Source organism: Ochotona princeps, chromosome 22 (genome assembly GCF_030435755.1).
Source record: "Ochotona princeps isolate mOchPri1 chromosome 22, mOchPri1.hap1, whole genome shotgun sequence".
Taxonomy (NCBI): domain Eukaryota; kingdom Metazoa; phylum Chordata; class Mammalia; order Lagomorpha; family Ochotonidae; genus Ochotona; species Ochotona princeps.
Window position 1 is genome coordinate 10,960,811 of NC_080853.1, and position 144,179 is coordinate 11,104,989.

The 144,179-nt window shown below is 49.9% G+C and overlaps 1 protein-coding gene across 4 annotated transcripts; it reads right to left on the minus strand.

Moving 5' to 3' along the window:
- Window positions 1-7,227: 7,227 nt before the first annotated feature.
- TOX2 (TOX high mobility group box family member 2) lies at window positions 7,228-109,943 on the minus strand. Of its 4 annotated transcripts, none has more exons than XM_004585819.2 (9): window positions 109,765-109,943; window positions 64,110-64,175; window positions 39,179-39,424; window positions 13,809-14,048; window positions 12,573-12,800; window positions 10,789-10,869; window positions 9,722-10,117; window positions 8,984-9,108; window positions 7,228-8,108 (listed from the first exon to the last, which is right to left on the minus strand). In XM_004585819.2, exons 1-9 carry the CDS (start codon window positions 109,861-109,863, stop codon window positions 8,072-8,074), a joined length of 1,518 nt encoding a protein of 505 aa, XP_004585876.2. In that variant the 5' UTR covers window positions 109,864-109,943; the 3' UTR covers window positions 7,228-8,071. The 4 variants fall into 4 exon arrangements, with proteins under 4 accessions (XP_004585876.2, XP_058535676.1, XP_036353021.2 ...); XM_058679693.1 differs by lacking the exon at window positions 109,765-109,943 and adding an exon at window positions 108,509-108,728; XM_036497128.2 differs by lacking the exon at window positions 109,765-109,943 and adding an exon at window positions 81,062-81,199.
- Window positions 109,944-144,179: the final 34,236 nt, after the last annotated feature.

Genomic DNA, 144,179 nt, shown 5'->3' on the forward strand with positions numbered 1-144,179 from the left:
AACTATTAACACCACTCGAGCACATATCTCAGAGCATGCCCCACATCTGGGACTCGGGGTGGGTGGGAAACCGGGTGGGGCTTCTCCCTCAATATCCCCCTTTACCTCAGATACATGATGGAAACAATATGGACATAATAGTATTACCCACTTCCCTATCCCCCTGAACCTTTTTTTTTCTTTTTCTTTCTTTAACTGTAATTAACTATGTAAAGATTATCAACAACAACACAATAAAATAGATTAAAAAAAAATTAAATGGGGCTTGGCCTAGTGGCTAAAGTTCTTGTAGATGCTGGGATCTCATATGGGCGCCGGTTCGTATCCCAGTTGCTCCACTTCCCATCCAACTCCCAGCCTGTGACCTGAGAAAGCAGTTGAGGGTGGCCCAAAGCCTTGGGACCCTGCACCCGCGTGGGAGACCTGGAAGAGGCTCCTGGCTCCTGTCTTTGTATCAGTTCAGCTCTGTTATGGCCACTTGGGGAGTGAATTAGTGAACACAAGATCTTTCTCTCTGTCCCTCCTTCTCTCTGTAAATCTGACTTTTCAATAAGAAAGTTTAAAATAGTTAAATAAAATTTAAGATCTTTCAATTATTGATTTTTTTTTAAAAAACTAGCTTCCTATTTTAATTTTTGAAGTTGTTATTTACTTCAAAGGCAGAGATTGTCCATGTGGTAGTTCACTCCCCAATGCCTGCATGTCCAGGGCTGGGTCAGTCTGACATTAGGATCCCAGCTGACGCTGATCTCCCACATGGGTGGCAAGGACCAGGTACTTGAGCCATCCTCCTCCCAGGGTGCACCTTTGCAGGAAGCTGGGATTGGGAGTGTGGCCAGGACTTGAATCCAGGCACTCTGAGAAGGAATGCAGACGCCCCAAAAGGCACTTTAACAATCTGTCCCCAACTCCCAGTCCTTAAGATGGTTTAGAAAGTAAAGATTAGGCGCCAGCAAGATATCTCAACTGACAAATCCTCCACTTGCAAGCACTGGCATCGCATATAGACGCTGGTTCTATCCCGGCAGCTCCACTTCCCATCCAGCTCCCTGCTTGTGACCTGGGAAGGCAGTAGAGGACGGCCCAATGCATTGGGACACTGCACCCATGTGGGAGACCCAGAAGAAGCTCCTGGATCCTGGCTTCAGATCGGCTCAGCTCTGGCTTGTTGCGGCCATTTGGAGAGTGAACCAGCAGAAGGAGGATCTTTCTGTCTCTGTAAATCAGCTTTTCAATAAAAATAAATCTAAAAAAAAAAAAAAAAAAAAAAGCAGAACCAAGATCAGGTGCCTGTGTTGTGTCATAGCAGGTGAAGCCATCTCCTGCGATGCTGGCATGTTACAGAAATGCCGGTTCATGTTCCACCTCTCACCCAGTTCTCCACTACTGGCCTGGGAAAAGAGCCAGGCATGGCTAGAGTGTTTGGATCTCTGCACGCAGGTGCAGAGATCGGGATGAAGCTGTGGGCTCCTGTCTTTGGCCTAGCCCAGCCCCGCCTTAGAGGCCACCAGGACAGTGCAGCAGCACTCTCTCCCTCTCTCTGTAACACCGGACCCATCAGGTGCTGCATCCGTTACAGCTGCCCTGGGCTTGGGGGTGGGGGGAAGGGTGCCCTTACTGGGGCAAATGATGTGGGGCAGAGTCAGGGGCCAGGCTGCCTGCTTCTCAGTCCCATGACCCGGGTAGATGGTGCCCCCCCTCTGTTCACATTGGATCTGGTTGTGTGGTTTATAACAGCGGCCCCTCTCCTGGGGTTTACTGAGCACAATGCTGCGAGTTCAGGACCTGGTCCAGAGGTGGTGGTGGTGGGTGGGAGGAGGGGTGTTGTTGGTGTTGGAGAGAGAGGGCGGCTCAGGGGCAGCCGGACAGAGGACAGCCTGGGCCTGGCATCATAGGAGGTCCTGCTGGGGTGTCTCCTCTCTAGGGGAGCTAAGAAAGGGTCTCCTGGGCTGGGAAACTCACCTGGGAGTATGGAGTTACTGTGATTTTGGGGAGAGTCATGTATAATTCCCAGGAGCTTTGTGTCCCCGAGGAATTCTGGGTGCACACGGGGAAGGAGCCCTTTCGGCCAGTGCGAGAGCTCCCGTACACCTCACCTGTCCCAGGGGCAGAGACGTCGGCTGTGTGGCCCCGGAGGCTGGGATGGCTCCGAGGCACCCCGAGGCTTGCTGCATATCGTGCTGGCATGCACTACCTTACCAACCCGTCAGAGCCACCCCATGGTGGGTAGAATATGGAAATCAGGTGTGCAGTGAAGTGACCCGTGTTCCTTGCAGGTGGCAGGACTAGATTCAAGCTCATGATCTGACACTTAACACCCAGCCCAGTTCCTGACCAGCCTTAGGGCTGTTACACTCTGTGGCAGTTCTGCTTGATAACCACTAGGAGGCACCACCACCCCACAGGAGAAGGCACTCATCCGTTGCTCTACAAGACTGCCTAACAGTAACCTCCATCACTACCTTCTCATTTTCCACAACAACAACAACAACAACAACAATAACAATAACAGCTGCTACTAACTGGGCGCTTACCGTGTCCTGCCCCAGCCTTGGCACATAGCTTGCTTTATTCCAGATGTGCCCCTTGCAGCGGCTGCAGGATGGGACACAGCACAGGATGGGACATTAGGCCTGTGTGTCTCAGAGGCCACACCCTTCACCATGGCCCCCCTGTAGGACACAGTGCACCTGGCTGGCAGACTTGGGTGTTTCATAAATGCTTTCAGCATGAGGTGTGTCTGTGCGTGGGGAGTGACCTACCATTGCATGGTGCTGCGTGCAGACAGCGTGTATCTGTTCATGGGCATTGTGTGTGTGTGACATGTGGTGAGTGTCCACATGGATGTGCCTCAGCTTGGTGTGTAGTGCCATCATGTGTAGGTCTGATATGTGTGTTTGCATCTATAGGGTGCAGTGTATGTGTGTGTGCCATCACACATGTCCACAAGCTACCCCTGCACACCTTGCCTGCATACAATACACACACCCTGAGCTCACCAAACACGCCTGTGGAGGTACACACTGTACGTGTGACACATGGTGATGCAGACACACCATGCAGGCATCATGCCCTCCCCACAGAACATGAGCACAAAATGCTCCCCCCCACACACACCACGGACTCCATGCAGGGGCCGAGCTGGCCTGGACAGCAGGACAAGCACTTAGAAGTCACTCTTCCCCCAGAATAGCACCCCCACCCCACCCCATTCCTGATGCAGAGAACGCCCAAAAGCTATGTGGGCTCTGTCTCAGCTTTGCCCAGAAAGAATTCTTAAAAATTCTCCACAACAATGCAGTCCCAGAGCCATGGCCTCTGGGGATCTGGGGTGGTGCTGTGGCATAGTGCTCAAAGCCACAACCTGACCAACATCCTATATGGGGGTCAGTTCAAGTTCCAGTTGTCCCCCCATCTTTAATAACTTTGTCCTCCTTTTTCCCTTTAGTTTTTAAAGATTTATTTATTTTCATTGGAAAGGCAGATTTTTATAGAGAGGAGAGATAGAGAAAAAAAGATCTTCCATTTGCTGATTCACTTCCCAACTGGCCCCAATGGCCAGAGCTGAGCCAATCTGAAGCCAGGAGCCAGGAGCTAGGTATGTCTTCCGGGTGCAGGGCCCTAAAGCCTTGGGCCATCCTCTGCTGCTTTCCCAGGCCACAAGCAGGGAGCTGGATGGGAAGTGGAGCAGCCAGTACATGAACCGGCAACCATGCAGGATCCTGGCGTGTGCAAGGTGAGGATTAGCCACCGGGCTATTGTGCCGGGCCCCAGATGTTCCGCTTGTGACACAGTTCCCTGGGAAAAGCTGCTGAGGATGGACCAAGTGCTTGAACCCAAGTTACCCACACGGGAGTCCTGGGAGACGCTCCTGGCTCCTGGCCATCGCGGCCATCTGGGGAGTGAACCAGTGGACAGAAGACTTCTTCTTCTCTCTGTAACTCTTGATTTTTCAAATAAATAAAATCTTGTTTTAAAAAAGGGAAGGGGAGAATGGTGCCAAGGGAAGTCCTACTCTCACCCCAAGCCCAAGTGTAACCCCTACTCTAACCCTAACCCCGTGACAACCCTAACCCTAACCCCAGTGCTGCTTACCAGCCCTGGCGCAACTCAGTCATCAGCTCCCCCAGGAAGCCTACCAGTCTCTGGCTGGACTGAATGTCCCTCTTCTGCATTCTGGCAGCCACATGGAGCCTTGAGGCATGGCAGGCTCAGTCCTCGCTGGCCCTACAGGAATGAGGCTGTCCTACCCTCAGAGCCCCCTCCCCAGGGCACAGCTGCAGTGAAGACAGGGACAGGGCAATGACCCCTGGGCCTGGACAGTGGCTGTGGAGCTGGGCTCTCGGGGGCTCCGTGGCTGTGGCCAGCACCGCTGCAGGATGGGCTGGAAGGGCTGTTTGTCCTGTCTCTGATCGTGAATGGCGGAAGGCAGGTGGAGGGTGCATCATGTGGCCAGCCCTGGGCCCCGCCCAGCTTCCTAAGCATCCCCTGGTGAGAAGGCACCCCAAAGCAAGGCCTCCTGTTGGGTCGTCTCCTAAGCCCCAGAGTTGGATCAAGTCATCACTGTTACAGTGTTACACTGTTAGCTGTTTGCTATTCTGCTGGAAAAACAGGTGCATGTGCTGGGGAGCCAGATCCTGCTAGCTGCAGCAGTGGGAGCTCAGGGCTTGACAGCCTTGCAGCCGGAGAGGGGCCGTGGCATCACGTGGAGCAGCCCGGTGAGGTTTCCGGCAGCCATGGGCTCTGCTGCTACCCCAGGCTCATGCAGAAGCTGAGCTGTGGTATCTGGCTTCTCATGACTTATTCACTAACTGCACTTGCAGAGGGGCAGGAAGTCATCAGAGGGGGAAGGAGTGGGCACAGATGTCCACCCTGAAGGAGAGGGGTGTGCTTAGCACCTCTCGGGATGTGACTGCGCGACTGGGGGCAAAGATTGGGCGAAAGGCAGCTGACAAGCAGGAGCGGCAGCAGTCAAGGCAACAATTGAGACCTGGCTGGGTGGCAGAAGTTTTCCGCTCCCTCATGCCAAAGGCTGATTGTCACACTCATGTGTTAAACACCTGGTGCCCACTGTGATGGGCCTGGAGCCTCGTGATGTAGGCTTGTGCCATATTTTATTATAAGAGACTCCGGAGGGGCGGGCGTTGTGGCACAGCATGTGAGGCCACCACCAGAGATACCAACACTTTCTACTGCAGTGCAGATTTGCGTCCCGTCTGCTTCATTTCCAGGCCAGCTCCATGGGAAGGCAGTGGAAGATGCTCCAAGTGTTGGGGTCCCTGCTGCACACATGGGAAGCAGGATGGAAGTTCCAGGCTCCTGGCTTCAGGCTAGCCCGGAGATGGATGTTGCAGTCACTTGGGGGTGTGAACCAGTAGTGGCCCATCTCTTTCTCCCCTGCCTACCAAATCAATCAATCAATCGATCGATCAATTGATCAGTCTTACAAAGCTTTGAGAACTCTCTTGTCACTTTGCTATGAGAGGCCGTGGCAAGAAGGCAGATGCGAAATGCACGTTGTTGGGCCCAGCGCCGTAGCCTAGCGGCTAAAGTCCTCACCTTGAACGTGCTAGAATCCCATGTGAGCGCCAGTTCTAATCCCAACAGCCCCGCTTCCCATCCAGCTCCCTGCTTGTGGCCTGGGAAAGCAGTCGAGGACGGCCCAAAGCTTTGGGACACTGCACCCAAAGCCTTGGGACCTGGAAGAGGCTCCTGGTTCCTGGCTCCAGATCAGCTCAGCTCCAGCCATTGCAGCTGCTTGGGGAGTGAATCATCAGACGGAAGATCTTCCTCTCTGTCTCTCCTCCTCTCTGTATACTTGACTTTGCAATAAAAACAAATAAATCTTTTTTTTTTAAAGAAATGCATGTGGTTTGTCAGCTGCCCAGGGTATTCTGTGAGCACAGGCCTGGGTGAGTTATGGCAGCTGGTGCCCATTCCTGATACTGCAACCAATTTTCTGTGTCTTCCATTGACCACTGGTTCTGTTCCCACTCGTTGGGGCCAAAGGATTGGTTGTGTGACAGCACACACATACACACATACATCCCGTGCCCTGGTGTCTTAGCCTCGACTTGTGAGCATAGGGAGTGGCAGAGATGCCAGCTGGGCATGTGGGCGCTTCCATGTGCCCCGTGAGCTTCTGGCACAACAGGGAGGGGGTCGCTCCTCCTGGGAAGAAGAGTGTGACGGCTTCGCGCTCTGGTCACCTGGGAGTGCAGGTAATCCCGTGACTGCAGGTCTCTCGGGGCAAAAAAGGGAAACAGAATGCCAAGATTTGGCCCCCCCCCCCCGTGCGACGGAAGGGCAAGCCGTAGCCGCAGGAGCCGCTCCGCTCCACAAGGCGGCGCTGCTCCCCACGCGCCCAGTGCGGCTTTTGTCCTTTCCCACAGTGGATTAGTAAACAAGCGTTCTCAGCGTGTCCAGGCTGTCCCCGGAGAAGGACAGGACTTCCTCTGGTTACAGCACCACAGATGGCGAAAGCTGGCACAAGCGGGCGGGTCAGGGACTCCTCTGTCCAGAGCGTGGGTCTGGAGCACCTGCCGTACGCACGGCAGCCTTCGCATCACTCCGCACACGGAGCCATCGTTCTGTGCCTGTAACTAGAGGGTTCCTGAATGGTGCCTTGCTCAAGTCCATCACCTTAGCTGGCTGGGAAGGCTGAGCAGCACCCCTTGTTTAGGCTGCCGTATGCACCAGGGCTCTCCTCGCTCACCTCCACCGCCAGGAACTGCGAGGGGGTTCCTCACTGCACCTGCAGATGAGTGAGCCCCTGTGACGGCACTCCACACTCCACACCTGTTGCTCCCCTTCATCGTCACGGGAATCCCTTGGGTCTGTGCCACGGTCACTTCACTTCTCCCTTCCTGTCCCCCACCCCACCCATCCCCCTCAAATAGTCAGCTCTGCTTTACCCTAAAGTGAACAATCAGCTTGGGCATCTATGTATTTGGGGGCTTCTCTGGGTAGGAGGCATCTCACTGAGCTACCCTGCTGGATCCCACCCTGCCAAGCCGCAAATATGCACGTATCACCTCCCACCTGCCACGCACCACGTCTGAGTTTTGTTCTCATTTCCCCAGATGGCCACACTGTGTTCTGGGAGACCCTGGTGCCCACGACAGATGCCTCTGGGCTGGCACGAGGCAGGCAGGACTCTTGGAGAACTCCATCCTGGCAATGCCAGTACTGAGCCCAGTCTGTGACGGGCAGGAAGCTGCAGGTCTGTTGTCAACGTTTCCGAAGTTTTATTACAAAGAGATCAGAGAGAAGCACTGGGCGCCCAGGCAGCCATCGGCCATGGTCAGCAAACAGCTGCCGCCAGCTTCAGGAACCCAAGCCCAAGGCCGCGCTGGGCCCACGCACACTCCAGGGAACACTGCCATCTCCTCCAGACTTCTGCAGGGATGTGTGCCAGTCGTGGCTCTACCGCTACGCGCTGATAGACTGGATACAAGGGCACCGTCCACACAGGTGGCCAACGACCTGGGATGCTTGCCGAATACACGGGGAAATGCTGGACAGATACAACTTGGGGGGAACAGAAGGTGCCGGGGGCCACGGAATAGGCTTCTGACCTCACAGGAAACATTTCCCCCCTGACACAACACTCTCACGGATGTCTCCAGCACGGACCTAACACACACTTAGTCAACTACACACATGGAGCCCACAGCGGGGGCCTTCTCAGCTCTTGTTCACTCCAGAAAGCTCTACTTACACCCCTGGGGCCGAGGCTGGGTGCTGGGGGAGAGGGGGTGCACTTCTGCCAGGGGGCAACCGGCATGAGCTGGGGTCAGATGGCCAGACCTGGGGTGCCGAGTGCGTGGAGCGCGAGGTGGGGTCCGTGGTTACCCTGGAGCAAGCGGGCGAGCGGCACAAGTTCCTGTGGGTGGGCGGCCTCTGCAGAGGCTGCTGGGAGTCGAGGGAGGGACTGCGCCTGGGGGCAACTGGCACGTCACAGCTCTCAGTCTTGTCACCCGCCTCCTGCCAAGGCCTCTTGGCTGTGCTCAGCCCTTGGGGCGCACTGAGCAGTGCCCTTCCAGGGGGCCTCAGGGAGTGGGAGGCGGGATTAGGTGAGGTAGAGCGATTTGTCCCTGGGCAGCAGGCTGTGGGAGAGAGAAGGGGCCATTAGAGGGGCTGTGGCTACCCACTGAGGGAGCTGTGGCTATTCCCCAACCCCAACGCTCCTCCTGGAGTCCCAGTGGGGGCCACTGCGCCCTCACGCAGAGGGGCGCTTGTTCCAATAGTCCCACCCGCCCAGGACACCTGGGAACTGGGAGTCTTCATCCCTGCGCTGCAAACACAACTGTGTTTGCATTTTCTGGGCCTCAGTTTGCCAGTCTGCACAATGGAACCATTGGGCTACAGGATGCCTTGGAATAGTCTATACAGAACAACTGTGGCAGCAGGCCCTTCCTCTGTGTTTGTTCAAACAGGGCCCTGTGGATCCAAGCCCCATGTGGCCACAGGAAGCTGCTCCTGGGTGCCGGCCACTAGAGGCCTCTCCTCCTGGGCTGGAGGTGGGCCACAGTACTTAGGGCTCTGTAATGCTAACACCCTGGGTGCTGTTCGCAGATTGGCTACCAACTCCAGCTGCCTGTTAAGAGGCACCCTGGGAAGGCAGCAGGTGGTGACTCCCATTATTGGGCCCCTGCCACCCACATGGGATGCCCAGATGGAACTCACAGCTCCCGGGCATTTGGGGCGTGAGAATCAGCTATGTGAATTCTTGCACACTCTCTCTCTTTGTCCAGAAGACACAGGGACCCTCTTCCTGGTAGGGACACCCTGGTGCCTGCACAGGTGCCTCTGGGCTGGTACAAGGCAGGCAGGGCTCTTAAAGCAGCCTGCTCATGTGCAGGGTGACCTCTTGGTGGTTGCGGGGGAGCCCTCTGCCATCACTGTGCCCCTGGCCCCCTGCATGGCAGGACAGAGGCAGAGCCCGGGAAGGAGGGAGGACCGCCAGCCCCAGAGAACTGACCTGCAGGTGCTGAGGCCGCACTCCCCACTCGGGTAACTGCTGTCCCAGTCTCCACCACCAGGCGGATTGGACGGGCCAGGGGAGCGGGTCCCGGAGCCGCTGGGGAACTCGATGTGAGCGAAGTCCTGGGGAGTGAGAGGAGGGACCAGTGAGCACCGAGTAGGAGAGTGGACGCGGTGGGAAACGGGGCATGGGAGAGTGGACGGGTGGAGTTCGGGCGGGACCTGTGACATGCCCATGGCCTCTGCTGCTCATCCTTCCCCACAGGAGATCATGTTCCTAACAGCTCAGCTCTGGCTTTAGCTGGGCTGGGTAGCAGTGGCTAACATTTTCTGGGCCTCAGTTTGCCAGTCTGCACAATGGAACCATTGGGCTGAAGGATGCCTTGGAATAGTCTGTACGGAACAATCGGTGGGGCCTCAGACCTCAGAGGAGAGAGTAGGAGGTTGGTGCTTAGCCCTGCAGTGACATCAGCCCTCAGGCTGCTGAGCCGAGGTGGACAGGGCAATGATGGAAGGAGGCCATGGGACATGCCAAGACTGACGGCAGCCTGTAGACTCTCCACGGCAGCCAGGGCACCTCAAATAGGCCAAGATGATTGCAGAGACGGGGAAGCAGAGGCATGAACAGGTAGGGTGCCCAGGCCATGGTGCACAGCTGGTGAGGTGCAATTCAGATCCTAAGCCACCTCCCCTTACCACCGGGGACCCCAGAAGTTCTTCTTCCTCTCCTGCTCACCTGCGGCCCTGGCGGCGAGGGGCTCATTGCCAGCTGCACCTGCAGTGCCATGGGGGTGGGCAGGACGGGAGGCTGGGGGGCCGGGGACATACTGACAGGGGGATTGAGGAGGGCACCCTGTGCGTGGGGGGGCAGTGGCAGCTGCTGGTGCAACGGGGGGCTCAGCGGGAAGGCGGGTGGCGGTGGTGGGGACGCACTAAGGCCCGTCAGCAGTGACTTGGAGCCCAGCGTCCGGGCGAGGCTGGCAGGAGAGGCCCCGCTGCGGAAGGCCTGCAGGTCCGAGGGTGTCAGGAAGGGCGCCAGGCCTGGCATAGTGTACACAGGCTGCTTGGGGGGCAGCATTTTGGCAGGTGGGTTGGCCTGCGTGCTCTTGTTTTCGCTCTGCTCCGGGGGGCTCTGGAAGAAGACAAGGGGCACCCATCAGTGTGGAAAAGGAGAGGGTAACAACAATGTGGGTGGTGAGGCCAGGAGCTCTCGCGATCCCGCCACGGCCCTGGGGCTGGCTCTCTTGGCCCCCCTCAGGAGAGTGGTTAGCACGCACTTGGCCCTGACCAGTCACTTCCTTGCCTGGTCCATGGTGAGTGCCCAGGTTCCTTAGACAGCAGAGATGTCTGTAGCAACCAGCCGAACCCTGCCCCAGCCCCCACGCCTTTGCCCAAGTCCGTTTTTACTCTGCTCTTTATCATCCACTCGATCCCATCGTCTCTGCTGACAGCTTCCAGAACAACGTCCCTGCCTCCACCACTCCCCGAGTCCCTCGCGCTGCTGCTGCTGACAGCGTGGGCCAAGGAAAGCCCGTAAAACCGGGTTTGCTTATGAGTGCAGGCACTGACCACCATGAGTGACATCAGGCATGCTGCCCACTGCCCTGAGAGCTGGGCTCGCACAGGAAGAATCTGTTTGCATTTCATTGCACCTGCTGCGCCCAGCGTGTGGCACGTGGCAGGTGTCCTGCAAACCCAACCATGTCAGTCTCAGCCCTTCTGCCCAAGGCCTAGCAGGCAGCCCATTCCCAGGCCCTGAGTCCTACTGCCCCCCTCGAGGGCCCCGCTTAGGGATACCATTACCTTGGAGACCAGGCTAGCCCGGTAGGCTGCCAGAGCCTTCAGATACTCCTTCTTTGCTGCTTCGGTCTTCCTCTTGTAGGCCTGAAAGATCCAAGGCATGAGCGACACTAGGGAGGACGGTAAACAGAGGGGGCCCGGGGCAAGGGACTGGGGCGATGAGATAGGCATTCGAGAGCCTTGTGTGGATGAGGGTGGTAGACCAAATGCTGGGGAAGCCATGCATGGAACCCTTTCTGAGATCACTACTCAGGGAGCATGGAGGCCAGGCTACATCACAGTTCTTCAGCCACATGGCTGTGTGCCCTTGGGTTAACATATTTCACCTCTCTGGGCATCCGGATTGCATTAGCACACCTGACAATGGAAAGGTAGAACAAACTAGAAAGAAGCCCCCTTAGGAGCTGGCATTGTGGTGGAATGGGTTAAGCCACTCCTGCAGAACTGGCATTCCCACATGGGTGTCTTTTCAAGTCCTGGCTGATCCACTTCCGACCCGGCTCCCTTGGTAATGCGCCTGGCAAGGCAGCAGAATGCGGCCCAAGTGTCTTAGTTCCTGCACGCATGTGGAAGACTTGGATGAAGCTCCTGGTTCCTGGCTCTGCTTTGGTCATTTGAGAAGTGAACCAGGAGATGGAAGTCTCTCTCTCTCTCTCTCTCTCTCTCCCCCTGTAACTCTGGTTTTCATATTAATAAATCTTTGGAGAAAGACACCTCCTAAAGTCCTGTGTTTTGATTCAGCACAGTGTAGAACACGACAAAGGAGACAGCTCACAGGGGACACATTCCTTGCCTCTGGCCCTCACCTGCTGCTTCCCCATGTTTCCCATCCCAGCCGGAATCTCCAGAAGGTGTCTCCCAGGATGTGCTCCGCACCTGTGCCAGCCACATCACCTCCCACCCAGACGTTTCAGGACTGCCAGACCTTCTCTGACCTGGGCAAGCTGCCCATGTGCCCATTCCCTGCTAGCCAGACAGGAAAGCAATGGACACCCCACAAGGTGTCACAGGGATTTAGGAGAGAGAGAGCCCAACTCAATGCTTGGCCCTGGCATGAGTTCAGAGAATGGTAGCCAGTGTGTGCTTCACAGAGAACTTACACAGTCAGTGACCACATTTGCCACTGAGCCTTTTCTTCTTTTGAAGACTTACTTTATATTTTATTTTATCGGAAGGGCTGATATACAGAAATAAGGAGAGACAGACAGAAAGATCCTCCATCCACTGGTTCAATCCCCAAGGGGCCCCAATGGCCAGAGCTGAGCTGATTGGAAGCCAGGAACCAGTAGTTTCTTCTGGGTCTCCCATGCAGGTGCAGGGTCCCAAAATCCTGGGCCATCCTCCACTGCTTTCCCTGGCCACAAACAAGCAGCAGGATGGGAAGTGGAGCAGCTGGAACATAAGCCAGTGCCCACATGGGATTCTGGTATGTGCAAGGTGAGGATTTATCCAATAGGCCCATGAGCTATTTCTATCCCCTTTTCCCCCAGGGGGACCCAGGTTCATGCTGACTGGGACAGGAAACTCTGGCCTGGACTCCAGTCCTTCAGAGCTGAGTGGAAAGATGGACAGGGATGCTCACTCAGAGGTCCAGGATAGTAGGGAAGTCACCGGGGCCCATAGACAGCACACAGAACTGCAAGGGACAAAGCTTGCCAGCTTCTAGACGGAGAACCAGGCCCAGAAAAGCCCCCTGCGGGAGCCTCTGGTCCAAGGCTGGGTCTGGTCCCAGAGCTGCAGGGTCTGCCCTGGGCTCAGGGAAACCCTAGGAAGGGGTAAAGGCTCACCTGCTTCTGCTCCTCTCCCAAGCTGTCCCACATGGAGGCCACGATTTTGGACACATCCCCGAAGGTGGCGCTGGGGTTCTGCCCCTTGATGGCAGCCTGCGTGTCCCTGAAGAAGAGTGCGTAGGCTGACACTGGCTTCTGTGGCTCATTGGGGTCCTTCTTCTTCTTCTTTTTGGGGTTCTTGGCTTTCTTTCCAGGGTCGGCTGAGGGTCTCTTCTCTCCTGAGATCTGTCACAAAACCACAGAGGGGTGGATGCAGGGCCTAGCAGTTAGGATCACCTTCATCCCGTGTCACAGTGTCTGGGTTTGAAGCTCTGCTCTGCTTCCTACTCTAGATTCCTGCTAACACGCACCTTGTGGGGCAGCAGGTGGCGAGTTAAGTGCCTGGGTCCTCGCTACCAGCATAGGAGACCTGGATGGAGTTCCTGGCTCCTGGATTCAGTCTGGCCATTTGGGGGAGTGAGCAGTCAGGAAGAGGCTCTATTAGCCTGTCTCTCTCAGATACTAATACTGCTACCACGACTACCACTACTACTACTAATAAAACAACGAAAAAAGAAGGGTTGGTGTTATGTTCAGGATCTGGCCTGAGAGAAGATTTTACAAGTGTTTATAAAAATATATATATGTGTTGTCTGGCATACAAGAAGAGCTGTGTCATCCTGGGGCTGTGGCTGGGCCAGAACTGGAGTCCGCTTTGTCGCCCCCAGCCCAGGGGGCCAGCGTCTCTTGCCTGAGCACATTGGTCATGCCTCGCAACCTCCAAGGCCCTTGCAAAGAAGAGAGGGCCCCTGCCATCGGAGGCAGGGGTCTCAGGGTGGAATTTTGAATCCACCACTGGCTCTGTGGGAGGGTCGGGGCCCGGAACTCCGCCCCTGATCTTTCCGTGGCTCAGTTTACCTTCCGGATAAAAGCAGGTGCTCTCTCATGGGGAGACTGACATGGGGTCAGTGCAAAAGGCGGGCCAGGGCCTGGACAGGTGGGAGCTCTCACCATGGACACGTACTCAAGGAGTCAGGCCTGCCTCTGGACTGCCTAGGGGTGCCCTCTCCTAGGCCACACCTGTTTATCAGAATTAGCACTGATGCATATGTCAGTTTGCATGATTTGATTGTTCCATGTTGTGTGTGTATCTAGCACAACATCAATGTGTACCCCACAATTCCATATAATTCCATGGGCCAGACTTTGCAGACACGAGATGCTCCTCGGGCACTCCGTCCCCACCCTGCCTACCTTGAAATGGGCTTCTGACTCCTCCTCCTGTGTGGAACTGGAGGGTGAGGGGGTTGCTGACTTGCTTCCTGGGGGTGAGGGGGAGCTGTGGGCAATGCCGCTCCGGAAACCCATCTGCGAGATGAGCTGGGACTGGCTGAGGGCGGTCATGTGGCTGGCCAGCATGGCAGGGCGGCCCAGCAGGGGCCCCGGCCGGCCCGAGTCATAGGCTGCCACCTCCGAGTGAACCATCTCCTGGATCTACAAGTGGAGCAGAGGGCATTGTGTTAGCAGGGGGGGAGGAGCCCTACCACAGCATCACACCTGGCAGGTGCCACGGGTCATGAGCTATGGCTATTCCTCAGCTACATCCCGGCCCGTGTGGCTGGAGCTCAAGGTGCATGATTCTGTGCACATGTAGGGGAACTCCAGTGACCACTTGTCACCCTGCTGTCCCTCCCCTGGACAGACAGTTGGCACCGTAGCCCTGGCCAAGGCTTTGGCCAACTGCCCACAGTTCATTCTGTAATGTGAAAGCTTGTCCTGGAATGGGGCATTGATTCACTGGGCAGTCTCCTAGCAAACATCACAGACCGTTTGAAATCCTGGTCCTGCCGCTTACGAAGCTGAGTGATTTCAGCCAAATCACTTCACCTCACTGTGCCTGTCATTTTATCCATAAAGTGTGGATACAATCAATCACTCCTCCCTTCTAACGCTGTTACCAATACAAGGTATCTGGTTTAGGAAGCCCTGTGTTGAAGAAGCTTTTCTTGAATACCATGAATACATAAATGGATAAAGTTCAGCCATAATTCCCTTCTTAACTCTATTCCCCATGGCAGTCTCTAGCTGGCCATGTGCGCCACACACGTATGCATTTCTCACAGCAGCCGCATGGTTCAGAATCGCGTGCAGGTGTGACCCAGGCGCACTGAGTATGCACCCGGGGCAGCAATTCACCTGCTCAGTCCCTCGGCACCTGGGCTCATCTCCGCTTTCCAACAGCTAACGTCAAGTATCCGTGTCTTCCTCTTCCTTCTTCATTAGGCAGGTTAATGGGTCTTCAATTTCTCAAATTTCATTTTTATTTAGTTTCTTTTATTTGAAAGGGAGAAAGCAGTTGTTTCTTTCCTTTTTGCTGCTCACGTCTACCAACAAAAATGACTAAAGAATGTGGAATGTACTTTAAACTTTTGAGAGTTGAAAGCTTTCTTTGGGACCCAACTAGGATTCCATTTTCTATCAATTCCACAGTGCTTGCTTACTGGCAAGAAGTGACAGGGTTGGCCCGCCCTTATGTCTGGGCTCCTGTAAAGACACCAGCTTGTCTGGTCTCCCACCACGTGTTCGCTTTTATCAAAATCTCCCTCTCATATTTAAAGGTTTTGTTTTGGGGAATTTGAAACGTTTTTATCACACACAGAAAAAGCCTGAGAACTATGTCTTCCTAATGGACTGACCCTTTTCTGATGATAAAGTGTGTTGGTTTCGTTGTTGTTATTTTTGCCTTGAATTCAGCAGTCTGATACAAATGCTGCTACCCTTGCCTGTAGCAGGTCTTTCTTTCGGACAATTTTTTTTTTTTAAAACTTGTCCCTGTTTTATCCTTTGGGGTTTTGCTTCTCCAGTGCTAATGTTTATATCATGGTCTGTTTTAACAAAAGAATGGAGGTGCTTCCTTCTTGCTGAGGAACAATATCAATAACACAGAGATTACATTCTGCTTAGACAAACGAAAAAGGGCAGATACACAACCACCTGAGGCCCAGCGCCTTCTGCCTTTGTAACATTTTCGATGTCCAGCAGGTTTATTTTTCTGTTTTCTCTCTTGAATGTTTTGGTAATTTAAATACAAATCATATGGTATTGATTTAAATATATAAACATACATTTCATATATGTATACACATATATGCAAATGGCCCATTTCATCCAGATTTTAACACGTAGCAGCTTATAACTGGGATAATATTGCATTTGTAATCCACCATATGGCTTTTGTAGTTAAATTCTCATTCAAAATTATCATATTGTGTATATGGGCTGCTTTTAAAATTGATCTTCTCAACAGTTTAGTTTTTAACTGTTTACCAAATGAACCATTTCTTATATTTTTATGAATTAATCTGACAGTTTTCAAAAAATTATCATTAACTGAATTATGCTTTCATATCTATGAATGCCATATTCAGGTGTCACACTTTTTCTTTTTTATCTAGCTTTCCCAAATTAAGCAACTTATTTTCATATTTCCTCTGTGACTCACAGGGGCCTCTAGGGCAGGAGTTCAAACCAACTGGCCAGGCAAGGGTCAGTTGGTGATGTCAGTTGGTGATGCATTTTGCTTCTCCTATGTGGGGTATTATGGGCATCCAGTGGGGGGTAGCTGGGGCCACAGTCCAACGTCCTGGGGTGAGTGCAGCAGCCCCCTCCTCATTCGCCATCCCCAGTGTCAATCTGCCCAGGCTGAGAAACCCTAGGATTTTTTTGCCCCTGAAAAGGATTTTCGCTGCATCCCATAGCTAGTTCACCACAGAAAGTCTGATTTCCCTTTGCTATCACCCTAATGTTCTTTGGAAGAGTGTTTTCAGTTCACATACCCTTCTGTCCTCATGGTTGGATAAGCTGACCCTTGGAATTTTTATCTTCCTAATCCATGCTGAGTTTCTCATTTATGGATTGAGGCAGGGAGCGTGGGGAGTGGCAATCAAGTTATGTAAGATTCCTAGGCACCTCTGAAATCACGTTGACTCTGGAGCACACAGCTCCTGGGGAAGGTCCCTTCCCTGTTGTCAGGATGGCTGCTGTCCTCCATCCTTGGTTCAGGACCTAGCTTACTGTGGATGTGCCTCTCTTTCTGGTTCTTTTGTTGTTCCAAAGGTCCCTCTGTGTGTTGGACCTTCATAAGGATGTCATTGTCCTGACATCACTGGGTTCACTCAGTGAGGGATCATCTGCCCATCTCAGGGTCCTTGTCTCAGTCTCATCTACAAAGTCCCTGCTACCGTAGAAGGTGACAAACACATTCCTAGGCTCCAGGACCAGATGTGGACATCCTGGGAGGAAATTCTTCAGCCCAGGGACACCCCAGAGCCAGTGACCTTAGCAGGCCTTATCACAGCACCATCACGCCAGCCTTTCCAGGGGGCATGCTGCCCTCTTAAACAGCCTCCGGCTTTAGGCGTCAAATATTTGAAGATGATCTCCTTTCAGGGAAAACAAATCCAGCACAAAGCCAATAACAGCCAATCTCCACGCCTGGCCCTTGCTGGGAGCTCGTCGGAAAACATTTCTAATAAACTTCCATGCTTGGCGGGCGATCCTTTGCACGCTGACAAATTCCTCCTGAAATTTAGATGTCTTCTTCAGAGTAATGGCTCTAGCGCACAGGTGCCCAGCTGCTATTGTACAATCAGTGAGCATTTAATTGAAACAAATGACTATAATAATAGTACATTATCCCTGCAGGTCGGGCGCCACCACAGTTTTAATTATTGAGTTAAGAGTCACACTAATTTATCCATAAAGCAACAGCCCCCTTTCTGGTTAAACAGATGATCCTGTTATGAATATAAAGTCACCAGCAGGGGAGGATGTGAATGGCAAGCAATTTGTCCCCTCCGGGGGCAGGGTTGGGGGTGGGGATAGTTTTAGCTTTGAAGAAAGGTTTGTAAACACGGTGGGGGTCTGGGATGACTCTGGCTGCAGGTGTTAGATTTCTGTTCTGGCCAGGAGGAAGAGGTTGTCCTGGGATGTGGGCCTTCACACCTTGGCTCCCAGCCTGTCCTGGCTCCCTGTTTCATTCTAAAGAAAAGCTTGAATTCTCAGTTGAGCCACATACCTGTGATAACCCCAAGGCTCGCACACTCACCTCCAGATTCTTCCTAAAGCGGCCCTGCTCTAGCTCTGTGTGTTTGGAGCCCACATTTCCCCGCCCATCCAGGGGGCATAGGATATTTAGAAACATTTTTACTTGTCACAAATGAGAAGGTGCTGCCGGCAAGCAGTGGGCAGAGGCCAGCAAGCTGCCACACACAGGACAAGGACACGTCTGTATGACATGCTCTTCCCCTCTCCTGGGGGTCTGCACCTAGCCCACGCTCATATCTCTTGCAAGACTGTTCAAGCCATTGCTTTCCTATGAGGCCTCCCCCGACTAGGCTCCCTAACGCTGACACATGCTGTCTCTCCATCGCTGTACAAGTCCCAGGCCCCCAAGCAGCGGCTCCTGTTCTTTCCCCAAAACACTAAGCACCAGTCGGCTAACAGGTAGTACAGTCTCATTATTTAGTGTTTACTATCATGTGCCCCCTGCTAGGATGTAAATTTGCCTGGGCAAGACTCTAGATTCAGCACCTAGGACAACACTTGACTCTTAGCAGGGTGAAATGACTTGTCTCCTTCTCTCCTCTCCCGGTCCAGTGGCCTACAAGCTGGGCATCTGTCACCTCCTTGTGACCTCCCCAACCAATACAAGTCAGCATATCCCACTGAGGCACTGGCCCATTCATTCAAAGTGCAGTGTTCCTGGGCTACAAAGGCAGGGAATTCCATTCAGGCAGGTATGACGCCACCAGCACAGTCACACTCTGCTAACAAGGACCAACTGCAGGCCACATAGGGTGCAGATGTGGGGACTGGACAAGCAACGAGGAAAGGGCGCTATTGCTACACCTGCTGGCCATGTCCTCCTGGCATTCCACTGGGCCACACATGTCCCCATGGGAACACACCAATGTCAGGCCAAAACCCAGTGGTGGAAGGGGTGAGCACACCTTTTCCCATCAAGCAGCCTTCCAGGTTCTCACTGAGGGTCTTTGCTAAAATATATACTAGATGTTTTTCAATTGGGTCATTAAGATTGCTAAATTTTCCCTTGGTGCTCTGGTCACAAAGGTTCATAGACCTATAGCAGTTTGCAAGAGGAGCCAGGAGGAGCAGGTGCAGGCAGGCTGCTGGGACTCAAGTGCCAAGTGAAGCCATTGCGCTTAACTCTGCAGGTTGCTGGGAATCCAGAAGGATGTCGGAAGAGCAGTGACTTGAATGTCACCGAGTCCAGCATGGCTGCTAAGGGTAAGAGTGACATAGCCACTCTTGGAATGGCAAAGATAGAAAGCAAGAGATGTCTCTTGATCCGTGTTCTGCTATGGCAGCAGAGCATCACCAATCGGGTAATTGACCATGGACAGAAATATCTTTGGCTCAAGAGGCCGGGAAGCTTAGGGTCTGGGCAGGAGCCACTGTGTCACCCTGTGCTAAAGGGTCAGAGATAGCACAAGAGGTTGAGCTCGCTTTTCCAACAACCTGTTCTCTCAGTGCCAAAGCTACTCCTGCAGTAATGACAGTGACCCCAATTAATCCTGATCAATCTTGTTAGGCCCCCACCTGTCAACACTGGGGAACTTTGGGGCATCCACTCAGACTGTAGTAAGATGGGCATGAGAGACACCAAAGGACAGATGCAGGCGTGGAACTGGTCCCAGCGGCAGGTCAAGAAGGCGACCACGAGCTGGCCGTTTGTAAGACGTGACGTGTCTGGCCAGGTGGGGAGGCATGCACAGCCTGTTGTAAAATCCTAGCAGGCGTCCTCAGGTGGACACAAGTCGGTCACATGGTCTGTTGCTTAGGGTAGGGGACTGAACAGTGGAAACATGCTTTCGAATGGTACCCAGCCACAAAGGTGGGGAATGAGAGAGAGAGAGAGAGAGAGAGAGAGAGAGAGAGAGAGAAAGAGAGAGGCTTTAGAGGAGTGGCTTGAGCAGAGCAGGACACCAGGCAGGTGTCACATGGAGGGAGCAGAAGGAAAGAGTTTACAGAAGGGCGTGGCTCACTGAGCCCATACAGCCAAAGTCAAATAGAATGGAGCCAGCAATGTGGAGGCCACCAGAGTCCCTAACCAGAGAAGCTTCACGGTCATGGGGCAAAGTGGGAGAGAGGCAGCTGTGACCTGCTGGCCCGGCTCCTTCCACCTGGGACCCAGTTTCCTTTCTTCAATTACTTCTCAAGATTCAGCTTAAATGCCTGTGCCTCCAGGTGTCCCTCCTGACTTTCTCACCTAAGTCGGGGTCCACGGCAATGCCCTTTCATAGCATCTTCCCCATGGCACTTCTCCCAGCTGCAAGTGAACTTGAGTGCACTTCATTCTGGCTGCGTCCTCCCTCTGTGAAGGCAGGGCCTAGGGCTGATTTGCTCTGGACCACTTCTTGGCGTCTGGTCTCAGGCCTGGCATACAGCAGACACTCAGTAAATGCTGAGGAGTGAGCCAGGCCGACTTGTGGCTCTGGGCCCGAGTGGCAGCCTCCTCAAGCCCCCACATGGGACCTGTATCCTATATCCTTTCTCTCTCTCAAAGCACTCAAGGCCATGGCCAGGCGCTACCTTTTCCAGGCTCCTCCTCATCCTAGCCCCGCTGGCAGCCCTTACACTGAAGGGTCCTTCCTCTTTACCGCTGCTTGGGCAGCTCCTCCTCTGTGCCTGGAGCCTGGCCCAACTCGACCGGACATGGAGTGTCCAGGGAATCTGTTTGCTCCTGGTCAGCCACTCTGTCCCCACCAAGCCACCATGCTGGACCCATTAAATACATAAATCTTTAAAAGAAAATTTGGACATTACCACACATAGATGGTATTCAGAACTGCAAAACTGGACAAGCTCTTTATGCACCTGGGCATAGCTAAGAGGCGAGCTCAAAGACTGAGTGTTGGGCCCTTCAGGGCACCTAGAAAGCTCCTGCTCAATCAAGGGGCAGGAATGGAGTCAGATCTGTACTCAGAGACTCCCACTAGCTGCTTGAAGGGGATGAAGAGGGTGCGGGAGAGACGGGAGCCAAGAGACCTAGGCAGGTGCAAATCAGGGTGGAAGATGTCCCAGCCACATCGGGGCAGTGAGGGGGTAGGATTTAGGAAAGCCTAATGGTGGGTGCAGGGTGGGTACAGAAATGACTGCCAGGTGGTAGACCCCACCACAGGTCCCCACCATTAGAGGGAAACCTCAGAAAGGGCAGGGGCAATCCCCCTACACCAATTATACTGCACATTCGACATTCTGAATGAGCACGTGCGCTAATTAAAACCATCCTCCCCAAGAATTTATGCCAGGCTATTCCGGGCTAATTAGAAATCCTCTGTCGCTGATCCTGAACAGTCTGCTAATGCAAGTGCTGAAATCTCTTTGGCCAGCCTCGCATAAATTATTCATCAGGCCCAGCAACAGTTGTGAACTGTAATTTAAACAGGCTGCTCATGAATATTCAATTAGCACAACAAACACTGGCGTGTTTTCACTGCCCCACCGCACGGCATTTTGCATCCTCGCTCGTGTTTACATGTTTTTATGAACTCTCCAGGAAAGCGCTGCCTGTTGCAGCCCATGGTTAAGCTGAGATTGAAATGCCAGAGGCGGGGAGGAGGCAGCAGACACAGCCTCCGCCATCCTTCCTCGAAAGAGCTGTGGGTGCTCAGGCCCGAGGGGTGCAGGGCCTGGCCTCACCCTGCTGCAAGACTCAGAGAGGGTAAGGACTGGCCTGGAGGTCACACAGCAGATCCAACGCCTAGACGGGGCTTTGAGTTTGGGGAAGTTCCTTCCGCTGACTCTGCTGTAAATTGATTGGTAAAGGAGGGACGGGGGACCGTGGCCCCCAAGTCCATGTCTGGAAGGCAGAGGCTGTCAGGCAGGGTCTGCTGCTCAACCTACGGGGGCAACGGCCAGAGGCTGCCAGTTCTCGCACAGGTGATCCTGGCCTCGGCTGGCTCCACCTGCGCGAGTCAGATTCCCACACTCCTCCCTAGGCCCCTGACAGGAAGGGGGCCCTCTCTCCTCCTGAACCCTCCACGAATGGTTTCACACCCACTCTGATATCCTCTGGTGGACATGTTCTGTGCTGACCCCATTTTTTGCAGATGACAAACTGAAGTTCAAGGACCAGGGAGCTTGTCCCAAGGAACCGGGCCTTGAGCTGGGTCTGCAAGGCCCACCCGGGGCCTGCCTCTCCTCCCTGCACCAAGCTGTCCTCTGCTGAGTGAATAGAGCTGGGTGGGGCAGAGGCTGAAACACGGCCCTCCCAAGGGTCCAGGTGGTCAGGGGGGAAAGAATACTTTCTAATTATCAGTTTTAGAATTTTCAAACTGATAAAATCTAGTGCCCGATGGCAGAGGGTCCCCGACGTCTTTGGCACTCTGTGTGGGGGGGGCAGGGGTGGGTGTGTTGGGGTGGGTGGCAATTGGTGCATCTGCTTGCTGGGCAGCGTGCAGCAGGCCAGGGTAGTGACAACCGAGCAAGCAGACCCGGCACAAACACTATCCCAGAGCTACCTGCACAGCCCTGTATCCCCCAGCTGCCTTATTCACATCACAGGTAACCAGGCCTGGCTCTTACAGGTGTCTGAGAACAAAGCAGCACCAAGCCAGCACCTGTGCAGCACGTGCCTTAAGCACGGTGTCTGGCAAAGGATGAGCACGCCCTCAATGTGCCATCGCCATGGCTATCACCATGGATCACCCTCAGCAACTGAGCCACCACTCTTCGAAACCAAATGGTTCAGAGTCGGACACTAACCCAGAGCTCCCTTGCAGAGAGAGGAGTTGGGCATGACCCCTGGCTTTATGACTGGAGTACCGAGAGCCTGGAGCTGCCACGGGTTGAGATAGAGAGAGGGGACAACGGGGGAGCATAGGAAAGTGCCAGGGATCAGGACCTTGGCTTTGCAGAGGTTAAATCAGACATCAGCAAAGATTATCAACGCTGGAGATAAAAATTGAGACTTCATGGTACACATTGTAGCACATCAGGTTAACCCACTGCTTGTGGTGCTGACACCCCATTTAGGAGTGGCTGGTTTACTCAGCTTCTAACTCAACCTCCTGCTATTGTTCCTGACCCCAGCACTGGCATCCCTGTCACTCATGTGGAAGACGCAGCCAGAGTTCTGGGCTACTGGCTTCAGCCTGACCCAGCTCTGGCTGTTGCAGGCATATAGAGAGTGAACCAGTGCTACTTGGTATCTCTCTTTTCAAATATATAAATCTTGTTATTTTTAAGAATTATTTATTTATATCGGAAAGGCAGAATTACAGAGTGAAGGAGATACAGAGAGAAAGACCTTTCATCTGCTGGTTCATTCCCCAAACTACCACAACAGCTAGAACTGAGCTGATCCAAAAACAGAAGCCAGGGGATTCTTCCGGGTGGCCCACGTGGGTGCAGACTCCCAAGGCTTTGGGCTGTCCTCTACTGCTTTCCCAGCCCCCAAGCAGGGAGCTGGATGGGAAGTGGAGCAGCCAGGATACCAACTGGCACTCATACGGGATCCCGGCAGTCGCATGGCAGGGATTTAGCTACCAAGCCACCATGCTGGACCCATTAAATACATAAATCTTTAAAAGAAAATTTGGACATTACCGCACATAGATGGTATTCAGAACTGCAAAACTGGACAAGCTCTTTATGCACCTGGGCATAGCTAAGAGGCGAGCTCAAAGACTGAGTGTTGGGCCCTTCAGGGCACCTAGAAAGCTCAGTCAGAAGAGGACGAACACCAGGAATATGTGGCCTGGAAGCCAAGAGAGTAAACTGATGTTGAGACAGGAACTAACTGCACCAAAGGTCGATGGCTGGATAAGCAAAAAGAGATGGGGACGGAGAACTAAACAGGAAACCAGCAGCATGCAGGTCCCTGGAAACCACCAGGAAGACAGTGTAGCTGGGAGGCTGGAAAGGCAGCCGAGAGAGGGAGGGAATGGGGGGCACCAGCGGTGATCTCAGAGAGTCCTGCCATCTCACAGAAGACAACCATGTAAAGACAGTGATGGGAAAGCCAAACCAGCAGAAACGCTGCTGTTGCGCTTCTGTTGCGCTCAGTTCCTCAGCCTTAGTGCTAATGGTATTTATGGCTGCCTCAAGCAGTGCAGGATGCTGAGCGCCATCCCTGGCCTCTTCCCACTCCAGCTCCGACAATCCAGGCACCTCCTGGGGCAAACTCAGCAGTAAGCAGCACGGATGCAGGAGAATCTCACAGTGCCTTGCCTGGGAACCCTGCACTGAGCCCTAGCGCAGCTCCCACTGCCTCCTGGCGGTGTGGCTGGTGACTGTTCACAGCTGCCCCCCACTCCTCCACCCCTAGCCAGGAGGCTCCTGAAGCCCCCATTCTCTGGTCCCATTCTGTAGGCAGGGCTGCAGAAGGTTGGTTCTTGGCTATCAGGGGGACCTACAACATGGTGTGATTCTTGTTCCAAGGGCCCCGTGGGTCAAGGAGAGGCTCAACTCCTGCTGAAGGTGTCCTCTTCATCCCCTGACATGCGCCTCTCACTCTCCTTCCTGAGATCCCGCTCTCAAAAAGTCACTTTTCCAATCCCCAAGGGACACAACAAGCAACACAACAGGAGAATCAGAAAGGGCCTACCCATCTGTCGGAAGGCTGCTAAGGGGTGAATGTGTCTCCTGATGGTTTGCTGTGTTGGAAGCTGATTCCTACTGTGGGCATGTGGCACCTTTAAGGGGGTGAAGTCTATTGAGAAGCTTTGGAAAGCACTGTGAGCCCCCTCCCAGGTGCTTGACGGCTGGTCGCCAATGTGGTCTCTTCCACTGCACCTGTTCCTTCTGTGATGCGGGAGGTCTGTGAATTGAGGGTCACCGAATCTTGGACTTTCAGTCTCTCCAGCTATGTGCTAGATTGGATGCTTTATTTTATAAACTAGCATGCTTTAAGTCATTCATTACAGTAATGAAAGCCAGACTAAGACAGAGTTAAGTTCAGTGTGGGACAGTCACACAATGGAGCACTACACAGCCCCTAAAAAGATGGGCATACAAAAAATGATGCACATAGAAACATACCTATTGCTTATCATTGCAGAAAGTTGGCAAATCACAGAATAGCTCCAATAGAGCAGACCAGGGTATGTGAAAAAATGCCACACTGCAGTCCCACTTACATGAAGTATATGTGCATAGCACCCGAGGAAATGACTGAAGAGATATTTCGAAAATGGTTAGTTTAATAATGGCTCCCTGTGAATGGTGCAAATTTAATGCTTTTTATTTCTATTTGCTTATGCTTAATTTTACAAAATCCACAAAGCTTTGGGAAGATGGAAGGAAAGGATGTAAGAACACTTTATTTCAAAATTTATGGGACACAATCAAAGCCATAATAAGAAAAAGATGTGCGGCTATTTTTTATTGTTAAACAATAAACAAAAAAAACAATGCACTGAAGAATCGAAAATGAAAAAAATTTAAACATTAACACAAAGAAGGGAGGGGGATAACGGGCAAAATAGTAAAGTAAGAAAAAGAAAATAGAACTGAAACATAAGTTTAATGATTAATTATGAATAAAGCAAAGTAGATAAACCAATAACAAATAAACTTCCAGTAGAGGATGAACATGAAAAGAGAGAGAAACTGTAACCACAAACTTTAGGAATATGAACTGGGTAAAATTACAGGTACACAGGCTATAAAAATGATAAGCTAATGCCATCTATAATTCAATGGTAATAACTGTATAGGTCTTAGCATAATAAACTATTCATTTTATGAGATGATGTACTCTCAATACAGAAGTATGAGAAAGCTGTCTTATAAAAAGAAAGCTACAGTCCCATTTCACTATAAAATATGTAAAAGAAAAACTATGCAAAACACTAAATTAAACCCAGCTTCATTAAAAATATATATGAGTATGTATTTGTATGTGTACATGTTTAAATATGTATGTGTAGGCACACACTATCACCAAGGGCTTGGCTACACACACACACACACACACACACACACACACATACACAAGGCTTCTAAGTTTGCAGGAAAGTGTGCATTATGTTTAAACAATATTTATAATGTTTTAAATCTGGAAGGCAGAGAGCAAAGAAAGCTTCTATGCACTAGTTCACTCCGCAGATGCCACAGGACAGGCTGAAGCTGGGATCTAGGAATTCAATCCAGCGCTGCTGTGTGGGGGCCTGGAACCCAGTTACCTGAGCCATCACCTGAGCCCTTCAGGGTCTGCACTGGTGGACAGTAGAGTCAGGAGCTGGAGCCAAGACTCAAACCCAGGCACTCGGCTGCGGGTCCTGAGCCAGCATCTTTACCATTAGGCTAAACGCCCATCCTGTGCATTCCGCTTAATTGCATTTGCCATGAGTGAAGTTCCTTCCTATTTATGCATAAATATTATTGCAGATAGAGTAGCACTATTAATATTGGGAAATCTATTTATAAAACGCACCACCTCAATGTGGCAAGGAAGAAAACTGACATGAACACCTTGATACACACTTAATAGACATTTGACAGGGTACACAAAAACTCTAAGGAAACTGGAAAATCAGGAATTGATTAAAAATATGCTAAAGAGACAGTGGTGATGTGGCATATGGGTAAAGCTGCCACCTGCAGTACTGTCATGCCCTGTGGGGTCTCAGATGTTCCACTTCTGGTCCAGCTTCCTGTAATGCCCAGGAAACACAATAGCAGATACCCCAGGTGTTTGGGTTCCCTACCACTCCCATCCCTGCACCTACTGAATGAGAGCTTGTCTGTCACACCAGCCAGGTCTTCACACCAGGCAGCACCCTGCAGCCATCCATCAAGCAGCAGTCCAGGATCAATGATGGGTGAGTTGGCCATGCCCAAATATAGAAATCCACCAACAAGGATACAAATTCACGGGCAGTGGCTGGAGGCCAGCCTGTCAGGTCATGGCCAGGGCCCTGAAGGGAATAAACCGAGGGCTTGAGGAGACTCAGATGGATGCAGGAGATGCAGGAATAGGCATCAGGTGTGCATTTTGAATTATGAATTTTGCTGATCAGAAAGTACACAACACAGAAAAGGCATGGAGAGTTCAAGGAGATGGCACGACCCAGGCTGTGAGCATCACGTGCCCTCATCTTTGGCTCCCAAAACTGGCACTGGCTATAAGAATGGGGTAGCCAAGGTGGTACAAGGGGAGGCAACACATGTAGCCAGGACCTGAACTTCTAAGTGGGAAGTCCAGCTGCCACCGCCTCTGAATGCCCACCCTATTATGCTGGAGGCCAATTCTAAGGTCCTCAACAAGGACATATTCTCTAAGGGGACCAACCAGCCATGTGGTGGCAAGCCGAGTACACACAAGGACCTGCTTAGGGACAGACATTCCACAGAGGAGGTCGCCTTTCCCCTCTGCAGGGCCTCAGCTCTCTGGAGATTGACATATGGACGGCCTCGTCCATGTGCCTGGAATCTCCCACAGTACAGCATCCAACCAAAGGAACCATGTCTCAATCACAGAGGCGGCGAACAGGTCTGTCGCTGGGATGGGTCACACCACAGATTACTTCATGCAGAAGCTGCCAGCCTCCTAGCCGCTAGAGTGACTGCTTGAAGAGCAGGGGCCTGACCTGACCTGGGGCCATTTGAAGCCATAGACTCACATGGGATGCTGTCCTTCGGGATGTGGTCCTTGCAGTAAACCAGAGACCCTGACACAGTGCTCTGAGTAACAAGTGGGTCCAGGAGGAAGAAGCAAGAGGAGCACTCATCACGTCACCCCCAAGGATTCGCAGGAGAGCTCGTCCTTCTGGACATGCGGCTCTGAGCTCCCAGATGACACAGGGTCCCGTTGTGCTAAGGATTATGGCTGCTGCCAGGGCTCCTTGGTCTTCAGATGTTAGCATGGCCCGGCAGGTGGGGGACGTGTCCGCACGGCAGTAGCTGGGGCGGCTGTTACTCCACAAGGGACCCGTGGACACCTCTGTTCTCTGCCACTGTGGATGGACCCAAGGCTGAGGCAGGAGCCCCAGACATGCAACATGTCATGGGTCAAGGACAGGAGAAGAGACGACCATGACTGTGGCCATCAGGGATTTGAGAGCACAGAGACCTGCTGCCCACCTGTGGTGGGTACCCCAGAAAGCACCCCAGGGAGTCAACTCTTATTGCCAGTACTCAGACAGGTGGGCTTGTTGGGGGCAGCCAGAAAGATGTAGGTGAGCAGGGAAAACGCAGAGACGGCTAACACATGAAGTGCTTAGAGACAGATAATAGCATTGCCGCAGTTAACATGCTCAGCACTGTGTTAGCATCATGGTATTTACTTTTCAAGGCAACCCCAGAAGGTACGGGTTATTAACATATTCACTTTTGTGGTGGAGTGACTTGTTCAACATAGCAAAAAGCTTTTAAACACAGGCCAGCCTCTTCCTGTAACCCCAGCAACCTGTATGGGTTCTGGTTCAAGTCCCAGCTGCTCCACTTGTCATCAGCTCTGTTAGTCCATCTTGGAAGGTAGCGGAAGATGTCTTGGGTGCTTGGGTCAAGCCACCCACAGATGGAGTTCCAGGCTTCTGATTCAGCCTGGTCCAGCCCACGTGGTTATGGCCATTTGAGTAAACCAGCGGATAGAAGATTCCCTCTCCTTTTCTCCATCTCTCTCTCTCTGTAACTCTGTCTTTCAAATAAATAAATAGTCAAAAATAAGTACATAAATCCAGGGCTACCCAAACCCAAGGCCAGTGACACTAATTCCCAGCCGGTCATTGTGCACACTCCAGAAGGCAGCTGACTGGCTCTCACCCTGGAGGACTGTGCCAGTGGGAGGTCTCCTCCTCCTTGGTTTCGCTTCTGCCCTCTGGTCTCCAAGACTCAATCACAAAGGCACCACCTCCAGGAAGCCCCCTGCCTGCTGCCATCCTCCTCTGAGTCTTCAGAACTTCTTCTGTGTCTTGTCTAGAGCTCTTAGCATCTCACTTCACACTATGGTCACTTTGGATTGAGACTGGCCTAAACTCAGGACTGGACACACAGAAGGTCTCTTGACTCGCCCACCCTCTTGCTCATGCAATCCCCCTCTCTCTCTCTCTTTTTTTTTTTTTTTTTTTTTTTTTTTTTTTTTTTTTACAGAAAGGATGTTGAAGGCTCAAGCTGGGGAGTTGAGCCTGCCTGGGTCCAGATCTTGGCATCACCATTTTGACAGTGGTATAGCTGAGTTATTTTCCTCTCTGAACTTCCTTTTGGGGCTGGCTTGATGGCTCAACTAGCTAATTCTTCACCTGCTAGTGTTGGCATCCCATGTGGGTGCTGGTTCATGTCCTGGCTACTCCACTTCCCTTCCAGATCTCTGCTTATGGCCTTGGAAAGCAGAGAATGGCCTAAAGCCCAGGGACCTTGTATCCTTGTGGGAGACATGGAAGAAGCTCCTGGCTTTGGACTGGCTCAACTCTGACCATTGTGGCCATTTGGGAAGTGAACCAGTGGATGGAAGATCTTTCTTTGCATTTCCTTCTTTCTGTAAATCTGTCTTTCCAAAACAAAATAAAACAAAACCACAACAGTATCTCCTGCCCCACATCAGGATTAAATAGAAAAATAGAAAGGGATAAGACGCACGGTAAATGTTAAACAAACATTAGCAGGTGACAGCTCTAGGTCCCTCATTCATTGGCTTAGGAAAATAAGACTGGACACACGGTCCTTGCCCTCCAGAGGCCAAGAGAAGGCACCTGCCCACATGAGCCCGCTTGGCTGTGTCCTCTGGGGACACCCTGTGTCAGGAGTGGCCTGCCCAGCTCTTGCCTGGCATGGGGGGTTGTGAGGGCTGAAGTGAGACTGCCACAGGAAATTGCACCGCTGGCTCCTGTCCTGCTACCTGAAGACAGTGGTGAGCAGACAGCCTTGGGTTTGCACGCAGAGCCTGGGGTTCAAGTTCCGAGTGTACTCTTGTGATCTCAGCCAAGGGAATTTCTTCACGTGTCTCACTAATTCAGCCGCTTGTGAGACGCCTACACCAGAGCAAAATAGGCAGTGGGGGGCCTAACCTTCGGAGTGTCCCAGCTGGCAGACGACAGCCTGTGAAGTGACCAGCGCGTGCTCCCAGGCACCTCCACGGCTCCCAGCAGTATTTGCATTTTTATAGGATCACCCTGTGTGGTCCTAGGTGTGAATCTGGACTTTCTGAACTCCTGTTTGTTTTGGTGATTCACTTTTTAGGCATTCCCTAAAATTCTGTGCTGGTGTGAGGCACCTCACCTGCCTCTCCCTTGTCCTAGGGCAGGCCCCCTCAACACCCCAGAACCTCGGAGGGAGGAAGGAAGAGAGCTTCTGAACGGATTCCGGCACAGGCACGGGGTCTCCACAGAGAAATAAGGGGAAAGTGACTTCCAAGCAGAGGAAACAGCGCATGGTGGTTCTCAACCAGGGGCAAGTTGTGTGTCAGGGTGGGGCATGGGTGGGGGCCTGGCAACAGAGCTGCTTCTGACTAGGGGAGTGCTACTGCCCTTCAGGGTGGCAGGTGGAGGCCAGGGATGCCGCGCTTTTCTCCAGGGACTTGTCCCACCTGCTACGTCACAGGCATCAAACTTTCAAAATTCTGTGCTAGACAAGTAAGGTGGAGACACCGCGGCATACCAGGCTGCCTGGTGCTGACCTCGTGCGTGCCCCAAGCCTCAGTTTGCACATCTAAGAAATGGGACTGCAGAGTTGCTGGCAGGAGGTAATAGTAGTACCAACATGAGCACAGCAGGTTTCAAGGAATCGTGCCCTGCCCTCCTCCACTCTTTAGACGCTCCGGCAACTTTAGAGCAGACAGTTCTCAAGTGAGACAAGTGAGCCCAGCAACCAAGGGAAACCAGGATGGAGCAAAAAGCGTGTTTTGTTCCTCCCCGACTTTTCTTACAGGGAAAACCATGAATCTTATCTCTCAACAAACGCGATCTTGTTTGGAAAGAATCAGCTTATGTGAAGGCTTACCGCTGGCCTGAGTTCTCACAAAGAGTGGATTTTTATGACCGAGTTGTAAACCTTTGCAAAAATCGTTTTTACGCTAAAAACGCTGACAGATCTTTAACTACTGGAGTTGCTAAATTAAGCATGAGGGATGGGGTAGGGGACATGTAAAAGAAAAAAAAAAACCAAAGAGCTTGGCAAGAGTTCGTGGAGGTAAAATAATGTTCATTAAAAATAGAAAAACAAACATGCAGAAAAAAAGCTTTTGTGTTCAACTTCACACTCGTACATCATAATGTTCCAGTAAAAGGCCATTTCCCCCTGAGATAATAAAAGAATTGAATTTTTCCTTATCGGTCATCTATTTTTCTAGCCAAAGCTATTACTCCCGCTCTGGGGTTGCTAAGCAACAAGAAATATTAATAGCAGCTTTTATTAGCTTAGCTTTCGCAGCCGAGCACCAGAATGAGAAAATGGGAAGCACAAATGTGTTACATAAATCTTTCAACCTTTCAGAGCTGGTGTTAGTCTCTGTTTTCATAATGATTTATTGAAGTGATGGTTCATTTATGAGAAAAAGAAGTGTGGGGTGAGAAAACGGAGCAGTCCCCTGCAGGAGTGTTTGAAAATAAATAATTATAGCAGGGGAGCAAAAGCTGTTTAAAGACATTTTTCTGAGTTTTAGAAAATGCAAAAAGACATATTCCTTGTGCTTGGTGCCTTTGAAGTCAGGGGGAGGGTAGGTTTTTGGAGACGGAGGTGCATACAAGGAAACCTCAAACCAGTTAGCCAGCTTTAGGGAGATTGGTGCTCCCCCCTCCACCCCCGCTGCCACTGCCAAAGGGAAGTAAGATGAAAACATGCTGCCCTCTGCTTTCCTGAAGATGGATTATTCCCTGTCACACATCGAAGACAGGTATGTCTCCAGCCCTTGTTTCCTGGTCACTTTGTGTTTGTGGTTAAGCTCTGAGCCCAAGTCCCGTGCAAACAGCACGCTCTCTCCAGCCCGCGCTGACTGGGCCCTCCCCTGACCCAGCCACCTGGCCTGGGACTCTACTTTTCCGACCTTTCCTTTCCCTCCCTCGTGGACCCTGTCTCCCGCGAGCTGGCCAGGCCAATCCTGTAAAGCCTGCACCCACAGGTCAAACTCCACCGATAAAAGGAATACATAAATAACCAGAGTAGATCTTGCTGGCAGAATGCCGACGGTGTGGCACTCTGAAGCATCCCAAATCCACAGGGGACGAATCACGGGACCTCCATCACACAGGTGAGGACCCTAAGGCCAGAAAGGAGCACTCGTTGCTCTGGGTCACAGGGTGGGCTGGGCGGCACCCAATGGAGGGGCTAGGTCTGACAACCGAACCTGTGCCCTAATCACTGCTTGATACTGTTTGTCAAGACAACAATACACACGCACACACACCACCAACAACAACACAATACATGGTGAGTACAGCCATACCCTCCCTGTACTCCCCTTCTGCGCTCCTGGCTTCTGGGCATGGCACTGGGAAGACGTAAACATGACCTGGCAAAAGTTTAAAAAACACTTGTGACTTCCAGGAATGTGAGCAGGCTCAGGCCAAGGCTTGGTGACAGAGCCACGGCCAAGGCATTCCTGTCGGTCCCAGAGGATGCTGCTGAGCCAACTGCTGAGGCCTGAAGGAGGCCCTTGCAGGGCACACTGCCCCAGGCCAGTGGCCAGTTAAGCTGGCCCAGGTGGAAGTGAACATCTCAGCATCACAAGCAATGCCTGCGTGCACTGCGTGAAGTCACCAGGGGACTGTCACTTTTGGATCATGACAGCCACAGCTACCTGGCACAACTATGAAAGAACAACAACAAAAATACTTGGCCTTAAATAACCACAAAATGAACAGGTTGACTTTGGGGCTGGAAGAAGCCTTCTGGGAGGGGAACGGGGAAGGGGAGGAAGAGAGCAGACAGGGAAGTGGCCAGCAGGAGGCAGAGTGTGTATACCCAGTCCCTGTCTCCTCAAGCTCAGGGCCTGCCCAGGCTCCAGTGTGCACCCCAGGTTTTCAGTTCAGCCTCAAGGTTCCAGGCCCTACCCCAGGAGCTCATGCTCTATGGTGAATGGGTGCCTAAGCAAGGCGTTCAAGTGGTAACCAAGGCACTGCCCAGCCGCCTCTCCATGACACTGGCCTGGAAAGGTCCTTTGCTGGGGTGGTGTGGGGGGACACTACCTGCCCTCCTGGCGGTGCCTACCTTTGTGTGTGTGTACAGAGAAGGATCAGTCCCCAGGATGCTCCGGGAAAGTGACTTTGACCATAACACCCAGGACCTTGGTCCACGGGGATTGGATTTGAGGCCCTGGCCCGTGGCACACATGATGGTCTCTGGATCCTCAGACTCATGTCCTCAGCCAGGATTTTGTACCTGACCATGCATTTGTGCCCACTGTCCTATGTGCAAGTTCACCACAACTAGAACCCTGCTCCATGTCTCACAGATGGGTAGACTGAGGCTAGGAGAGAAGTGACATCTCTAAGTTGAGGTCCCAGAGAAAGCAAAGAGAACTCAAAGTTACACACACTTTGAATAACTCTCCCGCCCTGTGCTGAATGTGTCCCAAGCTGGACTCCACCGCTCCAATGACTCACATCACTTAGCTTAGGAAGACCCATATTTTCCAGCCCGCCCTTCCACCCCCACCCCAGTACTCCCAGCTGGGGTGAGGTGATTTTCACCAGCACTCACTGCCTTGAGAGCCCAGTCTTCACTGCTTTAAGGCTCTCACAGATTTGCTTATCTCACAAAAAGTGCTGCCCACCACAACTGGCCTGGAAATGTCAGGCTGGGTCCCACTCAGGATCACTCTGCCCATGGGGAAGCGGGGCTGTGAGCTTCCCTCGCCTCCCAAGGACGACTCCAAAATAAATGATTGCAGACTTAGCAGAAGCTGCTTAATCAATTCCACTCTCAGAGTTTCTTTGGGTATTTTAGAAACTGATTTATACATACAATATCTCTCTCAAAATGAGACAATCAACACAGGATAAAATTATTGAGTTATGAAAATAGGGGTCAGATGGAGGTGCAGTGCTTTAAATTAAACTGGCAAAATATATCTTTCATACTAAATTGACTCTTTTTGTCTTGGAAATGAATGTTTAATCAGTTAAGACGCAGAAGTTGAGAAAGAGAGAAGCCTTGAGCATATTTAATTTTGCACAAAAAATGGGGGAGGGGCCACTGTCAGTCTGGACACGATTCCTACTGGTGGGATTCCTTAAGCAGAGGGGATAACTCTCACCCCATCCTCTGATGGGGCCGGGCCAGGGGACAACAAGGCCTCAATCACCAGTAACATCAGAGCCCAGGGAGGCTGGGCTTTCAACAAGATGTAGCCTGTAGCCGACAGCAAACACGCATACTCCCTCCAACTATACTTCTGCAGATGGGACCAAACTGCTGTGCAAATGGGGAACTTCAGTGTAAGAAGTCCTGGGGAGCAGCAAGGGCCCCAGGGGGCTCTTGTACTGTAACATTCTCCAAAAGCACAGACAGGAGCAAGGGAGGGTGGGCTGGATGGCAGGGGACTGGGCTGGGTTTGAAGCCTGGAGCTGCTGCGTGGGCACTCATTCTTGCCACAGGTCACATACCATGCCCCTTTCCCAAGTCAGGGGCCTCTCCCCGGTGCACACACCCTGCAGGGCCTTTGTAAATGAGCTTTCCCTGCACCCTCACAGGGAGATCTTCAAGGGCATCTCATAGGGCTTGAGCCCAGAGCAGTGCCTGGAACCCAGAAGGCACTCGCCAATAGCTGTTGCACAGCTGGAGATCCCTGCCATGGGTGAGACCCCTTCAAAGGCGCGGGGTCCTTGAGATCCGACAAATTTACACTGGGCAAAAGGGTCTGTGCGGGTGTGAAAATTTTGATTAAGGGTCTTGGGATGGGGGAGGTAAACCTGGATTATCCCTAAATGTTTCAAGTGCTTGTAAGAGCGGCACAGCGAGCATCCAGTGGTAGAGGAGAAGGCCATGTGAAGGTGGAGGCAGAGATGGGCTGGAGGCAGCCACAAGCCCCAGAAGGCAGCGCCCTCCAGAGGCTGGGAGAGGCAAGTGTACCATCCTGGTTCCCAGACTGGCCCCCAGGGCATATAGGCCAAGGACTTCTGGAGGTGGGGGGAAAGATGGGTCTGTGGTTTCAGCTGTGGAGTTTGGGGTAATTTGGTGGAGTGACCCCAGGAAGCTAATGCAGCCTTCTGCCTCCCTGGGCCACCAGGACTCGATGAAGCAGTACTTGCCACCCAGGTAAGAGTGCACCTGCCAAGCTTGCTGTGCGTACTCAAACCCAGCACGTGTGGCAGCAGTTCCAGCCTGGCTCCCTTCGCCCTGCGGGACAGAGGATCTGAGACCTGGCCTGCAAGACCCCTTGTCCTCTTTGCCAGAGTCCGTGAGTGTGTGTGTGTGTGTCTGTGTGTGTGTCTGTGTGTGTATGTGTGTGGGGGGGTCTTTTTTTTTTTTAGATTTATTTTATGTTTATTACAAAGTCAGATATACTGAGAGGAGGAGAGATAGAGAGGAAGTGGAACTGCCGGGATTAGAACCAGCGGCCATATGGGATCAAGGCGAGGACCTTAGCCACTAGGCCACGCTGCCGAGCCCAGTGTATGGGGTCTTATTTCACCTTCCCAATTGGCCTGGGGCCTCCTTTGGCCAACAGGGTTTGGCTTATCTTTTTTTTTTACTTTATTATTTTTATTTTATATATATATATATATATATATATATATTAATTACATTGCACTATGTGACACAGTTTTATAGGTACTGGGATTCCCCCAACCCCTCCCCAAACTTGGCTTATCTTTCATTGCATGACAAGAGCACGAAAACTCAGTGAACATCTGCACAGTCAGACTACTGGAAGAACGAAGGCCACCTGAGCTTGTGCAGCATGTTCAATATGGACTAGTGATAGAGGAATTTGGGAAACCCTTCCTCTGCCTCTTTGGACAGTGCTCAAGAGCAGCACATCCAGGGAGGGTGGCCAGGGGTCCTTTCTGAGAAGCAGATAACATACACGTTCATTGTCAGAGCTATGTTAAGCAGATGGACTACCAATGCACCTGAGACAAATGGCGGTTTGGTCCTTGGGGGTAAATGAGACTGAAGGGAAAGCCATTAGCCTTGGATTATGGTGGGAATTCCTTTTATCACCACTAATAATACAGTAAATCTGCAACAACTGCCTACTCTGTGCCAGTTGTTAGCTAAGGCTACATGCACAGCTCCAGACACACTTTACCATGACCCATAGATGGGCACTATTATGGTTCCAAGGCAAGGAGTCCCAAGCTCTACAGTTGAGTCAGGTTCTGATTGGATTCCAAGATCTGCTTCCTGTTGGACACAGTGTAGGTCCAGCAATGCCCAGTCCTGTTTCTGCCCTCCCCCAAGCCTGTCATGCCCTGACCCAAACAGCTACCTGCCACAGATATCAGGGAAATGTTTGCTGCCAGCAGCCATCACCCCTGCTGTATGTGACTAAATATGGGATGGGATTCTAAGGATACTGCTGGAATGCCTAGATCAAACCACATCTGAAACTTTTTGTGCATCTCCAAATATTTCAGTCTTTTCTGCTTAGTTAATAAGAGTTTAGTTTTTGTCCTATAAAAATGAAAAGAAGAGTCAGATTAGTTTATACTATTTACTGTGAAGGAAAAAACTGAATGCCTTTAAGCAGCTTCTGCTATCGGACACAAAACCTGCCAGCTGACTTTCTATAATGGCTCAAAACAGGCAGCTGGGGGTGAGTGTTGGGGTAAGTGACTTAAGCCACCGCTTGGGATGCCTGCACCCCACATCAGGGTACTTGGTTAGAGTCCCTGCCACTCCCCAATCCAGCCCCCCACTAACGCACATTCTGGGAGGCAGGAGCAGGGGTTGTGGAACAGTGAATTAAGCCACCACTTGGGATGCCTGTATGTCATAATGGAACCAGTTCAAGCCCTGGCTGCTCTGCTTCTGGTCTGGCATCTGGGTACCCAAATACTTGGTTCCCTGCCCGCTATGTGGGAGACCCACACTGAGTCCCGGCTTCTGGCTGCAGCCTGATTCAGCCCCTACTGTTATGGGCATTTCAGGAGGAAACCATTTGGACGTGCTCATTCCTTCCCTCCCTCAACACCCTCTGCCCTTCAAATAAAGTGAAAAACAAAACAACAACCATGCAGTCATGCTACAAGAAAGAAATCCCTCCTTTGCCTGTTATTCGGGACCCCACCAATCCAGGTTCTGCTGAGCTGTCACCTCCCACCTCTTCCCAAGTTGCTTTCCATCTGGAAGAAGGGTGCACCTGCCATTGCCAAGCATGGCCCGAGCAGCCTTGCTTCCTCCTCTAGTGCCATTGTTCCCCCAGCCTGGAAGGTCTTTTTTCTGCCTCTGACTACCTGCTGAGTCTCCCCTGAGCCCACAAACTTCAACTCAGTAATTACCCTCTCTTAGGAAATATAGACATTTAAATATATACACGTATACAAATATATATTTAAAAATAAATAAAAATTGGGAGGACAGTTGGCCAGGCAGCTGAAGAGTTGAGTTGAGACACTGGAGTCTCCTGGGGAAGTGCCTAGCTTCCGTTCCCACCTGTGACTCCTGACTCCAGCTTTCTGCCTGTGCAGAGCCTGGGAGGCAGCAGTGGACGGAAAAGTCGCTGAGGTCCCGTCACACATATGGGGATCAGGACCAAACTCCTGGCACTTGGCTTTGGCACTCTGGCCTTTGCAGACATGGGGGGAGTAAACTCATGGATGGTTCTCTCTGCCACTGTGCCTCTCAAACTCACACAAAAATTGCTGTTGAAAAATGTATATGAGGGCCTGACAGAATGGCTCAATTGGCTAATCCTCTATCTTCAAGCATAGGGTTCCATTCTGGCGCTGGTTTGTGTCCTGGCTGCTCAACTTCCCATCCAGCTTTCTGCTTGTGGCCTGGGAAAATAGTGGAAGTTGGCCTAAAGCCTTGGCCCTGCACCCACATAAGAGACCCAGAGGAAGCTCCTGGCTCCTGGCTTTGGATCGGCTCAGCTCCAGTCACTGCAACCATTTGGGGAGTGAACCAGTAGATAAAAGATCTTCCTCTCTGTCTCTCATTTTCCTTGTAAATATGCCTTTCCAATAAGAATAAATAATTCTAAAAATATATATGAGTCCATTTCTACAAAATGTGCAGAATAAACTCATATGTGGGGGCAGGGAGTGTGGAGTGTGTCAGTAGTTGCCTAGGGCTGGTGTTGCTGGGCTGGGTTGAGGGGTGGCTGCAGCTACAGATCTCATGTGAATGGTGAATATTTTAACATCCACGGCATTGTTGACTACACCACTCTGCAGATCTCCAAAGACCATGGAGTTGTCTTCTTCAAATAGGCAAATTGTACGGTATATAAACTAGATCTCAGCATAGCCATTACAGGTGAAAAGTAAAATGAACTTACATTGTTACAGATCAAACACAGGTAGGTTGAACATCCCTAAAATGAGAATTCAAAATCTGAAATGCCTCCCAAATCCAAAAGTTTTGGGATGCCACCATGGCACAGGGCTGCATTTTGGATTTTCAAGTGACAATGTCCAGCCAGTGATAGTCTATTCAAATACCCCAGACCCAAAATACCCAAAAACTTGAAGCACTTCTGGTCTCAAGTGTATTTCAGATAATGGATATTTGGTCTGCACCAAGATGGCTTTAAATTTTGCTTTATACATAAGGAGGTGGAGAAAGGGGTTTTGTGTCCCCTGGTTCATTCCTCCAAATGTTTGCAATAGCCAGGGTTAGGACGGGTCAAAGCCAGGAGCCCAGAACTCAATTTGGATCTCCCACAAGAGTAGTAGGGACCAAAATACACAAACGTTATTATTAGTTTAACTTAAGATAAAATATTCCCAGGGTATGCATTTGCATGAAGCTGGACCAAAAGCGGAGCATCCTGGGCCCGGCATGGTAGACTAGTGGCTAAATCCTCACCTTGCACATGCCAGAATCCCATATGGACACTGATTCAAGTCCTGGCGACCCCGCTTCCCATCCAGCTCCATGACTGTGGCCTGGGAAAGAGTCAAGGATGGTCTAAAGCCTTGGGAACCTGCACCCGTGTGTGAGACCAGGAAGAGCTCCTGGCTCCTGGCTTCAGCTCTGGCCATTGTGGTCACTTGGGGAATGAACCAGCAGACAAAAGATTTTCCTCTCTGTCTCTCCTTCTCTCTGTATATCTGACTTTACAATGCAAATAAATAAATAAATAATTAAAAAAAAAACAACAGCAGTCAGGACTTGAACCTGGCACTCTGATATGGAATGCAACTGCTCCAAGCAGTGACGTAACCACATGCCTGTCCCTACCAATGCTGGAGTGAGCAGTGTGATGACATTAAATCTGCACCCTCCCCCTCATCTGCTAGACTCCTATGAAAGCAACCAACTGAACCCTGACCTACACAGGTAGAGGGACCCCAATCAGGCACCTGCACGCCTACTTCCCTCAAAGCCCCCCTTTCCTTTTTGTTTAATTTTTTAAAATTACATTGTTGACAATCTTTACATAGTTAATTACGGTAAAAAGGTTCAGGGGTATAGGGAAGTTTGTAAGACTATTATGTCAAAGCCCCCCTTTCATACCATAACTGGCAGACACCAGAGCAGGTAACACTCACCGTAGGCAGCTGGCCTGAGAGCAGGTGGCTGTCCTGGGCCAGCATGTTGGACACCATGATGGCTGGGAGGTCCATGGCCTGGTACGAGTAGGCAGGGAGCAGACCGTTGGGAGCGAGGCCGTGGCACAGTGAGTGGTAGCTGGCTTCGTGGTCCCCCAAGTGCAGGAGGGGTGGCTCGGGGAGGTTTGGAGGTGTTATCGGGGGGATCTCATAGTCTTCGTTGCTCTCGCTTTGGCTGGTATAGGTCTAGAACATCAAAGGACACGTGGGGGTCAGTGTCTTGCAGCTGCAAAACACACTCAGCAGCACCTGCAGTAATACCAATAACATCCCCTTAGCCAAGAAGAGAAGGCGCACGACCTGGCTGCAAGGCAGAGGGTCAAGGTGGCCCTCTGACTCAGTTAGACTCCAGTTCCTACCCCCAAACAGATGCTCCTTCCTCCCGCGGAATCAGGGTCGCCTTCTGTCACTGGTTCCTCCCTGTCTTCCCATCAGACCTGGCCTCCACCATGATCCATCTTTTCACATCCATCCACTTGACAGATGGGGACTCAGATCCTAGGAGGAAAGTGGCCCATCCAAGGACAGGAGAAGAATTGGAAATAGAGCAGAAGCGTGGTACTCCTCACAGGGCAGTTGGGTGCTTTTCTCTCGTGTTTCTCACACTCAGGCTTCTCGGGACCTGTTTCTTACAGTGAATGTGGTGGGATCACTGCAGGAACCCAGCTTCCTGGTGCCTCCTTTTCCAATCCATATTCAGTCACTTGTTCCTGCCCCACGGAACATACCAGGAACCTCCAGGATGGTACTGGGGGCATGCCCTGCCCCTTGCCTCCTTTCAAATGGCTCCACTTCCCACCAGAAAGTCTGACACTCGCTGTGGGTACCTTCGAGTGCTCTTTAGACGGGAATTCCTAGCTTGACAAAGTGAATAGTCATTTAAAAATTGTGCATGGATGTTAAGGTTGATCAAATTATTTTTTGCCTGCACCTTTTGGGAGACTCAAATAGCTTTTCTCGTTTTTAATATTTTATTTACTTATTTTCATACCTATTTGAAAGATACATCTCTCTATGCATACACACACACTGCTATATCTGCCCTTCCCAACACACTGTAGGTCACTCAGGCTCTTGCTGTTTGTGCCTGACCACTCCACCTCCCCTTCTCCCCTCAGCACCCAGAATGGCTGCTGTCACATGACAGGTGCTCAGGAAAGGCCAAACAACTGTCCAAGTCCCCTCCTTGCAGCCACAAAAACAAAGCTTCAACCCACTGGAACCAGCCCAACAGAGCAGACGCCTTTTCAAAACTAAGCATATGCTGTAGGAAAATATTGGGATAACACAATTATGATAATTCATGCCAAGAGGCAATTAACACACTTAAAAATAGCTAAGCCCTCAAACACACATGTGTCTCTTCAGATGCAATCAAATCTGACATGCCTGACACCTGGACACAGACCAACCAATCTCTGAGCCTGGTGATCCACACGCACTCCCCATTCCACCTGCGGATGCTCTGCAAAGCAGCAGCTGTCACCTCCCTTTGGAGGACGAGGTTGGTGGAGCTTAGGGAGCAGAAACTCAAAGCTGTCTAGCCTCGGCCGCAGGACCTGGGATTGGAGCCCCAGCAAGTTCTCGGGCTAGCTCAGGTGCCTCTTGAAGATTCCTATCTCAGATGTCCCCCAAGTGGGAGACTGGCTACTCAGAGGTACCTCATGGGCTCTCATGAAAATAAAGAGGCACCATGTTGGGAAAGCTGTTGGGAAAACACCAGTAGAACACCAGTAAAACCATCCAAGACATCTGCAGAGAGAGGTCTTTCAACCCTTCCTCTCTCAAACTTGCCCTCCCACGGCATTCTCCTTCCACCAACACTGCGTGAAAAGCTCACATTGACCTACCCTCTACATAGACCCGGCGGCCAATGCTCAGTCTTCGCGTGACCGTCTGACTCGTGTTTCTCAGGAATTTGATGTCACTGGACTGCCCCCTCCTTGGGAACAAACTTCACTTGGCTCCTGGACCTCTGACACCAGAACTTGGACTTCACTCCCTTGGTGCTCCTGTTTGGACTTGGGGCTTTAAATACCATCCCAATGGGAGCTCCAGTTCCTAGCTCAGCCCCAGCATGCCCTGAAGTACAGATCTGTATGGTCCACCGTGATTACCGCCTCTGCCTGGATTTTAGCTGGCATCTCACACCATGTCACATCCAGGAGACGGCTGTCCATCCCACAGTCTTCCCCACTGAGCTAATGGCAACCCCACCTTCCAGCTGCTCAGGCCAAAATCCAAGGGCTCTGACTCCTCCCACCAAATCTTTCAGGAAACTTCCTGGGCCCCACCTTCAGAATGAACCCAGGAAGGGCTCACCATGGTCCAGATCATCATCTAGCCTTGATGATGGCAGTGGTCTCCTGCTTGCCCGCTCCGCCTCCACCCTCACTAAGGCTACTCTTCACGCAGGGGCCTGAGTTATCAGATCCGCCCCCCAAAGATCTCCCCACTCAGGGCAAGAACAGGTTCTTCCAAGGGCCTCACACACCACACTGCCTAATCTAGTCTCACTCCCACCTCTGCCCCTCAGTCTTCTGACAGCGTCTCCTACCACCCTCCTTAAAAATCACTGCCACCAGACCAGTCATTCAACTGCCTTGGTGCCTTTTCGCTGACTGGTCCATCTCTCTAGAACATTCTTCTTTTGAATACCCACACAATTCTCTTCTTTGCCTTCTTGAGTTTCTACTCCAAACTCCCTTCTCAAGGAGGTCATGCTCTCAAAAACAAATGCTCACCACCTCTGACGTAGCACCCATTCTGTTTCCTGATGGTGTGTGTTCTGTATTAACGCTGCGTCCATGCCCTTATTTGTGCCTATTGCATATGACCTCCCAGACCCCACTAGGACGCCAGTTCCATGAGGCCAGAAGATTTTCGTCTGTTCGGTTCCCTGCTGCAGTCCCAGGGCTAGGAACAGTGCCCAGTACGTGTTGAGTGCAGCAAAGTATTTGCTAAATGAATCAGCAAACGAACAACTCACTGAATGCCAAAGAAACAGGGACAAGGAAAGAAATGGACTGGGGTGGTTGAGGAGTAGGGCGATCCACCCCCTCCCAGGAATTCTGGGAGACAGCTTCCTCTTGGCTCCACCCATGGGTAAGATGCAGGTTGTCAGAACCCATTTGGCCATGCTCCTTTCTTAAACTGTTCCCTGCCAACCTGAAACTGTCCTTTGAGGGGAAAAGCAGGGCTGGCAGGTGGAAATCTTCACCCAGGAAGGAGGGCGAGCTCCCCTACCGTGCAGAAATGTGCTGTGAAGCTGCTGGCACTGCCAGAATCAAGGAATGTCTGTGCTGGAAGGGGCAGCAGCCAGACACGGGCCGACTGCCAGGTCTTCCCTGCATCAGGTCCAGGGAGAGAAGCACGTGGGGCCGACGCCAAGGAACTGGGGTTTACCCATGGGTCAGGGGAAGGGTCTGCTCTTTTCTGGGATTCCTGGAAGGGGGGTTTAAGCACCGAAGCGTTAACTTCTGGAGGCAAAGAGCCCCCTGTTCCGTGAGGAAGGGCTGGGGAGAAAGGACAGGAAAGAATCATCCCACCCAGCTGAGTGCCCAGAACAAAATAAAAGGAGAAATCCATAAAAATTCCAACCACAGAAAATAGCCACAAAAATATCCTTTAAACAATCCTGTCTGGAAAAATACTCAGTTATAACTTAGAGAAAGAGAGTGAACCCAAGGAGGGTTTCTAGGAAGAGGTGAGCTGGAAACCGCTGCAATTCACATTAATGGCAAGCAGCTGCTGGAGTGACTACGGAATGGACTGTGTCTGTCGAAGAAGGGCTCCTAAAAATAGAAGACAGATCAGATCATAAAATGAACACTAATCCCACACCGACAGTCTAAAGGCTCTCAGCTATGAGCTACACTTGCCTTCCCAGAGATCACAGATAACCGACTCATGATATAAATTGCTTAAATATATTTGCTACAGTCTTTACATTTTTTTTGTGTGATGAATGCCTGTACCACAGCATTCACCACTTTAAAATGAAGGACCTTAGGGAACATCGCGATGTTGGGCCACCCCTGCCTCCACCTAACTCCGAAGCCATCTCCCACTCCCCAGAGGAAAGCCCTTGCCCACCAGGGTGCGTCTTCATATTCCGATCATCCCCTCAGTCCCTAGCAACCGGCAATCTTTTCTCTGCCTCTGTGAATGTACCTATTCTGGGGATTTTCACATAAATGGAGTCACGTGACCTTCTGCATCTGCCTTCTTTCACTTAGCATAATGTTTTCAAGGCTCTTCCCCAGGGTACTTTGGCATAATGGACACAGCGTTCACTTAGCAGAACATGCACAGGGTGCACAGTGCACATAAAAACAGCGTGAACATCCTTTACAGGAAGCGGGTAGGACCAGAGGGGCCTGGGATTTTAAAAAACTGGGGAAGGAGGAGGAGATGGATTTTAGAAGATTTACATACACATAGTGAGATAATCTGGGGATGGAACTCAACTAAAGACACAAAATTCACTTATGTTTTATACAGGCAAGGACTTCAGGAACTTTAAGGGAAATTGCAATTAAATATGATTTTATTTTGATGCAAAAACAATCAAAGTCCATGCATTATTTTTTATAATACATTTTTCTGCAAGCTTTTGGACGATCCCTCATGCACCTTATACACACAGGGTGATTCTATGCAATTGTTTTGTAATTTTAGGCGTGGAACAAAGTTTGTGTACCCTCAATCGCAAGAAAGCCAAGGCGTCATTATCTCAGCCACCAGTGGAGGACTCTGCTCTCTGTGAGCCCCGCAATTCCTGGCTTTGAGTTCATCCATCACAGAAAAGCAACTGTCATCTTCCACCTGCTCACACTCATAAGTACTCAACATTAAACATAGGAAGTATCATTTGACATCATTTTGAAGCTCAGGAAGTTTTGGACTTTCGGGCATTAGAAATGGTCAAACCTACACTTCCTTTTGATGATTAAACCATCTTCCTCCATGGGTATATGCCACCCACTGATGGACACTTGGGCTACTGCCATCCTTTGGCCATTGTGAATGGTTCTGTTAAGAATAAATGTGCGCATCTATTTGCCAGACTGTCTGATTTCCATTCTTTGGGTTATATAACTAGCAGTAGAGTGCTGGGTCATGTGGTCATTCTGTGTTTGATTAATTTCAGTAATTACAAAACTGCTTTTTGCAGTAGCTGCACATTTTACATCTCCACCAGCAATGCACCAGATCTCCACTTTCTCCACATCCTCATTGCCAACACTTATTTCCCTCTTTTTAAAAAAAGACTTATTTATTTGAAAGTCAGGACAGAAAAGGAGGGAGAGACAGATATTCCATACATTGGCTCACTCCCCCAGAAGACTACACTGACTGGGTCTAGCCCAGGCAGAAGCTAGGAGCCAGGAGCTTCATTTGGGTCTTCCAAGTGGGTGCAGGGGCTCAGGTACTGAGGCCATACCCCGGTGCTTTCCCAGGCACCTTAACAGTGAGCTGGAGCAGAAGCGAAGCAGCCAGGACTTAAACTAGTGCCTATATGGGATGCTGGTATTGCAGATGGTGGCTTTACCAGCTATGCCACAAAGCCAGCCCCTATTTTTCCTTTCTTTCTCTCTCTCTCTTTTTTTTTTTAACCACAGCCATTCCAGCAGTTGTGAGGTAGAATCCTAATGAAGTTTTAGTCTGAGTTTTTTTTTCTTTTAAAAATTTTCTTTATTTGAATGGCAGAGAAAGAGACAGATAAGACAGAGTTTTTCTGTTGGTTCGCTCCCCAATGCCCCCAACAGACAGGACTGAGACCGGAGCCAGAAACACAGTCCAAGTCTCTCCCATGGGTGGCAGGGAGTTGGATACTTGAATCATCACCTGTCACTCCCCAGGGTGGACAGCAGCAGGCAGCTAGACCTAGGAGTTGTGCTTGAGCTCCAGCATCTGACAAGGGATGTCTCAAGCGATGTCGCCGCCACCGGGCCAAGTGCCCATCCCCTCACCTGTATTTTTCTAACTACAAATGATGTTGAACTTCTTTTCGTATCCTTCTTGGCCATTTGCATATCTTCTTTCAAGGACTATCCATTCAAGCTGTTTGCTCATTTTAAAAACTGGGTTATTTGTCTTTTTCTTGTTGCATTGTGAGAGTTCTTATATATTCTAGTGTTCGGCCCGCATGAGATATGATTTGTGAATATTTTCTCCCATTCTGTCTGTTCTTTGACTTAATAATGTCCTTTGATGCACAAAAGCTCTTAATTTCGAGGAAATGCAATTCATGCTTTTGATGTCATATCTAATAATTCATTGCTAAATCCTAGGTCATGAAGAGCTACTCTTAAGTTTTCTTCTAATAATTTTAGCCTTGATATGTAGATCATGAATCCATTTGGAGTGAACTTTGTATCTGGCATGTGGTAGGGTTCAATTCTGCTGTCTGTTCATGGATGAAGAGCTGTCCCAGCCCCATTTGGCAAAGTGACTATTCGTTCCCCATTGAGTGTTTTTGGAACCCTTGTGAAAAATCAATGGGCTATAGATGCATGAGTTTATTTCTAGGCTCCTAATTCTAGCCCATGGATCCACCAGTCTGTGCTGATGCCAGCACCACATTGCTTTCACTACTGCAGCCTTGTAGAAACTGGGAAATACAAGTCCTTTGACTGGTTTCTCTTTTTCACGATTACTGGTGCTTAATCAAGGCCTCCTGGAATTCCATATTAATTTGAGGATCAGATTTTCCATCTCTGTAAAAAAAAAAAGGCCAGGGAAAATTTGATAGGAATTACATGAAATCTTTAGATTTCTTGGGTAGTACTGTCATCTGAACATTAATAAATCATCCATTCCATAAACACAGGATGTCTTCCCACTTATTATTTAGGTTTGTAAATTTTTTTCCCAGCAATGTTTTGTAGCTTTCATTTTAGAACTCTTTCATTTCCTTGGTTAAATTTATTCCTATGTATTTTATTCTTCTGGAGGTTATTGTCTATTGTATACAGAGTTGCTTCCTAGTGGTTTTTTTGAATTGTCTATTGTTATACAGAAACACAACTGATTTTTTTGCACATTGATCTTATACCCTGAAACTTTAGTAAATTTGCTTATTAACTATTTGCAAAATTTTAAAGGGAAGCAAAATTCCATATTAGAGGAATAAAACCAAGCTAGAACTTGGTCGATCTAATAAAAGTATGAAAAGAAAATACAAATGAACTGCAGAATATACTAATAAAAACCCTTATAAAAGGACACTATTGAGACTAAATATTAGTAATCCAAATATGAATATTTTCATTTGTCTTATAAAAGATAAAAATCTAATATTTTGATGAAAGTAAAGGAAGCAGCATATGACATTTATAATAGACATATCCAAAATAAAATAGTATAAGAGGTTAAAAATAAATAGATGTGGGCCCGGCGGCGTGGCCTAGCGGCTAAAGTCCTCGCCTTGAACATGCCGGGATCCCATATGGGCACCGGTTCTAATCCCAGCAGCTCCACTTCCCATCCAGCTCCCTGCTTGTGGCTTGGGAAAGCAGTCGAGGACGGCCCAAAACTTTGGGACCCTGCACCCACGTGGGACACCCGGAAGAGGTTCCTGGTTCCTGGCATCGGATCGGCGCGCACTGGCCCGTTGCGGCTCACTTGGGAAGTGAATCATTGGACGAAAGATCTTCCTCTCTGTCTCTCCTCCTCTCTCTGTATATCTGGCTTTCCAATAAAAATAAATCTTTAGAAAAAAAAAATAGATGTATCAGGCAACAAAAACATCAAGGTGGCAGAATTAATGACAAATTAAGTACAATTCACAGCGAAAAAGCATTAAAGAGAGCTAGAGGAATACTTAGCTTGATAAATGATACAATCCACTCAGAAGAAATGAGACATAAACTTTTACGTAGATTGATAAACCACAGGAATATAAAATGCAAAAGGCCGTTGGAAGTATGAAGCTGTAAACAAAGAGAGACACTTTAACACGTCTCTTCAAAAAATGACAGATCAATCAAACAAAAATGAGTAGGGAGGGGAGATTTGAACAGTACCATACAACCTCTTGATTTGTTCTGATATTTAAATATACATTCATTTCCAACATTCACACAACATTCAGAAACATGACCACGCACTAGCTACACAGATCACAATGAGCTTCTCGAAGGTGGGAAAGGCTACAGACCCCATCCCAAGATCTAGAAGCACTGATCTAGTTATAATTTTAAAAAATAGAGCAGGGGGCAGAGGGAGAGAACAAACAAAATGGGAGGAGGGGCATTTTAGCAGCAATTTTCTAAATAACGTGTAATGAGGAACTCATGAGAATGCTACCTGACAAAGCCCGTGAGAAGTAAGCAGTGCATGGGGCTGTGAGAAGCCCAGAAAGGCAAAATGGCTGCACAGTCAATTCAGGCAGGAAGAAAGAGTTTTGCAAAATAAACTAGTGGTCAGTAGAAGGAAGAGCCTAAGACAGAAAATAACTCTTAGATCAGAAATAGAAGGAAGATCTGACTCTTGGAAGGTCCAACAAAATAGGTTATCACCAAGAGACTACTCCAAAAGAACAAAAAGTTACTGATTTTTTAATACAGTCATGGAAAGTTCCTTTATAATATAGAATAAGGCAGATTCTAACAAATGTTGATCATCTCTGGAGTGTTCACTGTGTTGCCTGAATGTCTGAAATAACTATTACTTTTCTTCCACTTGAGCCATGGTTTCCAAGGGAGGTATGTTAAAAATGTCCACTGTGATTGCGGTGGTATAGCTTTCTTGTAGCTCTGGCTTTGCTCCATAGATCTCAAAGCTATGTTGTGAAGTGTATCCACATTAGTAATGGCTGTATGTCCTTGGTGAAGTGAGCCTTGCACCACATGATGGCTGCCCCAAGGAATGCTAACTATCAGGGTTTCAGACAGACATCCTGACAGTCATCGCCACTGCTCCTCCCTCCATCAACAATGCACAGCAAAGAGTCACTGAGGCTGGAGAGGATGAGCAGCCCCATCTCCTGTCAGCTGTTGAGGCTCAGAGCACGGTCCTGGAGTGGAGGTGGCACCTTGCTCCAAGAGGAAGCCTGGTATGCGAGGGTTCTCAGGACAGCCCAATTCTGCTGCCTCAGAGCAGAGGAGTTAAAGGGTGACATCAGCTGGGATTCATATGTGACACAAGATTCTACAAAATGGGAACACAGCTGGAACTTCAAGCAATGATAGAGTGAGGAGAGATGGGGTGACAGCATGGTTGGGAAGGCAAGACCATGTGGATTCCCGGGTGACACATGGATACTAAAGAAGGGGACCCGCTGAAGGCACCAGAAGGGATTCCATCCATGGCAGCAGCCTTTGAGACAAGGAGACAGCAGCAGGAGGTGAATCCAGACGTACCAGCTGCGGGTGGGTCACAGCCAGCCTGTGCAGGCTTGCCACGGCAGTGGGCACCAACAGCACTAGGCAGATTGACCCCACCCCTCACCCTACGCTGATGCCAAAGCCTCCAGCAGCAGCAGTGACAGAGACTACCCCCTTGGCACCGCAGATTCCCAAGACCAGGAGTGAGGGGGCAGAAAGATCATGGGTGTGGCTAGGAGACTGCAAGTTTCAGTCTCATTGAGAAAATGCTTCAACAGCTGCCGGCTCCAAGTGGTGATGTCTTTACAAACAAAGATCGGGCAAAGCCAGGAGTCACAGGAACAGGTGCTTGGGAGAAGCCAGGCTGCTGAGCGAGCTGGAGTTAAAGCCCTGTGACCTGGGTCGAATCAGGATTCCAAGGGTTTCCAAGGGTTTCCAAGGGCTTCCAAGGGCTTCCGTATATTTCAAGCACAGTTAGCCCTGCGAGACTGCAGAGTCAACCAACTGCAGATCAAAAGAGTATTCTGGAAAAAATGAAACACTGTGCAGACTGTAGAAACGTGCAGACTTTTTGCTTGTTGTTATTTCATGGGCACTGCAGCACAACTACTGACATGGCATCTGCATTGTGTTAGTGCACGTAACCTAGCGACCGTTTAAAGCACATGGAAGGAAGTGCACAGGTTGTATGCAAATACAATGACATGTTATATAAAGGACTGGATTTGGGACTCCAGGGAGAGAGGGCAGGTGCTTCTGCAGCTAACAAGGAACAAGCAACTACCCCCCCCCCATTCAAGCTGGAAGAACCTGGGAAGGCATCATCTGTGAGCACGGGAGTTTTAGGTGCATTAAGAACTCCAGTGTCAGAACTACAGTGTCCTGGAGAAACCAGTACTGCCCCTTGCTTGCGGATGGAGGACTGACAGAGTATTTAACACGCACTCTCCCTGAGTTCCTTGGATAGGAAGCCCCACCCAAGAGCTGGGAGAATCACAGAAGGAAGGAGGTGTATTTACCCAAAGTTGGCATGAATCGCCTCCAAATACACACACACACACACACACACACAGACGCGCGCGCGTGCAAGAACGACCTCAGGTGCCGAGCAGAGCATGGTTTAATTAACATGCCCATTTTAGATGCGTAAACTGAGGCTCTGAAGGCCAAATGATTGTTCCAAAGCTACAGTGGGTAGCATTTACAGATATAAAGATGAGAAGCCCTGGAGAGCGGAAGCAAAGCTTGCTGCACGGCCCTATGTGTCTCTGCCGATGGCCTAGCCCAGAACAGTCCTGCCGTAGACCTCTGTCCCAGGTTGGGTAATGGGCTACATAGCTCCCTTTCGCTCTGAAGCAGGTCCAGTTTGGCTGATAAGTACTAACGGCCACCCCACCACAGTGACTATTTTAACAAGCAAAGCTCGTGTTGGCTAGGAACAGCTCAGCTACAGGCCTGGAACATGACCCAGTGTTTCTCAGCCTGTTTTCAAAACAAGGAGAATAGTCCCTAATGCAAACCCCAGCTGCCTGCACTGTAACTTCTTGTCATGTGCACATGGGTTTTATGAATTCTGCAGGGAATGGAATGCAATTTTGCCAGGCTTGTCTGTGTCCATAATGACCGAGTCAAATTAATCATCTTGGATAATACCCCTGTGTCACCCGTCCCAGAGATGGTTAATAGAATCTTTCTGATTCATGTCTTGCAATGCATCAGATCTGGAGTACTGCGGCACTTCTGAAAATCAGTACAATTATGCCTTCTGCTTGGCCTGTCATTTTCCCGGACTAAGATGCTGCTCAAATAAATAAATAAAAGCCTGTGCCATATATAAACCAAATGGGAGCGAAAAAGCCATCCTGTTAAAATTCAATGTCGCTCCTAGAGGAGGTGGGGGAGGGAGAACATCACATCTTCTTAAGCCTAGACACAGTGAAGTCGCGGTTGAGGAGTGTGACAACTCCACGGGTGATCTGTCATGCTGCTGGCCATGGTTGCTTTGCCATGTTCCTGACCCTGAAAAGCTTGGATTCGAGAGGACTGTGGCATCATCACATGGGACAATGGCAGGCAGTTGAATAGATGTGAGTTTTGTTTACAAAAACCTTATCAGAACAAACAAGATAATCGGCATATATTCTTGTTCAGCAAACAATCTGACTCACTCTAAGACCCGGCAACCTTCTGGGTGATTCACCTTTTGTTTAGGGGATGGGGAAGAGGGGTAAGAAGGTTCTGGAAAGATGAAACCTGGGGTTAAGTTTTGGAGTTTCTGTCTGCTTTAGGAAAGAAGCAGTCCCAGTAAAATTTAGGGCTGAGACTGCGAATAACTAAGGGTGGGAGGGGGGAGGAAGAGCGGGTAGAAGGGGTGGCAGCATTTGAATGCGAAGAGGAAGCCTGAGCCAGATACTCCCGCATTTCATAGGTAAGAAAGCTCATTTTGCCAATAGTAGCATAGACTGACTCTTAAATATATGTATTTACTTATTTGAAAGGCAGAGTACTGCTCACACACACACACATGCACAGTTTTCCCATCTGCTGGTTCACTTCTCAAAAGACTGCAATAGCCAGGGCTGGGCCAATCCAAAGCCAGGAGCCAGGAGCTCTATCTGCACCTCCCATGTGGGTCACAAGGGTCCAAGTATTTGAGTATCACTGATGCTTTCCCAGGCACATTAGCAGGAAGCTGAACTGGAAGCAGAGCATATGGGACTCAAATCTGCATCTAAGTGGGAAGCTTAACCCACAGTGCCATAACTCTGACACCCACAGATGGTCTTTTAACAACATGTTTTATAACTATATACCCACCTGCCTCTCTGACACTTTCAGGGACAGGCTCAGTCAGCTTCTTCTACAGAAGTCAACATGAGAAATGTGTGGGGCTTGCGGGTCATTCCACCTGTCACAACCACTCAACTCTGCTGAAGCAGCCACAGAGCAGATTTAAGCCAATGAACACATGAACACATGTATGTTTCAATAACGTTTGTTTATATATATTTTTTAAAAAGGCAGGTGCAGGGCACGACGTGGCCCACGGTTCATGGCTTGCTTACCCCAATCCTGAGCTAGGAAAGTCAACACACTCCAGCTGAGTCCAGAGCCCTCCTAGACCCTCCAGGCTTAGGGCCACTGGATGCTTCTCCAGCTGGCAGCTCAAGCAGGAAATCTGGGGCGATGCTCAGTTCATTCCTCTCCAACCAGTCCTGCTGCCATGACCTGCTCATGTGTATGGCCAACACCACCATGAGCCATCTGCGGGGTGACCACCCTGCTCTGCAGCTTGCCATCTCCCTACAACAGTCACCTCTTCAGGGGTCTCCTGGTTCCTACTGTCCCTCCCTTCCATTGCTATGGGGACAGCGTTTTTATCCACAGATCTGATCACGTGTTGATGTCCCCTTTGTGCTCTGGATTCAGAAGGAAATTCTCCATAACCTGTAAGGCTCCACGGGATCTGGCCCCTGTTGGTGCCTAACATACCGAGTGCCTTCCAATCTGACCCCGCTGTGTAAGCCCGTGTCTCTGTGCAGCCGGCCCCTGCTTGTCTTCTCTGTCTTAGCACCAGTGCCAACCCCTGCAGAGACTGCCTGTAAGCAACGAGTGCCCCTCCATCCTTAATCACTGCACCTTTCTTCTTTCCATTGTGACACTTGCACACTTATGTGATTGCTTTCCCCATATTGCTACTTGTCCCCCACATGTACCAGCATGTAGGTTCCAGGGGAGACCAAGTCCATGTCCATCATGTTCCATGCTAAGGCCCCAAGGGCCTAGAGCAGTACTCACCCAGTTCTTGCCAGGGACTTGAGAGTATTCATGGTGTGAGCCAGTGAATGAACACCAAACACACACACCTCTTTGCTCACTGTGGCCAAGGAAAGTGACTCTTTTCTTGACCAAACTCGGGTTGGGCACCTGTGAGCCTTCTCCATTCATCTTGGCTCCTTGGTTAGCCATCTTTGGCCTGGAGCCCATTTAGCAGAAATCTTCCCATCTCTGACATCTAGTCAAGTTGCTCCTTGGATGTCTCCACTGACTCCCCAGCCACCCACCAGCAATCCATCCCCCCCAGCCGTCCCTGCTGTACTTGGAATTGACCCTCTCTCATCTATTGTATGCCACAGCCTTGACACCACCCTGCCCCCGCCCTGCCCCTGCCCACCTCAACCACTGCAGACTGCCCTGTTCATTTAACTGTGCCAAGTGAGGTGCTTCTTAGACACCTGTCACTCTGGTCCTCCCATTTCCTCTAAGGTTTCCAGGACATTCCCAACTCAGAATCCTGCTGGGGCATACACCCTGCACAGAAATGCCCTCCATCATGGTGGATTTCCTGGACACTTCTCATCCTTCATGCCCAGGGCCACTGGTTTTCAGGTACATGGCAGACACAGGCTGAGCTGCTTTTAAAAATACTTTAAAATGATGAGTAGGCTCTTCAGTTGTTTCTGTGCTAAAATAGCTTCTGGAAAAAAATATGCCTATCTGTCGGGTTTTTTTCCTTTTCCATTTCTACCTTTTAAAATTGACTAAAAATGTGCCAAGCCAGCTGCCTATGAGTGAAGAAACTGAAGTTCTCAGAGAATGGCTCTCTGACATTGTGTCCCTAGGCTGAGCAGGAATGTTCCCAGGCCAGGGCATGCAGCTCCAGAGACACTGCCCTGCCTCTCCCAGGCTCGCTGCCTTCTGGCAGACTCCTAGCCTCTGTCTGGTACCCAAGCCCTCCTGGGTCAGATCCCAAAACCTCACCCCAGTGAGCCCACAGCAGCCTCCAGGCGCTGTCATGCCCGCAGGTGGGCAGGTCCCTTTGTTCAGGCCACTGCCCTCTCTGGTGACACTCAACACACCTGCCTTCCTTCCCAGATGGTGGCTCCAAGGACAGGACCCAGCCCCTAAGCTGCTCTGTGAGGGATGGAGCAAAACCTGCTCTTCCCATGACCTGGACCTCATGTTTCTGCTAATGTGCCCCAAACATCCCAGCAGGGGGCTGCAGCTCCCAGCCTCCAGGAGACCTGGGACACCTACCCTGAGCCAGGTTTGTGCAGGGCCCATGTGAGACTGCTCTCACAGCAGTCTTGGTGATCAACAACTTGGCTAAAACTGTAACGACAGCCAGCATTTACATCGCTCTGACCTCCTGCACACGTTTTCTTGCTTCTTTGATGTATGAACTTCTTCGTTTTCACAGCAACCCAGGAAGCCAGGACTATCATTTTATCTGTGTCACAGAGAAAGAAACCAGCCTCAAGATGGGAAAGCTGCCCCAGGTGATGCACCAGAAAGGCAGAGAGCCAGGACAGCAGCTCGAAGCCTGGCCCAGGGCAACTGGATGCCAACCGCCACCACCAGATGGGGCCCGGAGGCAAGCCCTCCCTTGGGTGAGCCATTGGATAAGACCACAGCCACGGCTGCCACTTGGAGTGTGAATTTGACCTTGACCGAGTCATCTGAGAGGTTCTGACATGCAGGAACCACCAGATGAGCCATGTGTGCTGTTTTAGAAGCTGAAAGTGCAACTGGAGTCCGCGCTCTTGCTGCTCTGAGGCTGCCTCCTCACAGACACGAGTGGCTGGGCTTCCTCTGTGCCAGGCTCAGCTTCCCTGCTGATTCTGTCTTCCCCGGCAGCTCCCACCGCTTCCTCTCCCAATCTTGGATTGCTCCACGGGTGGGCATGTCACCATGGGTAAGAGCCCCCCTGAGCAAGGCAGGCAGCGCTCCTCCATCTGTGCTGGGCACCCATGTCACCAGAGAGCTGTCAAACTTCTGGTTCCACCTTGGGTTCTGCCTTAGGTCATCTGCTCTCAGAGAGACTGCTGGCCATTGGACCTTACCTGTTAAAGGTATGGGCTTTGCCTCTGACAGACTGGGTCCAAATTCCCCATTCTGTTGCATCCTATTAGGGAGTCCTTGACCTCTGGGAGGAGGAGAGACTTACCCAAGTTCAGGTAAGAAAGTAGAATCATCTGGGGCCACACAGAGAGCTCCGTGTGGTCAATTTCTAGTCCAGGGGCCCAAATCTGCAATATAACCCACCCCCCTGAGTGTCAATATGTTTGTGCGTCTGCATGTGTAGCCATGTCCATGTCTACACACACGAGTGAATGCGTCTGCCAACCCGTCTCATGCATGAACAAATGTGCTTGTGAACATACTTCACCAGCAGCAGGTGTACCGGCAGATACACAAGAAGTAGCCTTCCCTCCTCCCTCCCTTGCCAGCTGTCAGCTTCCATCACATGCTGGGTCCCTAAGACCCACAGTCCCAGACAGAAAGAGGCACTCATTAAATGCAAATCAAAATCTCCTTTGTGTGTGACTGTGGGCATAAGCTTAAGTACTGTTTACAACAGCCCCAAGTGCCAGGAGCTATTTTTTCCACCCCATTGAGCAAATGAGGGACAGAGAGATTATGTAACTTGTCCAGAGTCCCACAGCATTGCTTCATGCGTGAAGGAGCTCAGATAAGAATGTGCATGCGTGGTCACAATGTGCCGGTGTACTTGGATTTGTCCATGGTGTGCCTGCATGCAGGTGCGTTGCACATCTTTAAATATCCCATTAACAAGGGTTTCCAGCATCACAAAATACACATGCATCTGCTTTAGGGATGTCTGTGTTCCAAGTGCTTGCTAAGACTCTGTCCAGAGAGAAGAGGGACTCAAGGCCGTGGCCTGCGGAGCCAAGCAGATCCAGGGAAGCCTGTGCCACCTGCTCCCCTGGGGCAAGCTACTGCCCAGATTCCCATCTCCAATTCCCACCTCCTCATTCAGTATGTGGCAGGAATTTCCCACTTCCCTGGAAGTTAAATAAACTGTTCAGGTCTAGTGGCAACACACTCCACTGGTGTCCCCAATGGCACAAGATACAAGTGACCAAACCTAACCACGTTCCCCTCCTCATCCTGCCTTAGCTCTAAGAATGGAGAAACCTGTACTAATGCAACACCCTGATCATTTCCTATGTTCTCAGTGAAACTATAAGACAGCCACCACAGAGGGCAGGGGTCCTGGGGAATGTCCCGATGAATCTGCACAACGTAGACTTGTGTAAACTGCACTTGGAAGTAGACAGAAAGCCTTGCCACTTCTCCAAAGTGATGTTGAGTCACCGCCCACCTGCTACCAGTGCAACCACAGTTCATGATTCAATCGCGTTGATCAGTTTTGCCTGTTTGCATGCTTTGCAAACGCGATATAGTGCCAAAAATATGCTTGTTGTCCGGCTCACTCAGCACAATGTGAGTGGGTCTTCCAGGCTACTGTGTCGTGTCTGTTATTTGGTATGCCATGATAGAATAATATTCTGCTATTGCTTACCCAACCTCCTGCTGATAAACACCGGCACATTTTCAGGTTAGAGCTTTTCTGAAAAGCAGGGTTATGTCCGCTCGTGTGCATGTCTTTTGGTGAACTTGCACAGGCCTGCATGGAGAGGGATTGTTGGGTCACAGAGACCTGCACCCAGCCCTGGTTCTGGAGAGGCTGCATCGAGTTCTACAGGTACAGAGGACCCTCTCCAGCCTGGGGGTTCCTGCCATTTTTATCTTCTGCACTTGGCAGGGGAAGCAGCTCAGGAATGTTAAAGTGCTTCCCTCTCCATAAGGGATTATGTGGGCCAGCAGCTAAGAGAGCCAAGACAACCACTCAATGTGTGTGCATCAAACACAAGTTAATGCCACACACACACTTGCTCCCATGACCGGAAGTCACAGGGTGACTTGCAAACCTTGGGTGATCACAGAAGACTACACATATGTGTTTCCAGTAGGAAATCTTCAAGAGACAGAGCCCACCCAACACAGGAGGAAAGCCTGCCTCGCCCGTCTTCCTCCCCACATGTCCCATCAGTCATTCGCATGGCCCTTCCGACCCTGGCACAACCTTGTAGCCTGGATCTCCTGTCTCCCATGAGCTGCCCTCTGGACCCCAAGCTTGGCAGCCCCGGAGATCTGTCTGGCACTGGCTCAGCCTCTGAGGACCCGCGAGGCACTAGCCTAACCCATGTGCGGGTTTCTGGACCGGCTCACCGGGCAGGATTTCTATCTGCTGAAACATGAGCTGCATCTCAGTTCTTCTCACAGTGGCGAAAAACATTCACAGAAACCAGGAGCCAACATGCTCCTAGCAGCATCGCTGCTCTGCTGCCCCTGCCTCAGTTGCAGATGCCAACAAGTCAACCGGGCCCAGTCCCTGTCATTGTCAACACAGGTGCGGCTTGTCACCTTGACCCCTAATGAACTGCAAACATCTCTAATGCCAACATGGGAATTGGACTCTAAGGAAGCCCTGGATTTGGAGGCATTCCAGATGCCCGACTGTGAACAGATTCCCACATCTGAAAAACTGAAACCATTCTGGTCCCAAGCACTTTGGATAGAAGCATCTAAAGACAGATTAGAGGACAGGAAGTTTGCTATCCAGTCTACACTCTCCCATCCTTGCAGGGTCAAGACCTGAACTACAGTGCAGGTGTACCCGTCTTCTCACTTCCTCACCCTGTGAGCCCACTCAACAGCATCTCCTCCACACTGTCCCCTGGATGCCAACACTGGCTTGGAACCACTGGGCTTGCCTTGCAGCACCTTCAACATTAATGCCACTTGGCCAGGTGGCCAGTCTCTGGCCTTTCGTCTCCAGATCCATAGGCAAGCAGTGGAGACGGCTAATCCTTGGCCACAAGTCACAGCTGCAGGGTTCCTAGAGGCATTTTTTTCAGTCCCCATATACCAAAGCCAGGATCCAAGAGGGCAGATGACCTGCCCAAGGTCACACAGTGAGAGAGGTTCAAGAGGGGCTAAGGGCCATCCTAGAAGGCTCCCCCAAATCTGGCCTGCCTCGCTTCTACTTCTTGGCCTCAAGCTTGAGTTTGCACATAGTTATGAACACATGAGTGAAACTGGGCTTTCTTGAATCTTGCTCAGCAAAGTCTCGGGCCATGCATGGGATGCGAAGTTCCAGGGGACTCTGGGTGGGTGCGGTGGGAAGAGGAATAACCTTTTTAAAGAAAAATCCTTGCAATTCTATGCTTCCACCCCATAACTGCCTCTCCCCCCAACCTCCAGCCCATACACTTCCCGCACCATCTCCATTGTGTACAGCCCATTTAGAGAGAGTGAATGTTTCCTGGGATTCAATTTCTCTCATAATAGTTGGAAGGAAACACAACTATAGGCTGTAAACATTCGCCGTATTGTATGAAAAACACTTTTAATATGCGGGAATGCAGACCAAGCTTCTCCCCAAACCCTGGGCCTGGGCTTTCTGATAGTCCCCTATCTCACAAGGAGGAGGCCAGAGCTTAAGAATATTTTTAGCCACTGGGATGTAGCATGGGGCTGGGTGGGATGTAAGTGGGCACTTCTTCTCGGGGGCTCTTTCTTAACAAAGCGGGTGTGGAGCACTGATGCAGGAGGGCTGGTCCGTTCAGTCTGACACACACTCAGTACTCTCTGTGTATACAGGATGGGCTTTGTCCCCTCCCCCGCTCTTGCACTGCATCCTCCAGCTGCGAAATGATATTAAATTTCATCAGATTTCGACAAAATCTATGGGTCTTGAAACCGCTTCCTCGAGCACCCCTCATATTTATTCAGAATCCATGAATCATGCTCCGATAACACAAGCATAATTATTTTTAAAGTGTGATGTTTGTGGCTTTAATAGGAAATGCTCACAAAAGGCCTTTTCTCTTTGATTGTTTGTAATCGGCGCGGTAATCGCTGCTGTTACCTGCCCCGCACAGCGGCAGGCGGGCAGAACACAATGTCATTTTCATATGAATCGCGAGCACTGTGCCTGGGTTTTAATTAAAGCAATAAAAGCGCTGTCATCTTTGCCTTTTACAATGTACACAGACGCAGAGGCCGGGGTCGCTCATCCCAGAGTCTTGGATTTCACTCAGCAGTATGAGGGGCTCCTGCGTCTTAATATCGTTCCTGGGGGAGTGGTTGTGTCTGTCTCAAAAAGCCTCAACCACCTCTGGTTCCCTGAGCTGCAGTTTGCTCATCTGGAAAGTACGACTGCCAATAGTGTCCACTTGATGGGCTAAGGGGAGAGGGTGCATGAAGCCAGCCATGGAAGACACCCACGGCAATGCACTGTATGTGCTACTTTGCATTATGGTTGTTATTTTGGATTGGAGAAAAACAGTAGAGAGTTTACTGTCACTATTCTCAGGAGGAGCAGGTGCCAAAGGAAATAAGGTAGAATCTTGAACTCAGCTCCCAGCCTCCTCCCGACCTGCGCATCGTACACTGCCCCCTGCTGGAAGGAGGCCACGACTTCAAGGCCGAAAGGACCCCAGCATCCAGGAAGGGCAGGTGGGAAGTCTCCTCCACCAGCCAACCAGGTCTTTGACTTCTACTGATGCCATCTATCCCACCTGAACTCTGCGTTTGATATAAATGTGCAGACAGAGCAGGCATCCCTGGGAGCTGGGATGGACAGCTACTGCACAACACATTAGCAGCACTTGGAACCAGGAGCCAGGTTCAACTCCGAGTTCTCTGCGCCTGACGTATGCCAGGTGCAACATGAAGCCTTTACAACATGGTGACTGTGCTTCAGGATGCATCCTTCCATCCCTGGACATGGGAACACCGGAGAAAGATGGCGATGGGAGTGGCAGGGCAGAGGGCCATGCTCTGGAAACTCCGACTCAGTTTACCTCACCCTCTCCCGCACGCCTCCCAGCCATAGCTCCACACTAAAGACTCTGGTCTGCTTAGAGGACACTGTCTGTGGGGCTCCCATCTCACTGGGCTACAGTCTTCCCCAGAAAGGCGATTTATGCGTATTGTTTACTGTCCTACATTCCTCTAGATCCATACGATGCCCGCTATCTGACAACACTGCTTCATAGCACAAATGTAACAAGCAGCTTTGTCTTTTCCCATCAATACTGTACTTTTAAAAACTTCAATATCACCTCTTTACTTGTATTTTTTTTTAGAGTCCCAGGCTATTCCATCTGATAGAGTCACATGATTTGTTTAATTAACCCTGTATTGCTGGGTGTTGGCTCACTTCCAAACTTTTGCCATTACAAAATAAATATCAAAAGTGGATAATCTTGAATTTGTCACTTTCCATGTGTGCAAATATATTAGTAGGATATATTTCTACAAGGAGACTGAATTAAAAAGCAATGCAAAAAAAAAAAAAAAAAGCAATGCATTTGAAGTCTTGCTAGATGTTGCCAATTGTCCCTTTTTAGCTGTTAAGTCAACGGACTCCCCATCTCCTACAACAGTCCGTAAAAGGGCCAGGTTCCTGCAAGAATTCCAACAATGTGATCAAACCTCCGTATCTTTGTCAATCCCAAAGGTGACAGATGGTAAACATTATTTAGTATTTATTTCTTGGGAGGGAGGGAAGGAGGGCAAGAGAGAGAATGACTCTCCCATCCACTGCTTCACCCTCTAATCCAAATGCCTGCAGCAACTGGAGCTGGGTGGAGGCCCAAGCTGGGAACCTGGAACTCAACCCAGGACCCTCAATCTCAGGGGGTGGGCAGGTTTTGAGCCGGCACCTGCTGTGTGCTAGTCTGTGCTGGCAGGAAGCTGTGTTCTAAGTAGAACCTAGGTGTTCAGATGTGGGCGTCCTAACCAGCACCTTAACTGCTAGTACTGCACCATGTTTCTCTCTGGCCCTGTTCTAGAACTTCTGCATGTATCGGGCAGAAGTGAGCACTCTTGTTTCCTTTCTCTCACTTTTCTCCATCAGCCTTTTGAATCGACTTCTAGAGATTCTCCCTTTGTTAAGGAGATAGGTCTCTCCATTACTCCATGGCTGATACTTTTCTCACCCCAATCTTTCATATTTCCTTTTCATATTTCTTACAATGTTTTAGTCAGTTTGGTCTATGGCCAAACGTTTTGGTCTTTCCGTCTAAGGCTTTGAGACATCAAAACGCCTTCCTCACACCCAAGTTATAAAGTATAATTTAAAGTCTGCTTTGCTGGTGTCTTATATGGCTTCCTTGAATACATTTAAGTCATTGATTACTTCAAATGTGATCCTTTGAGAAGGAGCAAGCCGTGGAGTCAACACTGTTGTTTCCTCCTTGGAACAGTCTTCCCTTGATTGCTACAATTCCACGTTCTTCTTCTTGGTCTGCATCAGAGTCTTCCTCTCCTCTTCAGATGCTGCAGCTCAGCGCTGGACTCCCTGGTGTCTCACTGGTCTCTTTCCTCTCTCTCCAGAAATCTCATTCACTCCCAAGGATTCAATACCACCAGCTGAGGACTTGCAAACACACTGCTCCTGTGAGCTCTGGGCTTGTCTGAGCATCTCATAGGCAGCATGTGCAAGTCTGACTGTCTCAGATCACCCAGGTGTGACTCATGAAATCCGCACCCGTCCAGGTCTTTCCGGAGCAGACCGTGGCACTGTGTTGGGTGCAGCAATGAGTTATAAATGTCCTCCGGCATGGCAGGATGACAACGGTTAACAGCAATGATACAGTTCGTTATGCAGGGTACTTTCAGAGGTTTGCAGAACATGATATTAAAAGTGAAGTTTATTTGATATCAAAATATTGAAATTCCATTTCCCACGAGCCTTCTGAAATACGCTCAAATATTTCAAAAAATAGTTGGTAGAGAAGATTTTTGATATTTCCAACACAAATCATATTAGCGATAAATATTTGAGGTGATGGGTACTCTTGTTCTTATGTGTTCATTACTCATTGCATACAAGCATTGGAATGTCGAATTGTCCCCCACCAATGAGTTCAATTACTGCGTTTCAATTGGAAGTAAAAACATACTTTAAAAAAAGATGTACAACGCCCACACTGGGGAAAGGGCATTCACCAAGAGTGCCCACCCATCACTCCATTTCTCGCTCTCCAGCCTCAGGGTCAAAACCTACAGCTTTATTTTCAAAACACATTTCAGATCCTTCTCCCTCCCATGTGGCCTGCTCCCGCGAGAGCCTAGGACCCCGCAAGCCTGCACCTGGGCAATGACTGCCCCTCCCCCGGTCTCCCAGCATCCATTCATTCTTGCCACTAACTTTTAAAAAGCAAACTCCATCACGCTATTCCATCTCCATCAACCTCCGTCTCTGTTACACACACACTCACCTTCCATAATTCTTGGGGAAAACCCTGACCACTTTCGCAGGCAGCATTAAAAGTCATACAAGGGCCACACTGCCCACAACCACCAGGAAGGCTGCAACGAGGGAACCTGGGCAATGCCACTGAAGGGACAAACAGGCATTTGTCAGGAAGCAGGCCAGGGGATTCCCATCAGAGGAAGCAGCACACAACGGCAGGGCTGCAACACAGCAAGAGGGGCCAGAAGAGGCTCCCTTCCGTGACTCAAGCATTTACTTCTGGTGACACAAACAAGGAACTGGGACAGCCCACTTGCTGTAGTTTAGCAGACACTGTGAGAAGCAGTCGTGTGTGTGTGTGTGTGTGTGTGTGTGTGTGTGTGTGTGACAGAGAGAGAGCGAGAGCGTGCTCAAGCAGGAAAGGCTTGGAGAAACTGCAGAGCAGCCTTCACCTCGCCGCCTTAGGGACTAGAGGCCAGCAGAGTCCCACCAAACTGAGCGAGCTGTAGAACTGGAAGGACTTAAGTGCTTTTTCATCAGAATCAGCAGGAACTCTGTCAATGACCCTGTTTTCCACCAATGGTACTCTGCAAAAAGACCACAATGCTTTTGCAGGTCTCCTGTCGCGAGGTATGGTGTCCCCATTTGCTACCCCAATCCGGGACTGATTCCATCAACAGACTGAGCTAGAAGCAACTTGGTGGCAGGCTTTGGTGCGGGCGGGCCCCCCACAGGCAGGGCAAGTGAGTCTGTGCAGCTTTTCTGAACACCACCTGTGCCCTGCTCCCTGTGCAAGCCACCTTGGGCTGGCACTCAGCAGCTTTGAGCCTCAGTTGCCACACCCCAAAGGCTGCTGTCCTGAGTTCCCCATCCCAGGAACTGTGCCCTGCTCCCTGCCCAAGTCAGGACACAGCACCTCTGAGCCCACAGGGCCTAAGCTGCTGGTTTGCTCTGCAGGATGCCTCAGGCTCCCTGTGTTAACGTGATGCACCTACAGGTAGCAGAATGGCCCAGGTGAGATGTTTGGGTGTAAGCTCTGTTTGATATAAGCACATTTCCAGGCTATCTACAGGCCATTAACACCTCAGAGTATGCTAACAAAATGACCACGCGGGGCGGGGGTGAGGGGAGACAGTGCTGTGGCTTAATCAGTTAAATTGCTGTTTGAGACACTGGTATCCCATAGAGGCACCTGTTAGAAACCCAGCTGCTTCACTTCTGACCCAGCTCTTGGCTGATGGCCTAGGAAAGCAGCAGAGGAAGTCCCAGATCCTTGGGCCCCTGTGTCCTCATGGGAGACCCAGAAAAAGCTCCTGGCTCCAGGCTTCAGCCTGGCTCAGCTCTAGCCGTTACAGACATTTAGGGAGAGAATCCGCAGTTGGAAAAACTCTGTCTTTCCCTCTCTCTTTGTAACTCTATCTTTCCAATAAATAATAAATAAATCCATGACCAGCAGCCTTGCTGGCTAAGAGCTCCACTACCTCACACAGGCATCTCTGATAAGGCAGCACAGCATCCACACAGGAACAGGCTAGAGGGGTGTGCTGGCAGCCCCTGTCAGGCCACACCTCACCCTATCAGAGGCACCCTCGTCCAGCCAGAGATGGGGGGCAGCGGTGCTTTTGGACCCTCCCAGGACTGTAGAGGCTTCCTCTCTGGCCACACTCTCCAGGGCCCACAGGCCACATGGTGCTTATCCGCGGTCCCGCAGGACCTGTCACAGAGCAAAGCACACAAATGCTGGTGAGCTAATAGCTTCCTGCTTCCCCAGCCGGAAGCACAGACCTGGCCTGTGAGGGTGCTCACTGACATCACATTCCAACTGACGACCCGCCTCCTCTGGGCCCCAGGGGCATCACGGTCTGCGGTGTAGCAGCTCCCAGCTGAAATAAATGAACTCTGCAGAGAGCAGGGTCAACAGAAAACCGCATCCCTACTGGCATTTGTGACCCTAGTACACACACAAGCCAGGCCAGGGGATAAAGCCCTCCAGAGATGCCCAGCACCCACCCCCTTGGTGCCATATCTGTTAACCTTGCACAACTCTGGGTGAATGGGAGAATCATGCTTGGCTAAGGTGTGGAGTGTGGCCCGGATAGGGGACGTGGGATGGCAGGAGGTGAGTGGCCTCACGGAGCTTGGGACACCCCTGTTCACCTGCTGCTGGAAATTTCCATCTGCACATGGGAAACACACAGAACACGCTTTCCCAGCTCTGTGAGGATCCTGGACGTCCACTCCAGACCAACAGTGGCCAGAGAGGGGCTTCCCAGGGAACTGTGCAGTCCCACTTGGATGGTTCCTTTTCAAGGGCACTCAATTCAGAGTCCTGCCCATTCTGAATAGAGTCAGCCATGGGCTGTGCCCTACCCACTTGGCACCCCTCCCCTTGTCACTCCAACAGCAGCCTGGCTTCAACCAGCCCCACACTTAATCTCCCACTCGGGGAGGCCGGGGCACCCACCTGGCTGGTTGACAGGAGCTCTGGGTTTCCGTCACTCATCCCCACGCAGGCACTGTCACCATCAAACTAGAACAAAGAGAGAGAGAGAGAGAAGCAGCTCTGATTAAACCGTTCTTGAAGCAGCACCAAAGAGAAGCCACCGGAAGAGGTTAGGGCACCAAAGGCCCTGGAAGGCAGGGGCCAAGGTCAGGGCAGTCACAGATGCCTCCCAGCTCCTAAAAGCAGTAGCTGACACAGAGTAGAGGGCAATACATGTTTGTTGAATCAATGAATGAAGAACCAAACAGCTGTTAGAATATTCACATTGTCTCTTACCAGCCTGTTTTCCTGCTTCACTCCCCAAATGTCTGAGATGGACTAGGACTGGGACTGGGACTGGCTGAGTTGAAACCGGCAGCCAGAACTCAGTCCCAGTTTCCCACATGGGTAGCAGGAACCCAACCTGAGCCACCACCTGCTGCCTGCTAGGGTGTGCACACTCCTGAAGTCAGGAGTGGAGCTGGGAATCGAACCCAGGCACTGGGTATCTTCACAGCTAGGCATATGTATCAGAGGAGCAGGGAAAAGCTGTGCACAAGGCCTTTGTCAGAACCATGCATCCTTCAGCATGTGTTCCTGGGTCAGGACCAGTGTGTGTGTGTGTGTGTGTGTGTGTGTGTGTGTGTGTGTGTGTGAGTCACCAAGGCATACAGCAGGCCATCAACACACATTTCGTCAATGAGTGAATATACTTCTAGACTGAACAAAATGCTTGATATAAAATACCTCGAGTGAGTCTCACAACAAACCAATAAAGAAACTGTTTCTTTCCTGTTTAAAACCCAAGGAATTGGTCCAGAACAGGCATTCAGTCCAGCAATGCAAGCCAAGGGGGAAAATCACAGAGCTGCCTCTGCCCTCAGACACAACAAGGCCTACTCCTCCTACTGTGCACACCTGCACGGGCACCCACTGCACAGCGCATGCTGAACACAAAGGAGCATGACTGCACAGGTGCGGGGACACACAGGCTCCACAGAACCACGTCACACACGGCGCAGCATCCAAGATGGCATTTAACCACATACACCCCACACCCAGGAGTGATACAAGCCACCCTAACAGGGCAAGCCAGTGTGCGCACATCTCAGAGATCCTGTAGGTGAGTGGGTGCCTGATGCCATAGCAGGCATGCCCGGGAAAGCAGAGTAAGCTCAGCCTAGCACCTCCCTGCATCTGCAGCTGTGGGGGATGCAGCTCCCATGGACAGGAGCCTAAACAGCCACTGTACACACTTAGACGTGTAAGGCAAAGACATACTGCAACTTTGGGCAAATTTCAAAATTTATAAGTTGCTTGGTCCAAAGACTTTTTTCACACCACACCACCTCTGTATTGCTTTAAAACATGAGGGGAAAAAGAGGAGGGAAACAACAGCCTAAGAATTTCCATGAAATGCCAGGAGAGCATCCTCCTACACTGACGGGACTAGATTAATTTCCCCCATTTCATATTCTAATTATAATTCCTTTTCCCATTGCCATCTTCAGTCCTCATTACAGCTGGAAGATTGTTCCTCAGAAGCCAGGCCTTCATCTTCTCTTCCCAGCAGTTTTGTCATGGAAATGAGTTTTTGGAATCAGAAAGAACCCACATTTTTGCGACTATCGAGTGTGCAGGGCTAACCCTTTCCTGACAGCCACCAGGGACACGGTTCATGCCGGTCTGGAAAGGGTTTGTTTCTCCTGCATTGTGACGGCCCCAGAGACACTCCAACAACCCTCCCACCCAACCCAAGCGCATGTTCCCCCAAAGTCTTTTCTCAGTTTTTAAGGAAACAGAGCAAACAGTAGAGCCAAGGTAAAGAGTTCCAGCCTTAGAAAATCAGACACTAGCTCCATCCGAGCCACCTTGGGTAGATTCTCTGTTACCAAGCCTGGGCCCTCATTCTACAACCCACAGTCACTGATTCATGATGGGTACAAATGAAATACTTGTGGATGGACAGATGTAATTGGGTGGATGGATGAATGGAAGGGAAGAAGGGAGGAAGGGAGGAGAAGAAATGGATGAGATGAGCTGGATAATGGATGAATGATGGATGAGATGGATGCATGAGCAGATGATGGATGGGTGAATGCTGAATGTTACTGTCCAAGAAAACACAGTTCAAGTCGTAAATATGAACCACCTATTCAAACTGTCTGGTTCTACAGTTTAAAAACTAATTATATAAACAGATGAAATTGAGTTTATGACATCTTATTTAAACCAATATATTCACAGTGCTGTGATTTCAACATGTTCTCGATATGCAATTGTAAATTATCAATAAAATGGCATGGGGGAAGGGGGGATGAGGAGAGAGGAGGTTGAGATGTGGAGATGGATGGATGGATGACACAGGATGGCTGGATGAGGGTGAAGTGGCAGCGGAAGATGGGAGGGATAGTGGGGAGATAAACCTAGTTGCTTGGGATTGCTGTTCAGGACATGTCCTCCTGCATGGCAAGAGATGCCTTCTCTCCTATCTCCCATGACCCTGTCACCTACACCAGCTTTCAGCTCAGTCTCCCCACCTCATCTGCAACCTTGAACCATCCCCAGGGAGCTCCAGGCAAGTACTTTCCTCCTCAGATCAAATCCCTGCAGGGACTCCACATTGCTGGGCCTCATATCCAGAAACTTACGTGGTAGCTCTACATGGGTGTCAGTTCCCATTGTGTCCTCAACACTGTGAGAGCCTCGGTGCCTCCTCTCTGCTGGCTGTCCCATCAGCAGCCTGCCTCGCCCTCCTCCTCCCTTTCTCCACCCACTGAAATTCATTCTCAGCTCTATCTTTCACTCTGGCTTTGCTTGTACATCTCCAAGTTCTTGGACTCACCTTGGAAGGCTGTGTTGAAAACTCAGCTCTTTGATTCCTGAACCTGAACCAGCGTTGGTTTAAGTTCTTGGTTTAGCATCCCCACCTATCCTACAGTCATGATGGCGACTCCCATCCCAGCAGGTCTTGATGTCTGTTATCAGATGTCGGACACTAACTACTACCTGTAACACAGTGCTTACTGATGAATGCTCCATGAAGGCAGTCTTCTATTATTACACTCTCGGCTTGTATCCCCTTACCAGTCTCATGTCAGCTCTGAACATTCTCTCCACCTTTCCCACATGATCTGCATCACTCCCATGCTGACTTTCTCTCCTTTAGCCTGAAGCTCTCCCTCCTCCTCCAAGTCACCCTCTCCACCTTGACCCTGCCCGCTCTCACAGCTTCTCCCACCTACTCTCGTCCTGTCTGGATCTCAGATGGGATTCACGAATGTGCAAACAAGGTAAGAGCAGGCAGTGCCTCTTCCGTACCATGCGCTGACAACCCAAAGTGCTAAAGAACAGGTGTCCAGGGACAATGGAACTATAGCTGCCCTCTGGAAACTCACAAACGGAACCAGTAATCAAGAGACTCAGAATTAGAGGTGGAGCAGCAACAGCCATTGTTCATGGAGCTGACATCTACTGTGCACCAGACACTAGGACGGAAGCCAGGCTTACGGTAATGACCATGGCACAGCATCCCTCCTCCAGGAGTCCTGAACCCCTCAGAGAAGCTGACAGCCTTTGGTGGGAGAATCAAATCTTACTCTCCAAATCGGAGGAAGGAAAACACAGGTTGGATTTTGCAGCCATCGTCCCAAGCTGCAAGCAAATACTCACAACACCAGCATGACTGCCCAGGGGCTGCTCTGCAATCACCCAGGTGAGCACATCACAGCCAAGTGATCTGTAACCATCTGCATACTCTGGGGACAGCCAGTCCTGGGACCTTCTCCTGCTTCTCAAAGACGCTTGTCTCCAGGCCTCCACACTCCCCCAGCCCCTGCAAAGATCAGCTCCTGCTTCTGATCTGAAGGACCGGCGTTGTAAAAGCTTCTTGTTAGATGACAAGATGTTAGATCACAGCCTCTCATTGGACACGCGTGGCGAGGGCCAGGAGGAGGTTATCACAGCTAAGCAGAAGCACAGAAGGGAGATTTTTCAAGAAAAGCGCCCTGCAAATGGTGACTTCGAAACGACATGGCACAGGATACAGGTGAAGTGGCCGGGCAATGACATCCAGGGCTTCCACATGCACCGGCCAGTGAGTGCCTACTGTTTACCTTGTCCCAGAGCTGTCCCTTGTCATCTCCTTGGGTACCTCTGGAAACCCCCAGGCTACCAGGACCAGACCCATGGAAGGGATGAGAAAGATGAGGCTCTGGGTGCTTGGGAGCTTGCCCAAAGCCATCAGACCTTCCTGAGCTTGGCCTTGACCGCAGGTACCCAAGCAACAGCTGTTCTGTACAGGGTGCTGCTGCTCCGCTCCACTCAGAGATACACATCAAAGACCCCACAGGCACAGCTCACAGCCCAGCCAGTCACAGACATGAGTGAGGCGAGAGATCTGAAGAGGAAACAAAGTGGCATCCACTGCTGAGGCCTGCTCCCAACCCAGGCCTGAGAACGCTGGTGCTGCACAGATAAAACGCGGCTCACAATACACAAGCCGCGAGTGTGGCAGCTGCCACCCGGGCCCTGCTGAGAGTGCGGTTTTATGTGGCAGTCTCGTGGGAGATACACATCAGGCCCAAGCAGAGGCTGGGGGAAGGGCTAGTGCACGGGAGCCTGTGCAGATGTTAGAGGAGCAGTACCTAGCCCAGCCCTCTACGGAAGTCTAATTCCAAGCCCTGCAGAGGCAAGGGGGTACAGAGTTTCTCTGCACAGGTACCAGTGGCAGACCGACTCAATCAAAATCTGAGCTTGTCGCTTTCTTTTTTTTTTTTTTAAAGATTTATTTTATTTTTATTACAAAGTCAGATATACTGAGAGGAGGAGAGATAGAGAGGAAGTGGAGCTGCTGGGATTAGAACCAGCAGCCATATGGGATCAAGGCGAGGACCTTAGCCACCAGGCCACACTGCCAAGCCCACTTGTCGCTTTCAGTGTGTGATTTCTTTTGTAAAGATTTCATTTCAAAGTCAGAATTGGGGCAGGGGGTGGGGTCTGGAGGGAGGGAGAAAGAGAGTAGAGAGAACTCTTCTATCTGCTGGTTCGCTCCTCAAATGGCTGCAAGCCAGGGCTGGGCCAAGCCGAAGCCAGGAATCAGCAGCTTCATTCAGATCTCCCATGTGGGAGGCAAGGGCGGGGGTCCAAGCACTTGGGCCGCGTTCCACTGCTTCTGCCGAGCCGTTAGCTGGGAACTGGATGGACAGTGGAGCAGCCAGCACACAAGCTGGTGCCCGCATGGGCTGCCTGAGTCACAGGCGGTGGCTTTACCTGCTTTGCTACAACACCAGCCTCCCATTTTTTTCGGAGCCACATTTTGTATTTCATTTTCCTCCTCTGGAAAACCGATATGACTGTCATTTGGATTTACACAGAAAGTGCCGAGAACATTGCACAGTACAGAAAGCACTCCAAAGCCATCGGCTGCTTCTCATTTAATGACTGAATCCTCACACCAACTGCGTCCAGTCGCTGTATCATCTCTTCTGCGGGTGAACAAGCTGGACGTCGCATCAGGCAAACTGCCCAGCTCCAGTACAGGAAAGGCCCTGGGGACATGCCTCTGTCATTGGAAATAAAATTTACAAATTTCAGGTCTCTCTGAGAAAAGTTCAGCTCAGGGCTGATTTCCCCCCACATTTGTATTTTATTCCCTAAACTATGAAATGTCAATTTTCCTAAAAAAAAAAACAAAAAACAAAACAAAAAAAAAACATGATTTTCCATCTGACGGGTGCTCTTAACCCTGGCAGAGTTAGCTCTTGCTCTTATTCTGCCCAGGGCTATGACTGAGGCCCAAAGAGGTTGGCAGATCTGCCCAAGGCCACAGGACACACCTGAGACCAGGCTGGGCATGAGCGTGGCTGGGGCTCCTCACACGGCCGAATCCTCCTGGCAACCAGGGAAGCTGGGCTTGCCACACTCATCCCTGCCTCCCCCAGCCCCACCTCTAGTCTCCTGGATCGCACATGGGAATTCTAGCTCCAGCCTCAGCAGACCCACCTCCAACACTGTGGGACGCCAGCCGCGTGAGCAGCCAAAAGGATGGGCTGGACAGGCCTCCCACAGGCACAGCGTGACAGCCTGGCGGGCCCTCGTGACTTCTCTGCTGCCCCTGGTGGCTCATACATGGTCTACATGACCATGGGTTCACCGCCAAAGTTATCCAAGTGCTAGGCTCCATGGAAAGTGGCTTGGAGTGTGCTCCCAATCCTGATTATCAATCTAATTGCACATTCCAAACTGACAAGCTCTCATTAAGCTTTAATTATGCACATGTTGTTTTCAACAAACATTTTCATTTGGCCGCTTCCAGGGGGAAATGATTCCAAAGGGAGGGGGACGGGCTTCAGACCTGCCTGTGGCTGCAGGGAGTTGGGCAGGAAAGTGGGTCAGGACATAGTCACAGGGGTCCATCCCAGGGACGGGTGTCTGTCCCTGTCAGACTGGGCTTTGGACCCTGTGGCCTCCCACTGGACGCCACTGCAGGAAGATCTGATGTGTATGACCTGAGCTGGTCCCCCTGCTCACCCAGCGCCCCTTTAGTCCTGCCTGTGCTGGTGCCAGGGGACCTCTCTGGGGATGCAGAGGGTATCAGGGACCCACAGATCTTCATGTGTACAAGCAGGTTTCCTCCAAGTCCCAAGGCTTGTCCCTGCTTGCCTGGGACAAGAGTCATCTTACCCCAGCACCGCCTTCCCTCCCCTTGTCACTCAGCTCATTTATCCACAATTATTTACTGGGCATCAACCGGTCAGGCAGTCAGGGGCCAGTGGGGATCAGGGTGGTTTGGCTCGGGCCACTCTCCAACAAGATCCATCTTCCCAGCTGGGAAGCAGTCCAGATCTTCCACATGGCATCCAAAGCACTTGAGAAATCAGCACTGTAGGAACTGGGTGCGGAGGTGAGCAGGTTAAGCTACAGCTTGCGATGACTGTCGTCCTTATCATAGTGTCTAGGCTGGAGACCAAGGTCAGCCTCCATTCAAGCTGCTTCTTCCATCAGGAGGCAGGAAGCTCTGAGATCACTCCTCCGAGAGCTCCTGGAGCTACAAGCACACAAAATCAGGATCTGTGCACATCTGGCTGGGGACCTGTCGTTTTTGAACTGCTTCCCTAGCAACAGACCAGAGGTGAAACCTCCCATAGGCTCTGACCAGGAAGCCAGGAAGGTAGGATGGGCAGAGGGCAGCAGCCACCACCAGAGGACTCCTGCCTGCCCCATGGGCACCCTGGATGTAAAGGCTGACCCTGTACAGGTGCCCAGGCTGAGGCTGTGAGACAAGGATTCTGTTCTCAAGGAACCAACCATGAATCCAGGCTGCCAGGGAGGGAGGAGGAGGTTATCAAAGCACTCTCTCCCAAAGTAGCACCCAGACAGACTGAGCTGAGGGACACCCACATCCTGGCAGGAGGAGCGCTGCACACCTGAGGCAGAACACAGTGATCCCTGATAGCGTCTACCATAGCTGCGACCACTCGAGTACAGTGACATACAATGGTTCCATAGCAGTCAATCCTTTCAGTGACCTGAGCGACACTTGCAAAGCGCTAACCGCCAAGTGCAGTGCTCTTATAACTCGTCTACCGGTATTATCTCACGCAATCCTCAATGCATCCCTGGAAGGCCACTTCTTGCCTTCCTATCAAGATTCCCATTTCACAGATGAGGAAACTGAAAACAAGCAAGTGTAAGTAGCCTGTCCAGTGGCATACAGTGACGGATTGGACACAGCTCCCATGCTGCCCTCTGAGGACCTGGCTCACCCACCTCTGTGGCCCTGCCCGTTTCTTCCTTGAAGCATGCTGCTGAGGGCTGGCTGCAGTCCGTGGCCCGGAGCCTCACGCTGCCTGGCATGGCCGACAATCATCTCTCATCTGGAGCGGCTGGGAACATGGCCCAAAACCGATTCTTGTCAAAGACAATTAACTAACAGCCGCAGGAGGGCCTGCCGGGCGGGACTGTGGCGTGGTGGTGGTGGTGGCGGGGTAGTGTGGCTGAGACAGCGGGCGGATGGTGTGGGAGATATTTTCTCCCCCCCCCCCCCGACTCCACCCGCCGCTCTGCCTCATGCTATACAACAAGCCCTCAATCATGCCACAAAAACGCTTCATTGCTGGGGAGGGAAATATGTCAATGACAGCGCTCCATCGTGAGGTGGTTAAAAAAGGAGCAGGCAAGAAGAGAAGCTTTTGAAATTGTAATTTGACCTAGAAAGGTTTTTCTGGGTCACCTGAACTTGGCACTTGCACATCTAACCCCAAAACCCAACGGAGTGCCAGCTCACTTCCTCCTGCCAGCACCACATGACATGGGAAATTTGTAAACACAGTTGATGGACCTCTAAGTGCTATGTTTTAAGCAGCCTCTGGCCTGGGCGCTGACAGCACGCCGCACTTGGCCGATGTGCAGCCACAGGCAACAATCTGGCCTCTCTTATCCTGATTCATCCCCTGGGCAGTGGGCACCATGCACATTCCCCAACTTCACACCAGCCCCTTCCCAGGCTGAGGCTACACCCCTGTGTTTGACCACTGACCCCTGTGCCCCGGATCTGGGCTGTGTCCCACACATCCCAAGGGGCAGCAGGGGACTCAATCCAGGCCACCTGGGCTTGAGAGAGCTTTTTTTTTTTTAAATTTATTTATTTTTGTTGCAAAATCACATATACAGAGAGGATGAGAGACAGAGAGGAAGATCTTCCGTCCGATGATTCGCTCCCCAAGTGACCGCAATGGCTGGTGCTGCGCCGATCCGAAACCAGGAGCCAGGAACCTCCTCCAGGTCTCCCACACGGGTACAGAGTCCCAAGGCTTTGGGCCGTCCTCTACTGCTTTTCCAGGTCACAAGCAGGGAGCTGGATGGGAAGCGGGGCTGCCAGGATTAGAACCAGCACCCATATGGGATCCTGGCGCTTTCAAGGTGAGGACGTTAGCTGCTAGGCTGCTGTACCAGGCCCAAGAGAGCTTCTGTTAGTACTCCCCAGGGACCCTTAAGCCAGCACTAGCAGGTGGACCACTTGTATTGGGAACACCCTGTTTAGAGTGACAACTCCCGATCTGTTGAGGACCCTGAGCCTGTGCCCCAGGGTTTCACACAGTGCCCATCAAAGTCCAGGGGTGTGTCTCCAAACCCTAACCTGAGCACCTGCAATGGCCAAGTGCCAGGCTGTAAGCAGTACCTGGGACACAGACCCAATCTCCAGGGAAGCTCGGCGTACAGGCACCAGCTCCGTGGCAGCAATGGGAGGATGTCCTTAGATGGAGACAGGCCAGGTGCGAGCAAGTACTGATGGGCCTTCACTGAAGGAGAACGTGGAGAAGAGTCGATTGCAGCTCTGAGAGCAGGACAGGAAGGACATCTGGTCAGGCCACACGCTGAAAACAACACCTGTAGCAGGCGCTGTGGCACCGTGGGTTGAGCCGACACCTGTGACACTGGCATCTGCTCCAGTGGCACAGCCTGGCTGGTAACAACGCCAAGGGTCATACTGGGAACAGCTGGAAACAAGGAGCTAAAGACTAATAATTAAACAGAGTGGGGACAAGAAGGAAACAGCGCTCTTGTGGAGCAACGTTGAACTCTACTCCAGTGGATGAAAGAGTTAAGCACAGAGATGATAAGAAAACAGCAGAGCGTGCAGCGGACGCGGGGAAGCAGAACTTGCTCAGGCCTCAGAGCGATCACAGAGCACGGCAGATTGACAGATTCAAATCTCGGTGCATTAATATCTGCAGCATAAGGACACAGAATGGCACCAACATCAAAAGGACATCAGGCTGAGAAAATAGCAGCCCCGACTTGGAGACAGTTAATATACACACTGCACACACAGCCCCGTCAAATGGGACGGAAACCAAGATGCCCACAAACAAAAAGACAGGGATTCAGAGAAGTCATCTGAGAGGCAACACCCCCCACCCCAAAATAAATCCATGGCAAAAAAGGGATGCTTGGTCCAGCGGCGTGTGGAAAAAGGTACATGAAATCAATTGATTATAATGCACCTGGGACATTTCACACCACTGCTGACACAGAAAATAGCCAAGAGTTAGCCACAAGTCGGGGAGACACAGACCAGAGTCCTTTCAGAGTCCTCTGGCTCTAGCTGCCGGGGTGGTGCCCAGCAGGGCTTGTCCTCCAGTACACTGAGAGGGATACGAGCAGGCCAGAGACCCTGGGAGAGGGACAAGGTCATGAGCTGTGCAACACGGCTTCACACAACAGGCGGCTTTGACACAGGTCCACTTGCAGGCCGCATGGCAGCAGACAGGCCAGGGGAAAGAGCATCCACAGATGGACAGGCGCTGTCAGTGAGAACAATAGGCCTGGTCCCAGAGTGGCGGGGGTGGGCGTTCACCAAGCAGCAAGGCAGCAAGGGTCACCATGGGAAGGGGCTTTCGCAGTCCTGGCGTAGCATGGAAGCCCAGGACGCAAGGTGCATTTTAGGAACTGCCCTCGGCCTTCCTGTGGGCAACTAGCTGGAGAAGATCAGGGCAGGCAGGGGCTGCAGGGATTGGGGGAGGGTGGGGAAGCGGCATATGATATGGGATACAGGGAAGAAACTCCGAAGAAAGTGCTAGCAACCAAAACTGCACGACAGCAATTCCAACACACAATTTCTCACTGGTGGCTAGAATGGGAAGTAGCACTGGGGCTTGAAGAAAACCACGACAACTCTGGTGAGTGTTGTGGAACCCTGCACGCGGAACCTCTGAGATGAATGAACGCTGCCAAAAGTGAGGCATCGCCCAGGAGTCAGAAACGGGGTGACTCACACAGCTTACAGCCCTAATTTCCTCTCCTCGGCACACACTTCCTTCTGATTCCTTTTTTTTTTTTTTTTTGATGATTCATAAGAATTGAAAAAAAAAAGTCCCCTTTCAAATGCACAGCAGAAATGTTTGAGTACCTGGGCTCACTCTGCCTCCCACATTCCCCTCTGCCCCTAGGCCAGGAAAACCCACCCCAGCTGCCTACCAGGAAACTCTCTCTCTCTCTCTCTCTCTCACACACACACACACACACACAGGGTCTCAGAGTCCACACAGTGCCAGAGCTCAGAGTCTCAGCATTTGTCTCCTCCCAGCCACGCACCAGCAGCGGAACATGGCTACGGGGAGACCACCAGGCACCTTGGCCACGCTGGCTCAGCTGTGGGAGCAGCTTTGTGGATTCTGGACATGGGAGTTTCAAGCCGAATCAAACACCAAGCCTAGATGTGCTAGGTCCTCCCTGAGAGATGATCCCTCTGTGTGCCCATTTTACAGATGAGAGAACCGAGGCTGTGAAAGTACAAGGAAACCGCTCAAGGTCTCACAGCGCTTGGGCTGATCCCCCCACACACCTAGTGTGTCCTTATACCCTGGTGGCTCTCCGAGGGGACTGAGCCATGGAACACGGCAGGGCACGAGGGTGCACTGGACATGCCAAGTGTAACCACAATGGAGAAGGCACCTGCTCCTCCTCTGGTGCTCCCTGTCGGGCATCTGGCTGCGGAGGCAGGCCCCATGCACCCAGCCATCCCCAGGGGCCCAGAGCGCTCTGTGGCCCTCACTCCTAGGACCCACCTTCGTTCCTCGGCAGAGGGTCCTGGGTGCCCACTTCATGCCAGGCCCTGTCTGGTGGGGGGAGGGAAGGGGCAGGCTTCCAGAAAAGCAGGAGCCGCTAGGTGATGAGCATGGCTCATGGCTGTATTCCAGGCATAAGCAGCAGAAAATGTAAAGGCCCTGGGGTCAACAAGCAGGAAGTTCGTCCCATGGAGGAGAGCAAAGCGGCTGGAGTAGGCAGAGGAGGGCAGGGAGAGCATGGAATGCAGGGTCTGGGGGCCGCGTGAGGCACCCTGCATTTCCACAGAGGAACAACTTTCTCCTCCGATGAGTACTTTACGAACTGACTCAGGCAGGGCCTGGCGGCGTGGCCTAGCGGCTAAAGTCCTCGCCTTGAACGCCCCGGGATCCCATATGGGTGCCGGTTCTAATCCCGGCAGCTCCACTTCCCATCCAGCTCCCTGCTTGTGGCCTGGGAAAGCAGTTGAGGACGGCCCAATGCATTGGGACCCTGCACCCACGTGGGAGACCTGGAAGAGGTTCCTGGTTCCTGGCATCGGATTGGCGCGTATCGGCCCGTTGCGGCTCACTTTGGGAGTGAATCATCGGATGGAAGATCTTCCTCTCTGTCTTTCCTCCTCTGTGTATATCTGGCTGTAATAAAATGAATAAATCTTTGAAAGAAAAAAAAAAGAACTGACTCAGGCAGCCATGTGCAAGATGGAAATTCTGCTCTGTGGGTCTGTTTATTCACCTGCAAAATGGGTTCATGGAAAATCTTGCAAGAAGCTAAGGGCTATCTGGCCTGGGGCTGACTCTTGGAAAGAAGGAGAGTCAAGCCTGGCTTTTCCCACTTAATTGAAAACCAAAAGAAGCCCACTCACACACACACGGGGAAACCGACATGCAGCCAGTAGCCCTGTGGAATTCACCTTGGTCAGCTTTCCGTGGAATCCTCAGGGCCTACACTTCAGCAGGGCAGGATGGGTTAACAACCCGCAACAGGTGAAAAGGAGTGCGGACAGTCCCACTGCAGGGAAGCCAGAGGGCTGGGTTCAGACCCAGCAAAGTGCAGCTTCAGAGCCCAACTCCCAGCGCTGCTGCGCGTTCCTACACAGGACAGCACAGACTGCCAGAGCCTGTTCTAGCCCAGGAGCTGTCCCCTTGAGGGTCTGCCAAGGCTTCCAGCCATCCCAGGTGAACAGCAATGCCAAAATCCCCATGACCATGACACCTCGGCCCTGAGTTCCACATACCACCGAACGCAGCCTGAGCTTTCTCCGATGGTCAGCGTGACTTCTATCCACTGGCACACATGTCCATGGACCTGGCATAGCGTGTGAAGGGGAACTGCGCAAGAAGGCAGAGGAAGGGCAGGTGAAGGACTGGCAGGGCCAGGCTGGAGGAGGTGCAGGTCTAATGAGGGTGCGCCTCACTGAGGCTGTGGCAGACAGGTGAAGCCTGGAAGGAGGTGAGGGAATGAACCAAGCATTCCAGGCCACCTGAAAGCAGAGGGTTGCCAGCCTGACCCTCAGTGGTGAGGGAACCAGCAAGATGGGCAGGGCAAGCACATGGGAGGAGGAGCAGCGGCCAGCGAGGCACCTGGGGATGCGGCAAGGCCCACAGATGGCACCGAGATTGCCCTCCCCGAGCAGAGGAAGCCAGCACTTTTTCCACCGCATATCTGATGCTGCGGTTGCAGGAGCCAGTGAGGGCAGGCGTGAGCTGCGCCATGCGGGGCCTCGGAGCAGCTGACATCCGCTAGGCCTGCGGCTCCTTCCTGTGGTTTCTACGCCTCACGTTGCCCTGTTTGAGGTTGGGGGAAGGGAAGGGGAGAAGAGAAGGGGAAGGGGGAAGGGTTCCTCAGGCACCAGGGGCCACTGGGCCTGGCCCCTTCTCGGGTTTGCTCAGAGCAGACACAGGGGCTCACTGAATCACTTCAAGCTTTGGGAGCGCACACTGTCTGGCAAGCTGGAATTCTCCTGACCTCCAAGCCCAGGCAGCTCAGGCTACTTATTAGAGGTCACACTGCTAAACCAAACCACAGGCCAAGAACCCTAAGACAGCCTGTCCAGAACAAAGGGGAGCTTTTATGGAAGCTTCTTTGCATTTGCTGCCCTGGTAATGTTTCCCAGGCAGACATTGTGTCCTGTGGCCTTCCAGCAGACATGAGGACAACAAAGGTGCAAGCTACCTGGTCACAACACTGATAGGGAGACCATGAGGAAGGGGTGTTGGGCCAGAGGACCGTCAGAAAGGCTTCTGGAAAGATGTCAGACCACACCTGTGATGACATTACCATGTCCATGATGTTAGACCATGCCTGTGCTGTCAGACTACACCTGCAATGTCACACCACACCTGTGATGTCAGCCCATTCCTGTGATGTCAGACCACACCTGTGATGACATTACCATGTCCGTGATGTCAGATCATGCCTGTGATGTCAGACCACACCTGTGATGTCAGGACCACACGTCTGATGCCAGGATCATGTCAGCACCACACACCAGGATTCCGACGGATAAAGGTGGCAGCTTCTGAACCAAGGTCTGGGGTTTGGTCAGTGATGAGGAGCGTTGGGAGGTAGCAGGGCAGCAATGCAAGAGGAAGCAGAAGCTCTGTGAGAGCAGAGGTGCCTCCACCCTCCATGTGGGCATCCTGAGGGCACTGAACAGCCCCTGCAGGTCAGAGGAACAGCCCACAGAATGTGATCAGCTTCACAGAGATCCCATAAGCTGCAGTGGGCAAGGCGGAGCCAGGGAGGTCTGGAGGAGGCTCTAACGTCAGCCAGGTAACAGGTGCCAGTGGAGGGGGCATAGCTGCACCAACAGCAGAGGCAATAGCTAGGCAGGCAGAGGCGTGCAGGAGCCAGCAGAGAGAGGGGCCGGGCGTGGGGGTGGGGACCATACCTGAAGCCAAAGCCGGGCGTGAACAGTCAAGGGTACTCAGGTGAGTGCATCGGGGGATGGCAGTACAAGAGCGAGGATGGGAGTCAAGAGCGGGCCACTCCGAGTCCCTGTCTCCTTCCAGACGCATTCCTTGTGGGTGAGAACGCACAAGGCCAAGCTTCCTTCCTGTGGCCAAGTGCCCGCATCATCCAGGGGCTGCTGCCAGGGCCCTGCTGTTCTTTCCAGCAAACTTGCCCCAGAGCAGGTAGGTGAGCTCTCTGAAGCCTCACAGCGAGATGCCCAGACAGGGAGGACTGAGCACCAGACCACTGGACCCCAGTGCTCACCTTCCAGGAGGCTCTACGGGGTCTTAGACGAACAAGAGCAGCCACAGCATATCTCCGACATGTGTGTGTAAGCACGGGCACCCAGGGGCCAGATGGAGGAGGTGAGTCTGAGTGTGGCCACCTCCTCTGCTCCCGGTTCATGGACCCTCGTACAGGGAGGATGGTGCCAATCGATCACGGTAAGAGGATCTACTCTGAGCACAGAGCCCACCCTCCTCAGGGGCTCACACACCCCATTTTCCCCACAGATTTCTAAGGCAATCAGAGACTAAAACAGAGCAAAGAACCAGCCTCAGAACAGCTAACGAGGTCACGGCAGCAGGACAAAACTCCCGGCAGCCTCGCTCTTCCTGAGTTCAGGGCCCTCAGTACACCGGCTCCTAGGAGCTACAGAGATCCTGGCCTTCCGAGAGAAGCCCCCAGCTTCCTCCCCCTGGGAAAGGGAGAACACCGCACAGCAAAGCCATCCACCCCATCTCACAGCAATCCTCTTAGCATCCACCATGCAGGTGAAAAAGGCCTGGCTCAGAGAGGTGGGGTGACCTGCCCGGAGTCACATAGCACACAGGAACATGGTCAGAGCTCACAGCCTCTGTTCTGCAGGCAGGTGGTTAGCAGGGAGGCGTGGAGGCAGGGGAGTGGCTGTTCTCCAGTCCAGAACCCTCAGGGAGCAGGTCACCATGCTGCAGGCTCAACGCTCCTTTACAGCTTGGCTCTTTTCCTGAGACCTTGATCCAATGTGACATCCAGGATTCAGCAAGCTGTTTAGGAAGGGCTAAGCCTACAAAGGTTAGTACTGCTGGTAACGAACTCCTGTCCCAGCTGGGGACCCTTGGATGTGACCAGAGACACAGAGAAGAGTCTCGGCTGGGTGTGAGCCGAGAAAGAGAACACGGGCTTCTGACTGTAAGTGCAAAGGGGTGAGCTCCCTGGCCATGTCCCACATGGGCACTCAAACACACTGGTCTCTCTCCCGAGCCTTGCTAGCATTCTGGGTCATTCACTCTTCCATTCATTCAATACTTACAGTGGCCCTCCCACACACTAGCCAAAGGGTGGGAGCACGTGTGTATGTGTGTCTGTGCACACGCATGCAAATATCATCATCACAGCACATGGGAAGGAATCCCAATGTACCCATTTTAATGGATGAAGAGACTGAGACTCAGCTGGCTCAAGCAGTTTGCCCTGTGTCACAGGCTATGTTTGTGGCAGAGCTGAGATTTCAAAGCTGTCCATAGCACCTACCCTACAATACAGCAGGTACTCAACAGCTGCTTTTCCACAATGGCCAGCTGACTCCAGAGCCTTCCAGGCACATCTGGGTTCCTTTCAGGCGCAGAGCAGAGGCAGTCCTCTCTAAGGCTCACTGAGCAGGTGACTTCTACGTCAGGAACACACGTGCACCACACAGGCCTGTCAGCGTGGCTGATAATGAATTGGAGCCACGAATGGAGTGGGTCTCCTGGTCTACTGGGGGCCATGTTTGCCAACGGGCTTCCCCCCACCCACACACACACCTGCCTTAGCTCAGCCAACTCCCACCTGAACTTAAGACTTGGTCCTTCCCCACTAGGTACTGCCTTTGCTTCTACAAAGGGGCGGTGCAAGACAGCCCCGTTGGTGCTTGCCCAAAGCCCCTACACCAGTTCAAAGGTGAAGGTAAAGCTGCCCAATGGGCAGCAGTTGTTACTAAGCATCCCAACGTCAGGTCCCCTGGAACAGGCAGCCCAGACTCCACTCCTGGTCACATCTCTGCCTGTTCTGCGCTCCTCCTGCCTGCTCCATAGGCCCTGCCCACTCAGGCCAACATCTCCTGACTTCCGGACGTCAGGGGCCAGCGCCATCGCTGCTCTCATTGCTTCTGGTCTGAATCAGCCAACCCCACACCCCACACCTGTACAGCCTCTGCAAGGAGTGAATAAAAGCTTGCACCCTGGACACCAAAATCACACTTTGACCTTGCTCTCCAGAAGCCAATCCCTAACACATTCAGATTTCCCTTCCAAGAAGGCGCTGCTTACCACGGGGCTAGACCCCCAGAACATGACAGGCACCAATCTGCCCCCACCTCCATCGCCCTCTGCACCCGGCACAGAGGGCCTGACCAACTCCACCCCACCAGGCGGTGGGCACCTGCTGCTTACCTTCTGCAGAAAGGCACCTGCAATGCACCGGCGTCTCGAGAGAAGCAGCCCGTGTCTCATTGCACAGAAGCCCAGGCAGCGAGAGAAGGCACCCGCGACAGCCTCTCTGCGATTCTGCTGCATAATCAGCAGAGAAAGAGAAAAATGCCAGAAATAGCAAGCTTTATAAGCCCTCCTGACAACTCTTGGTCCTCTATTGGCTGCAGGCCCAGCGCCCCCGCCCCCCATCCCGTTCCTATAAGGTGAAATGAAAAAAACAGCTCTTCAACCTCTTTTTTTCAAAATCTGTCTCCCATCCCAATCTGGGCCTGTATATTCCGAGTGGCTGGTGACAGCCGCCACGCCGGGTCCCAGGGAGTGGGAAGGGGGAAGCGTATACAGCCTGGAACCTAACGCAGGTCCTCAGCATATGTGGTTTAAGAGCCTTGCCGGCTCACACACAGTGCCTGGGGAGCAGAGGCTGCACGGGAAGGGCCTTTGGAAGCCAATCTGGCAGCACCTGACAACACAGGGAACCTGCATGCCTCTCCCCTCGGCAGGGAGATTTCCAAGCACAAGAACCAAGTCTCGGTGTGGACAGACATGCTGCCGAGCCTGGCACTTGTCACAGAGCAGCAGAGGCAAGCTCAGGTCCAGAGCCAGGCTCTGGCTGAAGGCATGCTGAGGCAGCCACGCATCTGAGCTGTGATGGGAAGAAGAGGGCCCACAGGTACAGATTTGGAACTGACTGGGGGAAAAAAAAGCACCATGGTCCTACCTCCAGAAAAGTGTGTGTGTGTGTGTGTGTGTGTGTGTGTTGGGTTAGGCACTGTAAGATGCCAAGCTGTTAATAGTAACTACGCAAGGGAGTAGGAGGAGGAAGTATTTTTCAGTTGCTTTTTTTCTTTCTTTTTTTTGTTTTTCTTCTTTTGCACAAGCGTGTATTACATCTGGAATTTCAAATAAAAACTCAGGAGCCTCCCCTGCTGGTTCATTCTTTTTCCTTAGAAGCCAGCAGGTCAGGGCCATGATCGCTCACCACAAGGCCAGAGGGGGCTGGGGACAGCGCTGGTCTGAGGTTCTAGGGTCCCCCCAGGAGCCTTGTTAGCTCTCTTGTTAGCACATGTTGAATTGGGGCTCTGATGGATTCAGATTCTTGGATTAAGAGTTCTTTGCTTTTGCAGCAGTTAATGCCCTGGGCCTTGGTTTCTCCAGCTGTAAAATGGGGCCATGGCACTAAGTACCTCTGAGTGTCACGTACTGTGCTAAGTGCTATTAAGCCAGTTCCAATTTCTGGACATTTCAGAGGGCACGAGGGTAGAGAAGGACCACAGGGCTAAGAGAAGGTACAGAGCCTGGGGAACTTTTGCCTAATTGAGCAAACCAGGGAATGGAGCAAGAGCCCAAAACTGTACCTGTCATTTGGTACTGGGGCCAGAGACTAATGTGTCTGAAAAGATGGAGCCAAAGTGGAGTGGGGGGCTAGACGAGGCTCCAGAAAGAAGGTGCTTTACCACTGCGCCTTGGCACCTTATCAAGGCTGTGCCTTGGCCTGGATGCCCTTCCCCCAGGCCTTCCTACCACCGCCTTCTCCTCTTTCCAGCTCTGCTCCAATACCTCCTTCTTCCCAGGAGAGGGCTCCTCTGACTTCACCAGCCCCAGTTTTCTGTCCATTTGTCTTGATGGTTTTGCTTCTGTTTTTTGCTCTTTTTCCTCCCAAGTCTGTGACTGGCTCCTTGACGGCCAAGACCACCCCTGCTCCTCAACTCTGGACCCCAGCTCCAAGCACAAGGGCTGCCATGCAGTGGGCACTCGACAAAGAGGACACACACACACACACACATGGTCCACGGACCTGTGGCCAAGAGCCAAGCACCTGGAAGTCATCTACAGAGGAAAAGAGGCTGAGTTATTGCACTGTGATACCAGGAAAGATGAACATCTCAGACACGGTGAAGATGCAGAAACAGGTGAGGCTGAAGCTGTCCAGGAATGTTTGTACATGCTTAGGACGCACAGGAACATTATTGCACATTATTCACAAGAAAACAGGAATGACACCACTGCACTGGTGAAATCAATCAAGGCTCTCCACACAGAGGAAGACAACGCAGCCACGAAAAATGGCCCACATTTGATGTGGAAAGACACCACACCATGTCAAATGTTAGATTTGCTCTCATCAGAGCCTGGCAAGCTATAGGTGTGATTGTCACAGAAGAGGGATGTCCTCTGGTGACCGTCCACTCACTCATCTACTCCAGAGCATTCTCAGTTCCACTCCCTGGAGCAACGTGTGAACCTGACCTAGGAGGAGGCTGCCCACCTCACACACAGGGGCGAGTAACTGCTTACAGCTAAGGGTCTGAAGTCAGAGGCAGGGCTTCAGGGGAAAGGCATCCAGTGACCTGGGGTTGAAAGGAGAAGCAGAATTTGGGCAGACACTTTCTGACTTCTGAGGGGAACGCATGCTCCAGTCACTGTTGGCATCTGGGGGAGCGGGGGAGAGCTCTCTGCGCGTCCACCTGTACCTCTGTTTCCATCTCTGACTCCATCTCTCTCTCCTAAGTTAAAATGCATTCAGTGCATTTAGCCTGTCAGGTAAAGACCCCTGAGGCAAAGAGGCCTGCATCCCACCCAGAGAACCTTGGCTCGACTCCAGGCTCCTGCTACCAGCTTCCTGTTCGTTTACACCGAGAAGCAATGGTGGTGGCTCACATATGGGAGAGCAGCGAACCAACAAGTGGGAGCTGGCTCGCACTCTCTGCTTCTCATACAAATACATAAAATTTCAAGTGCATTTGATACAACTAACCTGTCAAACATCAGACTTTAGCCTAGCTTACCTTAAACATGCTTAGAATATTGACATTAACCTAAAATGAAGCAAAGCCATCACAAAGTTGCTGACTATCCTATGTAACATGTGGAATACATGACTAAAAGCAAGAATCAGGATGGTGGTGGGAGTACTTCAAGGATGGTTTCTGCAGAATGCGCCTCACTGAAGTCACAAACCCTAACCTGAACCCACACGGGGATGGCCTGAATGGAGCAGGGAAGCAGCGTTTTGAGAGGCAGAGTAAGGATGACAGGCAACAAGCACAGGAACTCCTGGTGCTCTGCAGCCATCATTTACAAACTCTCTCATCTCCCTGCAGTAGGGGTCGTCCATTGGAGCCGAGCCCAGGGACAGGTTGTGGTTGTGACTGTGCAGCCTGCGCAGGGAAGCAGCATTCTGGGGTGGCAGTGATGGTAGCTACTGGGGAACAGGTCACAAACCAGCTTCCCAGTGATGACTCATTCACCCCGGGAGTCAGCACCAAGGGCAGGCAGGGCCAGAGCAGGTGCAAGAACTGAGCCTCTACAAGGCAAACTCCAGCGTGTAGAACTGGGTTCCAGATGCTGTGCTCTTGGCTCTGTACTAAGTATTTATTCCAAGACAGAGGGGGTCTCATCTCCACAAGACCCTCTGCTCAGCTCCTTTTGCGGTTGAGCCAGAGAGGGGGGCCCCTCCATCTTAAGAACACTCAGCAGTTTTTTTTTCATTTCATTTTGATTTTAGATTCAGAAGCAGTTCGATGGTTATGGTTCAAAAGCTGAGCGATGACTCAGCTTCCTGTGGCAAAGCCACAGCCTGTTGGGAAAGATATTTCTGTTTTCATCCTCTCTCTTCTGGGCCATAGAGGTAGCTAGCCCAGGCTTCCTTATTTTCTCAGTGTAGAACTGTTCCCAGAGGGATGGGCAAGGACAATGGCCAGGTTCTGGGGCCAGACCAACAATGGCCTAGCTCCAGTCCTTGCTGGTTCAAAGTTACATCCCCATGGAGCCTCTGTGTGTCAATCTCAACATGGGGATAACAGGGCCCGGTGCAATAGCTTAGTGGCTAAAGTCATCATCTTGCTAACACCAGGATCCCATGTGGGCACCGGTACTAATCCCAACAGCCCCGCTTCCATCCAGCTCCTTGCTTGTGGCCTGGGAAAGCAGTAGAGAATGGCCCAAAGCCTTGGGACCTTGCACCCATGTAGAAGACCCGGAAGAAGCTCCTGGCTTCAGATCGGCTCAGTTCCAGCCATGGCATCCACTAGGTGAATGAACCAGTAGATGGAAGATCTTTCTCTCTGTATCTCCTTCTCTCTCTAAATCTATCTTTCTAATAAAAAATAACTAAATTAAGAAGAGAGAGAGAGAGAGAGATCAAGACGGGCCCAGTACGATAGCCTAGTGGTTAAAAGTCCTCACCTTGCACGTGCCAGAATCCCATATGGGCGCCAGCTCTAATCTCAGCAGCCCCGCTTCCCATCCAGCTCCCTGCTTGTGGCCTGGGAAAGTAGTTGAGGATGGCTCAAAGCCTTGGGACCCTGCACCCATATGGGAGACCTGGAGGAGGCTCCAGACTCCTGGCTTCAGATTGGCTCAGTTCTGGCCGTTGCAGCCACTTGGGGAGTGAACCAGCAGATGGAAGATCTTTCTCTCTGTCTCTCCTCCTCTCTGTATATCTGACTTTCCAATAAAAATAAATAAGTATTTTTTAAAAAGATGGGGGTAACAGTCCCTTCCTGATGGGGTTACTATACAAGGTGGCTATCTCTGGACAGACTCTACGTGGTCCATCAACATCAAGTGTATCACCATGGTCACCATACAGAAATTCTACAGCACCTGGAAGAATTCATTTGACCACTGTACCTGCATGGCACAAGTTCTCATTTTACAGGAGGGGAGTCCGAGGCTCTAAGCAGTGAGTTGACTTCAGTCTGACTTCCCACCGCGAGGGTTGGTGCACCCCACCCCAGCCAATTTACAGTCAGATCTGTATGAACTAACATCTCTGGCTACATTTGTTCTAGCAGCCAAAGGCACAGTGGCCCCTTGATCGTTTTATCTGTACAATGGGGATGAAATGCTGAGTTGCTGAGACACTGTAGCCTTGATCTAACATAACAATTGCATGAAGAGCTTAGGAACGGTGATGGATCCATGGGTCACATCACTCCTTCCTCCAGAGCATGGAGGCAGCAGCACAGAGCTGAGGGATGTTCCCGCAACATCCCAAGGGGAGGCCTGAAGCTGAGGCTGAGGACATGTTACCACTGACACAGGCCAGACAAGAGGCCCAAGGGCTAAATGGCCACCATGCACCTTGCACCTCTGCCCTGAATGGCTTACCGAAAACTCCCCCTGGTGCAGGTGAATTCAAGGTAACCCAAGACAGCCCAAGCTCAAGTCTCCCTCCTCCCCTTCCTAGCTTCACCCTGAAGCCTGCACTGACAGCACAACCTTAATAGTAACTGACTAATTTTAAACCCTGTGATTACCAGGGTTGATTTCCATGGAACTTTCTTTTCACAGCGCCAAGAACCTCTCCAGAGCGGTAATTGCCAAGTTCAATTTTAGCTCTGTCATGCCCAACCAACGGTGCTAACTAAGGCGGCTGCTTCATTGCCAGGTAAACTGGTAATGAAGTCAGCTTCAACAGCTTAATTTCACAATATTGTGATGCCCCCGTCAGCACCTGTAAGTGTTCAGCTGCGTCTATTAAACAGAGCTCACCCAGGGGAAGGGACTAAAGCCGCCTGCAGGCTGTAAGGGTTCTGTGCCCATCCTCCCAGCCACTGGGCTGTGGTGCTTGCTGGATCCCTGCTGAGGGTGCCCTGCACTCTGCCCCACCTTGCCCCGCCCCCCTCCCCATCCTACCTGGTCCAGACTCTCACCCTCTGCTGGCAAGGAGTCCCAGAACCCCCTATCCCATTCCATGCCAGTGACAATCAGGAAAGTTTTCTTGTATGGAAAAAGAGAGAGAGAGACAGGAAATGTGCCTTAACACCTGCTGCTGCTCCCCATTTAAAAGCTTCATGGCCCCTACTGTCCTCAAGGTGAAAGTGCTGACGCTGGGTTTCCTTTGAAGGCTCCTGCCCCCCTCCCCAGCTCGGTGTCAGGAACCTGCCTGCCGCACCCAGGCCCCACACCGCCCTGGCCTGAAACACCCGGGGAAACAGGCCCCTTTGACCGCACTTTCTTAGGGGAAATACCCTACAAAGCAGCCAGAGCAAACTGGCCGATCGCATCACACGAACACCTGCTAGCGCTTAGTATGTGCTTGCTGTATGCCAGGCCCTGGCACTCTGTCTCCTCCCCGAACCCTCAAAGAACCTAGCAAGACCAGAGGAAATGAGCTGCCTCTCCTGGTATGCTAATGGGCCTCAGAGAAGCTCCTGCAACTCTTGAGGCCACACAGCTTTGAAGTCGCAGGGTCAGAGTTCAAATTCATGTCTCACTATTGCACCGAACAAGCCCTTGCTTTTCCTCCAGTCCAACCAATGGGAGGACATAGGCAGAACTCCACACTCTAGCCTCAGTTTGCCAGGGTGCCCACAGGCCTAAGCATCTGCCATTAATTAGCACCCCACCACCACCATCACACAAATGCCCTCCTCATGTCCAGGCTGCAATGGAACATCTGCCCTTGAGGTACAAGGCCTAAGTGTGGGCTGACACTGTGGCAGCTCCAGCAGCTGCCCTGAAGTGGACAGAGCCACAGCCGAGTTTCACTGTTCCTCTTACCTAACTCTTCTTGACCTCAGTGTGATGGATTACTGTGTACAAATTAAGCACAAACCACCATTCTCCCCATCTCCCAGGGCAGGAGACCAAGGTACAGAGGAGTCACTGGCTAGACAGGCACAGCTAGCTCCTACTGGACATGGGACTACAGCTGTGGTCTTAGCCCCTCTGGGCACACCGCCAATATGCTGTGCTGCCAGCTGAGCCACAAACTCCCTCAATTCACAGGTAAGTACACTGAGGCTCCAGGGGTACACCCAAGTGGGGGGGCTTTGACCCCAAGTCTGGATGGCTGCAGACGCAGATGGTGAAGCTAGGATGCCCCACCGTGAACTCCCAGCTAAGTAAGGCAGGGCTGTGCTTCCAGAAGCAAGAGTACAAGCCCACTCCTGACAGAGACACACAGGGAGACTGCGAGGTGGAAGCATGGGGTTGGGAGACCTCGCCAGGGTTCACGGCAGCACCCCCAACCACCGCCACCCCGGAGGCTGGGAGTTGCAGCAGGCAGTACAGGCTGGGGAGCCCCCAGGGGCAGCTGACAGTCACTCTTTTTCCAGCCACACTGGTGGCTGAGCCTCCAAGTCAACCACAGGAGGTAGGGAAAGAGTTTTGGAGCCTGCTGCCACAGGCTAGAGTGGGCTGTGTGCCCTGGGCAGGGGCTGCAGGACTCCCTCAGTGGGCATGGGAGGACACATAAGCCCACCAGTCCAGCGCAAACCCCACCAGTGCCCCAACCATTGTCCCAAATGCAGCCATCCAGGGAGAGCCAGGGCAAGGACAGCAGGGCCGGGTTCAACTTATCCCAGCTGGGCCTTGCTTCCCAGGACACAGCAGACAAATCAAGTCATAGCACAACTGGAGGTTGAACAGAAGACCCAAGTCAGGACAGACTTTTCCATAGCTTAGTGCTACTTCAGGCAGGAATGGAAAGATAAGAGGATCTCTGGAGGCTGCCCCACAGCTGTGGAGTCACAGGGCCCACACTGCTGGCAGGCCCTTTGCCTGGCCATGGCTGGGACCTGCTGCCTGTCCACGTGACGCATCCTGGTTGCCATGGTTTCTGTTCATCCAGGACCTAATAAAAGGAGTGCTTTCTCCACTCTTCTGTGCAGCCACTGGGCTCACCCATCGTCCTTGGCCACATGCATTACTCACTCGGCCCCACATTCCAGGGAACACGGGATGAGGGCCCCATCTCCAGATGCCAAAACCAAGACCCCAGGATGGGGAGCATTGTGCCAGAGATGCCAGTATGAAGCAGGGATTCAAACTCCGATGTATCTGACTGGTCCCATCCTTTCAATCAGAACCAGCTCATGCAGGATCACAGCTCTGGCCCCCAGGGCCCCGATAAGTTTGGGAGCCCATGTTAACAGCAACAGGAAGCAGCTCTGGGCTTGGTGCTCTGGGTCCTCCCCGCCCCAACCAGACACGCCTCCTCACTTGTACAGGGACACGGAGGACTTAGCACAGAGTTTGGGGTGTAGCTGGAGAGGGGTGTGCTCTAGGTATTCTTCTGATCTCCCCCAGCTCCAGAGCCAATCCCTTCCTTCAGAGTTCATGGTCATGATCACCAGTCAGCAGAGCCAAGTCCAAGCGCTTTAACCCTGAGCCCAGCCCCCAGCCAATCCCCCAAATCCCATGCATCTGACCCCTCCCTACCCTTCCTCAAGCAGCACCCTCTGCCAGGGACACCCTTCCTGGTGCTCATGCTCCTCCTGTCCCACACAGACATCCTGGGCCCCAAGTGGGCAGCAGTGTCTCTGTTCTTCCCAAATCCACAATGTCCTGGTGGGCGCGCTGCCTGTAGGTCGGTCCCGCTGCACTTCCCTCCTGAGATTGCACCACAAGGGGAGGGATGTGCTTAAGGGGCCTCTTCATCCCCAATTCGCAAGATTAGCCCAAAGCTGCCAACACTTACAGGAACAGCACATCCCCGGGCACTCAGCTGGGCCAGCTCCTTCATTCCATGGGGCCTTCGCACATGCTGTTCTGGCTGGAGTGCCACCCTCATCCCCACATTTAGCAGTTCCTCATCTTCCTGCAGGTCTAGCCCAAGAGTCAGGGCAGTCCACCTGCTGTTCCTATCGTCTGGTTTCACAGATCTGGGCCCCTCCTTCATCATGCCCATGCCCATGCTTGCTGGTTGGGCTAAAGACCACAGCAGCACAGCGGAAACTCTTGTTCACCCTGAAGTCCCTGCCCCACTGCCTAGCACACAGCAAAGGCTCCGTAACATTTGGGGTCTGAAACAGCAAGGCAGCTGTAGTAGATCTCAAAGATGCCTACACAGCCTCCGGTCCCACTGGCACAGCACCTGCACTGATACGGCTGCTCCTCTCATCAAGAAGGGGAGTCTAGGGGCGGGCACTGTAGTGCAGTGGACTCCACTTTGGACATCCACAGCCCGTATCAGAGTGCGGGCTTCAAGACCACTTCCGATCCAGCTTCCTGCTAATGCACACTCGGGAGCAACAGGTGATGGCTCTAGCACTTGGGTTCCTGACACCCAGGTAGGAGATCCAGATGGAGCTCCTGGCTGCTGGCTTTGGCCAAAAGGTCTTCTGGAAGGTAAGGCCATGGGGAGAGCTGAGCCAGCTGCGGGCCAAGCAGGGTAGAGGCCTGCCAGCTGCCAGGCTTGCAAGGGAGGCCAGCCTAGATCACCGAGCTCCCTGGTCACAGAGGCAGGAGAGAACAGGCAAAGACTGAGCAGGTCAGCCAGCATGCCTTCCAGCCAGCCCACAGGAGTGCCAGCTAAATAGAACAGTTGCTGTTTGAAGCCACTAATGACGGTGGCTTGTTTCTGCAGCCACACGCGACTTGTACTGGAACTAATAGAAGAGCTTTTGTCTTGCTGTGCTCACAGCCGGAGAACATGTGTTCAGACTGTGTGACATCCAAGCAGATGGTAACAAAAGCCTCTGAGGAGCTGGGAAACAGCCCAGGGGCAGGCCAGGGCAGTCAGGGCAGCCCCTGTGCTGGAGGTGTGCCAGCTGATGATTCTGGCTTAAACCTGCACCAGGCAAGCACTCCATCTCTGTGTCTCTGGGACGGCAAAGACACATTCCTTGCCTTCTCTGGTGAGAAAGGCTGTGTCTCCTTGGGGAACATGTGTGAAGGAGTTGCCCAAAAGGCAGCAGAAGACACCTGCACACACAAGGATGAACAGTGAAGAACAAACATTATGAGGGCAGAGCCAGCTGCCAGTCCCTGAGCCACCATGCTCCGTGTCGGCTGTGGGAGCTTGGGCACCTTTCTCGAAGCTCTCTGAACCTCAGGCGGCATGGGTGTGATGTGAAGATGACACGGCACCCAGAGGACACCTGGCACACAGCTGGGTGAGCAGTGGGCAGTCAGCAAGCAGGGGTTCCTCCTTTAGCTCAGCTGTGCTCAGGGGTGCCATGAACACCATCAGAGCCCAACACCTCTCTACACCCACCCCAGGGCAATGTGAGCTTCCATGTCTTAGCACCATGCGCCAGATGCCAAGCCATGACTGCTGCTTCCTTAGCACCCTGTGCAGGTGACATCTACCTGGAAGATGAGAGGTGTACTCTCACTGGCAGCCTGGACCAGGAGAGAAACTTCAGGCCAGACAGGTGGGAAACAGCACGGGGAAGTCTGAGATGATCCTAAAGAAATCACCACCTTCTGAGGCTCCACTCACTCCAAATCCAGAATAATAATCTGTGGTCCCACCTCCCTTCCTCACTCCCGGCACTGCTCAGCATGGAGCTGGCCACACGAGAAGGCTAGTTCATCCCAGGGGCCAGGGACACTGCTGTCCCCAAGAACTGCAAGCAGCAGCAGCTTCAGGGCTGCTCTGAGTAGTCATCCCATATGACACTTTCAGCAACCTGCAGCCACCTGCAGCCAAAGCAGCCCTCACCCACTACCGAGTCCCCACGGGCCCCAGAGCCCAGGAAGTGCACTACTGAAGGGGCCAAGACGAAACCCACCCACCCCAACACACACCGATAATGAAGGGAGAATCCAGGAAGGGCAGATCATGCAGAGAAGACAGCAAGCTGCAGGAGCAGAAGGCAACCTCCAGAGCAGGGTCCACAACACAGGACGTCTCCCACACACCTGGCCCCCAGGACAGATCCAAACTCCAGAACCCGCACACAAGGTCCTCCTGACACACAGGTCCGCAGGCATCCCTGCCCCCACGACATGGTGCCCCACAACAAGAACGGGTGTTCCTGGCACACAGGCTGGGGCCTAGGCCACATTGAGATCACAGTGCGGTCCCCTGTCTGTCAGCTCCATGTCCTTCTGGCTTGAGCTCTAAACCCATTCACCTTGCTCCCAAAATTCTGCTTCTTTCAGCTGTGCTGGGAAGTCATCAAACACCTACATTAACCCATCAAAGCCCATGCTCCCACTTCCCTCCCTCCACCAATGTGGAAGGGCTCCCCCGGACACCCTCAGGAAAATGACAAAGAGAGTGCTGGCGTGGGCTTCTGCAAAGCCCTGAGATGCAGGGAGGGGGTGCAGGGGAAGAGACCCAGGCCTGCTTGGAGTTAGAAATGGGGGCCCCCACTGCTGTAGCTCGCTGCAGGGTGAGCCCCTCATCTGAGGGGATGCCCGTGACCTTTGAAAAACTAAATGCAATAACCAAGCTCTGGGCGCTGAGCGGCCCCAGGGCCAGCCCCAGAGGCAGCGATAATCCAGACGCATGTTTGGACAGCAGGCACCCCACGGGACTTGACCAGCAATGCTTGTCGCCCAAGGATGGAAGCCGTTCACCTTTCGCTAATCGCTCTAATTCATTTTTTATTACTAACTTTCCTGTTTTCTATTTGCCGTCTGATTGAACATATTACTGGAGGCATTTAGACAGCATCAGACTGTGCCAAGGGGCAAACACAACTCTTTCCACTAAAATCTGCATTGATGCATGTGTAACACCCCCTCTGTCCCCACTTACCCCACAGCCCTGACACCCCAGGGGCCATATGTTAAGCCCCAGATGATGTTTGGGCTCTGCCACCCTTGTGTAGGACCTAAATAATGCCCTGGCTATTTGGGCAATCTGGGAAGTGAACCAACAGATGGAAAATCTCTCTGTCTCTCTCTCTGTCTCTCTCTGTAACTGACTTTCAAACAGTAGGTAAATATTTAAAAAAAAAATCAAACCTTGGCTTTTAGGCATTTGTAGGTAGATTAGGAAAGGGAATTGAAGTTAATTAGCAGGCGCTTTGATTTACATCAATACTTATTCCACAAGCAGTAAGCACTGTTGGCCCCACTTTGTAGATGAGCAAACCGAGGCCCACTATCTGCGGAAATCTATCTTCCCAATTTTATCTCCTCCACAGACTGAAGGGAGAGAGAACTCCAGCTGGTGCGCTGCCCAAATAGCTGCAAAAGCCAGGGTTGGACGAAGCCAGAGGCAGGAGCCAACAACTCCATCCATGGATGGCAATGTCCCAAGTACTTGCACCATCTTCTGCTGCCAAGGACATTAGCAAGAAGCTGGAGAGGAAGTTAGAGCATCTGGCATTGACACTGGCATTCAGACATAGGATTCTGGCATCACAAGGGGATGCCTTGGCCCTTCGGTCCCAGCCTAGTTCTAACAATGATGGAGAAAATCAAACACTATTAATTATTCTGAAATTGTACTGCTTACTTTTCGTGTTTAAACCTTTAGTCTATTTGGAATTAACCCTGGAGGATGTTGTAAAGTTGGGAGCAAGCTTGCTTTCCCACATGGTTCTGCAGCTCACGAAGTCACCGGGGTGGAGGGGATCACTCTCTTCCCCACTGTGCGGCAACATCTTCTGGTCGTCCATCACACAGGGTTAAGGTTCTGCATTCTCTAGTCCATTCCACTACTGTAGATAAAATTGTGAAGTTGTCATTGCTAGCATTACTGTACAGAAGGGCCCTTAGGCACAGGAGCATTAAGTAACCTTGTCCCAGGCCACATAGCTACAAAGTCCGCCCTGTCACTCACATAATACTGGTTGACTATTTTGGACTTTTCATACCATCCAATATTTACATATGCAAAATGAGATATATTGGGGATAGGACCTGAATTTAAAAATATAGTTCATGTATTTCATATCTACTTTATAGACATATTCTGTAGGTATGCAATGTTTAGAATGCACCTGTGCCTCCACTGGAGCCTGTCATCAGTTTAGATGTGGGATTTTCCACTTAAGATGTCATGTTGCCATTCAGACATTTTCAGAATTTGCAACATACTGGATTTTGGATTTTCAGATTAGATTTCCAATCATGTGATGATGCCTTAGAGACCCTGATGTGGGGAAGAGTGTTTCAAAGGTGTTACTTGAATGGTCTTGATAGTTCTGAAATATTATCAGCTTAATTGCACCAGGGTTGAAAAAATCTTTCCAACATCTGTTGGCTGACTAAGTCCACCTGGGTACATCCCAGGCCTGGGAGTGTGTTGTAAAGCTTGATCAGGAGAGTGGTCCAACCTGGGGATCACAGCCACTGGGGAGACAGAATTCCAGGTTCCTGTCTTCTGCCTAGCCCACTCGTGTCTGTCATAGGCATTTGGGGAATGAGCCAGCAGATGGGAGATCTTTTATCTATCTCAAAACAGAACAACAACAGTGAACAACCTGCATGTGGTAGTTCTGTCCTGTCCTAGCTGAGGAGGACTGGCATACCAGCTCATGGTTCATACGGTGCTGAGATTTGCCCTGTTGTGGGCAGGTGCATCAGCTGGCATGCGTCATGGACTGCACACTTGTACAGTATCTTCCAAGTCCCCTTGGTTAGATTTAAGGTTCCTGAAGCAGTGAGCATGCTTCCTAAGAAGCATGTGGCTCTTAAAGAATAGAAGGGACTGAAATTTAATATCAGAATTGTTTTAGAGGCCTAAGTTGATGCAGTTTTAAGGAAATGGGAGAATAAAACATTAGGAAAAGCACCACAAAATTCGCCCTGGAGTCACATTCCACACTAGTGTTTAATATACAGAAGTCATTTAAATGAAAAACAGCTTTTAATTTCAGAATATACAAGGAATGTGTGAGAACTGCTTTTAAAAGCAGGAGAGTAAGTCCTATAGCAATCTTTGTTTTCTTCAGCTTACAGAATTTGAGCTTGTTTTGTAGCTTTATTAAATGCTGAGTGCCTCAGATTTTGCTTTTAAATAATTCTATTTTCCCTAGAACTCTAAGTTGGAACTCTTCTAGGATTGAATAGTGCCCTGGAATTTTAAGCATGTGAGGAGGATAATTGAGAAACTCCATTTCTGTCTCCCAGTACCTCGGAGAGCAATTACAGACATGTCTGGCACCATCGGAAACCCAGAGCCCTCATGTTTTGGGCAGAATCCAAGATTTCTAAGCCTTTGTGTCCTACTAGAGCTAATGAATGTAGCTTAGCTCTGGGAGCAAAGTGAGAAACATTGGGAAGAGAAATGACAGGGGACTTTCAGGTTGGGCTGTGAGCTGAGCGGGTTCCCCTCCCTCCCCCAAGATCTGGATGACAGCAGTCTTCATGCCTTGAATTTCTGGAACTTGGGGTCTAGATCTGGACTTCTCTGACTGTCCCAGGCCTCTGCTCCTGAACCCTTGCTTCTGGCTACCCCCAGATACTCTGCCCCCTCCCTGCTGTTAATGTCAGAGGGAGATTGGAGTCCCCTGGAACTGCCGTCATGTGTTCAAAATTCCAGAAGGAACATTCTGTGGGCATGCCCATTCCTGGAATCCACTTCCTGTGGATTGCCGGGAAGATGAAGGCTTACTTAAAAACCTGGCTTGTTGAACACATCAGTGGCTCCTAGGAAGCCGCACCAGAGCCATGTAACAAAATCCGCATGCTGCTGCCAGCAAAGAGGTCCCTGCAGCATGCAATGGCCTCTTGTCTGCTCCATCCTCACACTCAGCCTCAGCTACTGCAGGGTTAACTCCAGAAGGTCTATTCTGAAATCTGGAGCTTCACAAACATAAAGTTGAAAGGTTACGAATTGATATAAGTACAAATGAAGAGAAACTGTCCTGGAGTTAATTTCAGCTCCTTGGGTGCCATGTTTTGCTGAGACCAAATGTATTCAGCTGAGGATACTGAAGTGGGGAGGAGGGATGTTTATAAACATCCTCTCTTGATCACATCTCTCAGATTCAGCTCCAGGAGAAAGCAAATTTCCAACCACTGTAATGAGATATGTGCACAGCATGGAAGAAACGGACGGCCTTGGCACTGCCAAGCACTGCCACTGTGGCTGATTCACTTATGAAATGTGCCACTAATACAATCAGATATAACCCAATCGAATATAATCCAATCAACACTAATCCAATCGGATGTGATCCGACCAACACCGATCCAAGCAGATGTAGTCCGATCAAATATAATCTGCTCGCCACTAATCCGATCAAATGCAAACCGGTCAACACTAATCCAATCAGATGTAATCCGATCAAATATGACCTAACCAACACTGATCCAATCAAAGATTGTGCAATCTAACATGATCCAATCTACACTGATCTAATCCGATCTGATATGATTTGATCTAGTCTGAACTGATCTAATATAATCCAATTTAATATATTCTAATCGAAACTGCCAACCCAGTCCAGACCAGTCAGACCGGTCAAACCGGTCAAATCAGTCCAGACTGGATCAAATCAGTCTAGACCTGATCAATCAATTCCAGACCGGATCAATCCAGTCCAGAAAAAATCAAACCAGTCCATTCCAATCTAATTAAGTCTAACATAATCTGATCTAATATAATCCAATCCAAGCCAATCTAATCCAATCTAATCCAATACAATCTGATCAAACATAACCCCCATCAGATATAATCTGATCAAATACAATCCAATCAACACTAATCTCATCAGATGCAATTCGATCAAACACAATCCAATCAACACTGATCCCATCAGATAAAAACAGATCAAATAAGATTCCATCAGATATGGACCGATCAAATATGATCTAATCAACGACAACACAATCGGCGCTAATCCCAGCAGATATGATCCAATCAACACTGATCCCATCAGACGTGATCCGATCGAATATGATTCAGTCAACACTAATCCGATCAAAGACGGTTCAGCCAGATAATATCCAATCAACACTAATCCAATAGAAAACAATCCAATCAAATATGATCCGATCAACACTAATCCGATCTGGTCCGATCTAATATGAGCCAATCTAAACCAATCTGATCCAATCTGATATGATCCGTTATGATCTAATTAAACTGGATTAGATTGGATTGGATTAGTTTAGATCAGAACGGATTATGTCAGATCGGATTAAATCGGTTAGATTGGATTATATTAGACTGAAATAGATTAGATTGGATTACACTAGATTGGATTAGATTAAAATGGATCATGTTAGATTGGATTAGCTCAGATTGGATCTGATTAGTTTAGCTGGTTTAGATTGAATCATATTAGATTAAAACGGATTTATTAGATTGGATTATATTAGATTGGATCAGACTGTATTAAACTGGATTAGATTGAACTGGATTAGATGAGATCAGAATGGATTCTATCAGATTAGATTAGATTGGTCCGGGCTGGTCTATATTAGATCAGATTAGATTAGATTTATTATGTTAGATTGGATTAGTTCAGATTAGATCGGATTAGTTTAGGTGGTTTAGATTGGGACATATTAGATCGGATTAGATTGGATTGGATTAGATGAGATTGGATTATATTAGATCAGATAAGAGTATATTAGACACTGGTTTGATCCAATCTGGACTTGAATGATCCGGTATGAACAGGTTTGATCTGGTCTGAACCGGTTTGGACTGGTTTGATTTGGTCTGGACTGGATTGATCCGGTCTGGAACTGATTGATCAGGTCTAGACTGGTTTGACCTGGTCTGGACTGGTCTGGACTGGTTTGACCGTTTTGATTAGATTATATTAGATTGGAATATATCAGATCAGTTCAGAAAATATTAGACCGGATTGGATTAGACTGGATTAGATTAGATCAAAACGGATTACATTAGATTAAGTTAGTTCAGATTGGATTATATTAGATCGGATTAGATTGGATTTGATTAGATTAGGTTACAGTACATCAGATCAGATTACATTGGATTGGATTGTGTTAGATTGGATTAGCTCAGATCAGATTGGATCAGTTTTTTATTAGTTTAGATTGGATTATATTAGACCGGATTAGATTATATCAGATTAAGTTTCCAAATGGCCTTAGTTCCCTTCTCCAGCCTCACCCCTTGATGTTCTCACCCCCTTTTCTGGTCCTTCTGAAATGCTTTTCCCTCCCTTCTTTACTTGATTGAGTCTCACTCACCACCAAGCACAAGTAGGTGTCCCCTCATCGCAGAAACCTTCCCTGACTATTTGAAGGTTGGCCTCATGGTCCCATAATCTCTGTTGCTACTTCTACTAGCTCGCTACCCACATTTGAATTGTTTTCTCTCTGTGTCTTTTGCAAGATTTTGACTTATCAAGGGCAGGTGCAGGCCTAAATCACCTGTTCATGTCCAGCCCCTACTGCAAAGCCTCACATACAGCAGGCAGCAAATGTTCTCAGGTGGCTGGATGGCTGGTGAATGGAGGGATGGAGAATGGATGGATGGATGATGGATGATGGATGGTAGATGGATGATGGATGGTAGATGGATGATGGATAGATTATGGATGGTGAATGGATGGATGATGGATGGATAGATGGATGGTGGATGGACAGTGGATGGATGGATGGATGATGGGTGATGGATGGTGGATGGATGATGGATGGTTGATGGATGGATGATGGATGGTGGGTGGATGATGGATGTGGATGGACGGTGGATGGATGGTGGATGGATGGATGGATGGATGGTGGGATGGATAATGGATGGATGGTGGATGGATGGATGAATGATGGATGGATGGAAGGAAGGATAGAGACATTAATATTTAATCAACAACAAAAACAAAATTTGATCCTGGGCTTGGATGATTCCAAGTATCTCTCTCAGGCAGAGAGAGAGAGAGAGAGACAGATGACAGACAAATCAGAAAATGTGTAGCAAGGATTACAAAACCCACTGAGAACTTCATTCACTCTTCCAAAAGAGGAGTAGATGCTGGCTGTTCTTGGGGAGGCTGATGGCCTCAGTAGCCCTGGCAGCAGGAATAAGGAGGGGATGACTCACTTGATCTCCCAGAAGCCCCCTCACCCAGTGACACAGGTGAGAAAGGCTAAGCGACACAGCTCGCAGGTACTCAGATTGCACCTGGGCAACTGCAGTAAACTCAAAGTCCCATGGGACTGCACATCTGAATTTGCTTAACAATGAACTTACACCTCCAGTGGATGCAGAGAGCAGAGAAAGCATGGGGGAAGGTTAGGGTGCGGTGGAAGGGCCTCCTTTAAAAATTTAAGTGGCACCCACAGACATTTGGTAAATATTTGCAGAAACAATGAGCAACAAAGAGCCCAGGGTCCATCTTCCACATTATGAAGTTCAGCTCAAGTCCAAACACAGTAGAGTGGAACAATAAAATTTATGCATGAGATTGACCCCGGGTTATACTACTGAGTCGGAGCTGTTTCCAACAAGCTTCTAAATTATTCCTGCAAATGAGGCCCAACTTGGAGATAAGCACGTTTTAATTAGCTATAATGTGAAAGCATTCTATTGGCAAATGAGGTCTCAGGTTGAAAACAAAAATAGTGGGGCTGGCTGGGGACTGGCACCTGAGCCAGCAGATGTGATCATCTGCGCCCCAAAGCCAAGCATCACCAGCTTCTCCTCCTTTGGCTGGAAATAAAATCAATCCCCTACAAGTGCACACGTGCGAACGCAGGGAGGAGAAACACCCCAAGAAGCCAAAGACAAGAGAGTGAAGGCTGTGAAAACCAGGGAAACAGGGCTTGTCTCACAGGATCCTCTTCTCACTCTCAAAAATCAAACCTTGGCTTTTAGGCATCTGCAGGTAGATTAGGAAAGGGAATTGAAGTTAATTAGCAGGCGCCATTATTTACATCAATACTTATTCCACAGCAGGTTAGCACTGTTAGCCCCATTTTGTAGATGAGCACACCGAGGCCCACAGATAATCAATAGGTTTCCAAATGGCCCTAGTTCCCTTCTCCAACCTCATCGCCTTTTCTGGTCCTTCCATCTGAAATGCTTTTCCCTCCCTTCTTTACTTGGCTGAGTCCCACTCACCGCCAAGCACAAGTAGGTGTCCCCTCCTCGGAGAAGCCTTCCCTAACTATGCTCAGGCTGGCCTTATGGTTCAAATGCTTTCCTAACTGAACCCTATCACAATCCCAAGCTACAGGCACTCAGGGCTGGAAATTTCCAGAAGGGCAAGAGTTGGGATCCCAGAATCAGTCCAAAGCCCTTGGAGCAGCTGACTGTGTGTTTCACATTGGGGCCAATGTCAGAGGGACAGTAACACCTTCCTCATAGTAGCAGTGAGACTCAGGTTATAATCTAAGGCCCTCAAGGGCCCTCTAGCCTGGACCACTGCTTCCCAGGCTCAGCACTGTGGACTCGGCTGGGCCTGTGATGGAGCCAGTTCCAGGAACTGCACGAAGTTAGTTCATGGTAGCCCTGGCTTTGACCCAGCCAGTAGCACTCCTTCCCCAGCTGTGACAACCAAAACTGTCTCCTGGCTTTGCCTCTGGCTGAGAACCACGGATCCAGAAAGTGGGGTGTAGAAAACAGGAAGATGGTGGCAGCAAGAGGAGCAGGGACACCGGCCCTCAGCTCCGTGCCTCCCTCCCTGTTGGTAAACCCTGCATCCAGGAACTCCACAGTCATCCTAATTCATGTGGACCCCAACCTCCAGGGGGTGATTTTCCAGTGTGGGTTGGGAACAGCAATAAAAACACATGGTAAGTAGTGATTAGCTTAATGAGTCGTGGTAAATCGTACTTTTACGTCTCAGTGAGAAGATGTGGTACAACATGGGATAATAAATTTTGATCAATTACTCCGACGCTTAAAGCCTGCTGCGGGACAGTTGGGCTTTCTGGTGCCTGCTAGGATGAGCAACAGCAAGGTAGGGGGTGTGTTTCAGTTTAATGACTTCTTTCCTGCTGGGTTTCTCAGATGCTCAATGGGTTTTCATTGAGTGTTTACTGCATGCTCCATGCTGGCAACTCAGCCCCATCTGAAAGCTCAGTGACTCAAAGTCATCTTTGATGGATAAAAGACTATGTATGTGGACCTCAAATCTACTGGCTCAAGATGCAGAATGCTAATGCAAAATTCTCTGGGGACAGTGATGCACCAGGTTAAGCCATTGCCCGCAATGCCAGTATCTCATGCCACAGCATCCGGGTTCCAGGAGCAGGTACTCTGTTTCTCACCTAGCTCCCTGATAATGCGCCTGGGAAAGCAGCAGAGGATGGGCCAGGTACCTGAGCTCATTGGAGACCTAGATGGAATTCCAGGCTTCTGGCTTCAGCTTGGCCCATGCCCAGCCACTGTGGCCATTTGGCGAGTGAACCAGTGAATGGAAGATCCTTTTCTCTCTCGGTGTGTGTCTCTCTCTCTGTCACCCTGCTTTTCAAATAATTCAATCTTTTTAAACAGTAAATAAATGGAATTGGAGGCAACCGCAGTGTCATCTATACAGCCCTGTGAGAAATGTCCTGGTGGCCCATGTGTTAGGCCTTAGGCTTGAGTAGCCACTGGAAGGTGGCTTGGGGATGCTATGGGCCTGTGGAGACAGCCACAGGGACCCTGTGCCTCAGCTTGCTGGCATAAGCAGTGTCTAGGGGCTGAAGGCACCATGCATGAGTACAGAAAGCCTCATATTGCTGCTGTCAGTCTCCTCAACCTCCCTCTGGGGTCTTCTGCCGACAGGAACACTTAATGGCTTGTGTTTTATTTCTCCCCACAAACAGGGGCACACTCCTCAAACCTTGGCCCAAAACCATCACCTGGAAGGCAGTTTGAGCGCCTGGACTCCACCCGCAGTAGTTCCAAGTCAGTACACCTGTGAGGAGCTGATGGTGCAAGGAAGCGATGCTGGCGGACTGAGGACCACACCAGAACCACTGGCTACACTGGCACATGGGAGCCATGTCCTTCCCTGGCCTAGGGCAACAGGGATGTGCTACTGGCCTGGGGCACGCAGCCTAGCCTAGACACAGGTGCCCAAAGACTCTGCCTCCTTGGTTCCCCAGCAGGTCTTGAGGGTCACTTTCATCCTGATGATAGTCTCACATTGGGCTCCCCAGAAACATGTGTGATGGAGAGCTGCCTGTGGTGGGTACAGCTGCGAAGGTTCTGGAAAGCGGAGTAACACGGAACGGAGGGAGGGGAGATGCCTGGCCAGGGGAAGCTGGTCCTTCTCACGGATCCTGACAAAACTCTTAAAAAAAAAAATCCGCGAAGCTGCAGCCCGGTGGCATTTCTGAATTTTCCAGGCTGAGCCAGGGACTACCTTGCCTCTGCTTCCTGCCTCCTGTAGTCAACCAGCTGAGGAGAGGTCCTCTGGTGAGATCATTGCTGCCCCAACAGCACTTCCCAGAGGGGCACAGCAGTGGGCTCAGGACCTGGGCGGTTAGGGATGAGGGCATTGGGAGTGAGAATGCGCCACGTGGTCTCTTGCGGGAGAAAACCTACCCCAAGTCAGATGAGAAAGCCGCAACCTGGGCAGGTGGAGTGCTGTGTGTGCCCAAGGTCACCAGCCGAGGCCAGCGGACAGTGTAGTTATGACTTGAACCAATGCTCTGCCTCCAAAATCCATTTTCTCTTCTTCTCAAGAGGAAAACAGGGAAAGGCAGAGGAAATGAGCGGCCTGCTCCCCATCCACAATCCTGAGCTATCCAACCCAGAAGCCTTGGGAAATCAGACCCAGAGGGGGAGGGTGGACGAGCCAGGCCCCCCCTCCCAAGACAGGGCAGCTGCAGGTGTGCTGGGTCCTCTAGCAGCTGGTAGGAAAAGTGACTTCCTGTGCACTTCAGCTTGTGCTTACACTGTTCTTTGTGGATGGAAATGAGAGCTTTTCCTGCTGTGGCCAGTTGCTGCCAATGCCTGACCTTCAACCTCGGCACAACTCCTGGAGAGGCACCATGTGCCCATTTTACAGACAGAAGACTGAGGCAGAGGAATGTTAAACAGCTTACTGATGAGCTGATGATGGTGAAGAGAGTGTTTTATGAAGGAGCTGCTAAGAACACCGCTAGAAAACCAAAGAAGCAAAATATATACTTCCACAGAAACGATGGGATCCGCAGCCACAAGGTCCCAGGTGCGCAGACCGTGCTGCTTTTTCTGCCTGTTCCACTGGCCAGGCTCTGTCTTCTGGGCCTGCTCAGGGAGGCACCTTCTGGAATCACAGCTCAGCCCACAGACACCTGACCTCTGACCTGGACTCCACGCTCCCACCACAGAGTTTACAGATTATAAAAACCCAACAGATGCCGAGTTTCTCAAGTCCTGGGCAACGCTGGCCAGCTCGGAATCTATTCGTTCAGCAAACAACAGAGCACCTACGCACCAGGCCAACTCTGGGAATAGCACCATTGCCACTGAGCCACAGAGAACAAATACCCCATTCCAGAGAGTGCAGAACCCCAATGTCAGGATAGGGTGGGGTGGTGGAGGTGATGGGAGGACTTGCCTCTATACAAGCACACCTATCGCAAACTTTCATTTGTAAATCAAGCACAGTGAGACATCAACAACATTGGTTGGTTAATAGAACAACTGTTAATAACACACCGCATTAAAGTGGTTGACAACTTAGGAATTGTTAAGCTTTATAATTTTCCATTAATTTTCAGACAGGAGTTGACCACATGACTGAAACACAAGAAAGTGAACCACAGGAGAAGGGGCACTGCTAGGCAAAAGCAAAGGCAGGCACAGTGGGCCCTACCCACTCCAGACCCTGCAGGCCCACCTTCCCAGCAAGCACCATCTACATCCCGCCCAGCACATAGTGGGTTACAAAGGACATCTGTGGCCTTTATCTTCCCGGGTCTCCACCCCTTACCATCCCACAGGCTGATGGTCAGATTTGCTTTCTCTTCACACACAGGGGACCCGTGGTGAAGAGAAGGACTTTGATGTGCTCATGGTCCCTGGCAGAGTAGGGCAGCAGTGCTTGGCCTGGGCTGCTCCTGACATGCGGGGAGAAGCTGTAGGGAATGGGAAGTTAAGATGGGCTTCCTAGCAGCACTGCAAAGCAGCATCCTCTGGGGCTCCCTGGGACCAGCCATTACAGCTTGCAATCCACGCAGCCCAGGGGTCTTCCCACGGGGTCCGCTGCAGGCACCTGTGCCCCCAGCAGAAAGAAGCTGCCTGCATCTCACCCACCAGGGATGCTGAGCAGCTCTTACTCTCCTCAAAGTGCAGTTTAGGCAGGACCAGCATCCCTCACTGCTCAGGGTATTGTCAGAAGGAAACTCCAGTTGCTCCTTAACCAAGTTTAATGAGAGCTCCCCATCCATACACAACGCTGTGTCCAGACGTATGGGGCAGAGGGATGACTCCTTCCCCCACCAGCATCTGTGTGCACATGAGCAAGGATGACCATGTGCTAGGCATGTTTTCTGCCAACCATGGGCCTACAAAACAAACAAAAACTCTGTACACAGCAGCCAAACCCCACCAGTCCCTGGACCAGTGTTAGTATCCCCTGGGGTCTCATTCTGAGCCTCTACCCAGAACAATTCTTTAAATATTGCCAGATGATTTTTCAATGTGTGCATACATTTTGAGAAACACTGGTCCAGACCAAGAGGCCCTCTCAAATTTCCTTTAAAAAAAAATTCTGTTTGGCAGGCAGATTTACAGAGTGAAGGAGACACAGAAAATGAGATCATCTATCAACTGGCCACAACAGCCAGAGCTGAACTGATCCTAAGCCAGGAGCCAGGAGCTTCTTCTTAGTCTCTAATGTGGGTACAGGGGCCTGAGGACTTTGAGCCATCCTGCACTGTTTTTCTTGGCCATTAGCAGGGAGCTGGATTGGAAGTGGAGTAGCCAGGATGTAAACCAGCAGTGATATGGGATGCTAGCACTGTAGGTAAGGGTTTAGGCTGATATACCTCCATGCCAACCCCTCTGCCAAACTTCCTTATTTAAAATTACAAACCAGGGGCCCATATTGTGGCTCAGTAGATTAAACTGCCCCTTGTGAATGAAGCCTGCATCTGGGATCAAAGTGCTGGAATCCCCCACTTCCTATCCAGCTCCCAAATAGGTAGCAGGTGATGGCCCAAGTCCATGGGCCCCTGCCACTCACATAGGAGACGTGATGGAGTTCTGGGCTTCTAACTTTAGCCTTATCCAGTCCCAGCCATTGCAGCCATGTGGGGAGTGAAACAGCAGATGGGTGACCTCTCTTTCTCTCTTTTAAAAGATTTATTTATTTTGATTGGGAAAGTCAGCTTTTACAGTGAGAAGGAAGACAGAAAGGTCTTCCATCTGCTGGCTATAACAGCCAATGCTGATCTGATCTGAAGCCAGGAGCCAGGAACCTCTTCCAGGTCTCCCACGCGGGTGCAGAGTCCTCAGGATTTGAACCAACCTCTGCTGCTTTCCCAGGCCAAGCAGGGAGCTGGATGGGAAGTGGAGCAGCCGGGACACAAGCTGGCACCTATGAAGGGACCCAGCACATGCAAGGTGAAGGATTAGTCAATTTAGCCATCACCCTGGACCCAGATGGATAATCTGTGTGTGTGTCCCCTCTCTGTCGTTTGCCTTTTAAATCAAGCGTAAAAAATCTTTAAAAATATGAGTAAGTAAAACTGCAAATGAGCCCCAACCTCCTTCCCTTTGTCCCTTTCCTCCAAGGTTGTACCATCCACCATCAGCCACAATGCCAATGAACAAACATTTCACCCCCGTATTTATGACTTCTCACACTGACACATAAGCTCCAGTGGGCAGCAGCCTGAGTCATTTTTGTCCACAACTGTTGCACTGGATGCCTAGTACCCAGAGGGATCAGGAAGCAGCTGTCGCCAGAATGGTGAGTGATAGTACCTGCATGGTACCCATTTTTGGAGGAGCCCAAAGGAAGAGAGGAAGCTGCTGGCCATGGGTCACTGGAAAGGTGGTGCCCCATTTGGCCTTGAAAGATGTTTAGATCCCAGGGATGAAGGATGCTTGGAATAGAGATCCCAGATGGCTGATGCTGTCATTATTTGATAACTGGTATGTGCCTAGCTGGTATCATCTTCTTTAGCCTGCCCTCCAGAACCTTAGAGATAGACAACTCCCCAAGAGACCCCCAGGGATTGGAGATATTAAATATTCTGAATAGATATGTCCAGGCATGTTCATGACAACTTCACTTACAGTAGGCCCAGTTTCCAAACAAGCCCACATGTCCATCGGCAAATGACGGCACAAACATACTATGCTGGATTCATATCACATAATATTGCTCAGCAGCAAAACATGAAGATATGCAACAACATGGATATTGAAGACATCACATGCTGGGCAAAAAGAATCCAGACACAAAAATGTCTGTGATGCGTATGAAGTTCCTGTTTTAACATAATTTTTAAACAATTATCCAACCAAGAAGAAAGAAAAAGAAAGACAAGGAGGTCTTCCATCCATTGGCTCACTCCCCAAATTGCTGCATGCCAACTCTGAGCCAGGCAGATCTACTTGGAGACAGGAACTCCATCTAGATGCCCCACTCGGGTGGCAGAGACCCAACTTGAGATCTTCTGTTGCCTTCCCAGGTGCAAGCAGGAAGTTTGACCATAGCAAATTGGCAAGGAGAGGATGCTGGCATTGCGAGTAATGGCTCAAAGCCTTGTACCTCTATGCCATCCCCCTTATGAAGTTCTTTAACTTAGTATTTACACCTAATCTAAACTTGAACAAAGTGCTAGTAATAAAGTCAGAGAAGCGGTTGTCTCAGGGCAACTGATTAAAAAGGAGCAGGAGAGAGCTCCCCAGAGTGATGGAAACGTTCCACATTCCAAGGGGGTTGGTGATTTCACAGGCGCTTACACTGGTCAAAATTCATGAATGGTACACAGACATCTGCATTTTATTGCACACATGTAAGGGAAAAAAGCTGGAAAATTGTGTTTCCTGGGTGGCAGGCTAAAGTGGAAGTATATTAGTATGGCATGGTTCACTAGGGAGTCCCTACAACCTCTGTCCCTGGCCAGCACTGGAAGCCTGTCACAGGCCCCCAACCAGGACAACAGTCAGAGGACAGCCAGGTGAGTGTTCACCAATCCTCAGCTCCGCTCTTCACCTGCTCTGCGACCTGCGGGTGTGCTACCCCGGGACTCAGTCCCCCCTCCACAAAGTGAGAGAGGAAGAAGTGTTCAGAGGCTCCCAGCACAGGGCTGCAGATCCTGGGAACCACAGCAGCCACAAGCTCCTGTGTTCTTCCATCATTGTTACTCCATTAAATAAGTAATGTGCCTCCCTTGCATCTGGTAAGCTGTCTTTCTGAGGCATGCCAACATTATCGAGATAAATAAAACACGCGTCTGTTTCAAAGCAAAAGGAAACCACAGTAGCTTTTTGTCATTGTGTGTTTTCTCAGACAAAAGAACAACCCTGCTTGTGACTTTGGTTGAAAAGACGCTGGGAATCTATCGGTAAAGGATCTCTAAGGGGACAGTCGCCAAGGGGACGGTCGCCAAGGGGATGGTCACCAAGGGCCCTTCCGGGTCAGCTGCCCCATGGTTGTCCGGCAGGACTTGGGCAAATCTTTGCCCCTGTGTTTCTAAGGCTTGGGTCTCCATGGGATGAACCCTCTCTCCTGGGCTCCAGGCACAGAGTTCCCCCCGCCCCCTACCCCCGCAATATGCAGGCTGCATCCTAGCTCTGCAGCCCACCCTCGAGGCCCCAAGTGTGGTCCCTGCATTTGGGGGTCTCAATTTTCAGTTCTGACAGCGACAGTCTATAAGGCTGGAACTTGGGCAATCCCTTCCCCCCAAATCCCTCACCATCAGCTTCAGGAAGCAGGAAGCTGACCACAGCAGTAGCCCAATGCTGCCCTTCTCTTGTACCTGTGCCCTGCCTCACCCTGCCACAGCCTGAAGAATGGAGTCTCAGGTCCCACGTCCAAGGGCAAGGTTGGACCTTCTTTTTACCCATCCAGGCGAGGCAGGTGAACATCCCTCACCAGTCTTCCAACCGCACCCCATCCCCCAACACGCACAGGACCCATCATCAACTCTGCCAAGCCTCCTAGATCACCCACAGAAACCAGAAGCGGCACGGTTCTCAATCCCTCCCTCGGGCCTCCCAGGCCTGACACTAGCTCTGATGCTGAGTCAGAGGTTTGCAAAGTACCTGAATAAAGCAGGGGCTCAATGAGTCGGGCCTCCCGCCGCCCCAAAAATGAGCACTCTGACCTAAGCAACTACCCCCACACTTGAAGACAAATCCCCAATTTCCACCCCCCCTCACGCTGAGAGCGGCACCTGCCTGGCCAACTTCACGTGAACATAAATAAATAACAAAACCAAGGGCAGGAGCCGGGCCAGCCGCCCCCACACCCAGTCTTCTCCCTAACCTTCCTCCGCTGGCTGCTTTGAATCTATTTTTCCCTCCGTCAGCCCTGAAGCAGCGCCAGAGCCACCTTTCCTGCACAGTACCAACCCCCTCCTCAGCTTCTAACTTCACCAGTTACTGGACAAGACTCACTGGCTGCTCACCTCGCCCACTCACCCCCCTCCTGGCCCCAGGCTCCGGTGGCCCCGGACCCTCCCCACCCTACTCCCGGCAAGACTCTCAGGGCATTGCCAGAGGTCACTCCTTTGGCGCCTGAGAACGCACTTAATGAAACTCAGTCCCGGGCGTGAGCCGGGACACCGCGATCGGCGCCAGACACCCCTCTACTCCCAGCCACAGCATCCGCATGGCAGGGGGCAAGGCCAGAGCTTGTGGGGTCGCGGAGGAAACCCTGGGAGAACCGCAGATCCCGCCGCGGGACGCGCACTCACCAGGCAGCGCCACGGAGCCCGCGCGTCTGCGTCGGGGCCGCGGAGAAACCCACGCACGCGGCTCAATCCGGGCTCCGAGTGACGAGGAGCGCGTTTGGCTCCAGCCGGTCCGCACCGACCCGCGGACGCACAGAAGATTTGGTTTCCTAACTAAGTTTTAAAGTTCCCTCTCCGCGGCGAAGAGCAGCCGTGCCTAAGCCCCTGTCTGGGCCCAGCGGTGGAGCGGGGATCGGACGCCGCCAGTCCGGGGTTCCAGACACGCGACCTCCAATGCTGGACGATGCGCTCGGCACCGCGCGGCGGGGACCCAGCTAGGGCGGAGGCGGCGATCTTGGGAAAACTGGGGCGGAGGGTGTCTTTCCCTACAGCCCAAGTCTGGGGGGGCGCCCGCTCGCCGTTCCCGGGAGCGGACAGGCCTTGATTGGTCGTTGCCAGCTCGCAATCCGAGGCCCCGCCAGGCGGCGGCGGCCAATTAGTGAGTGGCCCAATTAGTGCGCTTCAGCGCGGAGAAGTTAAAACCCCAGCGCGCGCGAGTGTGGGTGACCGAGGTGTGGCCTGGGGGAGGGCGGGGCGGCGCAGGGTCCGCAGCTGTCCCTAGGTGCGACTGTGTGACCATCAGGGAGATCTGTGCTGTGGCTCACCGTCCAGGGGTTGGTGTGCATGGCGGTGTGCCCCCCTGTGTGTACTCACGAATGTGCGCGTGTGCCTGTCGGAGAGCCGCCTTTGTGTGGCCGTCTCCAGCCGTGCCTGGGTGTGACTGCGCACAGGGCAGGTAATGCTGTGCGTGGCACTGTCTGCGGCGTGCCAGCCTACGTGGGCCAGTATCTGAGTGTGATCATGCACACGCGACTGTACGGGTGACTTGTGCGGGACCGTCAGGCCGTACCCGTAGAGTGCGACTCTAGTGGGTTACAGTGGGTCACTTGGACGTCAGCTCGCGAATGAACGCCAGGCTGTCTGGGACCCGGGTGCGTGTGGCACCGTGTCGTCACTCGGCTGGCTGTCGGGGTGACTTCTGCCAGAGATCTGAACAACTCAGGACGCGAAGGTGTTGGTGTGCGCGGCGGGTGCCCGTCGGGCGGGGCTGCCGCGTTCGTGCCCCCCGCCCTCCCCCCCCGGCCCCGACAGGGTCTGCCTACGGAACAAGCAGGTGCCTCCTACCCGGCACTCGGGCCCGGGACTCTGGGACCCCGGCCGTTGGTCCGAAGGCGCGGGCTGGCCCAGCCCGTCTCGCCCCCTGGCCCGCTCCCGCCTACCTTGCCGCAGTGGTAATAGTCCAGGTGCGCCAGGCCGGCGGGCTCGGGCCCGGGCCGCGCGCCCACCGCGGGCGCCGAGGGGTACAGGCGGACGTCCATGGCGGGCGCGGCGGCGGCGGCGGCTCCCGCGGGCAGTGCCTGGGCGGGCGGCGGGTGGGAGCCAGTGTGCGAGCCGGAGTGCGAGCGCGGGGGGCGGGCCGGGGGCGGCGCCCGGAGGAGCGCCCCGCCCCCGCCCGCTCGCTATTGTTCCGGCCTCTGGCACTGCCGAGGGCCCGGGGTCCGGGCCAGCACGGAGAGGTGCCACTCCAGCCGAGCTGCCGCGGGGTCCCGCACCTGGCCCCTGAGGGTCTGTGAGGGTCGCGCACCTGTTTCAGACTGCTCTGTCCCGTCCCGACTTTGACCACCCAGGGTGAGGCGGGGGAGAAGCTGGTGAGACACCCCTTCCCAGAAGTGGGCCACCCCGGGTTCAAGACTCTGGGACCGTGCCGAACATGGGGAGAGGGAAGGGAAGGTGGTGACGGAAACACTTTGGGACTTGGGCGCTGCCTGCCTGGGCGAGGGTAGGGAGACGTGCGGGGGTGGGGAGGGATAGGGGCGCAGCCCAGCACGGGCGATGATATTTCGAGGGTGCCCCAGCTCTTGGTCTGGTTTAATCCCGCGAAGGGGGTCTTACTGGGCTCCCAGCGCTTCAGCTCTCACTTTCTGTAAGGGAAAGTGATGGAGCCCAGGGCAAGAAGGATCCAGGAGCCGAAACCACTGAGAGAAGGCACGAGGTGCAACCGCCTTTAATAACGGAGAAGGCCTAGGACCGAAGCTCCAAGGAGCATTCCGCTACAGTGAGAAGAGGAAGGAAGCAGGACCGTCCTGCTAACAGGCCAGCGAGGTGACTGAAGAGGCTTCCCTGCTCCACAAAAACAAGAGTCACCGTATTTCTCAAATCACTCGCTGGAAATGAGAACTGTCTACACCTGCATGTCCATTTGCTCCCCTCCCAATCACTGCTTTACCACTGCCCTTTGGTCCATGGTCCCCATGTATCCTGGGATGCCTACCTGGAAAGGGCCAGGAGACAGAAGGGAACTTTCTGGGACCTGAACTCCCCACTGCTGTGGGGTCTCTGCTGGTCCTGGCCCACAGTTAGAACCACTATGTGCAATCACAGAAACACACAGGTCGTCACATGGGCCTGTGGGGGAAAGGGGCTTTTGTTGGAGGGTTGGCAACAACAGAAGGAAATGATAGCTCAGAAAGGAAGGGACATCCAGGTAAACATGGGTGCTCACTGTCTCTAAAAATTGCTGGATGATGCATACTCCAATGGTATCTCTTGCGATCCCCTCCCTGTCCTTTCACCCATCTGGGTTTTCAGCTGACCCAGAAACACTGAAAAATTATGCAGCCAGCACCTCCACTCCTGACTCCTCCGCAACACTAGCTTTGTTGTAAATCAAGTTGTCCATATGTGCATGGAGCTGTTTCTAAGTCCTTTATGCTGTTAGCTTATTTTTTCTCCTCTCTGTGTACCACTCAGCACACTGTGTGGATTATTGTTGCTTTAGAGTCAGCCTTCATGTCCCAGAGAGTAAATCTATCAACTGTGTTCTCTAAGACTGCTTTTGGCTATTATTGACCTTTGCCCTTGTGTAGCAGTTAAAATCGTCTTGTCTGTGGACATGCATGTACACGGATGTGCAGGCTCACACCCACATAGTTCTGCTCAAGTTTTCATTTTGATACCACATTCAGCCTTTTGATCCATGTGGATAAAATTGATATTTGCGATAATAACTCTTTTGTCCATGAACATGGTATGCCTCTAGTTAGGGTGTGTTTATTTTTTTTCCAAATCCCCTTAGCAGTATTTTCTAATTATTTGTGTAGAGATCTTGCACATAGCTTCTTAGATTTAGCCCTTGGTATTTTATATTTTGATGTTATTATCAACTACTTTTTGTTTTCTGCCATTCATTTTACAAGTCTACAAATTCTTTGGCACTACTTGCAAGGGGTGGAGTCTTGAATATGGGTTCTTAATGATTTTTTTTTTAAACAAATAGAATGTGGCAGAAGTGGAACTTGTGAGGCTTGGTCTTAAAAATCCACCCAGCTCCTGCCTAGCTTCCTTTCCTGGGACCCTGGAAACCCTGGATCACTGTGCACTCTTTGAAGAAGCATGAGCTCCCACCTGCAAAGACCCTAAGACTCCATATAGAACATTGCCTAGCTATTTCTCAGCTGATCCACCATCTCCTGTTCTAGTCCCAGCCACTGTCCATCTGCATCATGATAATAAAAGTAAAATAAAACAAAACGGAAATGTTCAGCTTAGTCCTTCCTGAATCCAAACTGTACAGAAACCCTGGGAGAGGCAATTGAGTATTATTCTTTTAAGACATACAGTTTTCAAATGATTTAGATTCAATAGTACTGATCTGGATAGGAACAGATTTTAGATCCATTCCTTTGTATCCAGCAACATTGTTAGACATACTTGTTGGTTATAATGATTTATCAATAGGTTATTTAACTTTTTTAAAAGATTTATTTATTTTTATTGGAAAGTCAGATATACAGAGAGGAGGAGAGACAGAGAGGAAGATCTTGCAGCTGCTGATTCACTACCCAAGTGGCTACAATAGCCAGAGCTAAGCTGGTCCAAAGCCAGGAGCCAGGAGCTTCTTCCAGGTCTCCCACACGCAGGTGCAGGGTCTCAAGGCTTTGGGCCATCCTCGACTGCTTTCTCAGGCCACAAGCAGGGAGCTAGATGGGAAGTAAGGTGGCCGGGATTAGACTGGTGTCCATAAGGGATCCCAGTGCGTGCAAGGTGAGGACTTTAGCCATCGGCTATTAAACTGGGCCCAGATTATTTAACTTATAAAAAGACATATCTACCATGTTATCCTCAGGATGGTTATGGGACTTCAGCTCCCTCCTTCTTGCCTTTGAATCCCAGTCAGGGTGGAGGGAAGGATGAAGAGCTTGTGGGAACAGAATCCCAGCTCTCCACCAGTGTGGCAGCTGGCTCCAGCCGGCTTTGTCATGCCCGTCCTGCAGCAGGCCCAGTTGGGGAACCTGGAGCATCTGCTTGTGCCCCTTCTCACTCTCAGCCTCTGATTTCAGGAATGGTGGCGATAGCAGAGTACAGACATGTTTTAATGTGTTTGTGATAATGTAGGAATGGCAAGGCAACAAGTGGGGAGGGGACATATGGTGCCATGGGCAGTGGGCAGGGTACAAGGGGAAGCACCAGGATCAGTTAGAAGGCAGCAGGAAAGCAGAGAACTCTGGGCAAGCGCTATTACTGTGGTTTCTACAGGAAGGGTTTCTACAGGAAGGTGAAGTAGTGTAAGCAGGTTTAATACTGGCTAATATATATCATTTCAGTGGTCACAGAGGTGAGGAGCTTGTTGCGCATCATCTGGCACTTGATCCTCAGTGATTAGGGCAGGTGGACCTGCTGCGAGAGAGCCCAGGAAAGGGCGTGTAACCTCTGGGTTGTTAGGTTCCCATTTGGAAAACTCATAAGAAGTTGGTTTCTAGGGATTGACTGACCTCAGAACACAGAGATGGTTCATGCATGGACAAGTGTCCACTTATCCAAGGAATCCTGGAGGAAGAGGAGGAGTCCTCCATGCATGGCTCTTTTGCCTGGACAACGCCTTAGCCTCATATCAAAACATCTACCTCCTAAAAAGTATCTACAGCAAAGGAGCGGATTGCCCAAGGGTGACTTAGGTCTCATGCAAGATCTTCCTTTGCTTCTTTAGGGTACAGGTCAATGGTTCTTCCTGTTCCACCTGAACTCAGGCATGGCCATGGGCTTTGTTTCCTTAAAGGAATAGGAACAGAAGTGGGAGGAGCTTCAGGATCTGGGCCCATGGAACCCTGTTCTGTTTTCCTTCAGCCATGAAAATCCTAACACATCCCAACTCTTCCATAAGGACCCAATTCAAGTAACACTTTTTTTTTTTTTGGTGAAGACTTTTCCAAGTTTCCAACTCAGTGTTCCAATTTGCTGCTCCAATAACTGCCTGTGCACGGGACTGTTAGTGTCAACGTCACCCAACTGTAATAATACATTTTCCTTCTGAGTTTCTCTGGGGGTGGAGACAATGTCTCTTTCATCTAGACGCACACCCATGAGTAACACAGTGATTTCCTATCTGTACACACACACACACACCCCCCTCTGGAAGAAGTAATAGTCTTTGAATCACTCAGAATCCAAGGCCCAGACTGCCCACATCTGCCAGGGAGAGAAGTGACACAATTCCGTACTTATGGGCAAGGTCCCACCCACTATACTGGCTCTGCCTCTCCCTTGCCAGCAGCTCGTGTGTGTGAGGTCTAGGCTCCGCTTTGTATGTGCTGGGATGGGTTACGATGAACTGAAGTGCAGGAAGTGAAGCTGCAACAGGGGGAAGCTTGCTCCTCTTGATTAGGGCTCTCCAAATATGGATCCTGAGACCAGAAATTCCAGTGCCAGCAGTCTGTTGCAGAGTAATCCCAGCACACACAGGGGAGTGAGGAAATGAGACCAGGAAAGGAAGACGGTCAAGAAAGTCAGATTGTTCCACCGAGGAACTAAACTCCACTGAGGAATTCTTAAAAAAACAATACAGAATATGTGTCTTGTGTACAGGGCTAAGAGGTGAAGTCTTTACCCGCCATTCCCTGGTAGTCCAGTTCAAATGCTGCTCCCAGAGGGCATTGATTCCTAGAAGGCTCTGTCTGGCAGGCAGCTGAGGGTCTGGCAACCAGGGAGATCCATTAAGTAAAGAGCTGCAGGCACCATCAGTCAGAAACCAAGACTGCCTGTGTGCAAATAGAGAGATTTTTGGGCATGTGAGCATTGCACTGGTAGTGTCTGCTGCAGAACTCAAGTTCTTGTAGCAACACAGCAGAACTCTGCTTCCTTTAGGTACCCTGGTTTTCTTTAGGTGCATTGGACGCACGTGTGTAAGTCTACACACCTTCAGGAAAATGACACCAGGCAAGTGGGTGGCTCTGCAATCAGACATTCCTGGGGCCCTGGCCATTGTATTCACCATCCTGCTTGGCCAACAACACTACAGCATTTGCTTCCAGGCAAAATGTCTACCAGAAAAAAAAAGGTCCAATAAACCAATGCATGTGTGGCACAAGCTGGACATGAGTGGATGAAAGAACACCCAGACAAGACCTCCAGAGCTGTAAATTCAAGTCCTGAGCTCTGTCAGACTCCCTGTTGGACCTTAGCCAAGTGCCTGCGCCACTTTGACCGTCGGTTTCCACTTCCACAGTCAGGTGGCACTGCCTGCTTTACCGACTTCTGAGGGGAGACACAGAAAAACATGCCTAAAACTTGAAGCACCACTGACTTTGGTGTAACTATCAAGAGATGTCTACCTATGCAGTGGTTTTAAAATCCTCTCAGAAAAGGAGACAATTTCTCCTTCATACCCTAGACCCAAACCCTGATTCTACTGCAGCTTTCCAGAGGCAGAGCATAGGTCTGTGTGCGAGATGTCTCACTGCTCTCCTGAGGATGGTGGGGAGGAAGGAGAGAGGGGGAGGACTCCTTCAGAAAGGACTGAGGTTGTAAACCTGCGCCTTGCCTTCTTGTCAGCTTTTGATGTGGGCATTGTCATCAAAGTGCTTTTTCCGCCATGAGAAAAGTGAGATGTGGAGAAGGAAATCTCATGGATTCACCCCTGAAGTTCATGTTTCCATGAGGGTAGAGCGCCTGGTGCTGCTTGTCCTGCAATACAAAGAGCTCCTAATGGGCCAGTTATCTGGAACATATCCCAGGAAGGACTCCTCCATGGCTCCTCACACCTTTAATGTGTTCATGACATGGAGAGAAATCAGGAAAGTTAAATGTGCATGAACTCCACTGAGAGATGAAATAGGAATCCACCCTGTGTGGCTGTTTACAGAGAAATCTGAAGTGCTGATGACAATTAAGGATTACTGAGTGCCAGATACAAACACTAGGTGGGTATGGTACATCTATGTCTTCTTTTGGTCTTGACAACAGACCCATGAAGCAGATGCTACCATTATACCTGCTTTACCAATGAAGAGACGAGGTCCAAACAGGCCAAGTAACTTCCCTGCAGTTAGCATATAGGGTAGCCGAGATGTGCATCTAGCCATTCTGACTTCAGAGCTCATATGCGTATCTATGAGATCTGTGTTACATGACTTCCAAGTTAAGATAAAAAAGAGGGGCCCGGCGGCGTGGTCTAGCGGCTAAAGTCCTCACCTTGGAAGCCCCAGGATCCCATATGGGCGCTGGTTCTAATCCCGGCTGCTCCACTTCCCATCCAGCTCCCTGCTTGTGGCCTGGGAAAGCAGTTGAGGATGGCCCAATGCTTTGGGACACTGCACCAGCGTGGGAGACCCGGAAGAGATTCCAGGTTCCCGGCTTCGGATCGGCGCGCACTGGCCCATTGCGGCTCACTTGGGGAGTGAATCATAGGACGGAAGATCTTCCTCTCTGTCTCTCCTCCTCTGTGTATATCTGGCTGTAATAAAATGAATAAATCTTTAAAAAAAAAAAGATAAAAAAGAAAACCCTGTTGGTGTTTTGATTGGAATCCCATCTATGTATTCAGTTAACTTGGGACGAGGTGAATTTTTAAACAAAAGTCTTTCAGTTTTGTCTGTGTGTGTGTTTAATGATGTATAGGAATACTGTTTAAGTTTTGGACATCGAGCTTATATCAAGAAAACTTAGCTGCTCCAACAGGATTTTTTTTTTCACCCAGCACCTTCTGAATCAATGCTAAATAGAAGTGGTAATATCAGACACTCTTGTCTTGATCTTCACTTCAGTGGCCACATTTGTATTTTACACCTTTAAGCCATTAAGCAAGATATGCATTGTAAGCTTTTGATACTAATGGGTAAAGTTTACATTTTTCCTAGTCTGTTAAAATATTTGTTTTCTGGCTTGAAAGTTTATAATGCTTATTTGACATCTATAAAAATAATCATCTGCATTTTATTTTTTAATCTATTAATATTGTGTATTCTATTAATATATATTATTAATATCGAACCATCCTTGAATTCTCAGGGTAATTATTAATTTATTTTAAAATGTCTTGCTAAATTCCCTTTGCAGTTACTTCATTTAGGATATTTTTACATCAATGTTAATATTTGAAATTGGCCTGAAATTCTTTTGTGGGTTGTTGGCAAGCTTTACACAGTGAGGTTATAGTGGTTTTTGCTTAACTAATCAGTTGGAGAAGATTAATTTCAATAACATTGAACTCTTTTTTGAAGATTTATTTTATTTCTATTGGAAAGCCAAATTTACAGAGAGGAAGAGAGGCAGAGAGAAAGATCTTCCATCTGCTGGTTTACTCCCCAAGTGGCCGCAATAGTCAGATCTAAGCTGATCTGAAACCAGGAGCCAGGAGCCAGGAGCCAGGAGCCAGGAGCCAGGAGCTTCTTCTGGGTCTCCCACATGAGTGCAGGGTCCCAAAGCTTTGGGTCATCCTCGACTGCTTTCCCAGGTGACAAGCAGGGAGCTTGATGGGAAATGGAGCAGCTGGGACACGAATCGGCACCTATATGAGATCCCCATGTTTGCAAGGCAAGGATTTAGCCACAAGGCTATTGGGCGGAGCCCACACTGAACTTCTTAAACTGCAGTTACAGTGGTAGTGTTGTGGTGTAGCAGGTAGAACGTGATGCTGCCCGTGATACCAGCATCCCATAGCTCCTTGCCAAATGGCCTGGGAACAACAGCAGAAGATGACCCAGGGGTTTGGATCCCTGCTATCCACTATCCTGGGGAAGACCTAGATGTAGGTCCTGGCTCCCTTCGTGAGCCTGGCCCAGTGCTGGACATTGCAACCATCTGGGGAGTGAACCAACAGACAGAAGACCCCCCCTCCAATTCTCACTTCCAAATAAATAAATCTTTTTCCAAAAAATGCAATTAGAGTACCGTATCATACATTTTTTCTATACATTTTGCTAAGTTATACTTTTTCATAGGTATTCATCGTCCATGTATTGACATAAAAGTGTTTCTAGAATTATGATTTTCTAAATTCTATTTAATCCATGCTCTTTCTCTTATTTTTCTTAAGCTTAATCAAAGCTTATCTATACCATTAAATTATGTTTTTACTCCACAGTTGTATTTTCCAAGTTCTCTTCTCAAAATTTTGTAATATAAGTAGATAAAAACTTAACATTTGTAGAAACAATGTCATATATATAACGTGTCTGGCACTTGGAGAGTGATTAAGAAATTTTGGTTAGGGACCCAATGCTGTAGCCTAGTAGCTGAAGTCCTTGACTTGCAATTGCTGGGATCCCATATGGGCACTAGTCTAATCCCGGCAGCTCCACTTCCCATCCAGCTCCCTGCTTGTGGTCTGGACAACCCAAAGCCTTGGGACCCTGTACCCACGTAGGAGACCTGTAAAAGGCGCCAGGCTCCTGGCTTCAGATTGGCTCAGCTCTGGTCTTTGCAGCCACTTGGGGAGTGAACCATTGGATGGAAGATCTTCCTCTCTGTCTCTCCTCCTCTCTATATCTGACTTTTCAATAAAAATAAATAAATCTTTTTAAAAAAAGAAATTTGGTTAAATTAATATGTGAAAAAATATTCTTGAGACACATGGGACCTCAGATACATTCAGTGAGTTGAACAGAACCAAGGTGAGTACAAAGAGGAATGGAAATATAAAACAAGGCTCCTGGAAGAAAATGGTACTGAGCTGGGCATGGTAAGATAAGTAGGAGCTAGGCAGTGAATCTTGGCCCTGCCCTTGGACTACCTTCAACTGGCTCAGTGCTAAGCAAGGATGGACTGCCTAACTCAAGACTCAGGAAGGCATGATCTTAAAGCCTTGTCATCCCCAAGAGAAATGCAACTCTGTCATGCTCCTGTCACCTGTCGTGGCCTCAGTGCTGTACAGACTTGGGCACAGCAGGATTGAACTAGCCTTGGTGGGGCCAGCATTGTGAAATACTGGGTTAAGCCACTGTCTGCAATGCCAGCATCTCACATAGGCATCAGTTTGAGCACGGATGTTCCACTTTTGCTCCAGCTCCCTGACAGTGCGCCTGGGAAGGCAGCTAAAGATGGCCCAAGTCCTTGGGACCCTGCAGCACCCATATGGAGCTCCCCAGATGGAGCTCCTGGCTCCTGCCTTCACCTAGACCCTGCTAAGGTTGTTGCAGCCATTTTGGGAGTGAACCAACAAATGAAAGAGATATCTAACTCTCTCTCTCTCTCTCTCTCTCTCTTTCTTTCTCCATAACTCTGCCTTTACAATAAATAGGAAAAAAAAATCCATAGTGTTGGCAGCTACTTCTCACTTTGAATAAGACATTTGGCAAAGTCCCCTGTGGTAAAGACCATTGAAAGTGCTGATGACTTTGCCAACAAGCCACCTTAGGGGGAACACTAGAACAAGAACTGGAAATAGAAGACATGGGACTTTGGCCTTTAGGCAGTCATTCCCCAGGAACCTGTAACATTTGGTCCAAAATGACTCACACAAGTAGGGCTTTTAATGGCTCAAACTGGACAGAAGAGCAGTTTAATCAACGGCCACAAGAAAGAAAAGGGTTTCAAAGTCTGAGTGTTAACCACAGCCATCCAGCCATGGCTCCTCTCAAGACATGCAAATTGATTGTGCCCTTACTGAGGACTAAGTCTCAGAAAATCCACCCAACAAAGCCTTGTCTCCGAGGAACAGGAAGCTCAGAGAGGCGTGGGTGACTTGTTCTGGAAAACAGCAGACCTGGGATTCAAACCCAGATGCCCCAGCTCCAGCACACGCACCATACTGTCTCACGCACAGTTCAGTCTCCACGGCCAAGTCCGTGAAGACCCTGGGTAACTGAAGCATGGTCTGAGTTGAGTGCCCATAATAGCTTGTCACAAAGAGTAGGAAGCAGCCTGGGAAAGCTGTCCTTGCTGTATCTTTAGGGAAGAAAGAAGCAATGATTAAACCCCAGGACTGATGGAAGTACACACCAGGGAAGTGTGTGCAAGTCTCCTCACAGTCCATATCTCAGTCACAGTTGAGGTTACACCGGCAGAAACATTCAGTGAAACTCAGCAAATGTACAGTTCAGATTGTGCACTTTGTCCTCTGTGAATTGCAAATCAACAGAAAACCAAAGCAAATGTTGGCCTCTGATGCTGTGCATGCTGATTGATGCATTTTAGGGGGAGTGAGAGGATGGCTGCAGGTTGCAATGGGTCCCCCCCAAAACAGATGGTTCTGTGGGTAAATGTGATCAAACCAAGGAGGGCAAACATTCTTGGTAGAAGCGGGGTAGCAGATCTACAGGTAAGCTGTGCTATGTTCTCTGAACTATGGTTTATTAAACCTTCCCGATACTGTGTTGATGGAAGATATCTGGTGTGATAATAGGATTGGGTCAGTATCCCTGAGCCTCCTGCTTCCCACTGTTCACCCCTGAAATGGATACAAAGGCCTGCCTCTTTGCCCACTTCCTTCCTTATTTCATCTGCAACAAATGCCAACACTGGTTTTGCAATCTGTTTGCAACCCATCCTTGTCTGACTCTCTTTCCTCCTTCCCCCTCTGCCCAAGCAGCCGCGGTCACCACTTCTGATTGGCAACTGCCTGGCCCACAAGGAAAGGCCGGGTCACATTGCATGGAGATCACACCCATGCAGGAAACCACCAGACCATCCGCCATGGCCTGCAGGAGTCAGATGTGTTTGTGCGGGCCCTACCCCGGGCTCACCCCTAGCTCCTGGGCCAGCAAGCAGCATGTCATCCGTGGATGCAATTCCAGGCAATTTTATTTCCAAACTTCCATGATGTCCAATTGCCTGTTGGATGAAAACCAAAACAACCCACTACTTACAGAGCCTTTCCCCTAGCAATGCCCTCAACAAGGCTATCCACCAAATTTTTCATCCACAAATGCACAATCTGCTGGCTGAACTGCAATGATCTGTGGGCTGGCTTGGTTACATTCTTAATATGAAATTATTTTTTTCTTTGGTTTGCTATACAGGTCTAGCTAGGCTCTCCAGGGAAGGAAACCACTCCACATAAAGAAATTTGAATTCTTGAATGCCGCTTCCCATCTGAAATGTCACTTGCACGTTAAGTCTGGGTCCCTGAGTTGCTGTGGCAACCTCTGCAGCACTCTCAGCCTGGGGTGACAAAGGGGCCCTTTGTTCGCCGAGAGGCCAGGTCTGGGTGCAGGGACATCCTATTCAGGCCATCCTAACAAAGCAACACACGTCCCCTGTCTGCACAGGCCAGCGCCAGCCCGATTATGCCTGAGCTGTTGACAATCTTCTGTGGGGAGCCCGGGAAAAGAAATCCACTATTATTGACATCGTTGAGGCCAAGTTGTTTTCTCCTTTTGCTCTCAGTGCTCCTTGCTGTACAAAAACCCCTGCGAAGGGCCCCAGTCACTCTCGTGAAAAGGAAAAACGCCAATTGTGAGGCCTCTCTGGAAGAGGGGTGAGACTCCCAATCTTAATTGAATCTCCCAAACTTGCTTATTAAAATGGCAATGCTGGCAGCACCGGGTGAGCAGATGGGTTCTTCCCAGTTTTATCAGGCAGCCTGGCCTTGACCCAGAAAGGGGGTCCTGGCCGTCCCTGGATCTGTATCCAACAGCAGGGGGTTTGTGCTAAGGGTAGCCCTGTCCCCCACAATGGTCAGATCAGATCTGGGGGCCCAAGTCTCTTCCAGGCTTCAGGTCTTCTGAAGCCCTGTGTGTAGCAGTACCTTGTCCAAGAGAACTAGACAGCCACTTGGGCATCTCAGCTCCAGGCTTGGCTTCTTCAAGGTCATGGGTGTGTGGGGGGGATGTTCACGGGCCTTGGCTGCAGTCAGCACTCTCCTGACTCCCAGAACTGCAGGTCTCCACTCCCCACCCCCCATCAGCTCATGTCGGGCTTTTCCTTTTCTGTATCACCGCTCCCAGCAGCATCATGATTTCACATTTTCCTGGCCCCATGATGTCCGTGGAAGCTACGACTTGGATCTCCCATGCATGCAGAAAGGGCATCTGTTCTGCCCACTGTGCCCCAGGGGCCAGTACACGCTTGGCACACACTGTGTGCTCAGAGGGAATCTGATGACGCAGGGAGTTGCAAATCAGTGAATCATCAGGGTGGACTCATTTTGTCCTATCAAGCACTCGCTGGGACTGAAACCATTTGCCCTGTTTAATTCGATTTCCCATTCTGGTGCCAGGCCCCACATTAGGTAGGGCAGAGCGCTGAGACACATGACAGTGTCTATAGACAGATGTGTGGACAATAAGTGCTCGTGGGGCCACCAGGAGCTGAGGAGAGAGGAAGGATGTATACAAGGGCACAGAAACACTCCCAGGAGGGGGACACTCAGGAACAAAGCTTTAGAACAAGGGCTGGTGGACTGAGAAGAGAGTGCCAGCCAGCAACTGCCAAGACAGGTGTAGGAGGACATCGTGACCATAGGTCAGTGAGCACAGGATTACAGTTGTTTGGATATTTGGAGGAGAATAACCAAATGGCTACCTTTTGTATACCTGATGAGATATCATTTGTATAAGAACAGTTGAGTGGAAAGTAATATACAAGAGAAAAGGACTTCCAAACAAAGGCATAGAAACAGTTGATGGTTTTGTTGATGAACTAAGTATCTCTACCCTAATCCTGTATGACCCTCAGTGTATAAAGTTTGATGCCACTAATAAACTACAGCTTTTGACCATCAGTCAGGGTCCACGTGTTATTATCGGCTCCATGCACCAAGTCCATCGCTGTGGGACAGCGACAACAGGGGGAGGGAAACCACTGGCTCTCTAACATGGCATGGCAGGCAGGGACTAGATGCCCAGAGAGGCAAGCCAAGGGGAAGGCCCCATGAGCCAGGTGCAGAAGTTCTAAGTCAGGTCAACCATGCACAGTTGTGCAGGTTGTATAACATGAAAGGCAGTGAGCTGAGTTGAACTCCAGCCTGCTGTGTGCTGGCCAAGCCAGGAGGCCGGAGTTGTCTCTTTCCACTTACTGAGACAGCAAGGACAGCTTGCCCAGCTGTCAGGAATGGACCCGACTCTTTCCAAGGGTGGGAAGCTGTCCTGGATCCAAGTTTAGGGCCATCCAAGTTTAGGTAGCAGAAGGAAGGTGAGAGGTCTTCCAGCTCCACCAGGTAATTAAAGTGGGCTGTGGCGGCGCAAAGGGAAGGACCCGCAGGGTCTATGCTTCCCAGCAGCCAGACCCAGCAGTCTTTGCAGAAGCGGCAGTGCAGGAGATACAGGGCTGCATCCTTCAGGGGCCAGAATGAGTAACTTAGCTGCTGGCCTGGAGGGGACAAGTCCCCGCGAGCTCCTTTCATCCAGGGGTATAGGGATGAGACCTGCGCTATGTCGGGGACACCCAGTCCTGCTCCATCAGTGGTCAGTCTATGACAAAACTGCAAGCAGCAGTGACCCAAGCATGCTGAGCCTGTGTGGAGGTCACCAGTGAGTGCCTGAGGGGTTAGAAAGGATGGGGACAGGAAAGCTTGTGCCAGGGGAGGTGAGCAAATGCACCATGGGTCTCTGTTAAGGTGCCTGCCGTTAGCCGCTGCAACAAGGCAACTCCGAACTTCAATGACTTCATGTCAAAACCGTGAGGAGTCAAATCTAGTAGCTCCTCACAGGTAAAGGGCTTTCCTCCAGATGGGCTCCTCTGTCATGGGCTCCACCAACCCCAGAGCACTGAGGTGCTTTGTACCCAGCTGTCAGTTGCAGGCAGAGCAAAGAAGTAAACCCCAGCTACATGGTCTGCATGGTCAAAACACCAGCCCCATCTACAGCTCACCTCCACACAGCTTTCCCCAAGAGAATTAGTCACATGACTCAGCCTAAGTGCAAGGTAGGCTGGGAAACGTAGTCCCAGACTGAATAGGTACCTCCTGGACACAACTGGCCACCTGGAAAGGAAGACAATAGGTGACCCAAATCTGTGGAACAGCCAGGACAGGAACAGCCACCATTGACCCTGAATTCAGCTCTCAGCCTTGCTGGAGATTCTAAGTGGAACAGCGAGAAGCACTGGCACGGGAGGGGGAAAAAGTGCAAGCCCTGAGTTACTTCTTTTATAGATCTCGAATGGAGACCAGTGCCTTGGGCAACATCGCACACAAAGGCTGAAGCCAGATCTGGAATCCACAGCGTTCCATCTCCTAGTCCACTGCTGGCTCATCTGGTCCCTGAAATCTAATGGATTCTCTAGAACACCGTGCAGATTTCTATGCTATTCCAGAATAGCATGTCACACTTTTGTCCCCAAGCCAGAGAGAGAGGCCTGTAGTCATCAGACTGGGTAATTTCTTTTCATGACAGCTGGGAGGAGGGACCGGCCTGAGGGGTGGGGCTTGGCCAGGCTCCCTCTGCTGTGCTAGGAATTCTTGCTCACCAACTTTGTTACAAAGTGTAAGATCTCTGGGCATGTGTTTAAACACCACCAACCCTACTCTGCCTTTCTTATCATTTTCCCTTGTTCTGAAGCTGGACCCAAGCAAAAGCATTTTTTTTTTACATTAAAATTTGATGGGGTTCTAAGCACAGTGACAGTGGACTAAGCATTTGCATTTATGACAAACTTCCCCGCCAGGCACCCGTCCCTTTTTGGCCTATTACCAGATGCTAAAACGGCAGTGAATCTTGGTTGCTTTAAAATAGGTATTGTCTATCCAATGTTGTCTCATTGTGGAGATTATGTGATGCTGTTTGACCTCATGGCAAACTAACAGACGCTTCGGGGCAGCCAGCAGTGAATTCCCAGGCCCTATCTGGTGCCTGGCCCACAGCAGGTGCAACAAAGTTAGAAGAAAGCCACACCTTGGGTGTTGCTGACCTCCCTGGAAAACAGTGGATTGGAGTTGGCAGAGAAACATGGTCTGATTCCCATTTTAAATCCAAGCGTCCTTACATCGCTTTAAACTTTTAAATATGAGGTGCCAAGGGGATTCCCAGTGTCCAGCACAGTGTGGCTCAAAGTGAGTCATCAGTAAACCAGTGTTTGAATGAATGGATCCAATAAGTCAGTACTATCTCAAGCTAGGCCTTAAGCATCATGTTTAGCCTGAAAACAAAGGCAGAAGAGCCCCTTCCAGGGAATTCAGTGCAAATACCAGAACTGGGAGGTGCAAGGTGATAGTCGCAGGGCCTGGAGGGAGATACCTGCTTTGCCTTCCCTTCCAGCTGCCTGCAGCTGGAACTCTCACATGTTCCCCACCTTCCCTCTCCTTTCTCAGCTGCTCCTGACCTTCAGGACTCATCCCAGCCCACCGTTCCTCGCCCCTCCCCCTCCGTCTCAAATGCTCATATCCTTCTTTGAGGGATCTCTCATGGACCTCTGAGCACCTCGTCTAATAGTGACTGGGGAACGGGTGTGACTTCTGCATGGCAGAGAGGCGTGGGTTCGGCTCCTGGTGCTTCAGGACCTCCAACAGCCTACCCACCTGCCCCTACCCTGACCGGCTCAAGGAGGCAAATGTCTTTAGGAAGCAGTTGGGGGACAGAGCCTAGGGCTCCTCCTTTCCCCCCAGAGCATTTATTTACCCCGCTCAACTTTACTCCTATTTAAAATTCATATGACTAATCTTAATCCTTTTCTCATTTACAGTGGAAAACATCTTTTCCTTCTAGGGTGCTGTTTATCTTTGAATTTCATGGTTTCTTTTGTTCAGCTGAAGCTTTCTATTTTTTATGCAAGTAAATCTGTCAATCTTTTCCTTTCTTTTTTCTAAAGATCACTAAAATACCCTGTGTATTTTATATGGAATGGTTTTATTTTTCTTCCATCTATCTTGGAGCAAGAAGGAGAATATATTCTAGCATAACATTGTATCCAAATGGCCAGGCCATTTACATATAGCTTAATGAATAATTCATCATCTCCTCCACAGATGTTAAAACCCACCTCCAGACCTGCACCCAATAGGGACTTTGACAGAGGTATCAGTTTCTGTTTAAAAAGTATGATTGGTCGATTTGTGAAGGGGAGAGAGAAAACAAGCTGTTTTACTTTCCAAATGCCTGCAGTGGCCAGGGCTGGGTCAAGGTCAGAGCCAGGAACTGGGAATTCAATACAGGTCTCTCATGTGCTTGGCAGAGACTCAGTCATTTGACCATCTGCTTAAGTTGCACACATGGATATGCTGAAGCAAGCTGGTTAACAGAGAGTGAACCTGGATAGTTATACAGTATATTCTTGTTCGTTTCTTCCTCAATATTCATCATTTTGGGTGCATCAGCAAGACCCAAAAAACTTTCCAAACATCGTGTTGCTAAGTCACACCCTCATGATCACAACTTAGTGGACCTAGCACTTTATTTTGCAGAAGATGCCCACAATGGTTTTTGTGGACACCCTTGGTATCCTTGAATGCTAAATTCACAGTGCCAGAGGAGGAAGAAGCTGGAAGCAGTTAGAGTATTCAAATAGCAGGGAGAGTGTTCTTATGTTCATTTTACAAAAGTGGAGTCTAGTTCAGAGACAAAGCAATTCTAAAATCACCTAACTGGTGACTAGTGATCAGGGTACTAGGCCTGCCTCCTGCTGCTGTTACTCATAGTTCTGCTGAGAGGGTAGAAGGCTATCGCCAGGAGGAAGTCTTCCTGTCTGCTTAGCCAACTCCTTTGCCTAAAAGAGGGAAAGGATTTGGTCTGTGCATCTCAATTCCCAATATGATCAGAATTCTTGTCCCTGAAAATTACACCTCATTAGGTCCAAGTGAGAAGCCAAGTGTTAGCTGCTCCAATACTCAGACATCCCACAATCTTTCCTACTTGCCCAGATGCTCAGCATCAGATTCCCAGCACCAACCCCCACCCGACCCCAGGTCTGGTCCTCAGGGTCCTCCTGCGAGGAGAGAGTTAAAGTCCTAAGGAGATCTTCCCTCAGGAGACTGGAATGTGGAGGGGGAGAGCTGAGGGCTGCTGGTGGTCCAGGGCTGAGCTCAGCCATTGTTGCAGAACAATTGATCCTAGGAACTGAACAGCAGACGCTAATTATAGGACACTCGTGTGGCCCTGTAATGATGAGGCCTTTGTGACCACTGCCACAGAAAACTGCATTTCAGTGGCTTGTTTTGGTAATGACTTTCCCCACTCTGCTCTGCTGGGAGGGTCTGAAGATGTAAAACTGTTAATTCAGGATATCATAAGAGACTCAGCCCAGAAATGTCTTTGTTTTTGTTATATTAGAAGCATTCAGTGGGAAAAATGCATGTTCTCAGGCCATGCTTTCGGAACCTTGAATCAGGGGGACTGAGAAGAAATGAAGGTGATTTAGCCACTGGCATGTGTCCAGATTTAGCTTGGAAGGTCCTTGGGACCTTGTAACCATGTAGGAAACTTGGAAGAGGCTCTGGGCTCCTGGTTTCAGATCAGCTCAGCTTCCACTATTTGTAGAATGAAGTGGTGGATGAAGATCTTTCTGTCTCTCCTTCTCTCTGTAAATCTGCCTTTACAATAAAAATAGATAATTTAAAAAAAAAGTGAATGCACAACTAAGTTGGACTTGGTCAACCTATAACCTTGGAAAAATTTTTTCAACCCTGGTGCAACAAAGACAACGATGTCTAGGAACTATCAAAACCACTCAAGTGAGCCCGACGCGGTGGCCTAGCAGCTAAAGTCCTTGCCCAGCGGCCATGCTTCCCATCCAGCTCCCTGCTTAGTAGCCTGGAAAGGTAATCAAAGACAGCCCAAAGTCTTGGGACCCTGCACCCATGTGGGAGATCCATAAGAGGCTCTGGTCCCCTGGCTTTGGATTGGCACAGCTCCAGCTGTTGCGGCCACTTAGGGAGTGAATCTGTTATGGGGTGCAGCCTGTGATAGCCAGCACCCATTGACAGTGGGCAAATGAAATTTGGCTGTGTCCCCTATCCTCTGTTCTGATGATGGGTCCTAACAGCAATAGAATAATTCCATTCTCAACCATGTACCCCAACGTTCTAATTTAGCCAGGATATTGGATACAGACAAGTCCAATTAGTCTAGGCATTTTTAGCTACAAGCCCAGTTCCTGTTTCTGCCCATCTGAACGAGCACTAATCAACTCCTTAGCCCACAACACTTAGGTATTCGCTCCTGCCCACCTGTGACACACCTATCAATTGAGAGGGGACGGTATTGCATTGTCGTGTAACCACTCCCCTCACAAGCCCCTTTAAAGGCCCAGGAAGCAGGGGCTCTCGCTCTGTTTCTGGCCAAGTGCTTCCATTACTCTGGCACCCTGACTCTTGGCTGACACAGGACAGGTAATCCCCTGAGCATGGTCCCTGTGTACTGCTTAGATTGGGGCAATGGTTATAATAATGTTGTTTCTGGTTTGTGTGCTGTCAGGAGTTCCAGGAGGGGTGAGGCCTAGCAGTAGTGGAATAAGGGCAGAGAAGCCAGGGTTTGCAGCTTTGTAAGTGTGTCCAGGTTCTTTGTGAGTGTGTCCAGGTTATTCGTTGCATGTCTCTTAGGATAACTTATATTGTTGGGAAAGCTGGGACATGGGTCTTCAGCTTAATAGATGGACTTAAGGACAATGACCATTTGTTCCTTTTGGGATTATGATTGGTTAGATTGCTGTATGGACTTGTGATCTGCTGTTGTGCTCTATTATCACCAAGCTTCGTTAATAAAGACTCCTTAATAAACCTTAGACATGTCTGGTGTGATCTCGCTCGCACCCTACAACAAATCGTCATATGGAAGATCTTCCTCTCTGTCTTTCCTCCTCTTTGTGTATCTAACTTTCCAATAAAAATAAATCTTTAAAAAAAAGTTCAGGTAACACCGTTGGAATATTCTACCCCACATCAGAGTCTCTAAGGAGTCATCAAATGACCAGCCCTCATCCCCAGGTACTGATGTAGTTTGACTGCCAAGGAGAGGCCTCCTTCCCTTCCCTCTCTGCAGATACAGGAGGGGGAAAGAGAGAGAGAGAGAGAGAGAACTGAAGCATTTATCCCATCCATCTTCCTCCATACCTTGACCTTCCCCACCCTAGTCAAGAGATGTGCAGCCCTCTCAACTATGTAAATAATAGTTAATTTAAATAAAAATTCCTAAGAAGAGTGAATTCATAGACACTAACATTGAGGCTTTTTGCCAGGAGAGTGGAGTAGGAAGAGAGTGAGACAGAATTATTAACTTGGACTGTGGCAAGTGGAGGGTCACTGGCAGGTGTATGAAGAGAATTAGCAGTACTTGGGGGAAGAGCCGGGTGTGGGTGGGACTTGATAAGGGAAAGAGAAGAAACAAGAATGATCTTAGGTGTTTGAGCTTCAGTTACAAGGCAGATCACACAGTCATTATTGAGGTGGGGAGGAGGGGAAAGGAAACTGGGCAATACTCTAGATTCCTTATTAGACATTTTTAGTTTGAGATGACCGTTAGGCATCAGCTGGGGGTGCAGAGTGGCCAAATGGTGAGCATATAAAGCGAAGATCAACAGAGCTGGGAAGACAGAGCCGTCAGAGTGGAGATGGCGTTTCAAACCATTCACCTGAAGCCCACTGGCTACTGGATCAAAGTGCCAGGTGTGGAAATGAGAAGATGGAGCTGAAAGTGGACCAACATTTCACCAGTCAAGTGTAAAATGTGCTCCATGAATCACATATTCCCAAAAATTAATGCAGAAAAGAAGCGCCCTACATTTGACTCCTTGCAAAATCTTTCATATTATGGAAACACACTTCCCAGTTTCTTTCTTCACACACACACACACACACACACACACACACACACAAATCTTGTGTAGGAAAGCAACATCAGCTCAAAATGACCTCAATCAATTCCAGGTTGTGATGATTAGAAACGGCTCCTGACAGAATCGGTAAATAAGGAAGGCAAAGAAATGTGACACAGATTTAGTAATTATTGCTGAAGGTATCGCCTCCCATTGCAAGTGTCAGGTGTCTTTGTAAACAAGGCTTTTAAAGCTCACTTTAAAATCAATACAGGAAATGGTTGTCTGTGGAAATCACGCAATACAACCCCCAGGACAAATTAAACAACCAAACACCTGTTTCGACATAAGGGATTATTACAGCTTGGGATAAAAATTTCTGCAACAGCAAAATTATAGATGAATGCTTGTATCTCAATGCTTCAAATGAAAATGAAGGTGATGTGTTGTGGAAAATGGTGTTGGATGATTTAAAACAATGGCTGTTCTGTGATAACACCACCAACATCCCCAGATGCTGGTCCAGAGTTTGAATAAAGTTGTTTCTTAAAAGATGAGTGGGAAAAGGCAATACGTTCTTTTTCATAATATGTAACTTTAGATTGCATATGTAATGGAAGGATTTCCATGAAATGTGTGAGTAAATTCAATGATACTATAAACGTTTGCTTATATTTTACCTGGCCAAAATTTTGTAGGACATTCTCAGGTGCAAATCAGGCATTCTAGGTTGCCCTGTATTGGAGCATTTATAGGTACTAATATTCTAATGGCTATAAATGGGATGCAAAGTTGTGGTGCTAGAAAGATACACACACACACACACACACACACACACACCCTTTAAGCACTTGTTTCCTGCACAGATAGAGTTCTCAGCCATGCTGGTACGGCTGAGAACAGAGCGCTGTCCTTCACAATCCTGTGATTCAGATTCTTGATGCTGCTGAGGGTACACTCCAATGACAAGGCAAGTGTGAGTGTGTTTGTGCAATTATGCACACCAGGCCCACAGAGAAGTGTGGCGAAGGCTAAGGCAGCACATCTGAGAGGCAATACTTTTGGAGCTCGTTTCCCAGCTATAGACCAACATCAACAAATATCTGCCAGATGGCAACACAGTGACTGTCAACACAGAATGTGAACGGTGACGAACTTCCACTTTAGCTGATATCTTTTTGATATGGTTGGCCCACCTCAAAGTGGAGAAGAATGTGAACCAGAAAGGGCACCCAGCCAAGGGAAAGTGTAGCTCTCCAGCCCTGTGTCACATGGCAAATGTACAACAAACACAGAAACATGTACCAACTTCCAGGGAAAGTGATGAACAGAACCCAAATTTTGAGCTGCAACATCTTTAGAAAGTCCATTAAAGCAGGCCCGGTGGCGTGGCCTAGCGGCTAAAGTCCTCGCCTTGAAAGCCCCGGGATCCCATATGGGCGCTGGTTCTAATCCCGGCAGCTCCACTTCCCATCCAGCTCCCTGCTTGTGGCCTGGGAAAGCAGTCAAGGACAGCCCAATGCATTGGGACCCTGCACCTGCGTGGGAGACCCAGAAGAGGTTCCTGGTTCCTGGCTTCGGATCGGCACGCACCGGCCCGTTGCGGCTCACTTGGGGAGTGAATCATCGGAGGGAAGATCTTCCTCTCTGTCTCTCCTCCTCTGTGTATATCTGGCTGTAATAAAATGAATAAATCTTTAAAAAAAAAAAGAAAGAAAGAAAGTCCATTAAAGCAAGAGGAAAGGGATTTAGCTACAACAAGCAAGGCTTCAGAGAAAAAACAGTAACGAAATTTTAGAAATTGGAAGGCAGATAAACAAGTGAAATCTACATAGCTGAGGACTAAGGAAGTTAAATTCCATGTCAAAATAGAAACTAAATACAAGAACCAAACCCAACTGACACTGAAGAACCCTCAAATAACTTGGCCATTATTACGTAGTATATATGGAAATGGAGGTGAGGATGTGACTACAAAGTCAAAACTGGTTGAAAGTCTCAGACAGCTGGATCTCTTCTCACTTCCCCTGAATGTCCAGGCCCTGCCCCAGGCACACCAGGCACACTGGAGGGACACAGTGGTTGGAGTAAACATGCACTCCAAGGTTCTTCATCCATTCAGCTTGTACAACTTGGGCCTCCTTCCTCCAGGCCAGACACTGTGAGAGTCCTCTAGGGAGTTCAACAGCCCAATAGGAAAAGGCCTTGAAGTACTGACACTATCATGAAAAAAAAAAAAAAAGAAAGTAAAAAAGAAAGAGACACGTATGGGGCCACAGCCTGCAATGCCACCATCCCATATGGGTGCCAGTGTGTGTCCCAGCTGTTGCACGTCCAATCCAGCTGCCTGCCAATGGCCTGGGAAAGCAGCTGAAAATGGCCCAGCTGTCCAGGCCTCTGACATGCACATGGCAGACCTGGATGAAAACTCCCGAATCCTGTTTTTTCTACAATGCAGCCATAGTTGAGGCAGCCATTTGGGGAGATTTTCCATTGGATGGAAGATCTCTCTCTCTCATCTTTCTCTCACTCCGTCTTTATATAACTCTTCCTTCCAAATGAATAAATACATCTTAAAAAAAGAGATGGGGTGGAATGGTAGGCAATAATAATGGCTCCCTAAAGTGTTCATCTGCAGAATCAGGGTCCATGTTACACTGCAGGCGCCGTGCCCATGTAAAACGACAAGCACCACAGTAGCGACTAATTGCACTAATTCCGAGTTGGGGAGCTGATCTTGGAGAACCTGACCTAATCACGGGAGTCTTTAAAAGCTGTGACTTCTTTGCCACAGAGGAAGATATGTTAGCTACACCTGAAGAGTCTGAAAGGACAGTGCCTGCTGCATGCATGGAGCAAGGGGGCTGTGAGACAAGCAGTAAGGGTGGTCTCTAAAAGCTGAAAAAGGCGAATGATCCCCAAGGAAACCAGATTATCCCTGGCGCCTCCAGGAAGGAACATGGTGCTTCCAATTTCAGTTCACTGAAACCCCTATCGAATCTCTATTCTAAAGGACTGGGAGGTAATACATCTACCTTACATGGATTTCTTACTGCAGTGAGAAAAACCAATACAGAGGTATTTAGAGAAATATATGATTCAGGAGCAAGAAAATCTAGTTTCTGAAAGTATTAGTTTCCTCAAAGGGATGAAGTATTGCAAACATGAAACAGGAACAGAATTCTATTTTAAGAAAAGCAACATTCTGAGACCAAAAGAAGTGCTCTTAAAGTTAAAAATATGATAGGAGAAATGTTAAAAAGTCAGCAGCAGGCTTAGAAGATATAGATGAGCAGATCTCCCAGAAAGTAGATCAAAAAGACAAAGAGAATATAGGCAAGAAAAGATAAGGGGACTAGAGAAACCAGCCAGACAATGCGGTCCAAATAAAAGGACTTAGAGAGAAGAGAAACACGGGGAGGACATCAGAAGAAAACAAGAATAGAAAACTTCCCCCAAAGAGGACATGAATGGCCACACAGAAAAGGCCCACAAGCACCCAGTAAGATGGATAAAAATAGATCATGCTAAAGTGCATACATTGGAAGTTTCAGAACACTGGAAGCAAAGAGATTTTTAAAAAATAGATCTAGGAACAGGCATTTAGCCTAACAGTTAACATACCAGCTAAGACACCTGTGACCCACATCAGAGTGCCAACATTTGATACTGAGTGCCAGCTCCTGGCTCCCAGTGCCCTGTTCATGTAGACACTGGAGGCATTCTTCCACTCACTCACTCTCTCCCTCCCTCTCCTGTTTTTCAAATAAATGAAAAACATTTTCAGGAGCATTTCTGATTCTTTGAGACTATCTAATCTGTTCTGAGAAGAATATGCTAAAATACTGGATTATTAGCTTTTACTTGATGTATATAAGTATATATTTTTATTTTAAAAGTTTGTTGTACAGGTATGTTTCTATTGGTTACATTTTCCTCTTACAATGTTCCTTTTTTTGGTACACAACCTTTTGCTTTGGTCAATATGTTTTGCATTAAATGTTATTTTGTCACATGTCAAAGTCGCCAGTGTAGGTCTCTTAATATGTGCCTGGAGTCTAGTCCTTGATTTTCAAACATACTTTTATTTTATTTCCAAAATAAAATAATAATAACAATGATCCTTTCTTTAAAAAAGTAATCTGAGGTGTCTGTCTTTTAATGAATCACGTAAATTGATTTCCATTCAGTGCAATTATTGTCACATTAGCCAATGCTGTCACATTGAAAGGGGCTTCTTTTTGGTTATCTGTCACCTTCTTTCCTACTTTCTTTTGGTCAAAATTTCCTGTTGCGGGTTCAAATTTGATACATTTTTGCTTTTGTTCTTGTGCTGGCTGTCCTTCATTTAAAGCCAAAAATCAAGTTTGTTCACCCTTACGCATTTCTTAGATGTAATGATATTTCTATTGGGTCCCCTTATTTTCCTTATTACTTTCAGTGCCTTCCCAAGACGTGGCTGCATCTTGCTTGCAAGCAATTGGCTTCACTTGCAAACGTGTTTAGGATTCATCTTTGATATTCATTTACCTTTAATGTCAGAGCAGGTCCATCTTTTATTCCCCGTTTGTTGCTCTGCAAGCACAAGCCTCTGTACTTCCAGGAATCTTGACTGTTTAACTATTTCAGTTCCATTACTCTCTTCCCCTCGGGTTTTTATTTTTCTGAACAGTGACACTACCTCTTTTAGCCTCCTCATTTGATACATGTTTTTTTCCCCTCCGTCTTCATCATTTGCTGTTGCCTCCTGGCAGATCCTCCCCTTCATTCATTTGTTCCTCAGTTATTTGCTACCATTATCAATACCACTCCTCATATTCTTCAATTATTACACTTTCATACTTCATATTTCTACTTCTTTTCAATAATTTTTGTGTAATTTTTGTACACTTTTGAATCTTCCTTAGTATCATTGCTTTTACAGTTTATTTTAAACTCTAAATGTATCTTTCTAATAATTCTACCTTGGGGAAGGGGGCGTCGCATACAGTTTGTTGCCCTTATTTTGTTAAGTGGCCTGGGTACGAGTTCAGGAGTCCTCTCTGTTAATGGCTTGCTTTGCTGGGGCTGTTACTGGGAAGTGGAGGGAGGTGGAATCTAAGGGGGTGGAGCCTAGCGAGAAATCGGTAGGTTGCTGAGAGTGTGCCCTCAGAGGGTAGTTACATGCGTCTACTACCTCAACGTGACTGGCTCCTAAAAACATTCTCCTGCATATCATTACGACCTGGAGTTAATATTTTTTAACTCTTCCTCAGGTGATAACCTGATGTGTGTGAGGATTAAAGAGCACTGCTGGAACACTGCTGCCAACCATGACCTGTGGGTGTGTGTGTGTGGTGGGGAAAGTGGGACACTCTCATTCTGGCTCCAAGCAGCCTTCAGGCGCCCCGGGAGTGCCCACCACTGAAGTTCCTCAGATCTGTTTCCTCCCATTTCTGTGGTTTCTCCAGAGTGCGACTGGATAGTGAGATCACCATCACCAGGAGCCACACGGTCACCCTGGTAGAACCTGAAGCTCTGAAGCTCTGTGTATTAATGTTATACTGGTGATATATTCAGGCAAGTGCAGCTCTTGATAATAATAATAATAATTTAAAATATTCAGCATTTCAGGTAAAACTGAAGAATACAGAAAAACTGAAGGTAGTCCTAATGCAAAAACGTTTGACTTGGGCCCAGTATGGTAGCCTAGTGGCTAAATCCTCGCCTTGCACATGACGGGATCCCGTATGGGAACTGGTTCATATCTCAGTTGCTCTACTTCCCATCCAGCTCCCTGCTTGTGGCCTGGGAAGGCAGTGAAGGACAACCCAAAGCCTTGGGACCCTGCACCATGTGGGGGACCCCGAAGAAGCTCCTGGCACATGGTGCTGATCTGGCCCAGTGCTAGCTGCAGCCATTTCAAATGTGAACCAGAGAACATAGATCTCTATAACGCTTTTTAAATAAATAAATCTTTATGTTAAGAAAGCAGATGAAATATTTCTTTCTAAAAATAAAACAAAGACTAAATTAACCTATTTTCCCCATAGGTCCATTTCAATTTGAGTTTCAAATGCCTAAGAAAGATATTTTTTAAGTTACATGATTCAGGGTTCAAAGTTACTTAAAAAAAATTCTTGAAAGAGTACATCTTTCTCATCAACTTTACTGTGTTGATATTTCAAAACTGTACGTCGCTCGCACTGAGCTGTACAGAGCTAATGCATCAGTGTTGTTTTACTTTGTATTGCATTGGCTCTCAGCAAGCTGTTAAGCATCTTTTTTACATGGTAATTTAGTCACTGACAAATTTTATGAGCCACTCATAATAAAAAAAAAAGAGGTTTTTAAATTTAAAAAATTAAAGTTTCTCCCTACAATCATGTCTTGAGGTAACAAATATTTTTTGTTGGTTTGGCAATCGACCTAAATCTTTCTGTAAAAGCACCCAAGTCCACACAGACTCTAAGCGCAGCAGTGAGAAGATTCTGAAGTAAATCATGTACATGGAGTGTGATACATGGGGAAATGCCGAAGAAAACATACTCATGCACAAATCCTTTGCAAATGTGAAAAAAGGAAGGATAGAGCAAAAAAAAATTTTTTTTTTGCAACTCAAGTGAAAGAAATAAACACAACAGCTTGTAGACAGAACGAACATGTATCTGAAAATAGACCATAAAACAGGTGAAAATCTGGGGCAAATCTACGTTCGTCTCTCAGTGGAATGGAGAGAAGGTCAAAGACGCCAAAGACAAAAATCCGGATGAAAAATGAGATTCTGAAACAACAGGTTGTGTCAACAAAAGAATGGGCAGTACTAAAAAGAAACACGAAGGAAAATATCCCGAGCTACTCCCATTTGTTTGGCACGATCTGGGAGGCAGTGAATGGATTCATTTGTCACGGCAGAAACTCAATCCGTGAGGCCGAGGTTCTTGAGGAAAAGTCATACACACGGCAGCGGAAGGGGAAAGAGGAGAGAGAAAACCCACAGAGGGACGATGACCCAGCCTCGGGCTGCGCAGCTCTGGTGATTAGCAGGAGACTGAGCAGATCAGATTGAAACAGAAAAAATGTTTCCCTTCCCAAGGAGAGGAAGAAATAAAACAAGACGATACTGAGCAGATTCGGATAACATTATTTCATCTTGCGTATAAATAAAAAAAAAACTAAGAAGAAGGAGACAGACTTTGACCTTTCTATCCGACACTTCGCTGCCAGAAATCACAGGAAGGTTTGGAGGAATGCAAAGAACACGTCTTGGGATTCTGAGCCCAAAGTGCACCTGCTAAGGAAGCAGACAGTGGCAGCAAGCGTAAGAGAACTGGAGGAAGAGATCAACTCAAGGAGATGAATCGATGCTTCTCATCAGGAGAGTTGTGCCATCAAAAGGCTAGAATGAGAGCCAAACCCGTCCAAATGCCAACCATGGAAATAGGACTCCATAACTATGAGAAACAGACACAGAATGGAAATATTAAGTTCTGCGACAAATGAAGACAGGTAATTCAAATGTTAGTGATCATTTCCTTATAATGTGCCGGGATTAAAAATTCAGAATGGGGTCCAGTATGGTAGCTAGTGGCTAAAGTCCTCACCTTGCATATGCCAGGATCCCATATGGGCACCGGTTCTAATCCCAGCAGCCCCACTTCCTATCCAGCTCCCTGCTTGTGGCCTGGGAAGGCAGTGGAGGACAGCCCAAAGCCTTGGGACCCTGTACCCGTGTGGAAGACCTGGAAGAGACCCCTGGCTCCTAGCTTCAGATTGACTCAGCTCTGGCTGTTGTGGCCATTTGGGGAGTGAATCAATGGATAGAAGATTTTCCTCTCTGTTATTCCTCTCTGTATATCTGACTTTCCAATAAAAATAAAATAAATCTTTAAAAATTTCAATAAACCAATCAGAAACAGCGATTGGGAAGATATCACATTTGGAACATCCCCAGCAAAGTTCATGTGAGGCATGAAGAGCCGGGGAATGATGCTGCAGGGGTATGTAGAGGCTGTTTAAGTTAAATGAGACCTGTGGCTTTGACCCTCATCCATTGGGATTGTGGCTTTGTAAGAAGGGAAGAGACCTGGGTGTGAGGTCAGGTGCTTCCATGAAGGTGGAAGGCAAGGAGGCCCTCACCAGATGCAGTCATGTGATCTTGAACTTCCCAGGAGCCAGAAAAACCTTTATGACTCCTAAATTACTCAGTCTGCAACAGTCGGTTACAGCAACAGAAAACAGGTAAGATGAGAGATCAGAGGAAGGAGAAACTTACAAAGCCTCTTCTGATTCATAGAGCGACAGACAAAAAGATGGGGCCTTTCTTCTAACATGGATGAATCAAAGAATGCAAGAATTCACTAAGTTATTCAACGACTAGTAGATTTGAATGCAGACTCCACAGTCATTAAAATACTTTAAAAAACAGTACAGCAAATGACACAAGGACAATTATACAGCAGTGAATCATGCACACATACAAAATATTGTCAAAATAAAAAATTTGTAAGCATATTCTGACAATAATGAAAATAGGAAAAAATGTATGTTTCTGAGGCTAGAGCAATGGGTCAACTGGTTAATCCTCCAGCTCCAAGCACTGGCATCCCATATGGGCACTGGTTTATCTCCTGGCTGCTCCACTTCCTATCCAGCTCCCTGCTTATGGCCTGAGAAAGCAGCGGAGGATGGACCCAGTCCTTGGGATCTTGTACATGCAGGTGGGAGACCCAAAAGAAGCTCCTGGATTCAGATAGGCTCAGCTCCAGCCTGTGCAGGCATGTGGGGTGCAGATGGAGGATATTTGTGTGTCTCTCTCTCTGTAAATCTGCCTTTCCAATAAGAAAGAAAGAGAGAAAGAAAGAAAGAAAGAAAGAAAGAAAGAAAGAAAGAAAGAAAGAAAGAAAGAAAGAAAGAAAGGAAGAAAGAAAGGAAGGAAGGAAGGAAGGAAGGAAGGAAAAGATATTTGTAACAGTTACTTTCATGCTTGGGAAAGCTGCATCATCCCATAGCACAGTGCCTGGGATCAAGTCCCACCTTCACTTCCCACCCAGGTTCCTGTTATTCGTTCTTGGAGGCAGTAAAGGATGGTTCAAATACTTGGGTCTCTGCTACCTTCATGGTTTCAAGTAACACCCTCAGAATACTCTTCCCCACATCAGGGTCTTTAAGACGTCACCAAATGACCGTCCCCATTTGCTTTTTAGATAAGGATGATGATAGTGGCTATGTTGCGCACTGATATGAGGAAGAGTCCAATAAGGATTCATTTCTTCAAAATAATTTTAGTCTAGTGGGTATCAGTGTTGATTGGGTCCTGGCTCTGCCTCGGGACTCCATCTTCCTGCTAATGCACCTTGGAGGCGGCAGTAATGGCTCAAGGAGTCAGGTCCCTCCCACCCACATACATGGGAGATCTGGACTGCATGCCCAGCTCCCAACTTCAACCCAAGCCCAGCCTGGTCAAAGCAGGCATTTGGGAAGCGAATCAGCAAATAGGAACTGCGTATCTATTAGTCTCCATCTGTCTGTCTGCCTCTCAAAGAAATACTTTTAATTTAAAAATTTTTATTCACTAGAAATTAAATGAAGGGATAGGATAAGAGAGAAATGGCAGGACAAATCAAAGCAAATATGGCAAAACATAACCTGAGCTAACTCTCGGTGATCGACTTGTAAGGCATTATTTTGTAATACTAATTTGTGTCCTCTTCTGGTTGGCTGTAATATATCTGAGTTTAAGTATTATGGAGGGGATGGAAGGGTCCTATTTCTGATTGTGGCATGAACGTATGAAAGCAGACTTTTGGCAAAGCTTGTAGAGCTGGACACTGACAATGGGTACATTTTCTCATAGGTGAATCATACAGGATAATCAACTGAGAAGCTGCTTTCTGGGCTCCCAGCTCTGCTATGGCTCCCACCTCTAGATAAAAACAGAGAGGGCAAAGATGCTGAACTCTGGGCCAGTCTTGAGGGTCTGTCGCCCCAAGTGGGGCCTTAACGCTGCTCAGGTCCTCAGGGGAAATGGGACACCCATTTGCAGGAGGAGTAGCTCAAGCCCTCCTCTCAGGGTTTGCAGAGTCTAATTTTAGAGCTTTGAGGGAGAGGAGGAAGAGCCAACTCTGCTTCTGCAATGAGTTCATCATGTTCTTGGCACCTCAATGTTCTCTCCATTTAATTTTTCAGAAGCACCAACAAATCAGAAAAGAAGTCTGCCCTGAAATTGCTATTTGGATGAACGTGACATTGCAGGCCTGCGGCGGACACTGGAAGAGCTGATGTGTTTGCAATGCACAGCCTCAGCTCGCAGCCCAGGTTCTCAAACAATGTGCACACTTGCAGAGAGGAGCAGCGGCCTGGATGGAAAAATACAGCACAGCAGACAGGCTTCCAGCAAGGCGGGAGAGAGACAGGAGCAAGGAAGGGAGAACAGGCAGGCTGGTGAATGTGTCACACGATCGCTGTGGGCCAGGCCCACCCTTACACACAGATGATCACCCCCATTTTCAAGATGGGGAAACAAGTTAGTTAAGGGGGTGCATGATTTGCCACAAAGCCTAGCAGCAGCATGGTTGGGCTGGGCTGTTAGATATCTAGTTCCTTCTCATTCATCCCACAGCAGAGAGGGAGCTCAGGGAATGTTTCCATCTTTTATCTTCCTGTCCCTCCTTTTTCTTCCTTCCTCAGGAAACTGAGGCGCAGAGAGATTAGGGAATGTGCAAGCTACTGAGGTAGAGTCTACTCAGGGCAACCGAGTGGGTGGTGGAGCTGAGAAAGATGGGAGAACAGGTTTGTCTTGGGTGTCGTGCACAAATGTGAGGAGCCTTTGCAGGAAAAGGAGGTGTTGGTGAGGAGGTGGAAGGACATCCTGGGGCAGTGTTTGACTTGGTGCCCAACTCCGGCATCCATTTCTGACTCCAGCTTCCTGCTAATGCACACCCTGGGAAGCAACAGTGGTGGCTCAGGTAGCTGGATTCCTTCTACCCCTGTGGAAGACCTGGATCAAGTGCCGGGTCCCAGACTTGAGTCCAATTTCCATGCATTTGATGAGCCAGTAATGGGTGGATGGGTCTCTCAATTTCTTCTAATTAAAAACAATCTGGATTTAACATGGTTTGTCTCCAGAGCTAATGCAGGAGTTTGACCCTTTATCCTATGTTAATGGTATGAAGAGGAAGGAGACTACATCTGATTGTGACATTTAGAAGTAGGGTCTTTGAGAAGTGGTTAGAATGAGGATTAAAGTCCTAAGAGTGGATTGAGTTCTGAGTTCCTGGCTTTGGCTTGCCCCAACCCAAGCAGGTATGTGGACAATGAACCAGTGGATGGAGTACTCCCTCTCTATAGAAAACTGATTTTAAAAAAAGAAAGAAAGAACACCACCAATGCAGGTCAAACAAATGTTTCCTCTAGAAGTATGATCCAAGATGAACCATTCACTCTGTCAGGTCTGACTGCCTCAGGTACTTTGTTATAGTAACAAAGAGCCGATGAATGGACTTGCTTTTCATCCTCTTTAGTGGAAGGAAATTATCGTAGTGTTCTCTCTTCATTGCACAATCTTAATGAAGGGACCTTACCAGAGAGAAGGAGGAAATGTTGAGTGCCCCAACCCTTCCATTTCCAGCAGGAAGGGAAGAAAGCCACATTTATATGCATTATACTTGCAACACCTGTTATTCATGATGGTGAGTTTGCAGCCACTTAACACCAAGATGCAAAAACTAATAATAAAAAAACTGTAAAACCCTGGATAGTTGTTCTAATTAAGTTCAATTAAACACACCCTTAGGTTGAGACCAGGAGTAATATCTTGCAGAATCCAATTTCTCTGACAAATATGCTTGCCAGTTTACAGCAAGGATGGGTTATTATTTCACTTGTTGAAAAGAAGTGCAATGTAGCAGAAAAGACACAAAATTCAGAGCTGAACAGATCTAATCCACATCAACTCACTGGCCATGGATGAGTGAAAACCACTATGAAACCAGCATAATGACGCCAATCTGAATAGTCTGCTGGAGGTTAAATGAGATAAGGCACGGTGCAGAGTCATTTGAAAATCCACTCTAAAAAGTAACAACTGCCACTTCTAAGTTATTTTGTGAGATTTCCTTTACCTTTTCTGAAACAGCCCTGGAATAGCTGGTGAAACAAATGCAGGCTCCTTACGTATTGAATAGAATGACAGCAAGCAACGACATAAACTTAGAATGATCAAGAACATGATAGCAGTTCAGAAGCCAGGCCAGCTATGATTGAAATGTGTGTGTTCCTCCCAAACTGGCACGGGTGGTCGAACTGAAGCCCAGAGATCTCAAATGAGAAAAGCTCCACTGCAAAGACATAGACTACGAAACACAGAATGGCCATCATGACACGTGATGTGCTGGAGCACCTAACATCAACACATGAATAAAAACTCTAGACAAACACATTAGGCACTCAATAGAAACACAAAGGTAGGAAACTTAACTCTCTTCTCTCAGTTTTTGACAGAGTAAATCACTTAGGACACAAATAAATTCGGTAATGAAATCAGCAAGGCTGATAAGATATGTGTATGTCTCCTTACACTCACTAGACACAAATGATTCCTTCTCTTCCCTTATCATTGGCACATCTGCTGTATGCCAGGCCTCAGAGAAAATCTAACACTTCTACAAGGATATATTACAGCTCACAAAACTCTGACCTAGATGCAATCAAAATGTAAATTAACAGCGAAGGCAAACCCAGGCATAGAAATTGAGACATTTTCTCCACCCCAATTCCCAAGCCCTCCTCATTCCTCCAGGTCCTGGCTAACAGAACTCTGAACAGCTAATGCTGCATTCAGCAGAAAATTCCTAGGCTTTGACAGTTACTTTCCAAACAGATGAAAACTGCCACATACTCATCCTTTCACAGCCTGTGACCCTGAACTTATTTTAAGATCCAAATTACCATAACTCTTTTTAAATTTTTTTTAAAAAATTTTTTGGGGAAGGGAAGAAGCCACACCCAGCCACCCAACCGCCTTCGCACTCTGGGATGGGAGACAGTCACCAGATGTCATCCCAGGGTCCCTGATGTGAGGCCATACTCTGAGGGTTCTGCTCAAGAGGTTTTTGATAGTTAACAGTTCTGATTTGCTGCCAATCTCGCCACTCCAAGCACTATGAAATCTCTCCAAAATCCACTGGCTGACATAGTCCACCTTAGAGTCTCTGCCCAGCTATTCACTGCCAATATTTGGCTGGGGGTGGTAGATCAATTTGTTCTGTCCTGTTATTAAATTACCATAACTCTTAACCTTATACCCCAGTGACCGCAGTCTATTCTTCCATTGGTTTACCCATAAGAGCATTTGAGGAATTCCTGAATAACAACATTAGTTCAATGTTTCACAAGTTCCCCTTGATCATCATAGCCATCACTGCTGCCTCCAAGGCTCTGTCCAGACAGGAGCTGGTGTCAGGAGTCAAAGCTGGGAATGAACCCAAGACATGGAATCTTAATTGCAAGGCTAAATGTCTGCTCCTACAAAAATCATTAAACCACGCTGCTTCTCTGTCTGAAACTCAAGTTTTAGTCAAGGAGACAGATATAGACAAATAGTTTCATATTCAAGTGAAAACTACAAACTGCAGAATTCTCATAGAATGCCATTAGGGAAATAAGTGCATGGGCCTGGGACGGTAGCTTTGTGGCTAAATTCCACACCTTGCACACACCAGGATCCCATATGGGCACTAGTTTTATACTGGCTGCTCCACTTCCCATCCAGCTCCCTGCTTCTGGCCTGGGAAAGCAGTAAAGGATGGTCCAAGGCCTTGAACCCTGTGCCCATGTGGGTGACCCGGAAGAAGCTCTTGGCTCCTGACTTTGGACCAGCTCAGCTTCGGCTGGTTGCAGCCACTTTGGGAGTAAATCAATGGATAGAAGATCTTTCTCTCTGTCTCTCCTTCTCTCTATAAGCGTATCTTTCCAATAAAAAAAAAAATACATCTTTTAGGAAAAAAAAAAGAAAGTACCTTGTGCCCTAATTAACTATGTAAAGATTGTCAAAAATAAAATGAAAAAAAAAGGAAAATAAACGTGTGAGTGGTAATGTGTGTAAGTACTTGCATGGGGACAAGAAGCATACATACTATTTTCTAATCATTACTAGCGAATCCCCTGGAGAATGAGTTAAAATGGGGGAACTCTTGCTTTCTGCAGTGTTTGGATTTTTACAATGAGCAGGTATCGCAGGTATAACCAGGGAGGATTAAAGTAAAAATAATAATATTTTAAAAATCTCTATAACTAAGGAGAATTCGGTAAGGCAACATTACCTGAACACAAAACCAGGAAAACAACGTGCCTTTGTCTCAAACACCAAGCGGCAGCTTCACCCCAGAGGAGATTGACCTAAATTATTATTAATTGCAGCTGTAGGCCTCAGTGCTTTGCCATGTCTGCAATTTTGAAAAGTAAACAAACATCTTGTTCTCAAGATAATCCTGGACTGTTTATATTTGGTCTTCCTGAGAAAGGACGTTCTGTGACTCACCAGGGCTGAAGTGGGGAAGGGGCAGGTGCATGACAGGTCCGGGCCTTCGCGGAAGCCAGCACTGCCGGCATCAGTCCCTGTGCCCCCTTTTCCAGCGAAGGAGGCTACACTATGCTAAGCACCCTTGGGGTTCCAGTTCTTCCCTGCTCACCGCCCACCCCACCAGTGTGACTGGGGATCTAGGCAGAAGGCTGATAAACTTGAACCAGGAAAAGCCAACTT

Excerpts from the sequence above, each read along its gene's own strand:
- TOX2 (XM_036497128.2), bottom strand. The coding sequence starts at position 81,184 with ATGCAGCAGAATCGCAGAGAGGCTGTCGCGGGTGCCTTCTCTCGCTGC. Across the intron at positions 10,870-12,572 it reads TGGGAGAGGAGCAGAAGCAG|GCCTACAAGAGGAAGACCGA; the intron begins GTGAGCCTTTAC and ends TGGATCTTTCAG. Across the intron at positions 8,109-8,983 it reads TGCGGCCTCAGCACCTGCAG|CCTGCTGCCCAGGGACAAAT; the intron begins GTCAGTTCTCTG and ends TCTCTCCCACAG.